General features: G+C 49.2%; 5 protein-coding genes and 1 long non-coding RNA gene across 13 annotated transcripts; 2 read left to right on the forward strand and 4 right to left on the reverse strand.

The window, feature by feature from the left end:
• Positions 1–15728: 15728 nt before the first annotated feature.
• On the reverse strand, positions 15729–20306 carry LOC309816295. 2 transcript variants are annotated; one of them, XR_014296000.1, is made up of 4 exons: positions 19750–20306; positions 18296–18373; positions 17048–17203; positions 15729–15943 (listed from the first exon to the last, which is right to left on the reverse strand). It is a non-coding gene; the product is annotated as an uncharacterized lncRNA (long non-coding RNA). The 2 variants fall into 2 exon arrangements; XR_014296001.1 differs by lacking the exon at positions 15729–15943 and adding an exon at positions 15960–16823.
• A 10464-nt stretch (positions 20307–30770) lies between these two features.
• ZNF629 (zinc finger protein 629) lies at positions 30771–39579 on the forward strand. 2 transcript variants are annotated; one of them, XM_082644393.1, is made up of 3 exons: positions 30771–30957; positions 33434–33541; positions 33695–39579. In XM_082644393.1, the coding sequence occupies exons 2-3, from the start codon at positions 33469–33471 to the stop codon at positions 36226–36228; spliced, it is 2607 nt and encodes an 868-aa protein (XP_082500519.1). In that variant the 5' UTR covers positions 30771–30957; positions 33434–33468; the 3' UTR covers positions 36229–39579. The 2 variants fall into 2 exon arrangements, with proteins under 2 accessions (XP_082500519.1, XP_082500520.1); XM_082644394.1 differs by lacking the exon at positions 33434–33541.
• Positions 39580–42973: 3394 nt separating this feature from the next.
• RNF40 (ring finger protein 40) lies at positions 42974–56164 on the reverse strand. Its single transcript, XM_082643583.1, has 20 exons — positions 56096–56164; positions 55784–55987; positions 55187–55354; positions 54911–55052; positions 54036–54242; positions 53350–53471; positions 53082–53228; positions 52908–52982; positions 51798–51917; positions 51521–51700; positions 51179–51314; positions 50222–50343; positions 49708–50135; positions 49504–49621; positions 49232–49381; positions 48841–49053; positions 48635–48760; positions 46601–46741; positions 46408–46509; positions 42974–44467 (listed from the first exon to the last, which is right to left on the reverse strand). Exons 2-20 carry the CDS (start codon positions 55913–55915, stop codon positions 44291–44293), a joined length of 3006 nt encoding a protein of 1001 aa, XP_082499709.1. The 5' UTR covers positions 55916–55987; positions 56096–56164; the 3' UTR covers positions 42974–44290.
• Positions 56165–56477: 313 nt separating this feature from the next.
• Positions 56478–60803, forward strand: CFAP119 (cilia and flagella associated protein 119). The gene is given in 13 exon segments (XM_082643588.1): positions 56478–56879; positions 57043–57070; positions 57073–57082; positions 57116–57155; positions 57161–57166; positions 57170–57243; positions 57824–57889; positions 58063–58232; positions 58772–58842; positions 59027–59143; positions 59225–59294; positions 59373–59462; positions 60595–60803. Coding segments are annotated over 13 exon segments (1125 nt in total). The 5' UTR covers positions 56478–56675; the 3' UTR covers positions 60774–60803.
• An 83-nt stretch (positions 60804–60886) lies between these two features.
• Positions 60887–80766, reverse strand: LOC309816299 (phosphorylase b kinase gamma catalytic chain, liver/testis isoform). Of its 4 annotated transcripts, XM_082643587.1 has the most exons (11): positions 80284–80766; positions 79059–79229; positions 72062–72174; positions 65551–65726; positions 65240–65294; positions 64148–64213; positions 63901–64064; positions 62002–62092; positions 61753–61906; positions 61555–61680; positions 60887–61456 (listed from the first exon to the last, which is right to left on the reverse strand). In XM_082643587.1, exons 2-11 carry the CDS (start codon positions 79224–79226, stop codon positions 61163–61165), a joined length of 1407 nt encoding a protein of 468 aa, XP_082499713.1. In that variant the 5' UTR covers positions 79227–79229; positions 80284–80766; the 3' UTR covers positions 60887–61162. The 4 variants fall into 4 exon arrangements, with proteins under 4 accessions (XP_082499713.1, XP_082499711.1, XP_082499710.1 ...); XM_082643585.1 differs by lacking the exons at positions 79059–79229; positions 80284–80766 and adding an exon at positions 72578–72659; XM_082643584.1 differs by lacking the exons at positions 79059–79229; positions 80284–80766 and adding an exon at positions 72506–72572.
• Positions 80767–80825: 59 nt separating this feature from the next.
• Positions 80826–113032, reverse strand: SRCAP (Snf2 related CREBBP activator protein). 3 transcript variants are annotated; one of them, XM_082643580.1, is made up of 33 exons: positions 112959–113032; positions 111215–111288; positions 110388–110650; positions 108731–108982; positions 107238–107423; positions 106861–107001; positions 105299–105521; positions 104906–105183; positions 104169–104262; positions 103941–104030; positions 103301–103489; positions 102883–103211; positions 102298–102475; positions 101264–101400; positions 100882–101051; positions 100574–100766; positions 98786–98922; positions 98511–98697; positions 96830–96999; positions 96131–96396; positions 95632–95919; positions 94945–95109; positions 94001–94267; positions 92149–93656; positions 88746–89011; positions 88407–88609; positions 86478–86647; positions 86132–86328; positions 85922–86036; positions 85594–85713; positions 84287–84481; positions 84047–84130; positions 80827–83950 (listed from the first exon to the last, which is right to left on the reverse strand). In XM_082643580.1, exons 3-33 carry the CDS (start codon positions 110439–110441, stop codon positions 81260–81262), a joined length of 9543 nt encoding a protein of 3180 aa, XP_082499706.1. In that variant the 5' UTR covers positions 110442–110650; positions 111215–111288; positions 112959–113032; the 3' UTR covers positions 80827–81259. The 3 variants fall into 3 exon arrangements, with proteins under 3 accessions (XP_082499707.1, XP_082499706.1, XP_082499705.1); XM_082643579.1 differs by lacking the exon at positions 112959–113032 and adding an exon at positions 112733–112833; XM_082643581.1 differs by lacking the exons at positions 111215–111288; positions 112959–113032 and adding an exon at positions 94485–94670 and having other exon boundaries at positions 80826–83950; positions 110388–110540.
• Positions 113033–127400: the final 14368 nt, after the last annotated feature.

Genomic DNA, 127400 nt, shown 5'->3' on the forward strand with positions numbered 1-127400 from the left:
TGTTTTTTGTTTTTGTTTTTTGCTGTGCGGGGCAGCTTGTAGGATCTTAATTCCCCAACCAAGGACTAACCGGGGCCTTCGGCAGTGAAAGTGTGGACTGCTAGTCACTGGACCGCCAGGGAAGTCCCCATTACAGGTTTATATTGATCTTTCCAATTTAACATATCGCTGCTGTGCCCTGCCTTCCTGACAGTCTGTAGCTACCATGATGTTGCCCTTACTATTATCCCCACCTGATAGCTGAACAAACTGAGACTTTGTAAGAGGTTATGTAACTTGCCTGAAATCACACTGCAAATAAGTGTAGAGCTGCCCAGCTCTATCAAATTTCAGAAACTGAGCTCCCACAGGGCCCAGCTTCCACCTCTGCCCACTGTCAGAAATACATCGTTTACAAAGACTTTCCACCAAGTTGCCCCATTTAGAACTCCCAAGGCAGGGTCTTCCTAGTAGTCTTGGCTGGGGTGAGGAGAAGAGAAAACACTACAGCTTCTTCTTTCTTCACTGCAGGATTCAGGAGTGAGGATGACCAGGAGAGCCCTCCATGAGAAAGGCCTGAAAACAGAGCCCCTCAGGCGGCTCCTTCCCAGGAGGGGCCTCCGGACAAACGCCCGGCCCAGTTCTGCAGTGCCTCAGGACCCCAGAGCTCCCGTGGGAGGAAGCAAGGCCCCGAGGGCACCGAGGACGACCCCCCAGGGGAAGGGGAGGTGAGCCGACTCCCCAGGCAAGGCGAGGCCCTTAGGCTTCCCTTGGCCGCCCCAAGATCCAGCCACCCACCCGTGCCCCCCAAGGGTGCAGAGAGCTTCCCAGCTCCACAGCCACCGCAGGATCATCGGGGGCGAGCGGCCCCAGCCTGACCCGAACCTAAGGCCATAGCACCCATCTGGTTCGCCCCCGACACCCGCTCAAAGCGGGCTCGATGACACCCCAAATGTGGGAAGGTCTTCGGGCACAATCGGACCACATCGAGCACCTGAGGACGCATCGCAGCCAGAGGGTCCGGAGTGCTGGGTGCGCGCCCGGCCTCCACCCGGGGAGGGGCTGCAGGGGAAGTGCCCGGGCCTCCGCCAGCCTCCGGCCGAGGCCCAGGGAAGCAGCACAAGTGCAGAGACCCTGCGTCACACGCCCATCTCCCCACCCCTCCCTACTGCCTCCCCGAAGGCCCACGGATGCCCCGCTTGCGGGTGGGTTCCGTTGATCCCTGGAGGACCTGCAGCAAGACCTCCCAGCGAGGCCAGCCTCGCCAGTTCCCCGGGAGCCCACGGGGCCAGAGGCCTTCCCTCCCAGGCGCCCGCCTCGCCCACGTGGGGATGCGGAAGGTGGCCTAGGCTGGCTGGCGGGGAGCTCACGAAGCTTCTGGCACAACCCTGAGCCGCCCCCAACAGACCCCACCTGGAGAAGGCCCGGGGCGAGTGAGCCCTTTGAGCGGTTCCAATGGCCATCACCGAGTTCTTGCTTGCCCACTCCACTGCTGGGCCCGTTGTACTACGAAATAATCATGTCTCCCATTGGTTGAGGGCTTACTCCGTGCCAGACTCTGTGATTTATGGGAATGACCTCATTCAATCCTCACCACATTCCTGTGCCATTGGGGTTCTCATTATCAGCATTTTACAGAAGGAGAAACTAAGTCTCAGAGAGGTTAACGGACCGGCCCAAAGTCACGCAGCCAGTATGTGGCAGAACCAGCATTCAGACCCAGGTCTGCCTGCCTGACTCCACAGCCTGCCGCACGGCACTGCTTCTCCTGCCGGTACACGAGTGAAGGGTGCAGGTTTGACAGGACATCTGCTTATGAAGCATTCATTTTTCTCGTGGTAATTACATAAAACACTTTTTATACTAAAGTGAGCAGATACTCCCAGGAATGAAAGTGAATATTTGTGCCAAGATTGAAATGCAACTTGAGACGTCAGAGATATTCCATGCCAAGGTCAAGGCTTCGGGCTCAGCCCCTGACTCCCTGAACTGACCTCTTCTCAGACCTCTGCCTTTGGAGGGATGTTGACCAGGGAAGCTCTGCTGCAGGGCCAGCTTCTGTGTGGAACCTTCCTGGAAGCCAAGAAAGGTGGCCTCTCCCCAGTTTGCCATCCCACTGAATTGCTTAGGAAGGTCATCGAGTTTCTCTGGGCTAAGGTTTCTAAATTCCCAACACATATCAATCTAGGATTGGGGATTGAAAAATTGGAATTCTTAGGAATTCCTGAAGTCATGTTATTCTGTATTTTTCATAACTTTCTATATTTTTTTAATAAATAAGAAATAAACGTTTAGTAGTAGTTACAAAGAACTGTAGGCTATAGCAAATATTCAAAACCAGGAAAATACCAGAGAACATTACTGGGTAGTATTTGGATAACGAAATGTTTAAACCTTCAACAAGATCAACTACACTACACAGAACCATGTGTTGAAATTGCCAATTTAAGGACTTGTTTCTAAAACTTCTTACTTCTCAGAACATCATTCATAGGATTTGTATAAGCTATACAATACATGTAAACAGGTTAATATTTTAATCTGTGAGAATGACTCACTGTTAACAACAAGTAGGGCCACGAATACCTTTTTTTATTTGTTTGTTTGTGGCGGCTTGTGGGATCCTAGTTCCCCGACCAGGGATCGAACCCAGGCCCTCAGCAGTGAAAGTGTGGGGTCCTAATCACTGGACCGCCAGGGAATTCCCACAAATACGTTTTTTACATGGCAACAGCTACAAAAAAAAAGACTGATTAGTTGTGATCACTTATCTCCTATGTACTTCGGCCCCAAGTTCCAGAAATGTCTACCTTAACCTTGGACTCCGTGTCAGCCGTGCCGTGCTTTTTACTTGACATCAGTGGATTCCTTCAAACCAGGAATTCCTCGATGTTTATTGTTAAGCATTCGTTCTCACAGGAGAATTATAATAGTTTTTCCTGTTTTCCCAATTTCTTTTTTTTTTTTTTTTTTTGCGGTACGCGGGCCTCTCACTGTTGTGGCCCCTCCCGTTGCGGAGCACAGGCTCCGGACGCGCAGGCTCAGCGGCCATGGCTCACGGGCCCAGCCGCTCCGCGGCATGTGGGATCTTCCCGGACCAGGGCACGAACCTGTGTCCCCTGCATCGGCAGGCGGACTCTCAACCACTGCGCCACCAGGGAAGCCCCCAATTTCTTGACTGATTGTTTTTGGGATTCAGAAAAACACAAATTTCAGGACTTCCCTGGTGGTCCCATGGTTGACTCCACAATTCCACTGCAAGGGATGCAGGTTTGATCCCTGGTCAGGGAAGTTTTGCATGCTGCGGGGTGTGGCCAAAAACAAAAACAAAAACACAAATTTCCTGAAAATGGTCGGGAAGGACTTCCTGCATCAAAATACTCTTCTGAGCTGAGTAGGGTTGGCAAGGCAAATATGCTGCAGAAATAATTATCCTGTATAGCATAAAGCCCAGGCACTGAAGTTTCAAGGTTTCAGGAACCTCAGAGTCAGAAGATCCAATTATGGATTCCAGCTCTGCCAGTTCCTGGTTGTGAGACCTTGGGCAAGTCACTTTACCTCTCTGAGCTTCAATCTAATGGATAGAATGATACCTGTGAAATAACATGCTTGCTTTGTGAGGCGGTACTGAAGAAGGGTTAAAAGTGTGGCTTTGGAGTCAGACAGTCGGAGGTTTGAATCCACTGCTTACTACCTCTTTGATCTGGGGCAAGGTCTAACCACTCTGAGCCCCATTTTTTCTCTTCTGTAAAACGGAAAAACTGATTGAACCCATTTCATAGGATTTTGGTGAGTTCAAATGAGATCACCTATAAAAACACTTAACACAGAGCATGGTACATTGTGAATGCTTGATGCGTGTGGACCAGTATAGTTATTACCTGCTGTATCTACTACCTCACAGGGCAGTTGTGAGGATGAAAGGGAGGTTATATTGTGGAAGTGCTTTCTAAGCTGTGAAATGGTCATCCACACACTTCCCTTTCCTTCAGAGATGAGATGGCCAGAAGCTCCTGGCAGACATCAATGGTTTCTCCCAGTAAGGAGCCCAAGAATACCTACCTGTACCCACAGAAGGTAGCTGTGTTGAGGAGGCAGTGTCACCATGGTTACCTGGAAAAGAAGGTTTAGTTGCAATCAGGTAGGCAAACTCCAGCATCATCTGACTGTGGGCACACCTGGGGGAAAGCCAGTTTTCAGAAGGAAGCTTTGGAGAAAGGACAGTATTTAACAGAGCCTTCCCACCATAGGTTTGTTTAATAGGGATCAAATCAAGAGAAGGTGGCGTGTAATAGAAGGTGGTGAGGGGCTGTTTGGCTGTTGTCTGAAGCCCTCTTATTGGCTGAACTTAGGAAACAATTCTATTAGCCGGAACCAGTGCATCCTGCTCCTGTCATGTGTGCACTTATGATGCTCATTCATTCTTAGACTGTGGACAAAACACGAATCAAAGGGCTCTCCAAAGATGATCTTGTGTAATCCTGACAGCAGCCCCATAAAGTAAATACTAGCATTACTCCCGTTCGGTAGCTGAGGGCTTGGAGTCTGGGAAAGTTAAGTCCATCGCCCAAAGTCACATAGCCTATATGTTGTGGGGTCAAGATTCAGACCAAGTCCAAACCCTTAGCCTCCGCCAGCCTTCCTCAACTCACCAGGTGCCAGATGCTGAGCTTGAACAGGGAAGAAGGAAACACAGACATATAGGATTTAGTGCCTCAAGTGGCCTCCTCTCTTGCCTTCTGTAACAACTCTCTCTCCCCATACTATGCCTACTTTTCTGGACACTGTTTCTTTGCTTCCAGGGATTTTTTCTCTGCTTAGCCCTTAAGTCCAGGTTTTCTGGGCCCCATCCTTGGAATCTTTTCTTTTGTACAGGACTGTGAGAGATCTTTATGTCCACAGCTTCAGCTGCCAGTCATCTCACCTATTTTTTATTTTCTAATTATTTTAAAAAAATTCTTTGGCTGCGTCATGCAATTTGTGGGATCTTAGTTCCCCAACCAGGGATCGAACCTGGGCCCTCGGCAGTGAAAGCGCAGAGTCCTAACCACTGGACCGCCAGGGAATTCCCTGTCTCTCCTTCTAATCCAGACTGCCCCTCTGAGCACCAGCTCAATCCAGCCAACTGCCTCCTTGACTTCCCCTCTGACGTTCCAGCCTCCCAACCGAATTCATCCTCTCCCCGTTAACATGCCTCGCCTCCTGAGTTCCCCTTCCTCCTTACCATGGCCTCCTAGTTTCAATACTGGTGTAGTGGTGAGGAACCCTAGAAGTCTTCCTAGATAAAGCCTCTTGAGTCAGTTCTTGGGGCTGGAGAGGGACTGTGGGGTGTGTGCTTTGAGAGCTGCCATGGGTTTGGCGGTGAACTTGGAGGGTAGAATGCATCGTTTAATCAACTGTCTGCTAAGTGCCCGGCAGTGGGCCTGGTCTAATAGCAGGCGTGGAGGACACAATCATGAATGAAACAGACAGGATCCCTGGCTTCAGGGAGCTTTCAGGCCACTAGAGAAGACGGACCTCAAGCAATCCTCCCCAAATGCCAACTCTTACAAACTGTGACAAGTATCATGAAGGAAACGTTCAGGGTGCTATGAAAGAATGTGGTAAATCTATCCTGGGTGGGGGGAGGGGGTCAAAGGCCATTTGGAGAAAGTGACAATTACTATATTCCTGAGAACTGAGTTGAGGGAAGAGAATTCCACATAGAAGCAACCGTAGGTACACGCACAAAGACCCAGAGGTGGACAAGAATGTGGTGTGTTGGGAAAACTGAAAGGCAACTCGTGTCTGTGGCTCTGAGTATGCTGGGGCATGCGGGCAAGACAAGACTGGCCTGGTTGGCTGGGGAAGGTGGCAGGTGCCTTGTGGGCCATGGTAAGGAGCCTGAATTTTTTGGTTTAACTTTTTATTTGGAAATAATTTTGAAGTTACAGAGAAGTACGAAGGGCATCCCTGTGTCCTCTACTCCAAACTCATCTGTTAAACATTACTTGTTCTCCCTCTATATGTCGTATATACATGTGACTTGTATTCTGAACTATTTGAGAATAAGTTGCGTACATCTTGTTCCCTTACCCTTAAATACTTAGAATTTCCTGCCCCAGTGCAGTACAGTTATCCACTTCACTAAATTTAACATTGATGCAATATGGTACCTAATTTACCATTCACTTTGTCAATTGTCTCAATAATATCCTTGATGTAGTATTTTCCCCTCTAGTCCAGAATCCAGGCTAGAAATGATGTATTGCATTAAATTGTCATTTCTCTTTAGTCTCCTTTAATCTGGAATAGTCAGCCTTTGTCTTTTTTTTTTTTTTTGCGGTACGCGGGCCTCTCACTGTTGTGGCCTCTCCCGTTGCGGAGCACAGGCTCCGGACGCGCAGGCTCAGCGGCCATGGCTCACGGGCCCAGCCGCTCCGCGGCATGTGGGATCTTCCCGGACCGGGGCACGAACCCGTGTCCCCTGCATCGGCAGGCGGACTCTCAACCACTGCGCCACCAGGGAAGCCCAGCCTTTGTCTTTTATGACATTGACATGGTAGAAAAATGCCGTCTTCCCCTTTAACAGAACGTTCCTCATTTGAGCTTTGTCTACTGTTTCTTCATCATCGTATATGGGTTAAGAATTGCCGGCCGGAAGACTGCATAAATGTTGTCGTATCCTTCTCAGTGTGACAGCAAGAGGCACACAATGTCTGTCTACTCCTCCTTAGTGATTTTGCCTGATTTCTCCAATCTCTATTTAAAACTTTTCCCTCATAACTGATAAGCCGTCAGGGAGATACATTACAACCATGCAGCTACCCTATTCCATAGATTATTAAACAGATGAGATTGACTATCTCTTCATGGTTCTTGCCTGAATCAGATCAGTCTTTATTACGATGGTTACAAAATGATGACTTCAACTCCAGGACTCCCTCCACTTGACCTTCTTCTGCCTACTTATTTAATATTTATTATTAGTAAGGACTTGGAGATTTATATTATCTTCCAATAGCTTTATAGTTATTAACCTTACTCATTTTGGTGCTCAAATTGCTCCAGATTTGGGCAGTGGGAGCCCCTTAAAACTAGAAGCCTGGTTTTTATCCCCACTTCAGTGGAGTAGCATGATTCTGTTTACACATATGACCACCTTTTATTGTGTGACAGTGTGTCGTAGGGGCACAGACATAGGGAGACCTGATGGGAAGCTCTTGTGTAGTTCAGGAGAGAAACGTGGCTTAGACTGGGGCGTTGACATATTGGATGGAGAGAATGGATGGACGTTGGAGGAACTTTGGTGGTAGAATCGGCAGGACTTAGGGGGTGCAGGTGGGAGGTGAATGTGTGAGAGGTCAGAGAGGGAGAAGTCAGGAGTGACTGAAGTGGCTGCAGGGATGGTGGAGTCGTTTACTGACGTGGGAAAGACAAGCAGAGTGAGGGGGTCGGGTGGGATGGGTATTTTAGACAGTTGAGTTTGAGATGTCTTTGACATCTGAGTGAAGGAGTCAAGGAGACAATTGGATATATTGTTCTGGAGCTGATGAGAGAAGTCCAAACCAAAAGAAAATTTAGGACTGCCACAGATAGATGGTTTCTGAATGCACGGTCCTGGATGAAATGCTGTGAGAGGGAAGTGTAGAGGAGAGAGAGGGATCAGGGAGGGGAATCCTGAGGGAGTTCACTGTTTAGGGGTCTGGAGGTGCGCGGCAGGAGATGGCAATGGATGGGTCTGTGGGGTCAGATCCCATGGAGCCTGGAATGTCAGGCCAAATCCTGAAGGCTCTGGGAAAGCATTGAAGGGTTCTGAGTAGGGAAGTGAGTGACAGGGAATGATTTGAGTTTTAGAAAGATCGTTCTGAGAGCCAAGCGGGGATGATTTGGAAGGTCATGACAGTAGCTAATGCTACGGTTCTTTCTAAAGTAAATCGGTTTCTCTTTTGCCACTGGAGCTTGCTCAGATGGCCACCTGCACCTGAATGCCCTCTCCTTGTCCATCTGGGCACAAAAAAAGATGATCCGAACATCTGCCCCAGCTGCTCTTATCAGTCCCAGGTAATGTGACAGCAAACCCCCATCTCCTTGCCTCATTTTGGCTGGAGGCTTTTTTTTGGGGGGGCGGGGGGTTTGAACCTTTTGAGCCAGGCAAAGTGTAGGTGTGCAGGGGATGGTCTCTGAGGTTTGTGAGAGTCTGTTTAGGGACCGTGATCCTCTGCCCCAGCCTGCTTTGAGTTTAGCGTGGTCTCTGTCCCCCGGGCAACTGCCCATTTAAACCTGTATGTCGTCCCCTCCCCACACCCACACGTGCAGGGGGAGGTGCGTCACGTCTGGAAGAACATCTCAGTGCATCCTCTCCTTAGCAGGGGCGGTGCTGTGCAGGGGACCTGCAGTTCTGCCCAAAGGGTGTCGGCACCTGTTTGGATGGAGACACAAACAACCAAAAGTGGACATAAGAGGCCAGAGGGAGGGGCAGATGCTCTGGAAGCTCAGGAAAGGCAAGATTGTTTCTAGTTGGAGAAATCAGGAAAGGTCCCCTGAGAAGGTGGCATTTGAATCAGGCCTTGAGGGTAGAGGATTATTCAGTGGAAAAGAGGAAATAAAAAAAAATCAAAGTCCTGCGTCCTCATATTTTATTGACATTGTCAACACAGTCGTTATTGGTTGCATAAATATCCTGTTAGGCAGATCCTCCATTGTTAGTTCTCCGACTGTTGGAATAATTCATACCAGGCCTTGTGACATTGGCTTGGGGCTTGGGGCTGGGCACTGGGGACAGAAGCAACTTGGGACCAAATGCAACTCAGGAATCAGTGCTTGAGCCCACCCGCTCATTCTTCCATTCAGCAAGACCCACCACATCCCAGGCCCTGAGGCTACGACGACGATGAGGAGGACATGGTTCCTGTTGTGAAGACCTCACGTCTGCTAGAAAGGGAGTCACAGGTGGAGAGAATTTATTGTAGGGCACGGGTACATGCTGCCGTAGAGGCACAGCGCATTCAAGAAGCGGTGCTGACACAGAGAAAGGGGCTGAAGGGAGCTGAGGCCTTGGGAGCAGATGAGTGTATCAGGCAGAGTGAGACAGCGAGAAGGAGGGGAGGTCTGAGGACACACGTCAGAGGACCAAGCTCACGTGGAACACAGCAACATACTTCTCTGTCCACAGGTTGGAAGGCACATCTCTCCTACTCTTAGGCTTCTGGGCATTCATTTTTTCTGTTTTCTATTTCAAATATTTCCTTTCCCATTTTGGGGGTGGGGGAGTGTTTTATACTCTTTTCCAAAATCTCAACTTGCATGCTTAATTCATTTCTTTTATTTTTCTCTTTTTGACACTAAAAGCATTTAATGCTATTAATTATGCCTCTGCAGATAGCTTTGACTGTATCCTTTTTTAAAAATTATTATTTTCTAAATAGGTTGCTTTTTATCCTTGATTTACTTCTTGTCCTAAGGGTAATTTGAGATGTTATGTTTTTCAATTTCTGAGTGGTGTGTTTTATGTTATTGTTAGTTCTACTGAATTTTGATCCGAGACTGACTTCTAGAATTCCCACTTTTCAAAATTTACCAAGATATTCTCTGTAGCTTAATATTTATTGAATTTTATCACTGTCCATGAAACTTGAAACAAAGGTACACTGTTTTCAGGGTCAAAAATTTATATGTTCATATCTTTTATGTGCTTATTTATTTTTTGATGTTTGGAAAACGTGTTAGAATACTTCCAATAAAACTGTTTCTCATGTTTCTTCTTGTATTATGAAATATTTGATTGCATGGATCTTTGTTGTTACTTAACACATAAGAATTAAACCCCTTCACTGTGAAGTATACCTTTTATTTTTCTTTAATTTTATTTTACTTTTTATTGAAGTATAGTTGATTTACAATGTTGTGGAAGTATACCTTTTAGAGAGTGAGGTTAAGAGCTCACATTCGGGAGTCAAGACAGCCTGGATTCACACCCCAGCTCCACCATCTCTCAGCTTAGATTCCTTATCTGCAAAATGGAGCTAATAATGGTATTTCCAAGTTTGGGTTTTTTAAGCACAAGCTGCCTCTACTCTTTGCTTGGCCCTGCAATTTTTTTTTTAATGATATTTCCCTTGTCCCTTGTATAGTTGTTGGATTAAATGAGATGATGAATAGAAAGCATTTAGAATGCTGCTTGGCACAAGGTAAGTGCTCAATAAAGCCAGAATTCACTGCTACAATCACTGTTACGTTGCCTGGCTGACCATTCCTGGCATTCGAGGCCTCTGTTGTGGAGAAAAGGTCTCTAGGAACCTCTTTCTTTTTCTCCATCCAGTAAACATTTGGTAAACAGAATGCTTCTTCATGCAGAACTTTAGAAGACACTGTGGGGAATTCCTTGGCGGTCCAGTGGTTATGACTCCGCGCTTTCACTGCCAAGGGGCAAGTATTCAATCCCTGGTGGGGGAAACTAAGATCCTGCAAAAAAAAGCTGACAACTTCCCAGCATGCAAATGCAGTGACACACTTTGGCTTTGATGGTGGGATCACTGGGTGAGTGTCAGTGGCCTGCTGCCACTAATGTGGGGGTGGGGAGGGCAGGTAGGACGGGAGAAGAGGGGGAGGACCCAGCTTTCCCTGGATATTGTATTGAACACTACTGTCCAGCCCTCAGAGCCTCACATCCTTTCCACCAGTGCTGCGAGCCGGAACGCTGTAGGATTCCTGTCAATAGCTTCCACCTGCAACCTTCAGATGCTTGCCCTCAATGCTGGAGCCACTTTCCCCATGGGAACCTGCATGTCACCATGCCCTCCCTCCCCCAAGGGGGCTTATAGCCAAAGACTGGTGTGAAGTACAAAAGCCCAGCTCCTTGGCCTGAAGTAGGACAAACTCTAAGGTGCTATTTATATCCCAGAGCTGCTAACACACTTGCTAACCTGCCTACCTCACTCCCTTACTGGTTTTTCCTGGGAACACTTCCTTAATACATCACTTGTACTTTATTTATTTATTTATGTTGGCTGCGTTGGGTCTTCATTGCTGTGCGTGGGCTTTCTCTCGTTGCAGCGAGTGGGGGCCACTCTTCATTGCAGTGCGTGGGCTTCTCACTGTCGTGGCTTCTCTTGTTGCGGAGCATGGGCTCTAGGCACGGGCTTCAGTAGTTGCGGCACGTGGGTTCAGTAGTTGCGGCACACGGGCTCTAGGTGTGCGGGCTTCAGTAGTTGTGGAGCAAGGGCTCAGTAGTTGTGGCTCGCGGGCTCTAGAGCACAGGCTCAGTAGTTGTGGCACACGGGCTTAGTTGCTCCACAGCCTGTGGGATCTTCCCGGACCAGGGCTAGAACCCATGTCCCCTGAATTGGCAGGCAGATTCTTAACCACTGCGCCACCAGGGAAGTGGTTAAGAGGTGTTTTTTTTTTTTTTTTTTTTTAGGAGTTTTAAATTTCAGTTATTGTACCTTTAATTTTTAAAAGTTCTATTTGATTCTTTTCAAGTCTGCTTGGTCATTTGGTGGCGTTATTATTTCCTGCTCCTTGGCAGGTATTTTAAGTCTATGTTTTATTTCTTTAAACATAATAATCAGAGGTATTTTATAATTTGGGTGTGATAATTCCAATATAGGAAATGTTTGCAGGTTGGTTTCTTCTTTTGGTTATTTCTCTGTATCCCTGGATATTTCTATCAGTATATTCTCCTTGAACACTGATTTGGGGGAATTTGTATTTGCTTCTGCCAGTGCCCAAACACAGGCCATCGACAGCCAATTTAAATTTATAGCTTGATGTTTTTGCTTTTGACCACACAAGTGAGGTGATTTGGAGCTACATATCCACCCTAGGGCTGGCTCGTCATCACAACTTCTCAGAAGTAAGTTTCTTCTCCCAGCTCCTGGTTTACTCCTGTTCGATCACGGCCGGGGGTGTCTCTCAGTAAGCACTGGGCAGACGCAGGGCTTGAATTTCTGTTCTGTGAAGCCTACTAAAGTTCATCTAGTTTGGCAAATGCTTTCAGGGTAAAAGCAGTTTGTGTTCAAGTTCCTCTGTGGGTTCACACTTTCAGCTAAATTTTAGTCTGATGATTCCTTCTTTGTTCTTCAGTACTTTTAAGAAAATTTATTATTATTATTATTCCACATCTTTATTGTTTTCAGTGAATAGATTGCTCTGAATAGCCGGCCACATTTACCAGAAAGCGTTCTATGCTTTCAAGCTTCAAAAAATATTATTTATCTCTTATCTTCTCTCATTTCCTCTCTAGTTCTCTTTGTCTTGTGTACTTCAAGCTGTTTAAAAGGTCTTTACTTTCATTTTAAAGGAGTTTTAAGAAAAGTCAGAGATAAAGTGCTTACAGACCACCATATTTAACCAGAAGTCTCCCATCAACGTCATTGTTATATCATTTTTACAAATAAAATAATAAAATTCTAGAGGCTGGACAGGATGCTTCTCTCTGGTCCTGTCACCTGATGGCTAAATTTCAACTTGGGGGAAGGAAATAGTTGTTCCACAAGATGAGCCCTTTACTAGAGAGTAGATACCCTTCCCTCCCTCTGTTTTATCAGCCTCAGTCTTCCTTGCTGGACTGACTGCACACACCACTGCTCGCACCACTCCTTCCCCCGCCCCTCACCATAATCAAGGTTTGGGGGAATAAAGATTGCCTCCGTGGTTTAGACTGAAAAGATTTCCCAAGTGATTCTGATATGACCTCATCATTAATTAGAGAATCACTGGGCTAGCTTACATAGGTGAGAGGAAGCTTTCTTGACTCTCAGCTAAGTTAACTGAACCCTGTTATGTGCTCTGGTCACCCCTGTGTTTCTCTGATTGAAAAACTCCACCTGTAACTATTGATTTTCCCAAGACCCCAAGTCTGGTCCACCCCCGGCCTTTTCTATGTCAATTGATGGTGATTCCTTCCATTGTTGAGGCCACAATCCTTAGAGTGATTCTTCATTCCTGTCTTTATCTCATACCACATTTCCAATTTTGGGGGAAACCTTTTGGGCTCTACCTTCAAAATATATCCAGAATCTGACCACTTTTCACCACTTACACCACCACCACCCTGGTCCAAACTACCCTCATCTCTTAAACACTAGCATGTTTTAAAAAATTTAAACCAAGCTGCTTTTATTTTAATGTCTATTTATTTATTTATTTATTTGGCTGCACAGGGTCTTAGTTGAAGCATGCAGGATCTTTAGTTGTGGCATGCAGGATCTAGTTCCCTGACCAGGGATGGAACCTAGCCCCCTGCATTGGGAGCATGGAGTCTTAACCACTGGACCACCAGGGAAGTCCCTTATTTTATTTTTGGCCATGCCGCTCAGCTCACGGGAACTTATTTCCCCGACCAGGGATGAACCTGGGCCCTTGGCAGCCCGAGGAGTGTGGAGTCCTAACCACTGGACCACCAGGGAATTCCCTAACATGCATTATTGCAATTACCTTTTAGCAGACTTCCTTGCTTCCATCCTTGCATCTTCGATTGATTACCAACACAGCAGCCAGAAGGGTTATTTTAAATATGTCACATAATGTCACTCTTCTGCCAGAACCCTGCAATGGCTCCCTATTTCAAAGCAAAAGCCAAGCATACAAGACCCTGTAAGATCTGTACTCCCTGTCCCCTCAATCGTTTCCCACCACTCTCCCTTCACTCACACGCTCCAGCCACAGTTTTCTCCTCGCCGTTTTTCAGTAATACCAGTCAGATGTTCCCTCTTGCCTTGGATACTCTCCCAGATAGCCCACTGGCAAACAGTCCTGCCTCCTTCAGTTCTTTGTTCCGATCTCACTTTTGCACTGGTGTCCAACCTGGCCACCTCGTTAATGATGCAACCTGCTCCATCTTACCTTGCTCTACTTTTTGGTTTTTTTTTTTTTGGGGGGGGGTGTTATTCATCTTTTTATTGTTAAATTGTAAGAGTTCATTATTTATTACGACTCCAAGTCCCTTCAGATATATGAGTTCCAAATATTTTCTCCCATTCTGTAAGTTGTCTTTTTTTTTTTTTTAATTTTTTTTTGGCTGTGCAGCACGTGGGATCTTAGTTCCCCGACCAGGGATCAAACCCGCACCCTCTGTGCTGGCAGCGCGGAGTCTTAACCACTAGACCGCCAGGGAAGTCCCCCCCTTGCTCTACTTTTTTTTTTTCCCCACAGCCTTGTCCCATCTTCTAACACACTACGTAAGGTATGATCTCCCCTCATTAGAATACAACCTCCAAGAAGGCAATAATCAGGTTTGCTCACTGAGCCCAAGCACCTAGACCAGTGTCTGGCACCCAGCAGGCGCTCAATAAATGTTCAATTTAAACATTAAATGCTTGTATTCCTCGCAATACTACTACCACCGAGAAGTATAACTAACAATATCGGGTGGTTTTTGATCTCCCACTACCTTCGCCCACACCTAGGAGAGCAGCTACTTCGAATTGGAAACACGGAACTTTCAGTTCACCAAAGCTCCTTCTCCGCTCAGCCTCTCGAAAGTGTATGTCTCAGGCTCACGGTTTCCAACCTGGGCGAGGTCCCACTCCCCAGCCCCAGGGTCACGCCAGTGATTGTACCCGACTCATCCAACCAACCAATCAAAAATCGCCGTCCTTTTTTTTCTCTTGCCCCAGTAAAAGACTTCACTTTCCGATTGGTTGTGCCAAGAGGGGCGGGACGAAGCAATTTTGGCTAGGGGCGGTTTTACTCTAGGTCGGTTGCCTAGGTCACCGCCCGGCTTTCCGGAAGCTGAGAAAAATGGGCGGAGCGAGGACACCCCGCCCTTATTCACGATCTGGCTTGGTATTGGTTCGCAGCTTGCGGGCCACGCCCCCAACCCGGACTCGCGCCGCGCCCCAAGCGGTCCGCTGCTCCGGGCCGGGTTACGAGGAGATCCTGAAGGCTCCTCCCAGGGAAGGGGACCTCAAAGGCCAGGACACCTGAGCCCCGCCCCGAGTAATCGCCCCGGCCCCAAGTAGAGGTGCCTCTGCAGGAACCCCTAAGATCACATTCATTCATGCTACAGTGCGAGACCGTAGGTCTGGATCCAGGTCCAGTAAATTCCGAGAAACCTGGCCGGGGCCGGCACCTCTTCTAAACCGCTGTTAAAAGAGGTTTTGGATTCTAGATCACCTCCAAGGAGCCTTCCCCGACTGACAGGCCCTATTCTTCATGGAAGTCTCTGGGCTCCGGCTTCCTCAAGTGTAAATGAATAGTGCCCCGCTATGGCACTCACTTGCTGTTTGGCCTTAGACAAGTTATATCCTATTTCTAGGCCTGTTTCCTCATCTTGGCGTGAAGGGACTGGACTAGATGTTCCCCGGGGTTCCTTCCAGTATTCCTCCCTAGCTATGAAACAGCCCAGGTAACATGTATAAAAGTTCTTCATAAATATTTGACCCGTTATATAAATTGTAAGCAATTTACATCGCTATCTTCTCATCCTCCTTACTTTCTGTACCCAGCAGTTCCAGGAACGGAGGAAGAGTCTAGGGTGGCACCTAAAAATGAAATACGGACTGTCAACAGATACGGAAAAGGCTGACTGCCTGCCGCTCAGGAGATGATGCTGGAGAGGAGGTGGGATAATCTTTAACCCCCTCATTTTACGGAAGAAAAAACTTTGAGAAGAGCTGAGTCAGGCTGCTAATGGGAAGAACCAGGTTTCCTGACTTGACTCCATGATTGGTCCCTTTATACTTTACAGTGCTGGCAAAGAGAAGGCATAACTGTGTTAAAACAGGTTAAAAAAATTGTTCACAGAAATAAAAGCAGACAATGTAATCTGGAGCACTTCCCACTTTCATTTACTTAGGATTCCTCTCCTCCTGACATTTGGGGTGACTAACAAAGAAGAAACAGAGCAATAAAAAATAAAACAGAAGCAAGTTATTTCCCTCTTCTGCTTTTCCTCTGTCCCCTTTGTCTCCTTGGAAGAGCTTCTCAACTTCTAATGTTCCAAACCCACCTTTGTAAGACTCTTCAGTGGTCACCCACCCACCTTCCAAAAAAAAAGGAAAAAAAAAAAGCCAACTAAAACCAAAACCAAAGTGGGCCATTTATACAAAATGTCCAGCCTAGGCAAATCTACAGAGACAGAAAGTACATTAGTGGTTGCCTAGAGTGGAGGGGGTGGGAGGTGGGAGGGGTGGGAGTGAAAGGGCAGGGGGGAGATTGGGAAGGGGGCGGACAAGAAGTGACTCCCGATAGATAGGATGTTTATTTGGGGAGTGATGAAAATGTTCTAAAATTATGGTGATGGTTGCACAACTCTGTGATTAGACTAAAATTCACAGAATTGTCCACTTTAAGTGAAGTATACAGTATGTGAATTCTACCTCAATTAAAGCTGTTATAACAAAAGAGGCATACCAAAATGCAAAACCAAAACCAACCAACATGTGCCTTTGCTTCTTCCCTAGGTTCTGCGTGTTTAATCCTCTCACTCTTAGGGGATCTGGGCCATCTGGCCCTGCAGATGTTTCCTGAATCTCCAAATGTGTCACCTCCAGGGTTGCCTGCCTCCTGCTCTTGCCACCCCTTCACATTCTGCAAGGCTCCATGTAATAGAAGGAAGCATGCTAGTTCCCCTGACCGCCTGCTCACCCCCTCCTCTGCCACCTCATTTCTTGGCCACTCTGGATGGCGCTGGGATAAAGAAAGGAAGGACAGACAAGGCAGAATAGAGGTGAGTCTTGCAGGAGATTGGAGAAGTAAGAAACGATCTAGGGCAAAATGAGAAGAAACGAAAGGGAATGTTGGGAAGGAAAAGAATCAACTTCACTTTTTGTGTTTTCTTTTCCCCCTCCTGGAATACTTCAAGGATAGCAGATAGCACCTGAGTCACTTTCCTTGGTCTAGGTTGTCTTCTTTCTAGAGTTCTGAAGGGAGCAGCAGACAGGCAGCTGTTACACATCTGCTTCCTGTCAGTCTTTCACATGAAAGCTCATCTTCTTAGAGAATTCCCCGCCCAGCCTCCCTCTCCAAAACTGCAACAACTTCCCTGACCCTGATACTTCCTAGCCCCCTTCCCACTTTGTTATTTTGTTTTTCTGTCTTCCTTAGAATTTAACCTCTGTGAGGGCAGGACTTTTTTTTTTTTTACCTGTTTGAGTCCCTGGGTCTGGCCCAATGTCCTCCTCAGTCTCAGATTTTTTTTTTTCTTTTAAAAAATTGAGCTAAGGGACTTCCCTGGCAGTCCAGTGGTTAAGACTCCATGCTTCCAATGCAGGGGGCACGGGTTCAATCCCTGGTTGGGGAACTAAGATCCCACATGCCGTGGTGCAGCCAAAAAAAAAGAAGAAAAAGAAGAAAGAAAAAAAATTGAGTTAAAATACACACAACATAAAATTTACCATCTTAACCATTCTGAAATGTGCAGTTCTTTGGTATTAAATAGAGCCTCAGATGTTTGGAAGGAGCACAGTGCTAAGCTCAGAAGCCCTGCAATCAACGCACGTGGACTTAGCTCCTGGCCAGCCTGTTACTATGTGGCCTTAGGTGAGTTACTCAGGCATTAGAGCCTCGGCCTTCTCTCTGTGAAGAGGAGATACTCACAGTATTGACGCCATGGCCCTGGAGAGGCCGGAAGGCCATGGGTGTGAAGCATGGGGCAGTGCTTGGCTCAGAGGGAGCCTCAGTACACGTGAACCATTGTTGTTATTCTAGAGCTTGGAATTCAGAATCAGAATCAGGTTGGGTTTCACTCACAAGGTCACATGGATACAGCTCGGTCCTAGATGTAGCTTTAGCTGAATCCTGAGCAGAGCCTCCAGGTTGAGGGGTCTGTGAAGTGCTCCTGGCTTTCAGGACTGAGTAAGCCTCTGCCCTCTCTTCTCTGGGGCTGACTCTCCCTTCCTCTGGGGCCTGGGGGAGCAGGGGTTGCTGCTTCCAGCCATGGGATTGGACTGAAACTCGGTTATTTATTGCTTGTCTGGGGCACCTCCTTACGGCACCTATTTCCTTAGCCATTACCACGTGTCTGCTATGTGCCGGGCACTGTAATGGTTGCTAGGGCAGTGCAAAGATAGATCCAATTTGGACCCCATCCTCGAAGATCTTACAGTTCAACCAGGAGGATAAGACATGTGTGACTGCGCCATTTATCAGTTGATAATTATTTACTGACTGCCTACCATGTGCAAGATGCTGTATAAGACACTGATTCAGGCACGGCCATAGAAATCCAGGGGAGGGAGAAATGATGGTGGTTTAGTCATACTCATCTAACCTAGTGCCTGGCTTCCAGAAATGCTGATGAGACGGATGGGGTTGGTTGGATGTTTGGTTGTCAGGGAAGGTTTCACAGAATAGGAGAACAGGCGGAGGACACTGCTGAATAGAATCTACTCACTGGAGAAGATACTGCAAAGATATGGTCCTCCGGTTCATCTGAGAGGTTGTGAGGCAATCTAGCTGGATGTGAGGGTTCCTGTAGAGCAAGTGGAAAATTCAAATGGAGATGGGGTCCAAGAAAGAAAAGGAAAAGCACGAAGGATGCTGGGAGCTTACTCTCTCTGTTGTCTTTACACAAAGGTCCCTCTGGGTTTACTTTCCATTTGAGTCCTTTTGACAGAAACCCAGGAGCCAAAACCTACTTCTCTATTCTAGGAAAAACATCAGTGCAAGCACAACAGCTGATCCTCAGGCTCAGAGACAGGGAGGATTCCGGAGTGGACGGGACTAGGGTGAACTGGGAAACACAGCCCTATCTAAAAGGGGGCAGCCACTGCTCGGTTCAAACTAAATGTTGGAGGCAAGAACCTGGGCCTACTGTTTCCAGCTCTTTTGATGGATCGAAAGCTGGAAACCTGTTTGGTTTTTTCTTTAATGGAATCTCCCAATGTTAAATATCAACTCAAATTTTGTTAATTTTATTTCGTTTTTGGCCGTGCCACACGGCACATGGGATCCTAGTTCCCCGGCCAGGGATGGAACCTGTGCCCCCTGCATTGGAAGCACGGAGTCTTAACTACTGGACCGCCAGGGAAGTCCCAACTTGAATTTTGAAAAGAAACTCTGCGACCATTGAAACACATTTTCCAACTGTAGCTATCAGTCCATAACCTCTATTTAGGGAACCAAGAGAGATCAGGTTAGAAAGATGGGCTGAAGTGAAGTTTCAGATGGCCTTGAATGCCATGCTTAGAGAGGTCTGACTTGAGCCTATAGACAACTTCAGTTTAATAGACTAAAAGGGTTGTTTGAACAGGGGAGTGGCTTGATGCAAGGGTTTGGGAGCAACTGGAGTAAAGTGGGGAGGTGTGGCATATGAAGTAACAGGGGAAGCAGTCAGGATTGAAGGTTACTGCAACAACGCAGGTTTGCAACAATGAAAGCTGAAAGATGGTGGCAGTGGGACTGGAAAGATAGGTTGGGGGAAAAAAAAAAGACAAAGACTAACAAGATGATCAGGAAAAGATGGGGGAAGCAGAGGGGGTGGCAGGAGAAAAGATAACTGGGAGTTCCAACTCCACTCAGAATGAACCAGCTCTCTTGCAAAGAGAAAAGGCCAACCAGCTTGGTTTCAGGCCTGCTGAGTCGAAAGAAGTTAGCCTGATGCTAACCCACCACCCGAATGCTGAGCCGGTAATGAGTCCGCGGGCCAGAGCACCGCGGCGCGGTCCTGGCTCCGCTCCTGGCCCCCTGAGGGCCTGGGACAAGCCCGTTTATAAATTGACTTTATAAATCAGTCGCCTACAAAATGGGGGTGAGGCCGCCGGCTTCTCAGGGCGGTTGTGGGCGTTAAGCAGGAGGCGGACGGGGCCGCACTTGGGAGCGGGGAGGAACGAGCGAGCGCATTCTTACCCCGGGCTCTGGAACGTTCGAGGTCTCGGGGAGGGGCCGGCGGGGGCCCCGGCGGGCGACCGGGCTGCTGGCCCTTCCAGGAGAAACGGCCGCCCGCCCCGCGCCTCCCCGGACCAGCCTGCGGCGGAGAGACCACAAGTCTCCGGGGCGGCCAAGTTCAGGGGCACCACCCCCCACTCCCCGCACCCCGGCGGGCCCCTGGTCTGCGCGGGCCGGCCCTCCGTTCCCCAGCTCAGTCCCCCCTTTCTGGAGCCCTGCCCCTCCTCCCGTCCCCATCTCATCCTCCCCGCGGGGAGGCCCAGGCCAAGGCGGGGTCCGAGCGCCGCAGCCCGCAGCCAGCCCGCCCGATTCCCGAGTCCCGACACAGCCGGAAGCGCATTTTCCTCCCGCCCCCAGCGCGGCCTCTCTAGGAACCCGGGGTGCGGGCTTCTCAGTGGGAATAACCCCTTCGGCCCCGGCAAGTGAAATCGGCTTCTGGAGGAATGGGTACACTTGCTCCCTGAGAAGGGCTGAGTTGCCTGGTGCTCACTCTGGGGGACGTTTTGATGATTCTGGTGCCTAGATCAGGAGGGCGAAGCCCAACTGCCTCGGTTTCTATCCCAGCTCGGCTAAGGTCATTTCACCTCTCTGAGCCTTGGCTTTCTTATCTGCAAACATAACCAAGCTAGCTCAAAGGCTTGCTGTAAGGATTCAATGAATTAATACATGTAAGCACTTAAAAGTGTGCTTGACACATAATAAGTGCTCGATAAATGCTAGCCAACGTCATTATTATTACTGTTATTACTGCTGTCTTTTTAAAAAGGTCTGTCGGTAGAGGGTCAGTTTTGTGACACAAGAATAAGGAACACGGTAGAGACAATAGTAAGGGCTGCTATTGATTGAGGACCTTCTTGCTAGGTTACTTACAGACCTTATCTCTATGGCCTTAGGGCAATTCTGTGAAGAGAGTATTATTCTTTGTCCCATTTTATAGGTAACTGAGTGTATGTCAGAGTCTGATTTGAACTCAGATCCCTCTGATTCCAGGGCACATGCTCTTCTCCTCCACACTGCGTCTCTGATATTGAAAACCTTTTCTGGGAATTCCAAACTAAAGCATCAAAACAAACATGGATGTCTAGTTAGTCCAGAGCTGAGGAGGCTGTGCAAAATCACCTAATTCCTCCAACGGGACAAAAGTCAATAATGAAGGGTACTTGCCCCAGGATGGACACCATCCTTGCCTAAAGAAAAGGATCTTGTGACCTTAAAAAGAAGCAAGTTGCGGGCTTCCCTGGTGGCTCAGTGGTTGAGAGTCCGCCTGCCGATGCAGGGGACGCGGGTTCATGCCCCAGTTCGGGAAGATCCCACATGCCGCGGAGAGGCTGGGCCCGTGAGCCATGGCCGCTAAGCCTGTGCGTCCGGAGCCTGTGCTCCGCAACGGAAGAGGCCACAACAGTGAGAGGCCTGCGTACCGCAAAAAAAAAAAAAAAAAAGAAGAAGAAGCAAGTTGCGCAGATTCCCCTGGAGGTCCACTGCAGGGGGTACGATTCCTGGTGCCGGAACTAAGATCCCGCAATGCCATGTGGTGCGGCCAGAAAATAGGAGGAAAAAAAAGCAAGTTGTAGACGTCCAAAGAGAGAAAGGCAATGAGCATACATTTTAAGGATAAATTAAAACCATGTTTTTATGTGCAAAAACAATTACCATCCAGCCCACCCTTTCACACACCCTGTGGAAGCCCCAGGGGCCAGTCTGACTGGCCATTTCTTCCTGCTTCAACTCCTCAGGGTCCCTCTGGGCAGTTTTCACTGGGCTCTAGCATTTAGTACTACTAAAGGTCCTTAGAGTGTGTGGAAGCCTGGAGGACGTGGGCGGCTGTTCTTTCTTCCTTTCATTCTCTAGGGATTTAGCAACTAGACAGGCAGGCAGGAGAGCAGCCCAGGAGAGGGTGGGCCTGGAAGCTGTGAGTGAAAGGGGTGAGAGGCAATGGGAGATGAGGAACTGGAGTTGGTGGGCACCAACTTTCTTCCCCTCATCCTCCTCCCCATGTCCTAAGCCACTGCCTGGTTGAAGCTTTGAGAGGGCTAGACATTGTCCATCTTGTCACTTCTGCAAGAAAGTGTGGGGCTTTCCCAGGATCACTCCACAAGTTAATGGTTTAGTCAGGACTGCTTAGGACATGAATATCTCACTTAATGTACCCAAGGCAGGAAAAGGAGCGTGAGGCCACACTGGTTCAAAGACCATACACACTTTCTCCAGTAAGGAAAACCATGTCCATACAATACAGGGGAGATGTTTTCTAATAAGATTTCTTTTACATTTTTCCTTTTCACTTCTTTTTATAGTTTGAAAACAAATTCACATGGTATAAAAAGATAAAAGTGCAAAGCCAGCCAGCCTCCTGCCTCTGGCTGCCCCATCCCCTATCAACATCTGCTGAGGTGAGCATGTTACCAATTTCTTATGTATCTTTCTAGAGATACTTTATGCATATGCAAGCATCTCCTTTTAGAAGAACATAAAAATGATAGCATACTGTAGATACTTGCTTTTCCCCTGGCTTTTTTCACATAGCAACATTTTTTTTAAATAAAATTTTAAATTTTATTTATTTATTGTTTCTGGCTTCATTGAGTCTTCGTTGCTGCGCGCGGGCTATTTTCTCTGGTTGAGGTGAGTAGGGGCTACTCTTCGTTGCGGTTCGTGGGCTTCTCATTGTGGTGACTTCTCTTGTTGCGGAGCACAGGCTCTAGGCGTGTGGGCTTCAGTAGTTATGGCACATGGGCTCAGTAGTTGTGGCGCATGGGCTTAGCTGCTCTGCAGCATACGGGATCTTCCTGGACCAGGGATCAAACTCGTCTCCCCTGCACTGGTAGGCGGATTCTCAACCACTGCACTACCAAGGAAGCCCTCACATAGCAACGTATTTTGGAGAATGTTTCGAGTGAACATAACTAGTTCATTTATTTTCACAGCTGCTGAGTATACCATTATATGGATATGCCATAATTTATTTAATCAGTTCCCCTATTGGTGGACATGTAGGTTATTCACAGTCTTTTGCTATAAAAACAACATTTCAGTGCATATGATTGTGCATACATCTTTGTGTGCACGTGTCACCAAGCCTGTAGGATCTAGAAATGGAATTGTTGGGTCAAAGGGTGTGGGCATTTTGAATTTTGATCAGTGTAGCAAATTTCTCCTTCCTCCAAAAGGCAGTGCAGATGTATCCTCCTATTAATCACGTCTGAGAGTGTCTGTTTCTCCACAAAGTATATAATCAGACTATTTATATTTGATAACTTCTTAGGTTAAAAACAGTGTTTCATGGTTGTTTTTATTTGCATTATGAGGTTTTTTTCTTTTATAAATTTATTTATTTTATTTATTTAGTTTTGGCTGTGTTGGGCCTTTGTTGCTGCGCGCGGGCTTTCTCTAGTTGCAGCGAGTGGGGTCTAGTCTTCATTGCGGTGCATGTGCTTCTCATTGCGGTGGCTTCTCTTGTTGCGGAGCATGGGCTCTAGGTGAGCAGGCTTCATTAGTTGTGGCACGCAGGCTCAGTAGTTGTGGCTCACAGGCTCAGTTGCTCCACGGCATGTAGGATCTTCCCGGACCAGGGATCAAACCTATGTCCTCTGCATTGGCAGGCAAATTCTTAACCACTGTGCCACCAGGGAAGTCCCTGAGGTTTGTTTTATAACCATCACTGGTGAGAGAAAATTGAAACCTGACATTGGAGGTGTGAGATTTTAAGAAAGCATCATGCTGCTTTGAACTAAGTCACATCTGATCTGACTTGGATGAAGAAAATGAGAAAATTTGCCAATGAGCTCTAAGCCACCTGACTCCTTGGAGAAGAGGCATAAAAGAAAGACAAATGAAACCACGATTTTCAAAAAAGGGGAAAGGTATCAGTAACACAAACCAACGGCCAGGAATCTTGATGTTTAACTCAGCTGGAATTCTAAACCAGACCGTCAAATGGATGATTTATGAGTACAATGGCATGGTGTAGGGAAGAGGAAGGACAGTGAGTCCTGTCAGCCTGCAGTAATCGCAGCTTTTACCTAACAGGGTGACCTTGGGCAAGCTACTTCATATATCTCTGAACTTCTACTTCTTCAGCATAAAATAGGGGCAGTAATAGCCATGTGCCAGAGTTATGGCAAAAACTAAAATAACTCATGGAAAATGCTTGGTACAGAAGATATCAGTGGGAGTTCCCTGGCTGTCCAGTGGTTAGGACTTGGGGCTTTCACTGCCGCGGGCCTGGGTTCAATCCCTGGTCCAGGAACTAATATCCCGCAAGCTGCACAGTGTGGCTGGGAAAAAAAAAAAAAAAGTTATTAGTTAAAGTGGAAGGAAGGAGGTCAAACCTGAGCCCTCTGAGGTTATAGGCCCTAGACATCTGAGAAAAGGGAAAGAAAGCTGGACAGATGATCTGGAGATAGAACAGCTATAAGCCAGAGCAGCTTGATTGCCCCTGTAAAAGGCAGTCTTTTTCCAAATCTAGTGATCAGATCTCAAGGGTGAAAAACCAGACAAACAAAACCTCCAAATATTATCCCCCTTAAAGCTTGAAACAAAACCATCTTCTTATCAGTTGGGTATTTCTAGGGCCACCATGTTTCATTCTTTGTGAATGGCCCCTGGAGATGACAAGGAAGAGATACTGTGTATCTAATCTACCAACCCCAAAAAGCCTAAAGATGCATGTTGTAGTTAATCCCCTTACTGGGATTATGAGTGGGATGTGTAATTTGTAATAGTGTCTTTAAAACCGGCTGAATTTATGGCAGCCATGCTGCTTACCATGCCCCGTCGGGGCTTTGTTTGCCATCTTGTCTCTGTGTTGGACTGGATCCAGAATTAGGGGATGGGTTGAAGACATGGCCCTCGGCATCTCAAAATGTCATCTTGATGAGGACTCACAGGAGAACTTTCTCCCAAACCTCACGTGAGTTTGGTAACCAATATTTGCTTCGGCCTCTAGAAAGCTCAGCAAATCTGTAACCCACTTTTAGTAGCTGTAGACAGAGCTTTATACATATGTATTGTATACCAACCCTGGATTCCTGTTATCCTTTCACCCCTTATTGTCGCTTTGCCATTTTATTGTTTATCTTGATCATGATACCCTACCAGTGCTACTGTCAGTAATTATGGCAGCGTTTTAGCGACCGTGAGGCTTACGAGATGCCAGGCACCTGTTGCAGTGCTTCAAGTCTTTGTTGAAACCAAGCAAGGTACAAATAAAGAAACAAACGCAACTGCCAGATTCCCTCATCTCCCTTATGGTACCAACTTAAAGGGGTCGTTTTAATATCTGAGGCCATAAATCGTAGAGAAAGGCTGCATATCTTTGACTTCATAGTTCCGCTTATGAACCTGTATTTGGAAATAAACAGACCTACAAAGCAAAACAAGAACCTCTCAGTAGTCAGAAGGCATCAGTCAGGGAATTCCCTGGTGGTCCAGTGGTTAGGACTCTGTGCTTCCACGGCAGGGGGCCTGACTTTGATCCCTGGTCAGGGAGCTAAGATCCCGCAAGCTGCTCACTGTGGCCAAAAAAAGAAAAAGAAAAATGAGTCAAATTGAAGGAAAAATATCAAATAAATAACAGTACAGTGGGCACCCAGATGTGGCAAAGGTGTTAAGTAGAACTTAGGAATCCCTGAGGTCAGACCCAGACAAAGGTGAGGGTAGTTATCTAGGAGACACTGTAGTCAGGGAAGGAAGAGGTAGGATTTAGCTGGATTTCAAAGGAGAGAAGCCCCAGTCTTAAAGCTGGGAAATCCAAGACTTCACAGTTGATCTGTGGCCTAGAACATGTTATCTGACTTGTTTGAAGTCCCATTCCCTCGTGAGTAAAAAGAGGATGATAATACTTGCCTCTCAAAGGTATCAGTAGAAACAAATGCCTTCATGTGAATGAAAGTATAAGTTGTAAAATGCTTACTCAATGTGAGCTACTATCAGGGCCTAGACTTAAGTTGGCTGGTATTTGATCAGGACCCTGCAGACAGACCAGACTCAGCTAGGTGGACAGGAGGAGGGGAAGCGCTCTAGAGGAGAGGGAGGGAGTCAGGGTTTGGTGAAAGGCCTAGAAGCAGGACAGCCCTTACTCTGTCAAGGGATGGGTGGGGTGGATCCCTTAGTACCTGCGAGGGTGGGGATTACCTGTGAGGGAGGCAGAAAGGCTGCATTCAGATAGGGCCAGGCCCTCCGGGGGTTTGAACCTCACTGTTCTACAGGCACAGTTCTAGGTTCCTTGGGGGATGTCAATAGTGGAATCAGGCTTCAAACTTTTGAGTGCTTCCCAATTTTTTAAAAAGAATTTTAATGTGTGTGACAATATAATACTCTCCTCCATCTGTCTTCAACCTCCTTTCCCTTGCTTAGGCCCCAGTAGAGCATTTGTTCCCAGGGCTGATGGGAACCTCTCCAGAAGGTTAGTCCATGTGTCACATATGGGTAGGAAATCAGTTGAATCGACCTAATTTGACTTGGATTAGTACAAACCTGAAAAGGAAATCAACTTTTTTTTAATCCCACAATCTCCACTCCTAACCTTCCATTTAAAAAGTGGTTGTTCTTGTTTTTTTTCTCTCTAAATTGGAAATCATCAAACGGAACAAAAGATTACAAAGCTAAGTCTTGCTCTTACTTCAGATTCTCAGTTCTCCTCCCCAGAAGTAACTATTTCCAGGTACTTATGCAAACTCCCCAGAATAGTCAAGATATACACAAAAGTTATTCACAGAGTCGGACTCTTGCGGTTGGAGAACATCTGAGCGACCATGTCATTTTGCAGAGGTGGTAACTGAGGCCCTGAAAGCTTAGCGACTAGAGTTCATTCAGATCATACCTTAATGCAAATATTTGGTTTCAAAAGAGTATACAAAGATTTCATTTCTCTTCAATTGTATTATATATATATAATATACACATATATATAATATACACATTTACTTAATATATAAGTTAATTTTATTTATACAATGATATATGTGGTCTTCAGTAGCTTAATCAAAGTTATTTTAACTTTATAAAAATAGAAAAGTTCTGTAATTTCCAAAAGTTAAAAAAACAAACAAACCATCTCTGTTGAGAATGAGGACCATGGAGTCATTCTGAGGGCAAACACTGCAGTGCCTTTGGGGAGACCCATGGGCACCAGATGGGTGGGGAGAAGTGAAGGACACTGGAAGCAGGACAGCTGGCTGGAAAGTCACTGTGGTAATTCAGGAGTGAGAACCAGGGGGCTGTAGTGGCCTGGGGCAGGGGGATGGAAGAGGTGGATGGACTCAGCAGGGGTGCCATAGGCCTGAGGACCTACTGGCTAAGGGGTACAGAAGATGGACCCCTCAGGCTTGGTATCGTGTAGGGAAAAGGAGCCGGTGAATCTGGGATGAGGGCGAAGTGGACGGGTCTGTTCGGCAAACAGAGAGAAGGAGCTAAGGCTTTGAGGATGGGGCAGAGCTGGGCAGCTAACAGCTAAGGTTTGGAACTGACCACATGCAACAGGAGATTTCTGAGGAAGAGAATGTAAAGGAAGGACTTGGTTCTGAGCCTTAGGGGACACGGTGGTCGGGAGGCACCAGGAGGGAAGGACTTGTTGTGACAAGCCTTAGGAGCCACCGTTGGCTCTTGAGCAGTTCCTGAGTCTGGAATCTCAGATTCTCAGAGGTGGTAGGGACCTCCCAGGTCCCCAGACCCAGCTCTTGTCCCGCATTTGAGGACCACATTCCTGAATAGCAGCTCCCAATATTCCCTGTGGGCATGCACATCTCCGGGGAAGATGTGCCGCATCCGTTCCTGGTGGCAGTGTCTGGCAGCCTTTCTGCCTGTGGTTAGACAGCTGTCCTGGTGACAAGGTGCCTGGGGTGGTGAGGTGAGTGGCCTCCTCCAGCTTCACCTTCCCAGTCCTTGCATCCTGCCCTGAGAGCGTCCCCATCCACACAGCAGGGGATTGGAGTGTCTAGTCGTGGCCCCAAGTCCTCCCAGATTACTCAGGACATTACCCAGTTTTCCAGACTCCTGGCTCTCCTGCCCACCAGGCTGAGGGCTGTGCCCTCTGATGAGGAAGACTGAGGCAGACGTGGCTAGAGTTGGTCAGCTCCAAATTCTTGCATCATCTCATTTAACCCTCCCGTCCCTTGGAAACCAAGGCTCATCCTCTTTCCAAAGAAGAGGAAATTAAATCTCCAAGAGGCAAAGTGAGTTGCCCAAGATCATACTGGCAGTGAGGATGGAGTAGGGTTTGGATCAGGATCTACCTCCAGGACCTCACTGTTCTCAAAGCAACCTGGGCCTCGGGGCACAAGGCCCTGTATGAAGGGACCACGTGGGAGGCTCGTGAGCTGTGACCAAGAAGAACATGGAGGTGGGTTGTCCATGAAAGGCAGGGAGTCAATCCAATCCTCATCCTTCCAGGAATTCCCCTGCCAGGAGGGTCTCCTTCATGGCCACTGTGCCAGCTGACTATAGGCAACAGGACAGCACACTATCATCTATAGTCAGAGCGCCCTTTGCCTCCCTAGAAGCAGGACAGGAAACTTTCTGGTAAATGGCTTGGCCCATCCAGAGTGCCCTGCCCTTCCCTATTCCTCTCTCCAGCTTGTGGAGCAAGATGGGGAGAGAATGGCGGGGCTGAGAGGCTTACCCTATGGTCCCAGAAACACACACACACACACACACACACACACACACACACACACACACGCAACCAACCTGAGCCCTGATGGTTCTGAAGTCAGCATGCCTGGGTCTGAATCCATCTCTGTCACTAGTAAGCTGTGTACAGTGACTTACTCTATCCTCAAATAATAATAATATTGGTTTCATGAGTTGTTTTGAAGGTTCATGGAGTTACTACATGTAAACCCTTGGAACAGTGCCCAGCACGTAGTGAATAATCAAAGGAACTACGTCAGCAGACATCATCCTCCTATTTATTACTCTGAACCTGGTAGACACAGATCAAGGGGTATAGAATCAATAGCTACAGTTAAGTGGGTGCTGGAGCATCAACAGTTTTCACTGTTGATGCTCCACCTTTCAGCCTCACGGTTGGGGAATACAAGAGGAGTGACAAGGACTGTGACAAACTGGAAAGCCAGTGCCCCTCTAAAGAAGGAAGCTACCGCCCAGCCAGTTGTTGCCATGTGAAAATTTGGGTGATGTTGCCACATCTTTGGATTTTCCAAAATTTGAATTTTTATATGAAATGTACCAATTTTTAAATGTGGCAATTAATTCAGTTTAAAAAAAAACCCAAAACCTTGTAGGCCAAATTCAACCCTTCTGTGAGCCTCCAGGGTACAGCTTTGCTGTCGACTTACTGCCCCAGGGCCAGGTCAGGCTTTTGCAGCCCTGGGAGGGCAGAAGAGAGCCTTGAGGGCCGGATCTGCCCACAAGCCTCTCTGATCCCAAGTCGGCCTCCTTCTCACCTGTCCCTCAGAGCAAAGGGGAGAGTGGGGATATCTGGGAACGAATGTGATTGTGCAGTGGAGGCTCTGCCCAACTCTGCCCCATCTGTCCAGCCTAGGGATTAATCCAGAAACAGATGGAAGAGGCAGAAGGATGACTTCATTCTACGCACTGAGCACCTACTACCAGCCAGTTACTGTTCTAGGTGCAGTGGAGACAGCAGTGATTACAAGAGGCCAGGCCCCTGCCCTGATGGAGCTGATCTTAACCCCGTGTGTGTGCGGGAGGGGAAGGCAGTGTCAGAGGTGATACGTGCTTCAGTGCTTCGTGCTTCGAGAAACAGAGCAGGGGAAGGGGGGCCAGGAGGAGCAAAGGCCCTGAGGCGAGACTGAGGTGTCAAAGGTGACAGAAGCCAAGGATAAGATGGAGATATGCCTGCTAGGGAAGGTGGAAGGAGACAGCTCTGATAAGGAGCAGAGGCAGGGCCAGCAGGGCCTCTTCTGCTGGTCACACTCTCTAAACCGCAGATGTAGGCCCAGAGGAGTTGCGTCCCCTTAGCAATTCCTGACAGTTTGTTCCTCCCCTCACTCCCTCACATCTCTGGACAGATAGCCCTTTTCACATTCTCTTTGTGAATGTGATTTGTAATTCCTTTGTGTTTATCACACACACACACACACACACGAACACAATCAAACCTCTTGAGTTCTTGAGGGTAGAGAGCCCAATTTTTGTTCAGCTCCGAGGTCTCCCTGCCGTTACGTTCCCCACAGTGCCCAGAAATGATAGGCTTCCATATACCAATGTGTTAAACTGAAATAATGGCATGGTCTTAAGCACATTCCCTCACTTCTCACACCTTAGTTTCCTCTCCTGTAAAATGGGGATAATCATAGATCGTGATGAGGAGGAAAAGAAAAAAAGGCTATAAAAATTGGGGGCCTAGATAACCTGGACTTGAGGCCACCAGGGTTTTTCTCTTGCTCTGAGTTGGGTGCCCCTGGAGCTACTGGGAAACGTTCTTGCCCTCCTCCCTCCTGCCACCACGGGGCCTCAGTTTCCTCCTCTGAGGGGAACTAACTGGGGAAGAGGGGCCAGCACACACTTCCCAGTGAGGCTGGGACTAGGGACACAGGCTGCCACAAATCTCTCCTGACGGCGCTGGTCCCCTCAGCCCAAATGCTTGTTGCTGTGACTTCTTATTTCACCTAAGCCATTTTTGGTCTGTAGGATGTTCCGTCTCCAGGTCTGTCCTGCCAGCCCTGGCTCCCACCCCACAATGCAGGCATCCAGGTCCCATGCCTGGGTCTGAGTCCCAACAAAGGCAGGCCCCGGAGACCAGCAACCAACAAATCTGAGATAGGGCTTTCTGGGAGCGGCAGGCAGAGCCCCTGTGAAATGGCGGGTGGCCAGAAATCCGGAGCCCCTCACTGGTATCTGGGTTCCCCAGAGAACTGGCTTCCACTGGAGACGGAGAGAGGGGCGTCGTCTCAGCCACCTCCCTGTTTCCCGTCCTCTTTTTCTCCCAGGCTGTGGGAGGCAAAGGGTTAAATCCCATAGAGCTGATGCTCTGACTCCAGGCTAGAGGGGCCCGGGAAGCTGGGGTCACTTCCTGCTCCGTCCCAGTCACCCTGAACTGGTCCCCGGGTCCTCAGCCTGGGATCACCCCTTGAGAAGGACCCCAGAGTCCTCGGCATCTAGCCCGCCCCCTGAGGCAGGGCATTCAAGGGGTTAAGTCCCCTGGGGCTGGATTCTGCCTTCCGGCCTTTCCCAGACCCCAGAGCCGTGAGTTGGGGGCGCCTGGGTTCCCGGGGGGTTGGCCCGGAGGGCCCGGGACGGCCGCCGGGGAACAATGGGGCGCGAGAGGCAGTGGCCGGGCGCGGGACTGAGCCCCCTCCCCCGCCCCCGGGCCGCCCGGGTTAGGGGTGGGGGCCGGGAAGGGGCCGTGAGGGCCGAGGATTCTGGGAAGAGCGCGAGGGTCTGGCTGTGGGGGAGGGGAGGGCGTGAGCATTCTGGGAAGAGGGAATTCGGCCTGGCGGGCCGGGCCGGGGGCCGGGGCGCCGCGGGAGAGCCGGGAATCCTGGGTGCCCCGGGCGGGGGAGGGGAGGATGCCAGGCTCGGGGTTGGGAGCCGGAAGGAGGGTCGTGGGGACCGGCTGGAGCAGAAGTCCAGGGTCCGGGCTGGTGTGGGCGTCGGGGGGCCGGGGCCAGGGTGGCTGTATTCCCGCGGCTGCCTCCATGTCAGGGTCACCCTGGGCCGCTCTCCACACCTCTCTGTGAGGCAGCCTCCTCCTCTCCTTCCCTCCCTCCCTCCCTCCCTCCGCAGTGGGGCTGGCCTGAGGTCGAGGCCGCTGCAGGCCCAAGCACTTCTTGCCTCCCTCGTTCTCCCCACTTTCATACTCCATGTCAGCCTTGTCATTAACCCCTTCCCTTCTACCCTGGATCGCTGAGTTTGAATTTCTCGAGAGACGATTATGGTACATAAATTCTTACCTGTCCTCAGCAAACACAGCAGGCATCTTCAACATAGTCAGGCAGCCCCCAGCTTGGCAGAAGTCCCTGCTTCCACCTTCCCAAAGACACTTACAGATGGGGGTGGGGGATTCTCATAGCCTAAGGAGCTGCGGAGATGAAGAAATTCATTTACTTCCTAACATCTCTCCTACTGCTGTTTGGCAGGCTTCAGCTAGCTCCTGCTTCACTTTGGTCACCACCCTGCTGCCTTCTCACAAGTCCTTGCACCACCGCCCCCATACACACAGTGGTCATCCCACATGGCCACTCAAAGCCCAGGCCCTCCCCAGGGTCTCTCTTACGGGTCTAAACTTTGTGGGGAGTTCTCCTCCTAGCACTTAGCTCCTGTGGCCCTGTTCCCTCATCATGGAATCATATCACTGCCTCTGGAGTGACAGCTGCCTATGTTTTACTCTGAACTCCTGCTCCTCTGCTGCCATCCCTTTTAAAGGCATTGGACCAAACAGGTTTTCTAGGAGCAAGGGGCATCTCATTCATTCAAAATTTATTGAGCACCTATTACGTGTTAGGGATGGGATACAGCAGTAACGAAAGAGAAGATGGATTAGAGGAAGGGGTACCAGGACGGGAGTGGTAGTGGAAGGCTTCAGTGGGGAGTACTCTGTTTCTAGTTCACAGCTACAGATTGTCAGGATCCAACCCCTCCTTTTACAGCCAGGGAAACCTCTTGATCCGAGGAATTTCTCCATCCCGTTCCCATGGCCAGCAGGCTCTGTCTGAGCTTCTTTCCCCAGCTGCCCACGTTCATGAGTTTCACATGACTTTCAAGGTCATTTCCCTCTCTTAGAGGCTGCGACAAGCCAGACACAGAGCCTTGCATATCTGGTCTTAGTTCTGCCACTTCCCAGCCTGCGACTTTGGAGAAATCTCCCTGGGCATTGATTTCCTAATCTGGAAAATGGACAACCTGATTCCTGGGTCTCCTCAGAGGACTGTGGGGAGGATCAGGTGCGCCAATGAGGACAGCACAGCGGGCACTGTGTCAGCTAGCTGTCAGCTGCCAGGTGGTCTCCACACACTCATCCCGCCTCTCTTTTCCTTTCCAATTCCCTCTCAAGGTAGTTCCTGCAGAAGCCCCCGATGGCTTTAAACTGCCCCCTCTCCCTACCTCTGGCCCGAGCTTCGACCTTCTTTCTGTGCTTGGATAATGGGAAAGTGCCCCAGTCTTTTGGAGGGCCCTGTCCCCTCAGGGAAATCAGGGTGGTTACTTTCTTTTTTTAACTCTTTAAGTGTTCCAGGCAGTCTTGGTTGTCTATGGGGCTCATAAGGAAAGTTTATTGGTCCCAATTAGCAACCCCCTTAAGGAGGAAAATTAGAGTCTTTAATGAACTTCCTCTGATTAGCAAAATAACAGGTTTCCCAGCCTCTGGGCATCAGAGGGGTAGGGTGAGAGCCTGCTTCCCCTGTGGGTGTCAGATAATACCTCTCCAGCCCCCAGTGTGGGTTCAAAGGGTTATGACTGATGAGCTTTTAATTACACTCTTAAATTCACCTATTTGCTTCGTTGTGATCTTAAGATCTGGAGCAGGAATCTGGCCTGCGGGGGCGGGGGGGGGGGTTGGGCGCGGTGAGAACTGATGCCCAGAAAAATGGGGAGGTAGGAGACTGCAGTTCAGATCAGGAGAAATAGGGGCTGGGGGGTGGGCAGGTGGGGGAGTGGGGCTGGGGGAGTAAAGGAAGGCGGGAGGTCAGCTCCCATGGTGTGCTCTCTCCCCTCCCCTCCCCAGGGTCCCTGGAGCACTGGGCAGTCCTGAGTTCTGGGATGGAGCCCGAGGCAGCGCTGTGGGGCCCTCATCTGCAGGGTCCTGAGCTGAGCCCCGACGATGCTCATCGAGGTGAGGGACACAAGAAGGGACTGCGGTCCTGACAAGACAGTAGCCCCAGTTCAGGGAGGGGCTCAGACTCTGGGGGAAACCCAGGGGAGGGAAGTGATGCTCGGCCGTGTTCTGAAAGGAAATGGGGGCTGGAGACTCCCTTTCTCTCTGTAGGTGCCGGCAGTGGGAACGAAGAGGAGAGCCCTCAGCAGGAAAGTTCTGGGGAGGAGGTCATCTTGGGAGATCCAACTCAGAGTCCAGAATTCAAGGACCCACCCGAGATGCCCCTGGAGACACCCTCCCAGGATCCCTCAGTCCCCCAGGACCCCCCAGCCCCGCTGGGTCACTCCAACCCCTCAGGCCACCAGACCCCTCTGGACCCCCCAACCCCCGAGGTAGTCCCGACCCCGTCTGACTGGACCAAGGCCTGTGAGGCCAGTTGGCAGTGGGGGACTCTGACCACCTGGAACAGCCCCCCGGTGGTCCCGGCCAACGAGCCCAGCCTGCGGGAGCTGGTGCAAGGCCGCCCTTCCGGGGCCGAGAAGCCCTACATCTGCAACGAGTGCGGCAAGAGCTTCAGCCAGTGGTCCAAGCTGCTGCGGCACCAGCGCATCCACACAGGCGAGCGGCCCAACACCTGCTCCGAGTGCGGCAAGAGCTTCACGCAGAGCTCACACCTGGTGCAGCACCAGCGCACGCACACGGGCGAGAAGCCCTACAAGTGCCCCGACTGCGGCAAGTGCTTCAGCTGGAGCTCGAACCTGGTGCAGCACCAGCGCACGCACACGGGCGAGAAGCCCTACAAGTGCACCGAATGCGAGAAGGCCTTCACCCAGAGCACCAACCTCATCAAGCACCAGCGCTCTCACACGGGCGAGAAGCCGTACAAGTGCGGCGAGTGCCGGCGGGCTTTCTACCGCAGCTCGGACCTCATCCAGCACCAGGCCACCCACACGGGCGAGAAGCCCTACAAGTGCCCCGAGTGCGGCAAGCGCTTTGGCCAGAACCACAACCTCCTCAAGCACCAGAAGATCCACGCCGGCGAGAAGCCATACCGCTGCACCGAGTGCGGCAAGAGCTTCATCCAGAGCTCGGAGCTGACCCAGCACCAGCGCACGCACACCGGAGAGAAGCCCTACGAGTGCCTGGAGTGCGGCAAGAGCTTCGGCCACAGCTCCACCCTCATCAAGCACCAGCGGACTCACCTGCGCGAGGACCCGTTCAAGTGCCCGGTGTGCGGCAAGACCTTCACGCTGAGCGCCACGCTGCTGCGGCACCAGCGCACGCACACGGGCGAGCGGCCCTACAAGTGCCCCGAGTGCGGCAAGAGCTTCAGCGTCAGCTCCAACCTCATCAACCACCAGCGCATCCACCGCGGCGAGCGGCCCTACATCTGTGCCGACTGCGGCAAGAGCTTCATCATGAGCTCCACCCTCATCCGCCACCAGCGCATCCACACCGGCGAGAAGCCCTACAAGTGCTCCGATTGCGGCAAGAGCTTCATCCGCAGCTCCCACCTCATCCAGCACCGGCGCACGCACACGGGCGAGAAGCCCTACAAGTGCCCCGAGTGCGGCAAGAGCTTCAGCCAGAGCTCGAACCTCATTACGCACGTGCGCACCCACATGGATGAGAACCTCTTCGTGTGCTCCGACTGCGGGAAGGCCTTCTTGGAGGCGCACGAGCTGGAGCAGCATCGAGTGATCCATGAAAGGGGCAAGACCCCCGCCCGAAGAGCTCAGGGCGACAGCCTCCTGGGGCTCGGGGACCCTGCCCTGCTGACCCCACCCCCTGGAGCCAAACCACACAAGTGTCTCGTCTGCGGAAAGGGGTTCAATGACGAGGGCATTTTCATGCAGCATCAGAGGATCCATATTGGAGAAAACCCCTACAAAAATTCAGATGGCCTCCCTGCACACCCCGCCCCCAAGCCGCCTCAGTTTCGACCCCCCAGGCTCCCTTTTGGAGGAAATTCCTATCCAGGTGCGGCGGAGGGCAGAGCTGACCCCCCAGGACAGCCCTTTAAAATGCCTGATGGGCAGGAGAGCTTCAGCCAAAGGCTGGGTCTGCTGTCCTCCAAGTCCTACATCTGTTCCCACTGTGGAGAAAGCTTTTTGGATCGCGCTGTGCTCCTCCAACATCAGCTCACCCACGGCAACGAAAAGCCCTTTCTCTTTCCTGATTACAGAATTGGCCTAGGGGAAGGGGCAGGGCCCAGTCCCTTCCTAAGTGGAAAGCCCTTTAAATGCCCCGAATGCAAAAAAAGCTTTGGCCTCAGCTCTGAGCTGCTGCTGCACCAGAAAGTCCACGCCGGCGGGAAACCCCAGAAGAGTCCGGAGCTGGGGAAGAGCTCTTCGGTCCTCCTGGAGCACCTCAGGAGCCCGCTGGGGGCCAGACCCTACAGCTGCTCAGATTGTGGGGCCTCCTTCCTCGATCGCCTAGCCCTCATCCGGCACCAGGAGACCCATACCCAAGAAAAGTCCCCCAAACCTGAGGACCCCCTCCCAGAGCCAGCCACCCTGTCCACAAGCCAGGAAAGTGAGGAGGAAGCCCCCATCCCCACAGAGAGCAGCAGCCACGGGGAAGGGGGAAGCCCCAAAACCCTTTTGGAAGAAAAGCCCTATTTGTGCCCCGAGTGTGGAGACGGCTTCACAGAAGTCGCAGCCCTCCTCCTCCATAGGAGCTGCCACCCAGGGGTCACCCTGTGAAATGGGTCTGGAGACCAGGGGCCTCTCTCTCCTGAGAGGAACACTGGATCTCCCCAAAAATTATGTGGGGAAAGGAGGAAAACTCTATCAGATTGTAGAGAGGCAGAGGATAAAGAATGGTGGGTAAAGATAGTGCTTTTACATCGGTGATGAGAAACCCTTTAAAATTGTTGGTGGGAACCACTTACAAGGCAGTAGAGAAAAACTGTTGGGTTAGAAACCCTATAAATACGTAGGAAAAAAAAGCCCTTTAAGTCTGTAGCAGAAAAACCCTATAAACCATAGTGGATAAAAGCCCTATTAATTGTAGGAAGAGGTCCCAATATGTCTCTAGACAACCCTATAAAACTGTATTGAAATCCTTGTGAAACTATAGGGTCAGGGAAGTGCAGGGAATATGACAATGGCGTTGACTTGGGAGGAGTGACCCTTAGAAGGTGTAGAAGAACCTCCCATGAACTTGCTCCACAGCATTCTCTCCCCTTGGAGTATGGGAGGGAACCTCTCTCCCAGAGCCGCGGACAATTACACTGAGGAAACTGCTCGTCTGGGAAGGAGCACGGGAATGGGGTGGAACCAGAAAAGGAAGAAAACAGGAGAAAAATAAGTGATGAGGAGCCCTCAGATCCACAGAGGAGAAATGACCCAGGAACTAGGAAAAGAAGGTGTAGCTCAGGACACTGGGGGTTCCTTGGGGTACGAGGGCAGTCTTAGATGATTGTGGTGTGTGAAAGGAAGAGGCCCGTGGAATTCCTGATCAGAAAGAACCCAAAAATGGGGAAGGAAAAAAATACCCAGCCTTTTTAAAGGCTGAAGTTTGGGGTGCATAAAAGCTTTAAGTATAAGGAGACCACAAAAATTAGGAAGAGTAGGGGGTTTGTTAAGAGTGCTTTGAGGAAAGCAGACCAAGGTGGAGAAACTGTTCCGATGGAACCCAACAAACTCCAGGCTGCCCAGTCTTCCCTGTCTCCAGGAGCTTGTTAAACTGCAAGTACAAGCAGATCCCAGCTCAGGCCATCAGGGTTCCCCCCACCCCCAAAGCAGGCAGGACTCCCCTCTCCCCAGCCCAGCTGGGGACGTCTACTCTCAGAGGCCTCCAGGGATGGAGGGTCCCTCCTGCCACGTTCTCAGGTCTCACTGTCAGGAGGCTTCTCCTGAAATCTAACTGCCACCAGTCCTGCTGCAGTGGCAGCCCATTTCCTCAAATTCTGTCCTCAGTCGGAGAGGGAGAACCGCTGCTAGTCGACCTCCAAAGAATAAAGCCCTTCAGAGACTCAAGGCCTGTGTGTGGTTAAATCCTCCCCAGACTTCTCCAAGTCAAGAGAGCTATGTGTGGGCTCTCTGTGGCAACGAGGGACAGCAAGTTGACAGAATAGAGAGCTTTGATTAGCCAGCAACCTGATTTTAAACCTCACTCTTTCATCTGAGCTGTTAGCAAGGCTGCTGGCAGGACAAGCCAGCCTGCACACTGTGATGGGTGTCCAAACACCCCACAGACTGGACCGTGGGTCCCTGAAGAGTATATGGAGACCTGACCACCTGACCACCTCACCCTGGTACCTGGAGCCCTCTGAGGTTGTTAACAACCCAGCCCGACTGGGGGTTTGCAAAGGGACAGATTCCACCCACTTGGCTCCTCTCCTCCTTAGCCAGAAACCTTCAGAGGGAGACGGAAGGATGAGAAACACACTCCCTGGCCAGGCTTGTCTCCAGTCCTCACACACCACACACAGTGACATACTTTCATTAACCCAGCCAAACCCGCTCACATGACTGGGAGTGTGTGTCCGGGGAAACAGACTGTTTTCTTCTAAAATGGTTGGAGAGAGAGAACTCTTGAAACATCCGTAACAAGAACCCCATCCCCTAACTCTAGAGACCCTTAAAGAAGGAGAGGACTCCGTCCAGTGCTGGGTTCAAAGGAAGTGCCCACTGACCCCACGCTGGCCCCAGTAACGCACTGTGGTCCTGAAGTAAGAGGACTGAGATGCCAGGTGAGGAGTCACATCCCTGGAGAGGGTGACCCAGCTTCCTACAAACCTGTGGAAGAGACCTCTGATTCCACTACCTAAAAGTTCAAAAGGTGAAAGTCCTTCACCCTTCGTCTATCCTGTTCCCAAAGGGATGACCCTCAAATTCAAAGATTGAAGTCTAGAACGCTGTAGGAGGAAGAAGCAAGGCCTGCTGGGGAGAAGGAAAAGGCAGGCCTTGGATGACTACGGGGAGACCCTTGTTAACATCTGCATAAAGCCCCGCCCCACCCAAGTGCCAGGTCAGAGAGCACCACCAAGAGGGGAGAAGGCTGCCTGCCTCTACTGACAGCATGGACCAAGGGGGTGTCCCTCTGAGACTGAGGAAGAGGAGACGATTCTCCAAGCAGGTTTTTTTCCCTGTAAGATGGCAGCAGAAAGAAACTTCAGTTGTAGAGACAAACCCCTTGTAAAGCTAGAAGCAGATCCTCTCAGAAACAGGTCTGAGGAATCTGTCTCCAGAAGGGTCCTGGAGAGCCCTTGGGGCTCCAGGGTCAGTCCAGGGGAAGATGGTCAGTGTGGTCAAAGGCTGACTGAAGGCCAATTGAGGACTAGGGTGTAGCATACGTAGTAGGATGCTCGCATGTTGTAGGGTGAGGGCCAGAGGTCTTGGCTCCGGTACTGAATGGATGATGTGGACACGATTAGTTGGGGTCTGGGGTTTCATAGCAAGAAAGGGGGCGGAGTCAGAGACCTTTGGGGCGTGACCTGGTCTCTGTTGCCCACCTCCCCAAACTCTTTTAGCTGGGTACTTTCCTCCCAGAGCAAGCTACATCTTGGGAGGAACTAAACAGGGAACAGGCTGGGGGAGGTGGCAGTGTCCAGAGTCCCTCTGACCAGCTCAGGCCAAGGCCCAGGGGTCGTGGCACTTTCCCACCCGAACTGGGTCTGGAAGGCAGAGTGTAGCCAAACCCTCTCGTTCAACTCCACGCAAGCCTGACTCTTAAGAAGTGTCCTCGTGGAGGAGTGCGGCACAGGGTCACAGCGTCATTGGTGAAAGCAGAGGGGAGAATAGAAACTGATCTGAGCTTGGGCTGAAACTTGAAACTGCTATGGATATGGAGGTCAGAAGGGAGCATGGGCATGAATCCTGAATGGTGGGGCAACTCGAAACCATCACAACCAAGAGGTGGGTTCCATGGCACCCGCCCCTCAGGTGAGCAGCCCCGACTCCTTTGCCCCCGTGAGGGAAGCCCCACTCACCTGACTTGTCCCCCTGGAGTGAAGAGAGGCCCCACTTTTGAGTGTTGTGTGTCAATAACAGTGTTGTGTCACTGGTGGTCATGTTGATTAGTTGAAGAGAATAAAGGGAGTAAGATTTCCCAGGTGTTTTCTGTCTTCTCTTTCAAGCCTAGAGCAAGCTGAGAGAGCCCGTCCTCTCCCAGGGCAGCTTCCGTGTGTAACCTCAAAAGCTCAGCCCAGCCCCAGGCCGCCCTTGCAGCCCTCTTCCCAGAGGCCTAAAATCCCCATCCAGAGCTTGCTGGTGGGAGCCTGAGGGTTTACAGAGTTTTAAAATCTGCCCCCTTGGGAGACGGGCAGAAATGTGTGGAGAAGGTGGCAGAGCCAAGCAGCACGACATGCTGACTTCTGAGTGGCAGCCTGGTGACTCTGGCACCGGCTGGCTCGGGTCCAGCCGTGCTGCCCCAGGGAGGCCTCTTGGGCCCCAACACCTGCACCCTCCCCAGATGGCCACAAGGCAAAGTGCCTAAGATTCTAGTTCCAGAAGCCGGCAGCCACCTCCCCTGGTTCGCCTGGGTCCTGGACCTGGCCCAGCCCTTCCTCTGGACCAGAGCCTCCTAGACCCCGAGGAGAGGTGGGTGGTGACCTGGCTTGTCATCTCACTCTCAGGATGTAGCCCGTGAGCCCCCAACGTGTGGAGAGGCTGAGGCTAACAGGAGGCAGCCATTTGCCTAAGATGCAAGGTGCTGAGGGAAACCAGAATGGCCAGGAGCAAGCTCTGCACCCAACCAAGCCTCTCCTCCCCCACCGCTGGGCCTGCCTGGGCCTGGCCTGGGCTCCACACTGTCTGGGCCAGGCAGGGGTTGCTCTGCTGAATCCGCCTTGCAGGCTTGCCTCAGTGCTATCTCCTGAACCTAGACCTGGCCATGGCCCCTGAGCAGCTGCTGGAGGTCAATACTTGCTCTAACCCGTTGCCTGCCTCTGCCCCAGTCTGCCGGGGGCCCCTGCCCCAGCCAGGAAGCTGTCTCCCCACCTTCCCTGTGCTTCTCTGACCCAGACTCCCAAGGCAGACTCAATTGTCTCTCCTTCCCCTTTTCCATCTGGAAAGCAGCGGTGGTGGTGGGGGAGCGGTGGAGAAGGGGGAAAGAGGAGGGAATTGTGTTTCATGTAGAAGCGAGTAATGAAGGCTATTCTATATTCCCTGGGGACACTGAGGTACCTCAGCACAGGAAGATCCTCAGCAAAGTGAGGGGACTACAGGGGAAGAACAGACACTGGAGCACATTGGTTCATACTTAGCAGAAGGGGCTGTGTATCCAGACGTGGTACCTGCCACAGCAGAGGGTCAGGAAACTGGCAGAGGAAGTGACCTGAAGGTTGAGGGCTACATGAACAGGAAATAGTAAGTGTAGGGGCCAGTGGTGTGGTGGGGGATAGAGGGTGCATAACAGGTGTGGTGGGGGATAGAGGGTGCGTAACAGTTAGGTGTAGGCTTAGAGCATAGTGGAGTGGAAATTGAGAAAAGGGAGAGAGCAGAGCCTGGAGTGTAGAGCATCCTGTTTGAGTAACTTTGGAATAAGGGCACCATTGGGGGAGAAGGGATTAAGGAGAGTGATGTGATCTTATCCCCCTCCCCCAGCCCTGGCCACAAATGATGGTGATTTACCAGGTCTGGGGCTCAGGAAAGACAACTGGGTTGGAGGAGATGGGCCTTAGCAGCCTAGCTGCTAGCTGGGTCCTGGATAAACACACCCAGGGAGAGCAATAGAGTAGAAAGGAGAGGGTCTAGCTTATAGGTAGAGGAGGAGGACCATGAGAAGATAATAAGTATGAGGAAAAGCAGGAAAGTGTAGCACCACAGGGCCCAAGGGAAGTTTTAAAGAGAGTGGGTAATGTCAAATGCTCCCCTGGACCCTGGGGCCAATCACAGACAGTAGCCTTAATTCTGGCTAAAACACGTAACTTTGCCACTGAGGCCAACATCTGCTTACCCCCCCGAGGCCAGTCAAGGTCAAGATTGGTTCAGGAGGAGCTTTGGCCTGCCCATCCCAAGGGCCCAGGGTATCACACAGCCACTGAGGTTACTGGGGGTTGTAAGGGATCAAACATCCTGAGTGGAAGGGGCTGACCAGCCCCTAAGGCAGATCCTCCCAGCGCTGGGCAGGCTCATTGCAAACCAACGTTTATGGTGAGTTTACTCTGTTCTTCCGGCAGCATCAGTGCTTGCTCCTCCCACAAATTCTGGGATTTTTATCCCACTCCCTTGGTCTGGAGCTTGAGAAAGTGGTTTGGGCATACTTTATTAAGCATGAGGACTCGGAGATTTTAGCCCTACTGGATATGGAGACTAGCCCAGGAGAGATATTTGGGGAGGTGTCGCAGTCACTTGCATTTGTTAAGGAGCCCACGTGGAGGTGACTCCTGGGAAACAGGGTAGTGCTCACAGAAGATTCGCAGACCCCGGCCCGCTCTAGGGCGCAGCGCTCCTCTCAGAGCCAGACGGCATCTCTATGATACAATATGCTGCGTTTTTTCCCACCCTGGCCACCACTGCCGGGAGCCACGGACACTTCCTCGACGGCCCGATGCCATCCCCCGCCACGGCTCGCGCCTCGGCGAGCGCGCCCACTGCCGCCAGCCCTGCGCCGGAAGTCACTGTAGCCCGCGTCTCCGTCTCTGGTGCGACCTGGTCCAACCGCTGCGGCCCCGCCGAAACCTTGGGCACCAGGTGGAGCCCTAAGGCGGACAAGGCCGCGAGCCCCAGCGAAGGTGCGACCTCTGATAAAGCCGCAGCGTCGCGCAAGGGCGTGACTGCTGACAAGTCGGGGCCACTCCCGTGGCCATGACTCCAGTTCCAGCTCCAGCTCCGGCACCACGCCCGGTCAACACCGGCCCGTGCGCGACCCCCAGTGAAGGCTCTGGCCGCGGACCCGACAGCACACTGAACCCACAGGCGCCGCTGGATATACGGTTCCCGAGAACAAGGCCAGTGGCCAGTGCAGGTCACAATGAAATAAGTCACACGCTGAGGCGTCCTGTTTGTCCTTCCGAGGGGGAAGGGCGGGTGAAGCCATTGGGGAGAAACGGCCCACAGACTGGGTCCAGGCCCGCCTCTGGCCACCACAACCGGAGACCCGGCTCTCCCCTCCGAGGATCTTGCCTACAAGTGCCAATACTGAACTACATTTCCCAGGATGTACTTCGGGGTTCCCAGCATCCCTGCCGCCGATGACTGCGCAGGCTGTGGCGAGCACGCACGGACCTGGCCAGCAGAGCTGCGGAGATCCAGGGTGTGTCAGCCCCTCCCGATGGGAACAGGACGGGCCGGCTGGTGACAAGAGTGCTGACCACGACGCTTTCTCCCTGCAGACGCGCCCCTCCCACAGGCCCAGTCTAACCAGGTGTTGGGAGTGGGGTCTCATATGTGCAGGCCCTCCAGGTTCACACGCCAGACAGCGCAGCGCTGGGAACAAGTGTAACAGCCAAAATCCGGAACCACATTTAGGGCAGGAAGCCTGGCTACCCGGATTATAGGCTGAGGGTTGGACGTTTATTCAAAACAATTAACAGCCTATACAAGACATCTCTAGAGCAGGGGCTGTGGGTCCCAGTGGAGCCTTAAACCTCTCAGCAGCTCCACCTTCCAGGCCCCTGCATACTGCCTTCACAGCCCGGTAGAGTTTGCTTGGGCAGGCAGCACAGGAAGCATTGTGGGTACAGGCTCAGTCACAGGGTGTTAGATGAAGCTCTTCTACCTGGAATGATTGGAAGTCGGCCCAGCAGGCTAGTCTGTCCCTTTCCCCCTCGAAGTTTTGCCTCTATCAAAGTTAAGGCCACCAGGATGAAAGCAGGGTCAGGGCTAGGGACCCAGCGACCCCTGGGAAGCATCAGGTGGGTTTAAGTGGGGCCTGGGAGCGAAGTAGAGATGGGGAGGGGTCTGATTAGAATAGAAACGGGGCTTCCCTGGTGGCGCAGTGGTTGAGAGTCCGCCTGCCAATGCAGGGGACACGGGTTCGTGCCCCGGTCCGGGAGGATCCCGCATGCTGCGGAGCGGCTAGGCCCGTGGGCCATGGCTGCTGAGCCTGTGCGTCCGGAGCCTGTGCTCCGCAACGGGAGAGGCCACAGCAGTGAGAGGCCCGCGTACCGCAAAAAAAAAAAAAAAAAAAAAAAGAATAGAAACGGATGAACTTAGTTCAGCACTCCCAAGATGAGTGCAAGGTGACTGCAAGGTGACTGCAGCAACCTTAGAGCTTCCCAGAAGACAGTGCCCCCACCAAGGAGGTGCTCTTAGTATAAGACCAGACCAAAGAGCCCAAGGAACTCCACACGAGGGAAGGTCTGCCCAGGTCTGGGGAGCAGAGGGTAAAGAAACTCCCTGGGCCCCAGAGCCGAGTCTCAGAGCAAGGAGCTGAGGATCTGACCCACTCCTGGTCCTTACATGTGGGTGTGTAAGCAGGTAGTGAGCTTCCACTTGTGTGGGAAGTCACAGCCTGGGGAATTTCCCCTTTAGGGCTGGGATGGGCCCGTGGAGTCAGCTGGAGAAGGTTTAGGGCCAGGTTCCAGGAAGTTCCATTGAGTGCTCTGGGCCCCTCAGGCCTCTCACAACAGACCTTTTGTGCAGGGCAAGTGCCCCCTAGGCTGTAGTTCTGACCTTGGGGAAAAGGTGAAACTGAGCTTGGTTAATCCCACTCCCACTAGCATGCACTGGGGCCCCCAAAACCAACTACATGGGGAGGGGCTGGGCCCACAGGATCTGGAATGGAGGGTGGGGGCCACTGGGTGTGGGGTGGGGAGGGACTGGAGGCACAGCCCCCAGGGTCCATGGGTGTTCCAAAGTCCCCTGAGTTATGGGTTCAGCTGATGTAGACACGGTGGAAGTCATGGGCACCAAAGGCTGCGTTGCACTTGGGGCACTTCCTCTGGCGGGCCTCATAGCGGCCCCGTACGCACTCGAAGCAGAAAACGTGGAAGCACTTGGTGAGAACTGCATCCTTCTTGCGGGTATTACAGCAGGGGCAGGTCAACCGCGCCTGGGCAGGGCAAAGGCATCAGCTCAGGAACAATCCTGACAGGGCCTGGATCCCAAGCTGATAGCAAGAGGTGGTCCAGACTAAGGCCACCACAGAGCAGACTGCACCTAACTCTCACCATAGCCCCAGGAGGTAGGGATAAGCACTCTCCAGATGAGGAAACTGAGGCTCAAAAGCCCAGGTTTCAAAACTAGAAAGTAGCAGTCTAGACTCTAACCTGGGTGGTGATGGCCAGTGGTCACATGTCCCCTCTAAAGGTCAATGACCCACAGGCTCCAACCTGAGCTCCTCTGCCCTGGGGCTTCATCTCTTGCCCCTCTGGCTTTCTCTGGCAAAACCCCAATCCTGGCTTAAGCCGACTGTCTACCTTCTCTCCACCCGCATCTGGTGAGTCACAGCTGGGCATGGCAGTGCCACTAGAAATCTGCTGTTCTCAACCCTCAACTGGGCCCATCCCTGGTGCTGCCCCGAAATCCTGCTCTGGGGCCTGGGATTCATTTATCTCTAAGGAGGTTTTACAAATCTCCTCTCCTATCTTGAAACTTCCCACCTGCCACCAGGTCTCATTTCCAACTCCAGACAAGAAATTCCCTCAACTCAGCATTCCCTACATTCATCCTTTGCCCTGCCCGCCACCTCAGCAACTCCCCACAAGCATCACCTCTTCCCTAGCTCTCAGAACCCTACCCATCAGCATTTGACAGGCTGCAAAGTCTGTTGTTTCTCCAAAAACCCTTCCCTGCTCCCTCATGGCTGCCTCGAGCTGCCTCTGCCCCTTCAAGGCTAAACTGCTTCAACAGGTTGTCTATTTACTGACTCACTCTCCACCTTTTCCTCACTCCAGTAGGTGAGAGTCCAGGTGATCTGGCCTCCACCTCCACCTCTGCCCAAGAACTCGCACCAAGACTGCCAAATCCAAGAGGCATCTCTCAACACTTGCTTCATTTGCCTTCTTGGCAGTTCTGAGCTCACCCCTGCCTCCTTGAAACTCTTCCCCAATCAATTCCCTCTAGATCGCTCTCCTTCCTCCTAAACTACAGGCTTCTCTTCCTCTGTCCATCATTTAAGTTTCGAGGCTCCTCAGGGGGAGTGACCCCTGTTCCGTGTCATGCCACAGACCCTCCCTGGGTGACGACAGTTACATGTGGCTTCTACCTTTGCCTCTGCTGACAATCCCCCCCAAACTCCTGTCCTCCAGACCAGCCCTTTCGCTTTGAGTGCCTTACCAGACAGCGTCCCAAGAAGTCCCACAGGCACCTCATCCTCAACATCCTTGAGACGTCACTTTCTGCACACTGACTCCAGGATATGCCAAGCAGCTCAACCTGGTTTACAAACCCTTCAGGATCTAACACTGCCCAACCCCCACCAGGCTTGTCACTCAGCACAAAACCCATGTTCTGTCCTCCAACTACGACTGTCCAGCTCTGTCCTCCAGCACGCCTCTCTCAACTAAGGGCCTCCACCTCTGCCTTTCCCTTTGCTGGAACCCTTTCATCCCCATTCATCACGGCCAACCCTGACTCACTCTTCAGTTTTCCTTTGGATGATATTCCTTCCAAGAAGCCTGCTGACCACCATGGCTGTTAAGGGGCTTCCCTGATTTCCCACAGCCCCTCTGGCCTCTGCCATCACGCTGCTCATCACTCAGATGGGAGAATTACTTGGCTGCCTCCACCAACAGACTGTCAGTTTCAAGAGATCTGAGACCAGGTCTAGTGCCTAGCCCCCTCACACCTAGCCAGGCACTCTGCCTGGCACATAGTATGTGTACCATACTTGATAGTTATCTGATTCTCCACAATTCTCTGCCCAGGTTTTGCCATCCTACCTTATTTCTGGGTTCCCCAAACTACCCACCAGAGCTCTCACCAACCCCCCATCTAAGATTCCTAGGTCATCTAAGATTCCTGGAGCACAACCCAGCCCCAAGGCCCCACCTTGTACTCCTTGATCTCCTCCTGGAGGATTTCATCGGCATCTGCGTAAACCTCCACCTTCCTCTGCTTCTCCAGCTTGCGCCGCAGCCGTGAGATGTCCTCCTGGGGCAGGAGAGGGGCTAGGCTGAGTGCAAGGGTCCTCAATCTGAACCTCCTGCCCCCACCCCGCCTCCACCCCCTGCCCGCCACACACCTGAGCCCTCTTGAGGTTGAAGCTCTCTTTCTCACGGGCGGCCCGGCTCTCTGCCAGGCAAGGCTGGATCTCTCGCAGCCGTGTCTGCACGTGCTCCAGCTGTACCTTCAGGTCCTCGGCCAGCTGAGCTGCTTCCACAGCCTGAGGTGGGTGGAGTGGGGAGGAGGGGCACCGTTTGCCGTTTGCCTGAGCCTGGGGAGTCAGGCATGTGGAGCCATGGCCCACAGATGCTTGTGTCAACCATCCAGTGATTCCTGCTCTCGGGATAAGTCCAGTATCTTCACTGGAACTGGTTCTGTCTCCTGACCTCTGAACCCTCACCTCCTCCTAGTCTACCTCATTCCCAACACCTTCAGTTCCTCACCTACATAACGCTCTCTCCTGTCCCTGAGGCGTCACCGGGCTCTTCTCTCTGCTCCCCTCAACTCCCTCAATACACATATTTTTTTCCTGCAACTCCCTGAGGCCTCAGCTCAAATGTCACCTCCTGAAACAGGCTGTCCTATTTTTCTTTCATCCGCCTCCATTTCCTTCATAAGACATACTGTGAGTTCCCTGGTGGCCTAGTAGTTAGGATTCCAGGCTTTCACTGCTGTGGCCCACAAGCTGTGCAGCATGCCCCCCGCCAAAAAAACATGCTATGATCTGTAATAATGTTATTTTGTCTGTGGGATTAATGGCTTGCTATCTGCCCCTCAAAACTGGAAGTTCCCACTTCCAGCAAGGCGGTCTTGTTCCCGTTATCTCCCCAGCACTTAGTGCAGGTCCTGGTATACAGCAAAGGTATGACTAATACTGCTTAAATGAATGAGCCAAATGGAGAAGAAAAAAAGTCCAGGAGCGGAAAAAAGATGAAAGTCAATGTTAATCTTAAGCCTTTACCATAAGCTAGAGGAGTGATGTCACCAAGAGGGTGCCACAGATCATTCCTAACTCTGTTACCCTCAGAAGAAGAACAACTACCACAAGCTAAACATTTCTTAGGTTTAATACAACTACATGAGAGACCACCATGCCCATTTCACAGCTAACCAATGCAGTGGTTAGGTTGTGGGCTGTGGAGCCAATGAGACCCGGGCCCAAATTCCAGTTCCACTCTTTCTTGAGCAAGTCAGCTACCTCCCTGAGCCTCAGTCTTCTCACTTATGAAAGGTAACAACAAAAACTGTTGTACAGGGACTTCCCTGGTGGCGCAGTGGTTAAGAATCTGCCTGCCAATGCAGAGGACACGGGTTTGAGCCCTGGTCCAGGAAGATCCCACATGCACAGAGCAACTAAGCCCGTGTGCCACAACTACTGAGCCTGCACTCTATAGAGCCTGCGAGCCACAATTACTGAGCCCACACGCCACAACTACTGAAGCCCGCGCGCCTAGAGCCTGTGTTCCGCAGCAAAGAGAAGCCACTGCAATGAGAAGCCTGCGCACTGCAACGAAGAGTAGCCCCAGCTCGCAGCAACTAGAGAAAGCCTGCGCGCAGCAACGAAGACCCAACGCAGCTAAAACTAACTAAATAAATAAACAAATTTATTAAAAAAAAAAAAAAACTGTTGTACAAAAAAACAAAACAAAACAAAACAAAACAAAAAAAAAAAGGGCTTCCCTGGTGGCGCAGTGGTTGAGAGTTCGCCTGCCGGTGCAGGGTACACGGGTTCGTGCCCCGGTCTGGGAAGATCCCACATGCCGCGGAGCGGCTGGGCCCGTGAGCCATGGCTGCTGAGCCTGCGCGTCTGGAGCCTGTGCTCCGCAACGGGAGAGGCCACAGCAGTGAGAGGCCCGCGTACCACAAAAAAAAACAAACAAAAAAAAAACTGTTGTAGGATTATTTTCAGACTGAAATGTGACCAAGCATGGAAAGTCCTCCAGCACACAGTCTGGAACACAGTAAGTGTCAGAGACATGAGCTGGGCTGTGAGATGAAGCAGAGCCAGACTTTGGCCCAGGTCATCTGCTTCAAGTTCTCTAGGCAGAGTCACAAAGTGAGGCTGTGAGCCAGCATCCCAGGTTGCTGTCCCCTCGCATAGGTCTGGCCTCACCTTCCTCTTGTTGAGCTCCAGGGCCTGGCTGCGCAGTGTCAGCTCCTTCTCCACACCCCCGAGGCTGCCCTGCAAGGCCCGCTCTTTTTCCTCCAGCTTCTGCACGGTCAGCAGCTGGGCATCCACCTGAGGACAGGGGTGGGGACTCAGTGCTGGGGAGCCCCTGCCTCTCCAGCTCCACCCTAACAAGCCCAGGGCAACCATACCTGGGACTTGAGGCCAAGAACCTGCTCGCCCAGCTCATCCTTCTCCTCCCGCAGTAGCTTATGAATCTGGTTGGCCTTGATCCGCTCTGACATCAGCTTAAAGTTTGCATCGTCCTTTTCCCGCAACTGCTGTAGCAGCCGCCCATTCTGCTCCTGCATGTCCTCAAAAGCCTGGCCTGTCACATCCATCTCTGAGAGCAGAGCCTCCTCCTCCTGCAGCAAGTGGGCAGGGACAAGATGGAATGTAGCAGATGGACAAGATGACAGTGGGGAAACCACAGGAAAACATGGCTGAGCAAAGAACCACAGAATGGACCCAGGCCATGTGCTACAACAGGAGGTTTAGGGAATTCCAACATTCAGAAGCAAGGGGACCAGAACAGGGTCGCACCTGCTTGGTGGCACCCAACTTGCGTTGCAGGTGTTCTATCTGCTCCTCTGCCTGACGAATGCGCCGCAGGGCATCCTCATCCGCGATCTTCTTGCTCTCCCTCCGATCCCTCTCCTCTAATTCCCGGATGCGGCTCCGTAGCTCATCGACCTATAACCACCAGAAGGAGGGAGCTCTCTTGTCACTGCTTCCTGCTGACCTAGGGCTCTGCTCTGGTTACAACCCCCGGGGGCAGCCTCTCTGCACACCCCATAGGCCCTACCTGCCCTCACCTCAGCCTTGGCCTTGCGTTCCGCTGCCATGAGCTGCACCTTATCCCGCTGCTCCTTGGGTGCAGACTTATACATGTCCAGCAGCAGTTTCATCTCCTTCTGACTTTCCTGGGCCTTCCTGGGGGAGGCACAGGAGGAAGGCTTGGTGAGTAGGCTTGGAGGCCACTTGGCAGGGGTGGGAAGGAGAAAGGAACAGGGCCTCACTTGAGCTCTGCTCGGAGACCTTTGAGGAGCTCTGACTCCTTCCTCTTGGCCTCCTCCACCTTGACCTTCTCCCGATCAGTCCTTGAGAGAGCTGAGGCTACAGATGGGGGTCCCAGCCCAGGCCCTTCCCGCTCCCGAAGCTCCCGCTTGGGTTTGGCCTCAGGTTCTCGGCCCCGGGAGGAGGGGCCCTGGGCCCCGGGGGTCAGGGCCTGGGCCTCTTCCTCAGAAGGGACCAGGTCTTCCTTCTTCACCAAGGAGGTAGTAATGGCAGCACCAGGCATTGAAGCCATCTCCTTTCTGGCGTCAGGGGCACCAACAGGGCCTGGCCCACCCTCTTCTTTCCCTGGGGCTGGGACACTCAGGCCAGAGTCCTCCGGGTGGCCCAGGGTGGGGATGGAGTGGGTAGAGCCACTGGCCTGGGCCCGGAGCTGCAAAGCAGAGAGAGAACAGGGCTGAGAGGAGACGTGCTCACTGGGGTCTAGCCGCAGCTTTCCCCAGGCAGCCTCCTCCTCACCTTGGCAATCTCAGCCTGCACTTCCCGCAGCTTCCGCTTGTATCGCTGAGCGTCCCCCTTTAGCTGGTGGTTGTGGTTTTGGAGGCTGCTGATCAGGTGGCGCATCTCCCGGTTGATGGGCCCTGGAAGAGTACAGGAAACCAAGGCTGGGTTGGTCCCTGGATTAGGGGCCCAACCCCTCAGTGGGGGAAGAGGCAGGGCCAGAGCCATCACTCTCATTACAAAGGAGATAACAACTGAAGCCTTATGTAGAGTGTGATCTCATCAAATAAATGAAGAGAATTCACCTAAACATAACTTGACACTGCCTATGTGTGTTATTTCTGCTAATGCAGATTTTAAAAATATTTCCAAATTTCCTTTCGAAGGAACACACAACTAACTGTAAATTCACAAAAGTAAGTTAGTCCACTTCTTCTGGCTTTTTAAACAAATATCATCTTCTTAGTTACATTTGCCTGGCATTTCTCATAATACTTCCTATCTTCCCTCCCTGCTTTATTTTTCTTGATATATTTGTCACAACCTAATATACACGTTCAATTTTTTCCTCCTTTGTTGTCTATCTTCCTTCACTATAACACTGCTCCACAACAGGGATCCGTCGTGTTTTGTTCACTGGTATCATCCCCAAGCCTAGAACTGAGCCTGGATCATACAGTGTTCAATAAATCTGTGAAAAATGAATTAGTATCTCAGAGAGGCACCATAAGGCCAGAGAAGCATGGATGAGGGTGACAGCTCCCGTTCTGGCTGATCTGCTCCATAAGCCACCTCATCTGGCTGTAAGCCTCACTGTGCCTTTGAGCCAGGTGGTGTGGTCCCCGTTTTCCACAGAGAGATGAGGCTCTGGGAGAACAAAGGACTTAACCTCTTACATCTGGATAAGCATCTGGCCACACCAGGGCCCAGCAATCCCAGATAAGGCCCCACCTCAACCTTGTCCTCACCACATACCCGCCTGCTCGTTGGCCGCCAGGTTCTGTTCAAACTCGATGCGCAGCATCTCGTACTCCTTGCGTACCTGGGCCAGCGTATCCTCCAGCTGGATAACCTCTGTGCGCAGCTTCTTCTGCAGCCCCAGCTCATCACTCTGTGGGTTGAGGCATTAAGGACCCACACAACCCCTTGGCTCCCGGCAAGCCCCCCCTACCTCAGGCCTCAGCAGCTCAGGAAGAATTTACTCCCAAGGGACCTCTGGCAGGCACACAGGGCCTCTGACACCCTTGACCCAGGAACAACCTTACCCTAAGGGTCTGGCCTTTACCCCTGTCCCCGGCCCCTGTTCCAAGGGCATACCTCCATGTGCTCAATGTGCCTCAGGTGGGAATTCTTGGTGGCCAGCAGCAGCCCACGGGCCTCGTCCAGCTGGGTCTTCACTTGCAGAGACTCATTGTAGAGCAGCGAGAACTGAGCCTGCAGCATTCGGTACTCCCCGGTCTCCCGTACCACCTCCTCAGGAAGGCTCCGCAGGGCTACCTAGGGGCAGGGATGTCCAAAGGCAATCAGCAAGAGGTTTCAGAGCTCAGCTCCTACCGTGCAGGCTCAGGCCCTCCCAGCCCCAAACACAGCTCACCTTGAGGCGCTCATTGGTCCGCACAGCCCCCTGAAGTTCGGCCTGCAGCTTCTCCAGCTCTGCCATGCGGCTATTGGCCAATTCCTGGTTTTCCTCCAACTCTGCATTCAGCATCTCAAACTGAGGAGTGGGAAGGGCAGTAGGAGGCAGGGCCAGGCCAGGACGCATGCTTCCCTCATAGCCCCACCATATGCCCTACCCAAGCTCCCCTCTGCAGAGCAGTGATGTACTCTGAAGGCCCAGGGACAAGCCGGACCCAGGCACTTTCCTAAGGGCTCCCAGGCAAGTAGGAGAAAACTCAGTACTGCCTGGTCAGTGCTGGGAAGCAAGGCTTGTAACTCACAGGGGGTCAGGGAAGCCTTCCTGGAAGACCTGAAGAGCAAGCTGAGCAAGGGGAGACAGGGCCCAGTGACCCTGTAGCACCAAAAAAGTGTGCAACGACCAAGAATTGAGAGAGCAGAAGCAGGACAAGGAATGAGACAGCAACAGCAAGGCCCTTTCTCAGCTACACAACTGAGAATGCCAGTTGACTCCAACATACCCCAACATCTTTTTTCTAAGTAGTACTTTTTTTTTTTTTTTTTTTTTTTTGTGGTACGCGGGCCTCTCACTGATGTGGTCTCTCCCGTTGTGGAGCACAGGCTCTGGACGCGCAGGCTCAGCGGCCATGGCTCACGGGCCCAGCTGCTCCGCGGCACGTGGGATCTTCCTGGACCGGGGCACGAACCCGTGTCCCCTGCATCGGCAGGCGGACTCTCAACCACTGCGCCACCAGGGAAGCCCCTAAGTGGTACTTTTAACCAGCTGATGTACGTACGACCTTACCTAATTCTTGTCAGTCACCCAAACTAGAACTTAAGCTCCATGAAAGGTTTAATTCCTGTCTGTTTCGTTCTCCAAAATGCCTGCTTCCTACACACTAAGTGCTAGCACTTAGTGTTCAGCATTTACTGAATACACATATGAAAGAATGAAATAAAGAGCACTGTGAGTAACGGGGAAAGACCTCCGAGACCATAGTTCGACGTCTGTCCTTAATTCTGAGGGGACGTTCAAGGGTAGGGTAGAGAAAAGGTTGTGGGAGGGACGAGGAAGAATGCTGCTGCTCACCTTCTGCATGCTGAGTGTGATCTGGCCCCCGTGAAAGCCTGAGGAGCTCCCAGATACATAGTAGCCAGAGTTGAGCTGTGGAGAGAAGACAGAGGAACAGATGGGTGTGGAGGAGAGAAGCGAGGGCCTCAAGTACCCTGCTCCGGCTCCAAGTGACCCAGTGTCTGACCCTACCTGCTCCAAGGCCTCCGCTAGGTGCTTATTGAGCTTTTGCTCACGCTTCCGCAACTTCTCAATGTCCCACTGCAGGTCTTCTACTGTGGTCTCCATCTCCAGCACTTTGGTCTCTGAAGATGTCACTTTATCCTGGAGCTCAGAGTACTGGGGACAAGGAAGGGGACAGGTGCTTAGATAAGAGACCCGGCTCCCTGAGATCCTTGGGTGCCCATCTAATCCAAACCCTGCCCTGGTTCTAATCCCACCCTAAAAGCCCAACTCCCACCTCCAACGAGATGCGGTGGTGCTTCTCCTGTAGCTGGGTGGCCAAGTCCTGCAGTCGCCGGTTCTCACGGCCCAGCTCCCGGGTGCGTGCCCGAGCCGCCTCACTGGGGGGCTCACTGTCCCCTGGGAAGGGAGGGCTCAGGTTAAGAGCCAAGTCCAGGGCAATGGGTCAAAGTACTAACTCATCCTGGAGTCTGCTATGTGCCCAGTGTGATCCACCAGCTGTCTTGCCATTTTCTCATGACAAAGCCAGAAGTCTTTGTCCCCACTGCACAAAGGAGGAAACCAGCTCAGAGAGGAGAGCCATTTGCTCAGAACGCCCAGGCTGGACTGACAGAACTAAGGCTGGGAGAAGTCAGTCTGCCTGCAAAGCCTGGGCACTTGCTGCTATGCCTTGGGGATCAGCAACTGCCACCAAGATTTGTGCACAATGCTCCCAAGAGGTCTCCAGCCACAAGGGGGAGGCTCCCCCAGCATCAACAACTCCTCCCACCCATCTCTCTAGAGCTCAACTCCAGGAATCAAAACGAGAGCCACCATCAACAGCCTAACCCTTCCCCTGAAAACATGGCTGATTTATTCCTTGGGGAACTGTGGCTGCCTCTGGGCCAGGAGCACTGAGGAGGGGATACCATAAAGATGCAAATGGAGTCGGACACCTCTGGGGTGGGGGCACAAAGAACCAACCTCGGCTGTATACTCGCTGACAGAGCTCCTCCACCTGGCGCTGTAGGCGGTCAGAGGCCTCCACGACACGGGACACAGCTGCCTTGGAGAATTCCATGCGGCCCTGCAGCTGCAGCTCCACCTCCTCACTACTGCTCGCACCCAGGGCCACCACAAAAGCCAAGGCTGGCTCACTGAGAGGTGGCCGCAGCTGCATTGGCAGGGGCTCTGGGAGGGATGGACAGACTCTCATGAGGATAATGGTAACAGTTATCACCACTCCGTACCAAGGTCCAGATCGCCTCCTTCAACTCTCTATGGCTCACTGAGTCAACATAACCAACACCTGTAGTACTGTGTTACCCCCATCTTAAAAGTGAAATAACTGCAGTTCAGTGAGGTAATTTCCTCAAAGCCAGAGAGCTACCAAATCACTTCCTCAGGGAAGGCCTTCTCTGCCTTCCCAAGCTAAACTAGTGTGCACACACACTAATTCCCATTCAGGAACCCCTATACTTTTTTCTTATGGTTTATAATCACTTTCTCCCTAATGGTTGGGGCAGTAAGTATTTCTTTTTTATTTTCTTTGTCTCCTCCAAAGCTACAACAATGTCAACTACACAGTCAACATTTAATACTTTCTTGAACTAAGAGTGTCAAAACATGAATTGCACTCTTAACCATGTCACTCAGATTCCAAAACCTGTGTTCTTACCCACTGCCCTTTGCTGCCCAGATATGAAATCAATTTGTGTGTGTGTGTGTGTGTGTGTGTGTGTGCGCGCGCGCGCGCGCGCAGGCAGGGAATTCAGCAGCCTAATGTCAAAGTTCCCTCCTCTCCAGGACCTTCCCCAGAACTTAATTAAGCTTCCCAGATCCCAGGGCTCTGGCCCTACCCCTCAGCTCCGATGTCCCTGGCTCTGTGAGAGGGGTCTCATCACGTGTTGGCCCCTCCTGGGTCCCAGGCGCCTCTGTCCCTGAAGACAGCTCCCCCTGTCTCTCATGGTGTCGGAGAAGGGCTTCCACAGTTTCATCCAGCTGAAGGAAGAAAGCACCAAAAATGTTATGAATCCCTCAGGTGCTTCCCAGCAAGATACTCCTTTCCTAGCAGAGGAGTCTGAGGATTGGCAGCTGGATCAAGGCCAGGTCTTGGAAAGTAGAAAGGCATCCACCTGGGCCCAGTAGCGATTGACAATGAGGAGTGTGGCGTCATCTGTGGCCTGCCGCTTCTCCAACTTCTCAATTCGTTCTCGGAGTTCATCTTCACAAGCCTGTCTCTGTTCCAACCGCTCTGCCAGTTTCTTATTCTTGAACTGCAAAACCTTCAAGTCCATCTCCTCCTACCAAGGAAACAAAGGGGCCGAGAAGATGGTCAAGCAGGGACCAAGAACCCAATCACAGGAAGAGACAAAGAAAAGCAAAATGGAATGGATGGGAGAAGGGAGTATCCCCAGACTAACTGCTAACAGGATTTAAAGAGGCTCAGACACCCACAGAGAAAGCGTCTCGGTTTTGAGGAGGGTCACGTTCTGCTTCTGCCTCTTCCTAACTCTGAAGTCTTTGACAAGTCACACGCCCTCTGGGAACCTGTTTTCCTATCTGTAAAGGGAAGGCAGACATCGTGTCCTCGGTTTCTTTCAACAGAGTGTTCTGAAAAGTGGATCTTGCTAAACCTGGGCAACTGGGAGTAAGGTTCTGGACGACGTGGACGGAGAACAGAGATGGGAGTTCTGGTTAAGTTGTGAGGCCTGAAACAGGAGCCCACGAACCGTGGAAGAGATGCCCCCAAGACGAATGGGCTCTATAAGCGTGGTTGTGGTCTTCTCCTCGCGACTCAGCTTCTTCTCTGGGGGCCCCGAGCCCCCATCGCCGGCGGCGCGTTTGTTGCCGGGCCCAGACATGGCCGCGGCGGCGAGGAGCGGCGCTGGCTCTCCTGAGGCACGTCAGGCAGGCGGAGGCGACGCTTCCGTCACCTGCAGAAGACAGAGAGCAGAGATGTGGAAGCGGCCGGAGCTCCGCAGCCCCGAGCCTCCCCCGCATCCACCTGCTGGACCCCGCCCCGCCGGCCCCGGGCCCCTCACCGGCAGCAGAATCACCCCATCGCCGCCATCTTGGACTCCCCTGGACGTCACTGGCCTCCCCAGCACAGAGCGCAGGCGCCACAGGCAGTACCGGATGTGGCGAAATCTTCTCCACTTCCTGTTTCTATTGGTCGCGCTTTGTCCCGCCTTTCGGGTCCCATTTGGTTTCTTTCTGAACACCGCCTCTTTCTCTCAGTGATTGGCCACTAGACAGTTCCTATGGTAACCGACAGCACACTTCCACTCTCCAGTCCTAACGACATCGCCTGCCTCAGAATAGCAACTTTGAAGCGAGGGCATGGGGGCGGGCCTTGCAGCTTATTACGCACGTGCATTCAATTCTCACTGGCGAGCGCCATACACGTTCTCTCTTGCTCCAAGAACCCCCTTAGCAACGGTCACCGTTGAGACGGAGGAAGACGCCCCCAACGGATTGGCTGCACCGGGCCTCTCTGCAGCGTAGATTGGCTGAAGCGTCGATAGAGGGCCAGGCCTTGGCGGCCGCTGCCGGAGAACCGGCTGTCCTAGAACCGAGGCAGGACAGAACCTGTGGTGCCCCGCGGCACAGAGGAGCGACAGGATGATCCGCCGGAAGTCCAGCCAATTCCAGGGACTGAAAATGCAATCGGAGCTTGAACCGCACTACGAACTGCGGAGAGAACCCAAGAAAGACCTCAGGTCATTGGATGAATCGGCCACGCGGATGGGAACAGGTGTGCATACCGAGTCGGGGACCGTGGCTTCGGTGAATGCGGATGAAGATCCTGCAGCCAACTTGTTCCCGGTGAGGACTGGACAGAGTCGTCCGCTCATAAATGTTTATAAAAGGGCTCCCCAGCAGGGCGCCACCCGTCGTTATGCTTTCTAACGTTCAAGACGTTTCCCGGGCTGCCTTGGTGAAAAGACAGGGGTGTGTGACACCCCCTTGTTAATATGCTCATGAATAGTACTTAGGGGTCGCTGAAGCCCAGCCCGCCCGCATTGCTCGTAGCTAGTCTTTAAGATGAGAAGGCAAGTTAGCGCGTTCTTAGGCCCGCTAGAGATTCGCAACGGCTCAAGAACTAGGGGCCATGAACAACACAGCTCTGCCTTTCCCAATCCGCTTTCTCTCTGCAGCCGCCACTGCCCCAGCCCCGGATCTGCATATGGTGAGTGTGAAGAGCTTTGGGGGAAAGTTACCCTTCACACTTATATTATTCCTTTAGGACTTCCCCACAATCCTGTCAAACAGCGACGGTATCCTCATTTTACAGATGAGACTGAGGCCCAGAGATGCAATTACCCGAGATGACTAAGTCAGGTCTCCTGCTGCCCCAGTCCAAAGAGAGTGTGAGAAGAGGGGAGCCAAAGACTGAGAATGTAACTGTAGTATCAATGCCTCTATGGAGCATTGTACAAATGGGGACACTGGGGCTCACGGAGGGAGACTTGCCCAGTTATACGGTAAGGGAGTGGCAGAGACCAGAACTCAAGTTTCCTAACCCTACGCTTTAGAAATGAAGAGGATCATAAGAGTTCATTTTGGCTATACCCTCTATTTATAGATGGAGAAAGTGAGGCCCAGAGAGGGAAGTGACCTGCCTAAGGTTACACAGCAATTTAGTGGAAGGGCCAAACCTCTAACTCAGGTCTCTTGGTTCCCAGTCCAATGCTCTAGCCATCATAGCCCTGTCATGAGACTAATAAAAAATGGCCACCAACACCTTTTCCCCTCTTTTCCTATGACAGGAAGTACCTGGACATCCATTCCATGCACAGGCTGGAGAAGACAGCCAACGTTGAGGAGATGAGGGAGTATGCGGGGGGAGCAGGGAGGGGAATAAGAGCTAGCTCTTGGGGAAGGCTGGGGGGTGGGTGGGCTGGGAAGGCATGAGGAATGCCTGGCTCCAAAGCCTGTTGTACACTAGTGTGGGGCGGTGAAGAGAGGCTCCGGTTGTCACTCATTTCCTTCCTCTCTCCCTCCCAAGGGTGCTGGCCGAGCTGTTGGGACTAGGCTCTCCTGCGCAGAGCCCGCGGGACGCCATCACCCTGGACCTCTTCTCCCATGCACTCATCTTCTGCCGCCAACAAGGCTTCTCCCTGGAGCAGACATCAACGGCTTGTGCCCTGCTCCAAGATCTTCACAAGGCCTGTATTGGTAAGAGGAGGCCCCCGAAGGCTTTGAGTCCAGGGGAGAGGAGAAGGCTGGCACAAGTGACCAGGGGAAGTAAAAGCAGGATTAGCACCTGGAATCTTTGTTCCGTCATCACTAGCAGCAGTATCACACCCAAGTTATTTCACCTTTGAAATCCTCTATTTCCTTATCTATAATAAGGCTACAGCACTAATGTTATGAAACTGTGCTGAGAAATATTATATATAATATATGTAGATATATGCACAGTGCTCAATAAAACAGCTCTTGCTTTACTCCTGGAACTAATTTTCTACAGAATATTTAACGAGAGCTAAACTATGTACTTCTTGGTTTATTGTCCGTCACTTCCACTAGAATATACGCTTAAGGGCAGGAACTTGTCTGGTTCAGTGCCCAGAACAGTGCATAGTGGGTACTCAATATTTGTTGCCTATATCTTTCTACTTCTAAAGCTCATGCTCAATAAGTAGCTGTTAAGTGACTAAAATGAATGATTATCAGGGAGGGTACTCACCGTCACATCTTGGCTTCCCTCCCAGCAACCCCCTTGGGCAACGTGGAGGAATGTTACCGCTACTTCACCAGTGTTCTTTTTTGCCACGGAATCAGGGTCAGTTTCACTCTCCCCCCAGATAAGGTCTAGCCCAGCCTCCCACCCTCTCTTACACCCATGACCCTCATCTTCCTCTGAAGGCCACAGTGGGCTCTTCCTGCTCCTGGATTGCCGGGCACTTGGAGAAAAGGTGAGGGCTTCAGGAGGTGGTCAGTCCTCTAACTCCCAATCATCCCCACAGCGGCCCCCCTTCAGTATCAACCTCTTTAAGGAGGAACAGCTGCTGGCCCTGGCAGATTATGTGGTCAACACCTACTTCCGCCACTTCAAGCTCTACAAATATGTCTTCACACCCCAGGTACTGGGCCATGGGCTACAAGAGGTCACTCCTCATCTCCCCCCTTTCCCTCAGTGCAGACGTCTTCCTCCCTCTTCCCAGGTGCGGCTGGATCTATCTTTGACTTACATGGGGCTACAGGCACCCGAGCTCTGGCCAAAGGATGAGACGGGTAAGGGAGAATGCTGGGGCGAGGGCTGGACTGCGCTGGGGCTGGGGCTGAAGCCTCCTCCTGCCTTCTGGCTTGCAGAGAAAGAAGAGGGCGAAGAGGTGGAGGAGCAGGCAGTCACCCCAGATGAGGAGGAACCAGAAACAGTGGTCCAGCCAGAGCCAGAGCCAAGTGAGGACCTGGAGGGGTTAGGGTTCCCTGTGACTTTGGGCAGGTGTGAAATGAAGGGTTTAGACCATATCAGCACTTGACTTTTTGTTTTAGTCATGGTGTCCTTTCTCCAAATGATTCCTTATGCAGAAGTCCAAGATGGCAAACAGATAAAAGCACAGCTGCTGGGGGTGAGGCAGGAGTCCCAGAAAAGGATTATAAAACCAATGACAATAGGGCTTCCCTGGTGGCGCAGTAGTTAAGAATCCACCTGCCAATGCAAGGGACATGGGTTCAAGCCCTGGTCCGGGAAGATCCCACATGCCGTGGAGCAACTAAGCCTGTGTGCCACAACTACCGAGCCTGCGCTCTAGAGCCCGCGAGCCACAACTACTAAAGCCCGCAGGCCTAGAGCCTGTGCTCCACAAGAGAAGCCACCACAATAAGAAACCCGTGCACCACAAGGAAGAGTAGCCCACGCTCGCCACAACTAGAGAAAGCCCACGCACGGCAACGGAGACCCAACACAGCCAAAAATGAATGAATGAATGAATGAATGAATGAATAAATAAATAATAATAAAAAAAAATTAGGGGGAAAAAAACCCAACAACCCAATGACAATAATAGCCAGCACACATTTGACAACACTATGTGCCAGGCAGGCCCCACTTAAGCATATATACTTTTTTTTTTTTTTTTGCCTGTGCCGTGTGGCTTGCAGGATCTTAGCTCCCCGACCAGGAATCGAACCCGTGCCCCCTGCAGTGGAATTGTGGAGTTGTAACCACTGGACCACCAGGGAATTCCCACATTTTACATATATTAACCCATTTAATCCTCTCTCAATCCTAGTTGCTAGGTGCTATCACTATGTGCATTTTACACAGAGGAAACTGAGGCATAGAAAGGTTAAGTCACCTGCCTAAGGTCACAAGGCTACTAAGTAGCAATCCAGAAAATGCAGCAGCATAGCCACTCTGCCCCTCTTTCTCTCACAGACGGGCTGGCTGACATTTCCTGAATTGAAGCAACACTGCCACTAGTGTAGCTCCCAGGGGCACCCTGGAAAGTTGCGTTTGCCTGGCTAGGGGCAATCCCTCAGCCCCAGAAGGCATGTCTTCTGACCCATCCCTTCTTCCCTGCCCCTGCAGGCCAGGTCTCTGTCCTCCGGGCCTACATCAAGACCCAGATGAACAAGGAACTGGAGCAGCTCCAAAAACTGGTGGAGGAACGGCTCAAGGCCAGCGAGGAAAGGCTCGGCAGCAAGCTGACCGCACTTGAGCGGCCCCTCCGGCTACCTCCAGGCAAAGGCAAGAACAAGACCAAGTGACCCCCAGCGTCTTCCCCAATAAAGGTCTGGACTAAAGTGGCCCTACCCCGCCCCCCTCCTGAGCACCTTCTGGGCTTCCCTGCTGAAGCCAGGCACCAGACACAGGACGCTAGTTCTCCCTGACTTGTAGCAGATTTTATTGCATACGTGGCACAGGCAGCATGGATAAGGCCAGGCATGGCACTCTGGGTGGCTCTCTTCCACCTCAGCTCTGATCTCAAAGCCTTGGCCAGTGTGGGTAGGTGTACAGGGCTGGTCTCTATGATACTTTGATCAGTGGCAGGCCTGGCCAGGCATGGGGGCCTGAGGCCAGAGCCCAGAGGGGCTGGAATGATAAAAATCCTCCTCCTGGAGAGTTCTGCTTCCTGGGATTCCTCAGGGCTGAAGTACTAGCCCAGCACCAGCATGGCCTCGTCTTCAGTGATAGTAGCTGAGTCCCCCTCCTCTTCAGGGCCCATCATGGGAAAAGGCCCTGGGGGCCGGTGCTGGAAGAGGGCTGCCCGGTTCTGCTGCTCACCCTTCTTCACCCAGTGTCCATAGAGCCGGAAGGCACAGCTGTCAATGAGGCGCCGCACTGGCCGCAGCGCATAAGGGTCCCTCAACAGTGCACTCTTGGTCAGCGGCCGTACACGGTGGATGCTTAAGGCCACCCGTCCAGCAGCCAGCACTGTCCACACTGCCACCTGGGAAAGGGGGCAGTGTGAGCTCCACTGGCACATCCACCACAAGAAAAATCATGGGACAGAGGAGCAGGCCCAGACCCTGACACTCTCAGGCTTACCCGGAACCGCTGGCGGGGGGTGAGGTTCCAGGGTTGGCTGCCTTCACAGCGCTCAAAGAATGGGTGCTGTAGGGCTTGCTCAGCTGTCAGGCGTTCCTCAGGATCCACCTGCAGCAGCCTCGAGATCTACGGGAAATGCCAGAGCATGAAGGACAGCTCTTGGGCCTCCCTCCTTGCCCTCTCACGGCCCCAGCTCACCAGGTCTTTCACAGTGTCAGAACAGTCATCCCACTCAGGTGAACTAAACTGGTACTGGCCCTCCATAATCATGCGTAACATCAGGATCTGGCGTCGGTGCCAGAATGGTGGCGAGCCAGCCAGGAGTGTGAACAAGATCACCCCACAGGCCCAGCTGAGAAAGAGACCACAGTCAGGGAGGACTAGGTGAGCGAATGTGTTGAAGGACACTACACAAAGGAGGAGGGAAGGGGGAGACCAGAAACTCACAGATCGACCTCCTTGCCGTAGCCTGGGTGGGTTTCATCCATGGAGCACTTAAGGATCTCTGGTGCTAGATACCCTGGAGTCCCACACAACTCTGGGGAGAGAGGCCTGAGATTGATGGGATGTCACAGCCCCCTCAAGGACCCTTAACACCAGACCTCTGCTGGAGCCTCAACACCACCAGAGCCCCAAGTGTTCCCATTCTGCTCCTGCCTGCCTTCTGCCAAGTCTCAGTATTAGACCCTAGCCCTGCTGAACAATTCAAGGACCCACCAAGGCTCCTGGTGGCCTTCCTGGGAAAACCTGATTTTTAGATTGACTTAAAGGTGCTATCCAACTGTTATCACTTGCCTTCCCCAAACCTCCAGCCAACCCACTCCTCACACAACTTTTTACGTTTTTACATATATACACACACAGAAAACAAAACTTAAATCTTTTCTGCATTCCTTTCTGCCCAAATCTATTCCTCCTCCTATAACCTCTACTGCAGTTAGTGGAACCACCACTCAACCAAGGGGAATGAGTAGGAATATGGGATTTCTTAAGGCACATTCTGGGTAAATCGTTTGTTTAAAACCCTTCCCTGGCTTCCCATCATGGCCTCAGGATCAAGTCTAGATTCCTACAGTACAGAGCCCTCCATGACTTGATCTAAGCCTACATTTTTAGTTTCTTCTGGCACCAATTCTTCCATCCCAGCAATTTTCAAACTGTGATCCATGGCACACTTCCAAGAGATCTTAATAGGCCTGAAATGAGAAATTGAATTTCTCTTGGGAAATTCATTCTAACTCAAACTATTTACTGAACGCCTACCATGTGCCAAGCACCACACTAGACACAGTGGCAAATTTGATGTGCCCTTACCAAGCTCACCACCTACCAGAAAGCAAATAAATAACAGAGTAAGACATGTATCATGAAGTGGGGGAGATATAAGAGCAAAAAGCAAGGGCTCTAACCTGACATAGAACTTTAAAGTAAAAGTTGAATTATCCAAGCCAAGGGAGAGGCTGGAGTGGGCAGGGGCAAAAATGATTCAGAATAGGGAAGTGTATGTGGCAGCCCAAAGGGACACAAAGCACAGCATCTGGAAGATGTGTAAGTCCACAGTTTAAGACCATGAACTCTGGAGTCATACTGCCCAAGTTCCAATCACACCTACGTGACCTTGGGCAAGTCACCTCACCTCATTAAGCCCACTTATAAAATAGAGACACAAATACTATTTCAGAGCGGTTGAGAGGATCTAGAGAAATAAGCCATGTAGACTCAGCGTGGTGCCTTACTCACAATAAGTGCCCAGTGAATGTTAGCTATTAGTAAGTCCAATGCAGAGCCACTGAAGGAGAGGAAGTAGTATATTAAAGGCTCTGAGGAGTCTCACATTTGAACTTTGTTTAGTTTTCCACTTTCACTAGAAATGGTTGTCACAACAAATGTGTGGGCACCAGGTGAGAAGGGCTGTTACGCCACACCAGGCTCCTCATAGCACCTAAGCAGCACACTGTGGACCTGCCTCCGCCAGACCCCAAAGGCACAGCTGAGCCCTGCTATCCCTCGCTCCCTCTTTTTCCTCCTGTGACAAGCCCAGCCTCCCCAGGCCGAGGTCCAAGCCCCTTCCTCTGTGGGTTCCTACAGCTGAATCAGGTACTCCTTCCTGGCTTCCTGGCATGGCCTCTTGCCTGCTGTGTGCCATGATCTGCTCACTTGTCTGCCTCCAGGTCAGGAAGCCCACACTGATTTGCACACAAGGCTCTGCACCCAGTGGGGACCTGGCAAGCGCTCACTGACCTTCCTTTCCTTGGTACTTGGGACCCAGTTCTCAGACCCAGCCAACCAGCCCCAGGCCTGAGCCTCTTTCCCTCCCAAGCCTCTCAGGGTACCAGGTCCCCTCACCTCGAAGCTTCTCGTGAGGTTCCAAGTGGCAGGAGAACCCAAAATCTGAAAGTCGGATCTGCATATTGTCATCTAGGAGAATATTCTCAGGCTTCAGGTCTCGGTGTACAATGTTGCTGGCGTGGAGAAAGCTCACTGCTTCCAGCAGAGACCTCATGATGGACCTGAGGGAGGCACAGTCTCCTTTGCTTCTCCCTGCCCCGCCCCACCCCCTGCTCATCCCAGGAGTTGCAGGCTCAGCCATTACCTGGTTTCCTTTTCTGAGAGGGCCACCTTCTCTGTGAGATAGTCAAACAGCTCTCCCTTCCGCATCCTAAGGGATAGGAGGGGTTGGGAGATAGGTGCACCTCACAGTGGCGGCTGAGAAAAGAAGCCAGTGCTCACAGAAAATACCATGGAAGAGGCCAGTACAGAGATCCCTCTGTAGACAAATGAAAGGGTCTCGAGACAGAGCACTCCAAGAGTGAACCGGATGTCGGGGGGCACTTTGGCCCAATGGGGTGGCCGCCTAAATATCTGCACTGTGCCACAAGGGGGCTATTTTAGCAAGAATAAGTGCCTTGTGATAAGAATCATTTACAGGAAGTCTGTGTTATCTGAGAATACACCCACAAAACGCCTTCTGAAGTGAATCTATTTAGACCACGGACCAAAATTTTACAGTTAATAGTAGCAAGAAAGTTGAATGGGACTTTATTTTGAATTGTGCTTATTTTATCTTGTCTTTAAAAACAGGTTATAATTGCAACTCTGCGCCAATCCTTGAAATAAAGAACACATCAGGTTCTGCAAAGTTGCATGGTGGTGTAACAGACACTTCCCACTTCCCCTCGACTTTTGCAGAGGGTCATTTCTGTCTGAAGACTTTGTAAATTTCTTCCAAGGGCTTCTCTTAAACATCTGGTATCCAAACCATTCTCTTTTGAAGTACCTTTGCAACTGGTTTGCATTATAGCACGGTATAATATCTGACATTCAGCTTTAGACCGACCAGAAAAAGAACTGATGGGCAGAGAGAGACTCCAGTGGAGGGTGTTAAACACCGGGAGACTGGTGAGGGAGAGTCTATTTATACATGGTCAGCTCATGGATAAACACTCTCCTCCTAAAACGGTCTCATGAAGACCCTTTGTACTTAGATGGTCACTATGACTCTTGAAGAACTTGCCTCAATCTGGGCACCTAGGGAGAAGGGCCAGGGCCCTAAGCTGGCAGGCAGGCCTGAGCGGGAGCAGAGGAAGGTGTGAGCAGGGTGGTCTTCAGCCCACTGTGCTGTAAGGCTGGGGCCATACATGGAGGTGAGGAGGAGGCTTCTCGATTGGGGCTGGGAGATACTCACAGGTCAAACACCAGGAACATGAAGCTAGAAGACTCGTAGGAATCGATGAGAGTGACTGGGGAAAGAGGCAGAAAGGCAGAGAGACAGAGATGGAAAGGAGCAGATGCACATTAAAGGGCCTTTTCCACCCTGAGGCAGCAGTGGGCTGTTACTGGGTAGGAAGGAGAACCAAAGGATGCAGTAGGGACCCAAAGGCTGGCCACACTTTTGAGGTGCAGCGGAGCCAGGACTAAGGGAGCAGAGGCGTGGAGGCAGTGCTGGGGGAAGTGGGCTGTGGGCAGGGCTAACAGGAGCAGGGAATGCAGCCTCACTGATGTGGGGGTGGCCGGCGACCTGGCGAAGGATGTGTGTCTCTCGCCGCGTGGCTTCTCGCACCTCCTCCAGCTGCTCAGGACTCAGCCGCTCAGCTGTCACCTCCATGATCTTCACCGCAAACTCACGGCCAGTAACTCGATGAACGCAACGGCGGACTACAGAGCTCACTCCTCTGCCAGAGTCAGACAACGCACAAGTCAGGGCCTCCTGCTCTCTCATTTCCACGCAGAGTAGAGCCTCGGCAGCCTCACACCCACTACGCCAGACTCTGGAAACCCATCTAGACAACAGGGCGAACTCCCAAGGAGCTCACCCTGGCCTGCAGGAGCTTCACAGCAGCATCAGCAAGCAACCTGGGCACCCAGCAATGTGCAACAGAAAGCTCACAGGGCAGGCAGGAAGGGGTCCTGGGTTCCAGTCTCTGCCACTCCCTCCATGGGCGAGCCTAGGCACAGGGCCCCAGAACCTGCCCCTTGCCCTAGAACCCCACAAGGAGAAAGTGGGAAGGCTCCCTCCAGATTTTACCCACTTCCACGGTTACCCCATCTAAATCCCAAAATTCCCCTACAATACCTCAAGTGAAGAAGGCTCCAAATAAATACTGGGCCACTGACCAGAAGACCAAAGTTGAGAAGTAGGAGATCTCGGTTTAGGCCCCAAATATGTCACTAATTAACCTCCAAGTGACCCACTGACATAAGGTCGCTGGGCTTCCACTTCACCTGCTCTGAAACGTAGCCAACAATATCTTGAAGGGATGCTGAAAGGCGTTACTGAGGTAGAGACAGGAAAGCCCATTTGGCTTTGTAAAGACAAAGTCCTAGGGAATTCCATGTGGTCCAGTGGTTAGGACTCCACTCTTCTACTGCAGAGGGCTTGGGTTCGATCCCTGGTCGGGGAACTAAGATCACACAAGCCGCATGGCACAGCCAAAAAAAAGAAAAAAAGACGCAGTCCTAGAGAGGGATTTCCTTACTTGGGCTCTGTCACCAACTCCGTGTGACCCTACAAGTATTTAAGGCTAAGGTGCAAATCTCTCCAGGATCTGACCTCATACTACATTTCGCATGCTGGTTCCCTGGCTGCCATTCACATAACCTCACTGCTGTGCTCCCAGGGCCTCCTTGCCTTTATGTAACTCCTTTTGCTTGAAATGCCTGTCACCCACATCTCTGGTTCAATCAGTGGATGCAAACTATTGACCCTCCAGGCAAACACAGCCCACAGATATATTACACTGTGGTCAGTGCACTGTTATTTACAAATCTGAATTCACATATCTTAGTTGGAACAAGAACGCTCCAGCTGCCACAATGCTCACCACTTCCTACTTTTACTCTTGGCCACTTCACAGTTTTCATTTTCTGCCCAACTACTAAGGGCACCTGAGTTTGAGGTCCCTGGTCTAATTATTACTCATCTTTTAATGAACTTCTGAGAATTTGTGGAAAACTGGAGACCTGTGCCACATATATCCAACATTTTTATTATTTTGGGGCGGGGCGGGGGTGGTCAAAGATCCTTTGGAGCCATAGAGCAAAGAATCCCTGCTTTAAGGCCCAAAATGAATGCTGCGTCTACCAATTCTTTGTTTGTTCTCCAGGAGGGAGGGACCACTCCCTTCGCTGGTATCCTATGGCATTTTACCTGTAGGAGCATTCCCCCTTTGTTTTTCTTAATTTATTTATTTTATTTATTCTTTTTTTTTGGCTGCATTGGGTCATCGTTGCTACGCACGGGCTTTCTCTAGTTGAGGTGAGCAGGGGCTACTCTTCATTGCGGTGCGTGGGCTTCTCACTGCAGTGGCTTCTCTTGTTGTGGAGCATGGGCTCTAGGCAGGCGGGCTTCAGTAGTTGTGGCTCGCGGGCTCTAGAGAACAGGCTCAGTAGTTGTGGCACATGGGCTTAATTGCTCCTTGGCACATGGGATCTTCCCGGACCAGGGCTCAAACCCATGTCCCCTGCATTGGCAGGCAGATTCTCAACCACTGTGCCACCAGGGAAGCTCCTACCTGTAGGAGCATTCCCTTTTAATTAAGCCTTCCTACTATGTGTCATGACTATCTACATGGGAAACCTGGGTCTTCAGACTCAAAGTCCAAACTCTTCCTACTGATGCACCCCAGTACCTTGTTCTCTGCCCACGCCTTAAATGTTAAGACTTCCCCAGGATCCCATCCTTGGCCCTGTTCTCAGGCTATATACACTCTCAGTAATCTTATCCACCTCTATGACTTCAACATTCATGCCAAGATGTCTACCCCACCCCCCCGCCAATTTTTTTTTTTTTTTTGGCCGCACCACACAGCTTGCGGGATCTCAGTTCCTCGACCAGGGATTGAAATCGGGCCATGGCAGTGAAAGCCCGTAAACCTAACCACTAGGCCACCAGGGAACTCCCCCAGATGTCAGGCCAACACATCTTACTGAATGAATTGCTTCCCAAGGGTCCTAGAGACCTCTCACTGTCATCATGACCACTGAACACTTCATCTTCCCGACACTAGCTCCTCAATTCCTGATCTCAATTAATAGCAATGCCATTCAATCCGACTCCCAAACTAGAAACCCTGGTGCCATTCTTGGCTTCGCCCTCTCCTTCACAATCTACAACATCCAACCAGTCCAGCCCATCCTGTATTCTCTCTCAAATCTGTTTCCTAGTACTCCATCCCCACCACCACAATGGCCTCCTAACTGATCTCCCTGCTGCTAATCTCAACCACTGCCACCCATCTGCCACACTGCTTTGAGAACTAGCTTCTTGAAACAGCCCCAATCGTGTCATTCGCTGCTTAAAAACTTCCCTGTTTAAATTCTTTACTAAGTTCTGTGTCCCCTCATTCCTCAGCAGTACCCCTAAAGCAACTGTCCTCTTTTTAAATGATACCTAATACTTTCAACCTTACAGTTACCTGTGGAATGCATTCAAAATTCTTGTTTTCTTTCCATACTGCCTCCCTATTACTTACAAGATAAAGATCAAATCTGAATTCCTTCATCTGTCACTCAAGACCTTCACCAACTTCTTAGTCTCTTTTCAGCCTCATCCCTGGCTATAACCCTGCTCTTCAACCTTTGTTTCAGTGACTTATAACTTATCACCAATTTCCAGAATGCGTCAAGCTCTTTTAAAGCTTCAAGTCTGAAATTGGTACTCTGGGAAAAGCAATTTAATTAGAGTGTGCAGGAAAAACAAGAGGGAAAAGGTAGAAGAGAGACGAGGGATGATGCTACCACAGCAATCTTGGAATGAAATGATAAGGACCCTACTCTCTGATCTGCCTTCTTCAAAACTGGTCCTGCTGTGCCCTTGGCAGTGGAACCACTGTTTTTACCTAAGGGCTCTTCCTAGCCTCAGTGCATCTTCCCTCACCTGGTCCTGAAACCTTGCAGCATCTCAGGACTTGGATCTCAGCTCTCTTCTTTTCCCTATATTCTCTCTTCCCTGTGACCTCCACCCAGCCCCAGGAGCTTTTTTTTTTATTTTAATTTTGGTCATGCCACGTGCGGCATGTGGGATCTTAGTTCCCTGACCAGGGATCAAACCCATGCCCCCTTCAGTGGAAACACAGAGTCCTAACCACTAGACCACAGGGAACTCCCCCCAGGGGCTTTAAATACCAACTATGTGCAAATGCTTCCTGCTACGCTGTCTCAAGCCTTGATTTCTCTCCAGAATTCCTGATTCCAACAACCTTTTTGACATCTCCATGTGCTATCTAAAAGGAGTCTGAACAAATCTAACGGTCACACCACCATTGGATTTCCTGGCCTCAGCAGCATGTGTCACAGCAGACCACACCAACCTTCCAGAAACATACTCTTCCTTCTTTTTTTAAAGTTGGTGGGTTTTTTAAAAAAAATATTTATTTATTTATTTATTTATTTTTGGCTGCATTGGGTCTTCGTTGCTGTGCACAGGCTTTCTCTAGTTGCAGCAAGTGGGGGTGCTACTCTTCGCTGCGGTGCGCGGGCTTTTCACTGCCGTGGCTTCTCTTGTTGTAGAGCATGGGCTCTAGGCGCGCGGGCTTCAGTAGTTGTGGCATGTGGGCTCAGCAGTTGTGGCTCACGGGCTCTAGAATGCAGGCTCAGTAGTTGTGGCACATGGGTTTCGTTGCTCTGCGGCATATGGGATCTTCCTGGACCAGGGACCAAACCCATGTCCCCTGCATTGGCAGGTAGATTCTTAACCACTGCGCCACCAGGGAAGTCCCAAACACACTCTTATGTTTTTCTTTCTAACTCACAGATGGCATCTCTATAGTTTCCCTTTTTGGCTCCTCCTTCTCTAACTCCTTAATGGTGACATGCCCCAAGGTCTGAGCCTAGGCTTCTTTCACTACTTTACATTCCTCTTGCCAACTACTATCTATATGCTGATGCCTCCCAAGTTAACAGCTCTAGCCCAGCACTCTTGCTTGAGTTCCAGACTCACATGCCCATTGGACAGCTCCAGTTGGTGGAACTCTTGACTTGCTCACACCTCCCTCCAGACTGATCTTCCCCAGTCTTCTTCATTTCAGTAAATGGTACTCAAGCACTCAAATCCAAACCTTAGAATTTATTCTTGTTTTCTTCCCTTTCCCTTGTGGTCCATATCCATCCAATCCTTCAGGAAATTGTATCAAGTCTTCCTTCAAGCCATCACCTAAATTATCCACTTCTCTCCATCTCTACCACTACCACTCTAGTCTAAACCATCACCATCTCTAGCCTGAATGAATCAATAGCTTCCTAGCTGGTCTCTATGCTTCCATTCTTGCCCCTCTCCTATCCACTCTCCACATAAGAGCCAGAATGATCTTTTTAAAATGTAATAACACACCTGTATTGAGCACTCACCATGTGCCAGGATGTGTCCTAAGAGTATCATATTAACTCTTTCCGTCCTCACAGCAACCTACAAGGTAGGCTCTTTTTTTAATTCTCCCATTTACAATGGAGAAACTTTGAGGCATAGAAAGGTTAAGTTCCTAGGCCCCAAATCACAGAAATGTAAATCAGATGATATTACTACCCTACTGGAAACCACCAGTATCATCAGAATAAACTTTACATTCCTTATCCTAGGGAATTCCCTGGCAGTCCAGTGGTTAAGACTTTGCCTTCCAGTGCAGGGGGTGTGGGTTCGATCCCTGGGGAGCTAGGATCCCACGTGCCTTGCGGCCAAAAAACCAAAACATAAAACAGAAGTAATATTGTAACAATCAGTAAAGACTTTAAAGATGGTCCGCATCAAAAAAAATCTTAAAAAAAAATTCCTGGAACTTCCCTGGTGACGCAGTGGTTAAGAATCCGCCTGCCAATGCAAGGGACACGGGTTCGAGCCCTGGTCAGGGAAGACCCCACATGCCGTGGAGCAACTGAGCCCGTGCACCACAACTACTGAGCCTGCACTCTACAGCCCACGAGCCACAACTACTGAAGCCCACGCGCCTACGGCCCATACTCCGCAACAAGGGAAGCCACCGCGATGAGAAGCCCGTGCACCGCAACGAAGAGTACCCCACTCGCCACAACTAGAGAAAAGCCCGAGGCAGCAACGAAGACCCAACACAGCCAAAAATAAATAATAAATAAATTCATTTAAAAAAAATTCCTTATCCTGGCCCAAGGCTCTACATAATCCAACCTCTATTTACCTCTCCAACTTAATTTCCTCCACCTTTTCCCACTCTTACAACATTCTAGTCACTACGATCTTCTATCTGTTGCTTGAATAGGCCCTTTCCTATGTTGAGCCTTCGAACACAGCAGTTCCCTCTGCCCGGAATATATCCTGCCTCAGCTCATGACCTGTTCATTCTCATTGTCCAAGTCTCAGCTCCATTAACTACTCTTGTTCCATAAGCCTATTTATTTTCTCCCTAGCACTTACAATGAACTTTAACTTGTTTTCGTGTTTATTGTCTCTCTCTACCACTAGAACATAAACTCCAGGAGAACAGAAATATTGTAAGATGTTAAGGTGTGGGTCTTACATCTCCAGCGCCTAGCACAGTTGCACCCAGCACACTGTACATGCTTAGGAAACCTTAATGAATAAATGTATCGGCCACTGCCTCTACAGGTGACGGCTTCCTTCTGTTTGGTGTGTGCTGAACTCCTACTCATCCTTCAAGACCCAAATATCACTTCTGGGAAGCTGTGGTTTTCTGAGGCCCAGCAGCACTTTTTACACAGCCTGATACTTTTTATATGTTCATGTGTCTCCTTCAGTCACATCACTTGGAGTACCTCCAAGGCATAAACATCTCTTCTACACTCCCCATGTTTATCTTTGTGTCTGGCACCCAGTAGGTGCTTGAATTATGTTTGTTGAACACATAAATGAATGAATTCGTGAAAAAATGGGGGTTGACCCAGAAAAAGAGTCTAGTCACCAAATGATCCTCCATTCACCACTGACCCTTCCCATTTAGAACTCTTCAGCTCTCAGAGGGAACTGTGTACCCTGTCTAGGATCTGACCTCTCTGGACCTCTGTTTCCCTGCCGTGGGCTCACCTGCCAATGACGTCCTTAGGGTCGTACTTCTGGTAAAACTCCTTGGCCGCAGCCCAGTCGGGCAGCTCGTCCTCCGGCCCCACGTCCAGCGTCATTTTGTAGTAGGTGGGGGCCTGTGTGGAGGAAACGGAGGGAAGTGAACGCAGGGAGGCCCACAGGCTCTGAGAGGATGAACATCGCGGCTCGCGGAGGCGCAGCCCTTGCGGCTGGGGAGCCAGGATCCTGTGGGATGCGGACGGGGTGGGGGAAGGACAGGGACTAGGGAGACCCCACGAAAGGGCCTTAGGGGTCGGGACGGGATGGCAAGGTAGGGAGGGGGGCGGGGGAAAGGAAGGGAAAAGGTGTGGAGCAAGAGGGGAAGGGGCAGTCGGGATGGTGGCTGTTGCTGCGCAGGCGCACTTGGGCGGGCGCTGGGAGGGGGCGCGGGGTCTCGCGCGGGCTCACCCGCGGGGGCGGGGAGAGAAGTCGGAGTCGACGCGAAGCCGCTCTGCGCCGGGTTCGCCTCTAGTCCCTTACCTTATCCACAGGCAGTGCCGGCGAAGACCTCAGGCCCCGCCCCCATTCTGTCCGCCAATGGCCAGCGCCACCCGAAGACTGAGGTTCAAAAGCCCTTCCGATTGGAAACTGGTAGTCCAATAAGAAGCCGAGAGTCCCGAGGCTGGCGCGGGAGTTGGAGCTCGGAGTTACCTGAGGTTGAGACGCTAGGGCGGGGCTTCAGAAACGGCCAATCAGGCCACGGCATCTGCTGGGGCCAGCAGGGGGCGGAGCTTATTGACCAGTGGGGCTGGAGGCCTGGAACGGGACCCGGAAGTTAGATTTACCGGTAAGTGTGACCGCAGGGAAGCGGGGACGCCTGACTCGCTGCGCCTCCAACTCCCGGACTTGGGCATGGTCCCCTCAGTCTCTCAGAATCCCTATCTGAATTCGGCTTTTAAAAATATTAGCAGCCTAGTCCAAAGCGCCTGCTTTGAGGGGCAGAGCATGCAGCTTGGACCTCAACTTGGCTACTTGATACGAACTTGTACGAGCTACGGGCCCGTCAGCCAGAAGAGGCTTTCTCGTCCTGTGGCTGCTCCTGTGGCTGCTCCAACTCTTTTTTTTTTTAGATGTTGGGGGTAGGAGTTTTATTAATTAATTAATTAATTTTTGCTGTGTTGGGTCTTCGTTTCTGTGCGAGGGCTTTCTCTAGTTATGGCAAGTGGGGGCCACTCTTCATCGCGGTGCGCGGGCCTCTCTTGTTGCAGAGCACAGGCTCCAGACGCGCAGGCTCAGTAGTTGTGGCTCACGGGCCTAGTTGCTCCGTGGCATGTGGGATCCTCCCAGACCAGGGCTCGAACCCGTGTCCCCTGCATTAGCAGGCAGATTCTCAACCACTGTGCCACCAGGGAAGCCCCTGCTGTGACTTTTTAATACCTCCAAAGCCCTAGTGCTCACCATCTGGGGTTATGCATTTTCCCAGTCTTTCACCACCACCTCCCGAAAGCCTTGGGGAATATCACACTTTGTTCGAAGCCTACCAGGTTATGAGATTCTGCCAGAAGCGACTCACTTCATGAATCTTCTCTGCACAGCTCAACCCTGGCATTCACTTACTCATTCAACAAATATTTGTTGAGCGTCTAAGAGTTAGACTAATAGCAATGAAAAAGAATAAGCTCCCTACCCTTGTGGAGGTTGTGTTCCAGGAGGCAGAGAATGAATTCATTTAATCTTCTATCTTAGAAATGTCACTTTGGGATTGCAAGCATGTAAGAGGAGAAAAACAAGTCCAAGTAACTTTTTAACAGAGTACTTTGACCTTATACCACTAATCTAAAGACAAAATAGTTGCAAAGAAATCTTGTACTTTACTTAGTAGACTTGTTGTTTGGTAGCATAATGGGATAATTATTTTGAAATTGAGCAAGTGAATAAACATTGATGTAGTTGGCAGCCTAGATTCTTACTGTGGGAATATGGAATTTGGGATTGGGAAAGGAGAGCACCTTATGATTGATTGAAATTGGAGGTATGATTTTAAGAAATGACTTAAGATAGATAAAATTATTTTCTAGCTCTAACCTCTGAAAGAGCCTAGAAGCAATAACGTCCCAGTAGAGTGAGCATAGCTAGTATCTAGATACTGACTTCAAAGTAACAGTCCTCAATAAAAGAAACCAGGGCTCCTTGGGAGAAATGGCCAATTCCCAGGCTGGAGCAGAGAAAGTAGAAGATGAGCCTGGAATAATTTGTGCCAGAAAGCAAGTGAAGAAAGATGGGGACTTAGACACAAGAACCAGGTTGAAATCAGGGACAAAAAGGATAATGAGACTGAGAGGGCTATGAGGGAGCCTTCTGATGTACTAGAAATGTTCTGTTCACCTAGGTGGTGATTACACAGGTGTGTTCGTGTAAAAACATTCACCATTTGGCACACATAAGATCTGTGTACTTTACTGTAGGTAAATTATACCTCAACAAAACAATTTAAGAAGGCTAATAACAGTAATGGGTATAACAAATTGAATTTAAAAACAATCTGAGACCATACTGACACTAAAAATTGTAAATAAATAAATGAAATAGAAAAAGACCTTCTTTATAGTAGAATGCCAACTAATAAGTATAGAAAGAATGATAAAGTTAAAACATCAACATTTTGTAAGCCTCAGAATAACTGACTTGGGCAAAATGGGCATTAAAGTTACTGGTAAAAATTTGCTGAGGTATTTATACAGGTAACTTTTTTTTTTTTGGTAAATTTATTTATTTATTTATGTCTGTGTTGGGTCTTCGTTGCTGCGCGTGGGCTTTCTCTGGTTGCGGTGAGCGGGGGCTACTCTTCGTTGCGGTGCGTGGGCTTCACACTGTGGTGGCTTCTCTTGTTGCAGAGCATGGACTGTAGGCTCACGGGCTTCAGTAGTTGCAGCACGCAGGCTCAGTAGTTGTGGCGCACAGGCTTAGTTGCTCCGCGGCATGTGGGATCTTCCCGGACCATGGCTTGAACCCATGTCCCCTGCATTGGCAGGCGGATTCTTAACCACTGCGCCACCAGGGAAGTCCCTATACAGATAACTTTTTAATTACAAAGGAAAAAAAGTATCTTTACCTCTGCAGAAATCTGACAGACACTACCTTAAAATCAAGTAGTCGATGTTACCTCCACCAATAAAAGGGTAAATTGACATATGCCTCTCGATGTGATGTATTGAGGACATACAGCTTATGTAATATTTCAGCCAAAAATGCATAACCTGAATTCAGTCATAAGAACCCAAATTGAGAGACATTCTACAAACGGCCTCACCTCAAAAATGTCATGAAAGACAAAAAAAGAAAGGGTGAGGACCTGCTAAAAATTGAAGAATGCTAAAGAGGTATGACAAACTAAATGCAGTAAGTGTTCCCACACTGGACCCTAAAGCAGAAATTGCTATACAGGACATTATTGGGACAACTGGCAAGTTTGAATATGGACTATATATTAGAAGATAATATTGTACTGATGTTAACTTCTCTGAATTATGTAATTGTACTGTAGTTATGTGAGAGAATATCCTTGTTCTTAGGAGATATAGATCATGAGGTATTTAGAGATGAAGGGCCTTCAACTTACCCTCAAATGATTCAGCAGTAACAATTATGTTTATTTAGAAAGATATAAAGCAAATGTGGTGAAGTGTTAAACATTATAAATCTAGGTAAGAGTACACATGAGTTCATTGTAATGTTATTGTTCTATAGATTTGAAATTTTTTCAAAATAAAGAGTTAAAAAATAGCAAGACCTCATGTAATCAGTTTGGGGAAATGGGATATTCTAGTAAACTGAAGCTGCTAATTAATCAAATACTAGCTTTAAAAATTTTTTGTAAAAAATCTCTCTAACATGATTTATCCTGATGCCCAGGCAGCACCTCACACAAATTAAATCAGAATCTCTGGTGGGGTAAAGCTCAGGCATAAGTTACTTTTTAAGGCTCCCCAGGAGGTTCCATTGTGAAGTCAAGGTTCAGAACCACTGCTGTTTATATGGCTTCTACCCATTGTTGTAGTTCTAACCTCTGGACCAACAATGGATTCCCTTCACTTTTCCTTCCTGAAACACTTCGGAACACTGAAAACAACCATCATGTGCCCCTCCTTCCCCTTTAATTTTCAGTGTGCAACATCTCTAATTCCTTTAGGTGCTCTGTTGGTCTCTCTGCTGGTGAAATAACCCCAAAATTTCATTCCCAGGGTACATGTACTTCAAAAAACATATACAAGAATGTCCAAAGCAGCATGATTCATAATATCCTAATGGGAAACATTCCAAAAATCCACTAACAGAAAATCGGTAAATTGTAATATAGTCATATAATGGAATACTATACAGTAATGAAAACTACAGCTACACCAAATATTGATCAATCTCACAAGCAATGTTAAGAAGCAAGACATAAAAAGAATACATATGATTCCATTTATATAGTGTTCAAATGCAGGCAAAACTAAACTACATTGTTAGAAGTCAGAATACTTGTGGGTAACAAACAGAAAGTTACCTGTGGGAAGAAACGAAGGTGTAGTGTTGGGAGGGGTATAAAGGAGGCTTTGGAGTGCTGGCAATGTTAAATTGACTAAATGGTGGTTTTTCAGATGTTTTCTTTGTGTTAACTTATTGAGCTGTATATTCTGTTTTGGATATTTTGCTTTATGTACCTCACAATTCTAAAAATGTTTAAAATATTATCACAAGGCCCAAGATAAAGGATATGAAAATTCATTATAATCATACAAGTTTCTACATACAGGGTGGTGGTTGCTATTATCCAATCCTTTCACTCCTCTCTCAGCTCTGGAACTAACTGTCTAGGTTGAATTCCAGCTCTGCCACTTACTAGCTGTGTGACCTTGGATAATCTGTGCCTGTTTCCTCAACTATAAAATAAAAACAGTAGTACCTACTACTGAGTGATTTTGAGGACTGAAGAAGTTAAGAAATATAAAATGCTTAGCACACAGCCTGGAATATAGTAAGCACTCAATAACTAGTAGCTGCTACGACTTTTCCTCTGTGGCCTAAGGATCTCGGTTGATAGGTAAGGGAGAAGCTTGGGTCTTTCCAAGGAGGGAAACTTCCAGAAGAAGAAGGAAAAGGGGGAAAAAAATCCTTTCCTCCTCTTGAAGCTCCTAGGTAAGGGGAGATGCAGGCTTCTGCCATCAGTCAGATGTCCAGTCTGGCTCTCACTAAGGGCCCAGGGAAAAGCAGGGGAAGAACAATTAGACAGGAGCATTGCGCCACTAAAAAAGATTTTTATTACAAAACAAATACTAATAAAATCAGGCCTGGGCTTCAACCCCACCTCCTAGAGGCCCCTAGGATGAAGGAGATTGGGGGGAATAGGGGATGGTGGGCACTGAAAGAACAGAGCAGGCTGACCTCCCCTCATCAGTCTCAGCTGCTGCCTCTCTCTTCCAAAGCCCTTTGAGAGAGGCACCATCCTTCCAGCCAGGAAGTACCATTGTTGGCACCAGACCCTAGCAATGCCGCATTGCAGGATTCAGGATGTCTCGGCTGACTCTCAGCAAAGGCCAGCTAGGGTCACTCAGCCTGGGCGATGGCGTAGGAGAGCAGCCATAGAAGCAGCGGGCCCAGAACAAGGACAGCAAGCCAGACGGCAAAGCTGGCCAGGATGCACCTCCGGGCCCGGGCCCCCCAGTGCACTGCCTCCTCCAACCGGCCTGCCTTATGCCGCTCTTCCGCCTGTGGGGGCAGGTTTTTGGTTAGGTTCTCCCCCTGCTTCTGCCCCAAAATGCCCTCTGCCCCACTCCAATCCTACATCCTCGTCTTGGCTCAAAATCTCACACCCAACCCCTCCACCTCCCTTTCCAGTTTCTAACTCTCATGTCTCAACTGCAAAGTAAGGTGCCCACTCTGCTCTGCCTCCTTTTCAGGACGGCTGTTGTTTGCTCAGATCACATATGGGAAAATACTTTTCATTTTATTCCCCATCCTTTTCTACTCATTTCATATTCATTCAGAATTTGGAATTCTTGGCAAGAAACGGTGAGCAATCTTGGAGTATTTCACTCATGTCCAACCAAACAACACTCCATTCTCATTAGCCCAATGGGCCTCATCTTTTTCACTAAGGATTCTTTTTATGATTTTGCCCTAATGAAATCCAGAAATTATGATGATCAGAAAACAGTTTCTGATAAAAATACAGCTAGGGTCGAGGAAATTCCAAAAGGTACACGTGCGGTTTCTGTTAGATGTTTTGAAACGGTGAAGCCCTCTCAAAAACTTCAGAGTTTCTTCCGAACTCCTATAGATTGTTCTAGTTACTGCTCGGCTGCCCTGAGTCTTGCCCCTTCCCATTCATCCTCTTTATAGGCCTTGAGAGTGGACCTTGCTGCAACACAAATCTGACCATGTCATTCTCCTTTGCAAAAATCCTTGAAAGGCTCCCCAGTACTTCCCAGATAAAGCTGAAACTCCTCAGCACAGCACTGGAGGCTCTTGGGAATCTGGATCCTCTGGCTTCATCTCTCACTATTCCTTACTGGTTCATTTACGCTGAACTAATAGTCCAGGTTACCTTTGTATAGGCTGCCTGTGCTCCCTTCTCCTGGAATGCGTTTTTACCCTTATTCACTCATCCTTTAAGATTACCTTCTTTTTACTCCCTTAGGATGCCTTTCCTGTCACCTACTCTATTATACACATACATGTACTTACATACATATATATACACATCCATAGCTCCTGGAATACCCTGTGCTTCCTCTATCATAGTACTGATGAGCTGTATTCCATTAATAATTACCTATTTTCACAGCCATCTCTTTTGCTAGACTGTGGGCCCTTTGACGGCAGGAACCATGTCTTATTCCTATTTCTGGCACCAGGCCCACAGCCAGGCTCTGGCAGGTACTTCTTAACTGTTTGATCAATGTAGATAGATCAGGTATACAGAACCACTGCCTTACTACACCCACACCCCTGCTCCCATAGGAATTGCTTTCCTCACCTTGATGGCAAACACAAGGGCCACGACTCCCAGGCAAGAGCAGCCACATATAATGCTAGTAGCTGCCAAGTAGCGGAGGCGGAGCGAGCAGCAGCGAATGGGGGATGGAGAACGAGCAGCTTCTGTGTTGCTCACCAAGCTCTCCACTGCCTTCTCCTCGTCCTCCATCACCTGTGGGCGATACAGTCAAGATACTTGTAAGCCCAACAACTGAACCCCTGGTAGAGTCTTGCTCAGACTCTACCCGTCTCTCTGATCATGTTATGGCCTAGTCGAACTCTCAGGAATGCTGCCTTACCTGGGGAATTCCCCTAGTGGCTCATAGACTGAGAGGAAATGTGTGTCTGGAATCCTTTTTCCTCAGCCTAAGGTTCCCAGTCTTTGAAGGCAAGCTGGTGTGAATGGAGCATTATCTGTATTACTTACTGTTTTGGCAAGTGGGGAAAAGCAAAATGACAGGCGCATGCTAAGAGGCAGCAGAAAAACACAGAATCTCAAAACCTGCTAGGAGTCTGAGACTACCCAATGCAGTGATGTTAAACTGCATTTCAAAGGGCCCTCAAGTTCCTTAGAGGCTGCCCTCAAATATTAAGGAGGAATCAGAGAATGGCACCCTAGGTCCTGTACTCCACTTTAAGGAAATCAGCCATTTCATGTGAAAACACAGTCCTGGGGATGGGGGAAAGGAGGGGAAAAGTACCCATCTAAGCTCTCTTTGTAGCTGAGGAAACTCAACTTCAGAAACACCTCACCCTCCCCAAATCAGAGCCTCCCTTGCTATGCTGACTCCCTTCCACCTCCTCTCTCCATTTAACCCAGGTCATACAACACCAGATTAACACTGAGTCCAAATGATCTCATAAGCCACACAGAAACCTGCATAATGATGCCCTACTTAATCATTTCTCATCTCCCTGTTTCCCAAGCCCTCAGAGCCCTGGCATCAAACTGCCTTTCTACCTTCATCCCCAACCATTCCCCTTCACCCTAGACAAAATGAAAACATTTGCAGTTCTCCGAACACAGGTAACAAAGGATAGGAAAGGTTAAAGAGAAGAGGCAAGACAAGAGCCAAGAATGATATGTGCCACAAAGCTGCAGGAGAATGGATGTGAGGAAAGAACTGAGATGAGGTAAACACAGTACAGTCATCAGGGGAGAACACAAGGAGAGGGTCCAGGGAATTGAGATCAGAGAAAATGTAAAAACAAATGGGGATTCTTACCTGGCTATAGGCCTTGAGGAACTGTGAGTTTCGGCTCCTGCCTCAGGTTTGATTTGGCTTGGGTGGAGATGGAGCTGACTCAGGGCTCCAAGGCAAGCCCAGGGGTGGGGTTGGGTGGCCAGCCACCATCCGAAGAACCCCAGAAGCTCGGAAGGGGGTGTGGCTGATTCAAACCAGTCTGGCTAGATGGAGTAACTGGAGGTAGAATGCCTGCCTTCTGGAAAGGGAGTGAAAGCACCTGAGCAAGAGGGATTAAAGCAGGGAAAAGTCTGAGGCATCAGATAGCTCCCAAGGAAAGTCCAGCAACCAAGGAGGAGAGGAAAAGTATGAGTCTGAATGACTTAAAATTGAAACTTTAGGGAAAGGTACCCTACCAGATAAGATTTGCCATTCTTCCCTCTTCTTGCATGGAGATTTCTGCCTCAAAGGTACATAATTCTGAGTTAGAGATCAGGTACTAGGGTCTTAGCAAGAGCAAGAGAGAAGAGAAAAATGATACCCAAGTTCCCACCCAACCCTCCACCAGACCAGAAAATCAGAAGCCTCCTTACGCGGATGCTCATACAGAAACTAAGTTTATTATTTTTTTTCTTCTTAAAAAAAAAAAAAAAAAAAAAAAAGAAAAAAAAGAAAAAAACTCATTGTAGAGAAGCCCCTCCCCCTTCCCCTAAGGGTGGGGGGCTGAGAAAGATAGCTGGGGAAATCAAGTACAAGGGGGTGGGGACAAAGACTATCTTGCCACCCTTAACACTGCCCAGCCATGTGGGGTGGAAGGGAAGGGGATATGTGAAGAGCCCCGTTTCCATGACAACCAGTTGCCTACCCCCTACTTTGGTGGAAAGAAGGGAGAAGGCCCCTATGTCTCCCTGGAGGATTCCCCCCTCAAAAGACTTCAAGTAGTGGTTAACAGAGTCAGGCCTGGTCATGGAGAGAGAGGGGCCATGGCAGAAAGCCTAGGTGAAGGGGGGCAGCCCACTCACGTCTTGGCTTTACGGCCTCTGTGACTAATGGTAGGGCCAGCCAAGTGGGAAGGGGCGCTGCTGCGCAAGATACGCTGGTCCCCTTGGTTGGTGGTCCCACCAAGCCGGCGGGGGCCAGGCCGGCGCCGTGGGGTCCCATCCCCTTCCTCCTCCTCACCTGAGGCTTCAGCCTCAGACTCCTCTACTGAACCCTCAGGCCCCAGGGGACTTGGGGGCTGAAGGCGGCTCCGCTTTGCCAGCCCAGGACCACAGCCAACTGGGGCCCCTGCCCGTTTGCGAGGCACCTTCTCAGTCTCTAGTGGGGGAACTAGAGACCCTGGACGCAGCCGGGTCGAGCGCAGTTTTGGAGCCAATGAGACCACGGGAGGTGTCAATTCTAACCCGCCTGGCCCACTATCCGCTAAATCCAGATCATCCTGAATTACAGCCACAACCATGGACCCTTCACTCTTTCGTCCCCTCATTCCTTCTGCTTCAAGACGTAATCGGGCCAGGCGGGTGAGGGGGCGGCTTCCATCCTCATCAGATGAACTACCCTCACTCTCCCCCTGGCCCTGGGGTTGCCGCTGCTTCCCCAATCCACAGCTCTCAAGGACAGGAGAGCTGTCGCGGTCCAAGACAGGGAGCTGGCTGGGCCGAGGTGATGGTGGATTCTTGGGAGGTCGGCCCCGCTTCCGCTTGGGTGGGGATGTTGAAATGGTGAGAGTGGTGACAGTGTTGGCGACAGTAGCAGTGGGACAGGCTAGGAGTGGTGGGAGTGGTGGCAGGGGTGGCGGTATCGGGAGTGGCTGTGTCCGGCTCTCTAAGCTGCCATCCCCTGGAGAGGAAATGGTCCCAGGAATGGGCAAATCTCGGGCCTTAGGGGGCCGCCCACGCCTTCTTTTCTCCACAGGTGATAGGATGACAGGCTCGGGTCTATGAACTGGCTGGGGTCCAAGAGGCTGGGGCCCAGGAATAAGCTGGGGTGCCAGGACAGGCTCCGCAACAACAAGGGTCTCAGCCCCAGGGACTGAGTCAGCCCCACTGGTTTTTCCCTTAGAGGTGGACGAAGGTGCCTCATCCACCCCTCGCCCAGCATCTGCTGGAGACCTGTTCTTCTTGGGGGGCCTCCCCCTGCGACGTTTCACAGCAGGAGGGGTGATGGCAAGTAGTGCCCCTTCTCCATTTTCTGGGCTGCCCCCCCCAGTTAGCCCCAGCTCAATGCGACGGCGAGCTATGAAGGGCTGCTGGGTTGGGGTGGGCAGTGTGGATGGGGGAGCAGCTTCACAGGGACCACTGGTGGGAGGTGAGGATTCTGGCCCCAACATGCTGCGGGTAGATGGGCTTCCCGGGCTGGCACCAGTCTCAGAGACCCCAGGCACTAGGGTGCTGGCAGTTCCCCGCTGCTGTCGCCGTCGCCTCACCAGTTCCTTTTCCTCTACCACAGTCACTAGCCGTCCTGGCAGCTTGCGAAGCACTTTGGGACCTGGAGGCTGCCCTGGCCGACCAGCCCCCTGACCCCTAATTTCTACATCGGCACTGGTGCGACGCCGAGGGGGCCGGGCAGGCGAAGGACCCTCAGGTGTGGAGGTGGCCGAGGATGAGGTTGATGGGGCTGCGACCTCAGCTGAAACAAGTTCCTGGGGTTTCTCTGGGGTAGACGTTGGGGTCTGGGCCTCCACCAGCTCTTCTGAGTTCTTGTCAGCCTCCAGTGGCTCCTGAAGTAGCTCTTCAGATGCTGCTGAGGGTGGGAGCTCCAGCCTATTGCTCTCACTCAGACACGTGGCCACTTCCTCACCATCAGGCAGCACTGAGAGGATGGTCGCCTCGGCAGGCTCGGGCACCTCCTGCTCTTGACCGTTGGGGACGCTGCCAGCTGCCAGGTTTGGGCTAGGTGCAGAAGAGGTGAGAGAAAGGTTCTTCTCTGACATAGGCAGGATCTCAACAGCAACTGGCAACAGATCCTTAGGGGGCACAAGAGTAATTGGGGAAGTCTCGGAACTGGCCATATCAGCCAGCTCCAGGGACTCAGTAGATGCCATTGCTTGTGCACACAGCTCTGCCTCAGGCCCCATGCCCAAGGGGAGGTTGGTGACTGGTGGGGAAATGGGCACAGAAGGTAGACCAAGCAAGAGAGGGGAGGAAGGAGTTAAGAGAGAAGTTTGGGCCGGAGGTGGGGTATGAGCTGGTGGAGGGGTACAGGCAGGAGGAGGGGTACAGGCAGAAGAACAAGAGGGAGGAATCTGTGCAGAAGGAAGAGGAGGAGAAGGCAAGATATGGACAGGAAGCATGGTTATTGGATTTGGGGCTGAAATGGGGATTGGGGCAGAGATTGGGGCAGGGACTGGGGTAGGAATTGCAGCAGGAGCTGAAGCTGGAGTGGGTCGAGGCCTAGGCGCTGGCCGGGGAACTCGGTCCCTGGCGGGGCTGCAGCGGGGGGGTGTGGAGGTGCTGCGGGGATGATGCGTGGATGTGACAGGAGTGTGGTTTGCCCCTTGAGTTTCAGCCCGGGCTCCACGAAGACGCTCACTGACGCGAGTCCCTGGCCTTTCGGGGGCCTTGGCCTTCTTACTGCGCCGGTGGCTGCCTCCACCAGTCCCACAGGAAACCTCATCCCCAGCCCCTGGCCCCTCCTCCTCCTCCTGGGGTAGGCGGAACACCTCCTCCTTCGCTTGGTCCAGGTCCTTGCGGGCAGCTTCCACTTGCTCCTACCAAAAACAGAGCCCAAGGAGTGGTCAGAGGGAGGCATGGGGAGTGGGTGGAAAGCAGCCACTTTCCACTTCTGTCCCCACCCCCATACTCACTTCTGCCTGCTTGAGCTCCTCTCGGCTCACCTCCTCCAGTGAGGCTTCCAGGAATTTCATGGCATAGCGCTCAATGGGAGTCAGCTGTGGGGAAGAGCAGCAATGATGAACATAGGGACCTGGTGCCCAGGGCCCATCACCCTTGATTATTTTCACCAGAGAAGACGGAAAGAAGGCTGCAGAGTCCAGAGGAAGGAGTTGTGGAGGGTGAGGCTGGGAACTAGTGGATCCAACACTGACCTGTTCTACAAGGGCAGCAATTTCCTGCTCAGCCCGGGACATCTCCTCATCTTCAGCCCCAGGCCGACCAGCCTCCTCTCCATCAGCAGCAGGAAACCCATCATTCTCATTGAATTCTGCAAGCTCAGCCACCTGTTCAGCCTTGGCTTGGGTGGCCGCACGGATATCCTCTTCATCCTCTGCCCGACACAATGCCTATGAGGGTGTGGGGAAGAATAACCATGAGAATTAAAGAACTTTACATCCTGTGATTTGATTCTGGCAGATGTTTGAGGCCACGTTTACACCAAACCAGATTTACATCAGAACTCAACTCTCTTCTGGGCCCCCAAAATTACCAAAGCAACACAGTGGTCCACACAGAATGGAACAGATTCAACCAGGAGTGCCACCAGGGACAAAATAACTGTTTTAGAGACCTCTAGTTCCACTTACTTTCCATTCAAGTAAGCCTCAAATCTCTTTAAAAAAGCAATCCCAGAAGTTTTGCATACAAAATAATCCACAATTCTTTTTTGCACTGAGATGCCTCATGACAACAGATTAATATATGATCATTCCCCTGAGATGAATATCCAGGGAGATCACACCAAAGTCACTGAGGGAAGTAGCCTAGAGCATGAGAGGAAGGCACTTGGTAGAGGAAAATTTCTCCATGATAATCCACACCTTCAGTTCCTAAACATCTGTCTACGTCTGAAAAAATACAAATGCCCAGACCTCACCACTCAAAATCATGATTTAAGAAGACTGTGAGATGGGACCCAGGAATCAATCTTTTTCAAAGCCTTCCAAGTGATTCTAGTATGCATTAATGTTTGGGAAATGAGAGTTTTACACCATATACAAAGCACTTCTTACATCCACTATGCTATTTAACCTTCAGTTACTTCCTTCTAATTTAGCATTTCAGAAAAGTGGGAAGTGAAGCTCAGAAGATTAAATGGATGTGGCTTAACGAACACTATTAAGAAGCACTGTTGGAGTTCAAACCTAGAACCGTGGACTCCATATCCTGTGTTCTATCTATGAAATCATGTGAACCAATAAGCAACCTACTCACAACTATCAAAGGCCAACTGTAATCTGGGAAGCAGCAGAAATAGTTCTTTCCCCTTGGACAAACTCAAAAGACTGAGAGACAACACACACTGCAACCATTAGCTCTACTCTAGGGACTGCCCACTCTTTTTCTGCAGCGGAATCTTTGTTCCCCGACCAGGGATCGAACCCGTGCCCCCTGCAGTGGAAGCACAGAGTCTTAACCACTGGACAGCCGGTGAAGTCCCTGCCCACTCTTTTTTCACCTGCTCCAGGATATGGGTCTGCTTGCTGGCCACAGTCTCTTCCTCATCTTCAGGGGCAGAGGGTATAGATGAGCCAGATGGTTCCTCCAGAGGCATATCAAACAGCTCTCGGATGGTCTGCTTTGGAAAGAACATATGAAAAGTGTCAGAACCAACGGAATGTTGGTCCCAGGTCTATAGCTATGAAGCTGATGGCTCTTAGTAGTATCAGAAGCACCACTAGTTGAAGAGGCAGATCTGTGGAGGCCAAAGCATCCTTTTTAATAAGCAGTAGTAACTCCTACAGGCATAGCAGTTCTCTCTTGCACAAACTGGAAGATCTTAGTACCTGTTTAAAATAGGCTGTGGTGAAGTTGCCTCCCTCAATTGCCATGTCTCCCAACATTCTCTTCTGGTTTGCCTTTTTTAGGATGTTCTCTTCCACTGTCCGTTCACTGATAAGCCTAGGGGGTGATAAAGGACATGTATAAACAGCCAAATACATCAATAAAACCCTATTAGCAAAGGGGAAGTAAGGTAAGGGGAGACTAGGCAGTACCTATATATGTGGACATCTCGGGTCTGGCCAATTCGGTGACAGCGATCCTGGGCCTGAGCATCCATGGTAGGATTCCAGTCGCTGTCATAAAAAACAACAGTGTCTGCCCCCGTCAGGTTCACGCCCACACCCCCACTCCGAGTTGAAAGGATGAAGCAGAATATGCGTTTGTCTGCATTGAATCGTTCCATCAAGGCCTAGAGGAAAAGGAAAAAAAGATAGTATTGGGAGACATATCCCCAAAAACAGACCAAGGCTTAGTGGGGGCCCCTCCTGGGACTCTGAGCCCTGGAAAAAGGAGACAGAGCTGAGGCGAGCCTCTAAGGGTCGGAGATGCCTGGGTTACCTGTCTCTGTTCAACTCTAGTAGACCCATCCAGACGCAAGTAGAGGTGGCCATGGTAGGTGAGAAACTGCTCCAACACATCCAGCATTCGGGTCATCTGGGTGAATATGAGCACCCGGTGGCCCTCCGCCTTGAGCTGTCGCAACAGCACCGCCAACGTTTGCAGCTTTCCTAAAGAGATATGAAGGGGTACAGGGAGCTAGCTATAAACTGGACTGGGAAAAACACAGCACTGGAAGCCTGTGTAGTTGAAAGATCAAGTTTTACGCCAGGGTTTCGATCAACCCAGGGGAATCAAAAATATTTAACTTTATATATTTTCTTCCCTTAAGGGTTCTTCCTCTTCAGTCTACTCCTGTCTTGGATCTGACTTCTTTCAGTCTAACTAGGGGTAGGGTAATACAGACCCTCAGGGGGAAAAAAGAAATCCTCAATGGTGTATGAGCAAGAAAAGACCTTCAAGTACTACACTGAGTTATACCAGCTGCAGCACAAGCCATTCACAAGATAAACATCAACAAATCCATTGATGTCATAGCTCACTTGGATGGAAGGTCACTGAGATAAGAACCAGAAAGGCAGGATCCTATGAGGTTATCTAGTTTAACCCCCATCAAACACGAAAATAGTGATTCAATCAGTTTGAACACTTTTAACAAAGACTTTCAATTCACCTATTCTGAATGGTTTCAAATGTTATAAAATTATTTCTTTACCAAAATATTTATTGAACACATATTAATAAAAATTCTGCTGACTTTATGTTCTAAGACATTTAAGAAATCTGCAAACATATTACTATGGAAATACCTGTGCACAGTTGTGGCAGAAACTATTCACTACTGTCCAACAGCCATTCTCGGTTAACAGAACCCGATTAATCCTATGGACACCTGGCAGAGATCCCTTGATTCCCACGGAAGGTGCACCCCAAACCAACCCCAGAAGATGAATCTTTAATTGTTCTAAATAAGCCACAGTTCCTTTTTCCCTCTGTCAGTGATTACTCTAAGGATGGGCATATGGCCCAATCTGAGCCAATGAATTTTGAATCAAAGTCAACTGGGAGGGCTTTCTTTCCCAGAAAAAAATGAAAGACTTGCGAGAAGTGTTTTGTTTCAACCCCTTGCTTCCTGCTTGGAGCACTGGTGTGCTCCCTGGAGTTATAGCAGCCATCTTAAGACCATGACCATGAGAATAAAAAGATAAAAGCTAAGGATAGTAGGTAAAGTCCTGGGTCCATGAAGACACCACTAAGCTGCTGCTGAACCAGCCATATACCACCATTCTCGGCATTTCTCATTTAGTAAACAATAAATGATCTTGTGGTTTAAGCCACCGTTGGTTGGTTTTCTGTTACCTGCAGCCAAATTTCTTCTAACCAATAAGATTCTATTCAAAAGACAAGCATCCTTGTTCAAATCTTTCCCCAAAACAAAATCTACTATTAACTTTTTTTTTTTGGCCACGTGGCTTACGAGATCTTAATTCCCCAACCAGGGATGGAACCTGTGCCCTCAGCAGTGAAAGCGTGGAGTCCTACCACTGGACCACCAGGGAATTCCCCAATATCTACTATTTATTGTGCAGTCTTATACCACCACAAACCTTTCCCCATAAATCTGAAAACTCCACGCTGTGCTATGTCATTTGCCATTGTATCCCAAATGATGTAACATGTTCACAAAATAATCACTGAATAAATGAGTTAGCAAACATTTTCAACTTTCATCAAAGTCAAATTCATGAATGCCAAGAATCTGTCATGAGGCCTACATTTCTTCATCTCACCCAGAAGCATAACCTAAAAGACTATCTAATGTTTAATGAAATCCACAGAGACCTTATGTACAGCATCCCTTTGATGTAACAGTCCTCAGGCTAAGACAAGAAAAGAGGTCAAGAGACCCCCACTGGCCAATGAACTCACCGCAATCATACTGGATAAGCCTCAGGTCAGGAAACTGGGTACGCATGTTACACACAATACGGTGCAAAGGACGAGCCCGGGGCCAGAGCTCACGAGCCAATTGCTCCTGGAAGGCTGCCTGACGTGGGGCCAGCCAAGGAGGTGGGTGGCAGGCGTGCAAGGAAGGGGGAGGTGCCTCCACAGGAGGCATGACAAAGATGAACCTGTAAAAAGAAGGCAAGCAGTATAAAATATGGAACTCTGAATGGCCCCAGAAGTTAGCACCTTTACCAGCCCTAACCACTATATCCACTCAGAGGCCCCAAGACCCACTTCCCATTAGCACTTAGCCCTGCCAACCTCTCAATGATTTCTGACAGCTGGTCTAGTCGTTGCTGGGGAAACAGTACAGCCTGGCGGGCAGCCTCGGTATAAGTCCAAAAGGTGGGGTGGCTGGGGCCAGGAGAACGAGGGCCGATGGGGCTGGCAACAGGTTGGGGCAGGGTACAGAAATCCAAGACTTCAGTCCCATACACGGGTGCCAGGGCCCCATGAGCCTCACTAAGTTGGAAAATCCGTTCCAGGCGTTCAGACCGCTGCTGCTTCCGCTTTTCCTCCAGAGAGTCCTGAGGATAAGAGGAGAAAAACACAGAAAATGTGATCAGCGTCCTTATAGAAAACCTGGCAGCTCCTCCCAGAATTAAACATAATCTGTGGAAACCATAAGATTCAACAATACACTATTTTAGTTCTTCCAAATTGTCAATAATGGGAGTTATTCTTTTCCCAATGTTAAATGAAATAACTTCTCCGCAAAAAAAAACTGATCTTCCCTGTATGGTACCAAAGCAGATGCCTGAATATTCAAAATTAAGATCCATGTCTGACAAACTTACAGAATGGATGATTTGTGTCAGTTTTCCCATGTAACACTTAAATCCGGAATATCCAAGTTAATTCATCTTCTTGCAGTAGATCCAAAACAATTATTAAAATCCCTCCTCAAATCACTGACCAGGATACAGAGAGGCTAATCAAATCCATGGCAGGTTTTTGTCAAAGGTCAGACTGGAATGGGGTGGGATGGGAACAGCTAACCAGACATCTAGGTAACCCCAAGAGAGAAAAGGGGAGTGCCCTGGCTGACAGGATACCTGTATGACTTTGACCCAATCCTTTCCCATCTTTGTGCTTCCAGTTCCACAGGCTATAAAATCACCTAACTCTTTTGTAGCACTTATCACACTTGTAGTTTTACATGTATAGGATTCTTTGATTGACATCTTCTACCCACTAAACTGTAAGCCCCTCACTGTAATCATCCAGTATCCAACTCAGTATCTGGCACAAAGTGGGCTCTCAATAAATATGTTATTAGAAGGAACAAATAAGGAAGGAGACTGGACCCTACAAGATAGTCCTGAAAAAGAGCAGTGTCCCAAATCTCCCTTCCTGACTGCTACCTTAAGCTTGACCTCTTGGCTCCTGGTGGTCTAAGTGAGGAAGGAAAGCATCCTAGCAGAGGGAAAAATCATTAAGTAGCAGCAAAGGAGACAATATTTGCAAATCATCTACCTGAAAAAGAACTTGTATCTAGAATATATAAAGAACTCTTACAACTCAATAACAAAAAGAAAAAGAATAAAATAACCCAATTAAAAAAGGGAAAGGATTTGAATAGACATTTCTTCAAAGAAGATATACAAATGGCTAACAACCACTGAAAAGATGCTCAACATCATTAGCCGCCAGGAAAATACAAATCAAAACCACAAAAGGGACTTCCCTGGTGGTGCAGTGGATAAGACTACTCTGCGCTCCCAATACAGGGGGCCCAGGTTCAATCCCTGGTCAGGGAACTAGATCCCACATGCATACCTCAACTAAAGGTTTGCATGCCACAATTAAGGAGCCGGCAAGCTGCAACTGCAGTGCCCTGGAGCCGCAACTAAGGAGCCCCCCTGCTGCAACTAAGGCCCGGCGCAACCAAATAAATAAATATTTAAAAACCACAAGATACCACTTCAAACCCACTAGGATGGCTATAATCAAAAAAGACAAATAATAACAAGTTTTTGGCAAAGAGGTAGAGAACCTGGAACCCTCACAAGCGCTGGTGGGAATGTAGAATGGTACAGCCACTTTGGAAAACAGTTTGTCAGTTCCTCAAACAGTCAAACATAGTTACCGTAACCCAGTTAATTCCACTCCTAAATTTACATCCAATATAACCGAAAACATATGAAAAGATACAAAATCTTATACATGAATGTTCACAGCAGCATTATTCGTAACAGCCAAAAAGAAGAAACAAACCAAATGTCCCCCAATCAACTGATGAATAGATATATAAAATGTGGTATATTCATACAATGGCATATTATTCAACAATTTTTAAAAAATGAAGTACTGATATATATACATATATATATATGTCAATTATAGCATAACATGGATGAACCTCAAAAATATTAAGTAAAAGAAGCCAGTCACAAAAAACCGTATATTATATGACTCCATAAGTAAATCTACAGATACAAGTTACTTAGAGCTAGGAGGGATGGAAAGGTCAGGGATGATGGTTAAGGGTGTGTGGTTTCTTTTTTTTTAGGGCAATGAAAATGTTCTAAAGTTGACTGTTGTCATGGTTGCATAACTCTGTGAATATACTAAAAGCCAATGAATTGTATGGTTTAAATAGGTGAACTGTATGGTATGTGATTTATATCTCAAACTGTTTAAAGAAAAAGTATCAAGAAGCTGCTTCCTACTTGCAGAGCAATGAAAATTTAACACAGACCATGGGGTTGCACCCTTGGGCTAGGATCTAGGCTCTCCTCTCTCTACTTCCAAAAAGCCAGACCAACCTGGCAGCATTAGAGAAAGACCAAAGGTGGAGGCAAGTGGCAAAGATGGAGGGTGGGGGACTGGGGCCGAGAATAAGAAGCAGCTCTATTATCAGAGTGAGAAAAAGACAAGAGGGCCTGGAAGGACTCACTACATCTTTCTCATTATTAGGTCCTGGGTTACTTACTCTGAGTTGCAATTTTTATTTAACCAAATATATATACAACTATATATATGATAGAAATAAATGGCTACCAGAAAGTTCATGAAGGGACAGAGTTCTTTTTATTTCCCACTTAATCACCATGGAGGTAAAAAACTACAGCAAATGACCGTCAAAGTCAAACGCTCATGATCTTTAGGGAACTGTATTCCGTGGTGTCCTTTCTCCCCTAGAAGTTCAAATACTTAACGGTGACAGTTTTAGCAACTGAGAAAAATCCTCCTGTCTCTGAGGACTGCCTCTTGTGGGGAAGAAGAGAAAGCAATGGAGTCAGCACATCTGTGTTCTCACAAGTTTGTATAAATTTTAAAACATCATTTGGTAGGCTAGTTTCATCTCTAAAATGGGGCAATTAGATGCCAACACTAACTCAAGAGTAAGCAAGAACCAAAGAGACCAAATGTAACAAGAAAGCCTTGAACACATCAGTGACTAATAGTTTTAAAAGCACATTATGTCCTCAATTACTTCCTCTGTGAAAAGTAGGACATGGATTATTCTTCCCATTTTACAGATAAGAGTAAAGGCCCAGGGAAAGGCTTTGTCCAGTGACATTCAAGTATTAGGTCCACAAAACTAGGCTTTGTAATTTACCAAGATAAAGGTGACATTATTTTGTTCCATCCACTCTGTAGCAACACTCCAAAGAAATTCAATTTCCTGTTCCCTCTCCTTTGAGGCAGTAAAACTTACCAGATAGAAAGGGGAACGAGGTGGTGGTGGGGGCTGGCGTCGAGGTCGGGGACCACTGAACGAGGTAGCAGTGGAGGGAGGGCTGGGGGGACCAGAGCGTAATGTCAGTGTCTCAGACTCATCCTTGGAAACAGGCAGCCGGGACACCATGGTGACAGGCAAGGGAGCGGCACCGGTTGCCGAAACCAGGAGGGAAGATGCCTGGGAAGCTGGGGCCTGTGTTGAGGCTGGGGCCAGTGCCAGAGTCTGAGCTGCCGCTGGGCCCAAGGTGGGCACCGGCACTGGGGCAGGGCTCAAGGTCAGTGTTTGCACTGAAGCTGGGGCCAGGAGTGAAGCAGATGATGACACCGTAGCCAAAGTCAGTGTGTGAGCTGGGGCTGGGCCCATCGGAGAAACTGGAGCCAGAGGGGGTGCTGGAGCCAAAGACAGCGTCTGAGATGGACACAGTGGTGGTCCCGGTGCCAAAGACAGTGTCTGGGCTGGAGCTGGTACTAGGGATGCTGCTGGAGTCAATGACAATGTCTGAGCTGGAAAAGAACCTTGGGGGTTGCCAGTTCCCAAAGAGAGTGTCTGAGATGGAGACGATCCGCCAAGAGTGGATGCTAAAGCTGGGGGTAAAGCCAGTGTCTGCGTAGAAGCTGGACTCGGGAGAGGTGACGGAACCGGGGCTGGTACCAGAGTTTGAGCTGACGATGGAGCCAACACAGGAGCTGAGGCTGGCACGAGTGAGGAAGCTGAGGCTAAAGGAGTTCCTGGAGTAGATGATGAAGCCAGAAGTGGAACCGAAGTCTGCGATGGAGCCAGGACAGGAGTAGGACCTAGTGATGGAGCCAGGACTGGAAGAGGAGCCAGAGGAGGAGCTGGAGAAGGAGCCAGGATTGCTGTCTGTGGAGCCACCATGGGAGAAAGAGAGGTGGCTAGAGCCTGAGATGCAGTAGGTGCTGGAGCCAAAAGGGAAGCCTGAGCTGGAGCTGGATTTGATGCTGCTGGAAAAGGACTGGCCAGAGCGGAAGCTGGCACCAGGACAGGTGAACATGCTGGGGCCACGGCTGAGTTCAACCCTGGAACATGTGAAGAGGCTGGAGCCAACAACAGAGGGTGACCAGGTGCCTGAGATGGGGACAGGGATGGAGTTGTGGCCAAACCTAGAGTCAAGGCTGACGCTGATGGAGAAGCCCCAACTGGTGCCAAAGAGGGAGGTCCAGGAGCCGCTGAGACAACAGGTGCCAGTGTTGGAGTCACATTAGTCAACAGAGCTGGGCCCGAAGCCGAAACAGGCAAGGGGGCTGAGATGGGGATGGTGAGTGGAGCTGAGGCTGGGGACGGAAGCGTTGTGCAGACAGAGATGGGGAGTGAAGATGATACTGGAACTGGGACTGTAGAAGACACAGGACTAGCAAGGGGAGAGGAGTTGGGAACTGGCATTGGAGAAGAGGCTGGCCCAGGGAGTGAGGATGGCACGGGGAGAGGAGAAGAGATGGTCAAGGGAGCAGCTCCGGGTGCTGAAGCTGTGGAGACAGAGGATAAGTTAGCCCCCAAGTTCTTCTTGCTCCTTCTATTACCCTGTCCCACCTCTTCCCTTACCCCCAAGCTTCACCTGTTTCCCAGAAGACCTTCACTCCCACACCATGAGATCAAAGATTCAAGGAATCTAACAATTTAACAGTTCCTTTCCCTCCAAAGTTCCAACTTATGTATCTTGGAATTAGGCAAGGGCTCAGCAGACCATTTTGGGGGCTAATGCAAATCAGTATACTGATAACAAAAGGATCTACTGTGACTTAGAAACCCTCTGGGCCACCCTATCTCCATTCGTGACAAAAAATTTTTGGCCTCAGCCACCTGAACTCACCACTGACTTCAGGCGTAGGACTGTGGACCAGCTTGAGAAGTGGCCTCACCAGAGTGGACGTGGGTATGGGGGCCCGGGCAGTACCCAGAGCAGGTGTGGGTAGCCGGCCAGGGGTTAATGTGGGGCGTGGAGTCAACACAGCTGGAAGCCCAGAGCTCGGAGGCCGGGGTGCTGGGGCCAACGGAGGAACAGGAGTCAGTCCATCCCGAGGGGCCTGTCTCACTACAATCTTCACCACGCCTGTATTATTCACCATGGTTGGTGGCACTGCAAGAGGAAGCTAGATTGAGGGGAAGGTAGAAAAGAAACAAGAGACCCAAAGGATGGAAGAAGTCCAAGGGCAGGAGAGGGTAGCAGACAGATATCAGAGATACTGGCAAAAGAAAACAACACTGAGGGAAGGCTAGACAGACAGTAGCCCAGGGCGTGCCTGGAAGGACCAAGGCCAGCAGGGCTAAGTAAGTAGGAAGGCCAGAAGCCTCACCCTGGTTAGCAGCAAGCGGAAGGCTGAGGCCAGTGGGGGCAGGGGTGGTGCTGGGGGTCGAAGAAGGCAGCACAGAGACAGGGGTAGGGCCAGGGGTCGGGGCCACGGCCTGGATGAGGGCCACATGGGCAGGCTGGCTGATGAGGTGGTGCTGCCCCCCTGCTGACACCAGGTGCACCACATTCCCTGGGTTAAGGGAAGAGAGAAAGAAAGAAAGAAGCAGCTATCAGCCGGAGGAGGGCAGAGGCAAGAGAAGAGAGAAAGAACGAAGAGGGAATAACTTCTCCAGAATAAACTCATACCTATCTTGATCAAAAGACCCCCTCCAACCATTCCCCTTGGCCCCACCCACCAAAAGGCAGGGAAAGAAACATAAAGGCTGACATCTGAAAAGAGCCACAAAAACAAAGGGACAAAGAAGAGGAGGAAAAAGGCAGGACAGGGGGTGGGTTTTACCTACTTTGCAGCGGGCGGGGCTGCCCCACAGCAAGCTGGCGCACCTGCGCACCAGTCAAAGTCAGCTTGTTGCCCTGGATTTGGAAGGTGAGAGGTTTGCTTCCCCCTGTACTAGCCACTGGCCGTTGTGCCAGTGAGGCTAACTGCCCGATGCTGACCACTTCACCTGCTATGAATAAAGAAGAGACTTAATGCACATGGGGCTCGCTCTGTTCAAACTCACTTCACAGACCTTCATGAGGCACAAGTCTCCAGTTTCTCCAACCCTCCCCCTCAACTTACCATGTTCCAATAACCTTAGCCTCCACCTACAGCCTTTGAGCTTTTGACATGCTACTCCTTCCAATCCCACCTGTTTGCTTTGCAATCTCCTTTACATCCTCTAACAGCTTTCCACCATACTGAGCTAATCACCACCTGCCTCCTCTACGCTGCCCTTTTACCCCAAATAATTTTCTACTGCTAGGCTTACCACTATTTATTCATCTATGGGTCATCTCCCCCACTAGAGACTGTGAACTACTTGAGGGCTCTTACTTGATTATGAATTACCAATGCCTGGCAAAATACCTAACATATGTTAGCTACCATGACACACTCATGGTCCTGAGCTTTTCTTCTCCAGCTCCATGGCATATAGGCTTTCCTCCCACCTCAAGTCCTTCACCCTCACAGAGCCCTGGGAACTTACAGGGCAGGCGAGCTTGCATATCGGGAGACAGGATGAGGCGCTGTGGAGCAGCAGTAGGAGCTGGCACTGCCGTAGTGGGAGCCGTGGCTGTGGTGGTAGAGGTGGTGGTGACAGCAGCAGAAGGGAAGGTATAGCCTGGTGGCACTGTAAGGGGCTTCAACAGGCTGGAGGAGCCTGGGGGCGGGGCAGGGCTCAGGCGAACAGGAGCAGGTGGGGCCGGCTTCAAGGATAGGGTTGGCGTGGGAGGTCGTGAGGTCCCACTCAAGACCCCCAGAGGGGATGGCATCACTGTAAACACAAAGCAAACACCTGTCAGATATACCTTGACTAAAGCCTCAGCCTGGTCCTAGAAACCTCCATACATAATCCCTTGTAGCCCATCAAACACCACACCCCTGTCTCCAATCCAGCTCCTCAAACACTAATTTCATTACTTCTCCCCAAATCCGAACAATCTGCCTGAAGTACCCCCCAGCATCCTGGCTCCCTTGGAACTCACCCTGGGGGAGAGGCCCACCGTTTGGCTGCAGTGGGGGCAAAAGAACAGGGCCAGGAGGCCGGGATGCTGGAATGAGTGGGGGCCCAGAAGGCGAGGCCGACACCATCAGTGGTGCTGGCAGCACTGGGGGGGTTGGGCCAGGGGTGGGCTGGGCTGAGAGCTCAGGGCCTGGAGGGGGTCGGACTGGGACAGGGCCCAGGGGAGTCCGTGGACTGTTCACCACCACCACTGTCCGGCCTTCTTGCTTGGGCACTGGCTGCAGCATCCTACGAGGAAAAAACAAGGGGACGGGTAGGGAAGGAGAGAGAGTGAAGAGTAGGAAAAGAAATTAATAAGGAAGATGAGGCAGAAAAACAGAAAGATTATAAAAGCAAAGGAGGGAAAGGTAAGACCCAATGGAGAAAGAGGGAAAGAAATCCGATAATCAAAAAGCACAAAGAAAAAAAAAAAAGAAAGAAAGAAAAAGCACAAAGCAGAGAGAGGAGGGAAAAAAAAAAAATCAGTGACAAACACAAGGGCCTCTCCACAAACCATCTTCTGGTTATTCTATCCCCCTATCCCTCCAAGTATTTTTCATCCATCCATATGAACATTCCAGCCTAGCCTCCAACTCTTTCCTTTCCACCCCAAATCCCCCCAGGAATTGGCTGCAGCCACTTTTTTCTAGGAACCCACTTCCTTATTCCTCGGCCCTGGTACCTGTTGACCTTCATCTTGACTGGCTTGGGCCGGGGTGGGGGGTCAGGAGCAGTAGCCACCTCTAGCAGAACCCGGCGGGAAAGGCGGTGCTGGGGTAGAAATGTGTCAGCCTCATATCTAGAGACACGACCCTCCAGGCCAATGAGATCAAATCGACCCATGTCTATCCGCTGACATAAGAAGGAACACAAGAGCATAGTGTCAAAGGAGCCAATTTGGCAATGATTTCTTGGATATCACACCAAAAGCACAGACAATAAAAGAAAAAAACTGATAAATCAGACTGCATCAAAAGACACTATTAATAAACTGAAAAGGCAACCCATAGACTAGGACCAAAATTATTTGCAAATCATGTATCTGGTAAGAGGCTAAGATTCAGAACACACAAAGTCCTACAACTCAACAAAAAAAACAAAAAATCCAATTTAAAAACTGGCAGGAATTTCCTGGCAGTCCAGTGGTTAGGACTCTGCACTTTCACTGCTGAGGGACCAGGTTCGAGCCCTGCTCGGGGAACTAAGATCCCACAGGCCCCAAGGCGTGGCCAAAAAAATTAAAAATTGGCAAAGGTCTTGAACAGACATTTCTCCAGAGAAAATATACAATAAGCACGTGAAAAGATGTTCAACATCACTAATCATTAGGGAAATCAGAATCACAATGAGATACCACCTCACTTACTGAGACAGCCGTTATCAAAAAAAAACAGAGAACAGGTGTTGGCAATGATGTAGAGAACTCAGAACCTTTGCAAAATGCTAGTAGGAATGTAAAATAGTGCAGCTGCCATGGAAAACAGTATAGCGGTTCCTCAAAAAATTAAAAATAGAATAATCATATGATGCAGCAATTCCATTTCTGGGTATATATACCCAGAAGAATTGAAAGCAGGGACTTAAACACATATTTGTACACCTATACTCACAGCAGCATTATTCACAGTAGCCAAAAGGTGGAAACAACTGCAGTGTCCATTGATGAACAGATAAACAAAACGTGGTATTTGTCTCTATGTATGTAAATGTATACATGTGCATACTCACATACATGTATACATACACAAAAACATGTACAATAGAATATTACCCAACCCAAGGAAATCCTTACACATGCTTGAAGACATTCTACTAAGTAAATATGCCAGTCACAAAAGGACAAATACTGTATGATCACACATACACGAAGTACCTAGAAGAGTAAGTTTACAGAGACAGAAAGTAGAATGGTTGCTGCCAGGTGCTGGGAATAGAGGGAGAATGGGGAGTTATTATCTAATGGGTATGGAGTTTCAGTTTAGAAAGATGAAAAAATTTCTGAAGATGGATGATAGTGATGGCTGTACAACTATGTGAATGTACTTAGTGCCACTGTACCATATGCTTAGAAATGGTTAAAATATTTAAGCATTATTAATATGCCAGGCAATCCTAAAAATATTAACACAATTCTCACAAACATACTGCAAAATAGGCCTTATAGCCCCAGTTTTGAAGGGCAAGCAAATTTAGGGTTAAAGGTTAATAATCAGCTTGCCCAAAGTGACACAGTTAGAAAACGATGAAACTGCCCATAGTGCTGAGGTGACAGGGCAAGTAAGGATGCAAAAGGTCAGACTCCAGCATAAAGAAAAGAGGTGCAGGGTTGAGTAGGGCCAATAACCTTGGAGGCAACTGCTTACCTGGAGAGGGTGGACATCAGTGGCCCTTAGCACCAGAGAGGCGGTGCTGAAACAGATGCCTGGAGTGATGAAGGGGGAGGTAACGGGTCGAGGGTCAAACAGGTTTGGATGATTGCAGACTTTTCGCAGCTGCATCAAAATGTTGATGACGCTCATGAAATGGCCCGTGGCTAGTGTCTCCTTAGTTCTGGGGAAAAGGAGAAATAAATGGGACATCTTGATAGTCACCTCCGCTCCACTGTAGGGTCCCAGGCCCACCCTCAGTCCTCCCTTACGTGGTCTGTGCCATGAAGTCATCATAGAGACAGCGCTGGCGCTTGGAGAGCCGGCAGCGGATAACATGCTCATATTTTTTGGGCATCTGCTTCTCAACATCCACCTTAACTCTGCGCAGCAAAAAAGGCCGCAAAACCTAAAAGCAAATAAGCAGGAGGCTGACAGGAGAACAGCGGGCACTATGCCCCGGCCTAGACCCTCTACCTGGGTCTTGGCCTGATGACCAGCAGAGCGCTGGCTTAGCCCATCAGTAATCACTCATGGAGCCATGCAGCATGCCGGGAACCAATCACACAAAGGTGAATCAGATGCAAGCCCTCCTCTCAAGTCATTTACTATAATGGAAAGAGAGGAACAAAAAGATATTACCACAACACAAGAAGTGATAAAGAAAGCACTGAGGACAGAGCAACTAACTAAGCAGAAGGGATGAATCAAACTACAGTTCCAAGGAGTAACTGTAAATTTACAACATTGTGAAAGTAAATCCAGCCAAGAAGCTGAGAACAAATCTGTGGCACTGACAGCAGCATAGAAAACCAAAGGCAAATCTGAGATCTCAGGAGATAAAATCTGATATGACACAGTCACCAAGTTGACATGGAAGAAGTGAAAAAAGAGAAAATAAAGGTACAGTTTCACTAAATCTAGTGTGGTAATCATTTCATGATGTATATAAGTCAAATCATTATGTTGTACACCTTAAACTTATACAGTGCTATATGTCAATTATATCTCAATAAAATGGGAACAAATAATATTAAAAATACTTTAAAATTTTAAAAAGGAGGAAGTAGAGTTAAGGAAGACTTCTTGGTTTCTACTGATAGTTTGATTTACCAAAATGATGGTGTGATTGACCAAAATGGAGTAGAAATAATAAGCTGTAAGGCTTGAGATGTTTGGCTTATAACAGAGTGAGTTCAAGGGAATTTTTTTTTTTTTTTTTGCGGTACGCGGGCCTCTCACTGTTGTGGCCTCTCCCGTTGCGGAGCACAGGCTCCGGACACACAGGCCCAGCGGCCATGGCTCACGGGCCCAGCCGCTCCGCAGCATATGGGATCTTCCCGGACCGGGGCACGAACCCGTGTCCCCTGCATCGGCAGGTGGACTCTCAACCACTGCGCCACCAGGGAAGCCCTGAGAGGGAAATTTTTATTGTTTTCTGTATAAAAATGTCCATCAGATGGGGGTCAAAGGGGTTGGGGGCAGATAACAAAAATAAATAAATAAATAAAATTTTTTAAAAAGAGGAACTTTCAATTAAAGACATTACCAGAAATTTAAATACAGGTTGAGTGGTCTACAGAGTCAAGGAATTATATAAATCAGTATGCCAATGAGATAAGTAAACTGGGTGACAAAAAAAAAGTAAAGATCAGAATGCTGAGAGATGTTATTTAAAAGCTGGACACTGGACAAAGGAAGAGGAGCCAGAGAAGACCAAAAATAAAAGAATAAATAAAAGAAGAAAAGAAAAAGAGAACACAACAAAAATATGTAGTTGTGGAAAGTCAGGTAAAGAGAAACCCAAGCCAGAAACTGATCAGCATTATCATTCTACTCAAAGAATAAAAACAGAAATGCTACCATTAAAGAAAACAAGCAGAATGATGACTAAGATGAGGTCACTCAATCTGGCAATGAGTTAGCTACTGGAACACTGCAGCTTGACAACTGGGTAAATTCAGCCTAGCACTGACTTCCCTCTTCCTAAGGGTTTTCTGGGTATTGCCCTTAGTTCCTTGCCATTCCCAATGCCCTTGACAAACTGGTACAGGCCCTACCTTGTGAAGGCGTTTGACTAGACCTTCATTGTACTCTTGGCTGCCCTCAATCATGCCAGTTAGGGGATTAGAGAACCATTCTTTGAACTCGCGATGAGACTGGAAGACATGGGGCATCAAAAAGTGCATCAAGGACCACAGTTCCATGAGGCTGTTCTGCAAGGGTGTTCCTGTCAGGAGCAGGCGTCTCTGGCTGCAAAGAGACGGGGAATTACAGGGAGGATGGTCAGCAGAGTCCCAACTGTCCAAGCATCCCACCCGCAGGCCAATTCAACCCTCCCATGAATCTCAGACATCTCCATCTCCACCTGTTGAAGTTGAGCAATGACTGCCAGCGCTGAGACTTGAAGTTCTTGATGTTCTGAGCCTCATCCAGAATGAGATAGCGCCAGTTCTTGCGGCGGAAGGCCTGGTGGTCCTGCAGCACCAGCTTGTAAGATGTGATACACACATGGAAGGCATTGGGCTTGGTCCAGCCCTGCAGTATGAGGAGAAAGTAACAGAAAGTGGGGTGAAAAGAAAGAGCAAAAAGAAGACATCCTAAGATCTTCAAGGGACAGAAATCATGTTGGGAGAAAGGAGAAAAGTCCCAGGAGCAGAATGGGGTAACAGAAAGGAACTCATTTGAGGAAAGGGCCTAAAAGTATAGGAAACAATAGGGGAAGGGAGCAATCACATGGGGAAGCAAACCTGCCGCTTGAGCTTCCTCTCTTTCTGGGCTCCATAGTAAGTAAGGATTTTAAAGCTGGGGCACCAACGTTTCAGCTCCATCTCCCAGTTCAACATCACGCTGGTGGGGACAATGATCAAATGGGGACCCCAGTTACCTGTTTAGCAAAAGAATGAGAGATGTACAACACGGTGACTGCAGTTAATAATACTGTATTGCACATGTGAAATTGCTAAGAGTAAATCTTAAAAGTTCTCACCACAGGAAAAAACAAAATGTTTTGTAACTATGTATGATGATGGACCTTAACTAGTCTTACTATGATGATCATTCTGCAGTGTATACACATACCAAATCATTATATTGTACATCTGAAATATAGTGTTAAATGTTAATTATACCTCAGTTTTAAAAAATAAAGTAAGATTCGTAGAGATCTGGGGCAGAGGAATTTTAAAAAAGATGAGAGATGGCAAGGAAATACAAACTTTGGGGTTCTGGAACTCAGGTATAAAACCCTGACGATTCTGTCCTAATGGCCCTTCCTAAGAATCCTAGCACCATAATACAAATGAACTTATTTACAAAACAGAAACAGACCTACAGACACAGAAAACAAAATTATGGTTACCCAAAGGGAAACGGGAGAAGGGATAAATTAGGAGTATGGGATTGACAGATACACACTACTACATGTAAAATAGATTAAAAAAATTTACTACATAGCACAGGGAATTACATTCAATATCTTACAATAACCTAAAAGGAAAAGAATCTGAAAAAGAACATATACATACATACGTATAACCAAATCACTTTGCTGTACCCCCTGAAACTAACCAAAAATTGTAAATCAACTAAGTCAAAATTTGGGGGTGTGGGGGTTGGGGAATCCTAGTGCCTACAATGACCTCTCTATACAGTTATTGACCAGAGTCAATGAAGCTACTTAGCAGCAAGAGACTGTTTCACCGTGCTACAGCTGAAGTCATTAAATAAGCTTCCCAGGATATTGGCCAAAGGAGACCCAAGAAGAAGGGCCCGGCCTAGTTACCTTTCTCACAGGCCAAGTGCGCAAGCAGGGAAATGGTCTGGATCGTCTTGCCTAGCCCCATCTCATCAGCAAGAATGCCATTAAGCTTCTTCTCATACATAGTAACCAGCCAGTCCAGCCCAATGTGTTGGTACTCCCGGAGCTGGCCCCGTAGGAGCAGGGGGATGGGTGTCTTCACCTAGTAGGTAGGAGGAGAGGTAACACAATGGAATTGAGGAACCTGTCACTGAGAAACAGGAGAGTCAAGATATGAGAAAGCAGGGGCTTCCCTGGTGGCGCAGTGGTTAAGAATCCACCTGCCAATGCAGGGGACATGGGTTCGAGCCCTGGTCCGGGAAGATCCCACATGCCATGGAGCAACAAAGCCCGTGTGCCACAACTACTGAGCCTGCACTCTAGAGCCCGCCAGCCACAACCACTGAAGCCCGCATGCCTAGAGCCCATGCTCCACAACGAGAGAAGCCACCGCAATGAGAAGCCCGCACGCAGCAACGAAGACCCTAGGCAGCCAAAAATAAATAAATAAGTTTATTTTTAAAAAAAGAAAAAAGATATGAAAAAGCAGAAGCTTGGGCCTGGAAATACCTGGGTAGTGGCCAAGGTGTAACCCTTGGGCTGGAGACTTTCAGCTGCTGCAGCGATGTCAGTAATTTCTTTCTTAGGGCCTAGAGTGGTGGTGGGCCCTGGGGTGGGAGGTCCACTGCCCCCATCTGCCTCACTCTGCTCTTCGTCCCTGGCAAGCAAGTACTCCACCCCAAAGTCATCATCTTCCTCCTCTTCCTCATCTGCTTGGCTCTGTGACTGGGACTCCTCAGATTCCTCAGACTCAGATTCCTCTGATTCCGAACTCCCGCTTGTTTCTTCCTCTTCTGAATGCTCATCTTCCTCATCCTCACTCTGTTCCTCAGCAGAGTCTAAAGCACAAGATCGAGGCTTAGTGTTCACCATACCTACTCCTCCAGTCTTGCCCTCCCCAGCTCTTGCCTCATGACCACACATTCACCTGACTGACTGCTACTATCCTCTTGAGTAGCCTCTTCAGCTTCTGTGGCCCCCTCTGGTTCACAGTCAGAGCTGTTAGCCTCAACTTCATCTTCATCTTCCTCTTCACTACTCCCAGAGCCTGGGGCAGAGGCATCAGAGGCATAGGCTCCTGCATACTGCTGCAGTAGCTCCTCCACAGACAGCTCACCTGGAAGAGAAGTGAAGGATAAGCCTTTACATGCTTCATGGGGAAGAAGGGGAGGTCTGAGTGGTGCCAGTTCATTTTACCTCAGCTTCTACAGACACTGCTAGGCCCAGGTCTGAGGGGAGGCAAAAGAGTTTACTTTCAGCAGCAGCTATTTTCAGCCAAGCCCTATAACATGGGCCAGAACTGTGGATGGCCCTGCCTTCCACTGGGAAGGACGGTTATCAATATGAGGAACCTCCCCTTTAAGGTTCAGATCAAACATGGCCACTATCCTCTTCCAATAGTTCTTCCCTCTACTCAGCTCTCACATCACTTTGTTCAAACTTCCATCATAACCAATCACAATTTTCTACTTATAACCATCTATAAATCCGTGTCTTATTCATTTTTTTATCTCTGGCATTCTGCACAGAGACACCAAGTGGGTACTCAGTAAAATGTCTGGTGTCACCTTCTCGAGCCAACTCGCTCAGCTCCATGGCATGATCCACCTCCCCTTCCAACTGCTCCTCAGCTGCTATGGTATCCTCTTCATCCTCCGCTAGGAAAGAGAATGAACCAAGATCAACGGGGACAGAGGCTCAGAACACAGTCCAAGTGGAAGAGGTGAGAAAGTCTGAAATATTAGGTCCAGACAATTCAAGGGGTAAGAGGCAACAGGACTGAGAACAGGCCTGACCTTCATCTTCATTGGCAGCAAACTCTTCATCATCCTCATCTGGATGCCAAGGCTGTTTGTTGCGCTGTGTGACAGAGGAGGCTGGGGGCTTTACCTGTTTGGCAGAGGATGAAAAAGGAGAAGGCCTATGGTTAGAGCAGCAAGAGAAAGACACAACGTTGAATAAGATGTCACAGAATAGTCTCTCTGTCCCACTGAGTGACAGTTGCCACTGACACAGTCCCAGGGCAAGGATACAATCAAGGGTTTTCGATTTCAGTACCAGCTACCAAATCCTGGCCCCACTGCCCGGGGGAGGACCTATGAAAGTGCTAGAAGAGAAACACAGGCCCCCAACACCAACCCCATGCACTCGGACACATGGGAAAACAGAAAGCTTAGGTCCAGAAGAGACTTCAAGGTTACCATCTCAGCTCCGAACCTACAAACCAGCAAGTGAGTATTAGGGCCATTTCACAGAAGCGAAAAGGACCAAAGTAACTTTTTCTTCCAAGCTCACACAGCACTTCTAAGAGTATAGTACACTCTTCCACGCATCAGAAATCTGCCCATCTCAGACTGTAACTTGCCCCAAACCCAGGTTCTTTCCTATCCATTCTCAAATGAGAGCCCAACTGCTCAGACCAGGGAGGACTCCTAAAAACCACAACCAACCTTACAGACTGGAAGAACTCAGTCCTTAAGGCTCTCCCTCTGCTCCCACTCTGAACCCACCTTCTATCCCCTTCTGCCCATACCTTCAACACCTGAGAGGACTCTTCTCCACCACCTTCTTCAGGCCCATCTCGGGTGTCACTATCATGAGATGAGGGGGTTCTTGAGGGGCTGGAAGGCCCTCCTAGCAGCTGAGGGGGGAGGGAACGGAGCAGCTCTTCCAGTGGCAGTTCTCCCTCACGTCGCAGTAGCTCAATCTCACGCCTCTGGGTCTCTGCATCATTGCCTTCCTGTTGTTCTTCAACCTCAATCGTCTCCTCATCATCCTCTTCCTCCTCCTCTTGGGGTTGGAAGTCCCCATCTATAGCAGGAGAACAAGGTCACAAAGTCCACGGGGCCCTGCAAGCCACAGGGTGGGTTTTCAGCTCTGGAAAGGGTACATGAGGAAGAGTAACAGAGCTAAAGAGGACACACACCTTCATCATCCATCCGGGAAACTGGGGGTGGAGGACTAGAGGCAGCTGAGGAAGAGCCAAGGCAAGGGGAAGAACCAGCTTTGCTGGAGGTTAGTGGCTGGTTGAGGCTCTGAGACAGAAGGTCTGAGTACTTTTCAGTTTGCCCCACGATGAAATCCAGGTGCAGGTCCAGGGCTTTTTTCCGCTTTTCCTCAAGCCGGGACTGTTGTTTGAATTGCACCACCTGACACAAGCATGAAATGGAGGGATCACCAAGATAATCTTTTACTCATGTATTCTTACTCAACATTTAGGGAAGCCTCCTCTATGCTAGGCCCTGGGCTGGCTTTTCACGAGGGAAGAGCTATGACCTTAAGGGTGCTTCTGAGGAAAGCAGAAAGGAAGTACAGGATAGAGCAGAGCCAGCTTAGTCTCAGGCAGTGGGGAAAGACTTACAAATTTATCTGGAGCTGAATCTTAAAGATTAAATAGGTATTCCCTAAGTGAAGACGAGGAAAAAGGCATCCCCTGCAGCAGAAAAAGCATGTGTAAATGGCCACGGACATACAAAAGAATGTTTGAAGTGGAAAGAAGAAAAGGAACTGGCAGAATACAAGAATGAAAATATAGGGCTTCCCTGGTGGCGCAGTGGTTGAGAGTCCGCCTGCCGATGCAGGGGACACGGGTTCGTGCCCCGGTCTGGGAAGATCCCACATGCCACGGAGCGGCTGGGCCCGTGAGCCATGGCCACTGAGCCTGCGCGTCCGGAGCCTGTGCTCCGCAACGGGAGAGGCCACAACAGTGAGAGGCCCGCGTACCGCCAAAAAAAAAAAGAATGAAAATATAGACAGAAACCAGGTAATACTTAAGAAACAATTACAGGGACTTCCCTGGTGGTTCAGTGGTAAAGAATCCCCCTCACAATGCAGGGGACATGGGTTTGATCCCTGGTCGGGGAACTAAGATCCCACATGCCGTGGTTCAACTAAGTCCGCGCACCAGGACTACTGAGCTCGCATGCCTCAATGAGAGAGCCTACGTGCTGCAAACTACAGAGCCCATGTGCCCTGAAGCCCAGGCGCCACAACTAGAGAGAGAAAACCCACACGTCACAACTAGAGAGAAGTCCACACGCCGCAACTAGAGAGAAGCCTGTGCACCACAAAGAAGACCCTAACACAGCCCAAAAAGATAAAAGAAAATAAACTAATATTTTAAAAAAAGAAACAATTACAACTTAATATATGAGAACAATTCAGTTAATGAGAACTTTGATGGTATTTAAGCAGGTAAATGGCACACACATGAAAAAGTATGCTGAATGGGCTGCAAAGGACAAATGGCCAAGGGGAGTCAAGAAGTCCTATTAGCAATCCCCAAATGCAGGGCCCATATTTTTCCACTGTACTTCTCTCTTCCTCGTAGAACTCAATGCTTGAAAGATCCAGCACACAAAAGAAATGTCATCAGAGTTGCATGAAATAATTATCCACTCTCTCTCGAGAACTTTTGATCATTCCTGCTACCATGCTACCCACCAGTCAACCCCAAGGCATTTCCCTTTCCCAACCTCTGCTGCCTACCTTCTCCACATTGCTCCAAAACTGCCTAACATCCTTGGCCATGGTGGAGGCGATTCGGCGCAGCTTGGCCTGCTCCTCCCTCCGGGCCCGTTCCTCTTTCTGCCGCTGCTCCTCGTGGTGCCGGATTACCATTCGCACCACCTGTGGGAATGAGGTGAAAACACTCCAAGGCCGACCCTTGGCCCGTCCCCAAGTCAAGGGTAAAGAGAAAAGTCAAAGCCAAGAAACCTGGGAAGTCAGAGCTTGCCTCTCGAAACTAGAAGCATTTACAAGCACTGTATACCATTATGTTTGGTTCCCTTCCAACCAACCCACCCATCACGAAAAAGCAAACCTGAAAACAAAATGGAAGGTGGTAGGTCCAGTTGAGGACATACCTTACGGGCCACACCCCGTTTCCAACGGCGCTCCTGAGCAAAGTCGGCAGAGAGCCACTGCATCTCCTCACACAGATAGTCCCAGTGGCCCTTGGGGCGGGGAGGCTCGGGCACTTTAGCCAGTCTCTTCAGTGACCAGAAACCCTCCTTCCGCAGCTCAGCAATCCGAGTCTCAATCTCAGCCTCCTAATGAGGAAGAGCTAGGTCAATCAAGTTACTTAACATATACTTCACCTCATGACCACGGCTGAATCCCTGAGCTCTGACTACGTACAGGCACTGACTGGACTGAGTGTTATATGCTTGTCTTGAGTCCACATACCAATCCTACGAGTTGATATTATACGCTCTTCAGATGAGCAAAAAAAAGATCAGGGAGATTGAGTGATTTACTTGAGATTACACAGATAGGAGGTGATAAGTACTGGGAATTAAAAATAGGTCTGACTCCACACACCAGATTTCATGCTTTTTCCACTTTTTCACACTCCATACCTTATGAATATAGGCAAAACTTAGGACAAGGGAAGCTTCCCAGAGAACAAGGAAAGCATGCTTCCTTACTGACTCTAGATACATTGAAGGGACCTTCACTGCCGCAGAATTCTACTTACACAAGAGTATATGTTCGTACTTAGAAATATGCTATAAAATCCAATTTACATAATCCTGTTTCTGTTTTTTAAAAATATTATTTTTATAAAAATGTACTTTTTTGTGGAAAATACTGAACAGTTATACACAAAAAGATTAACAGTGATTAGTATTACAAAAAGGTAACACTGTTTCTACATTGATTATATCTCATAAAAAGAAAAATGAAAGCACTTGAAATTTTTATTTAACAGAGGTGACTTATAAACTCAGGACAACTGCCCTCATTATTTTTGTCCTCTCCTGACAAAAACTAAATCAAAGGAACTAACAGCCACAGATGAGACAAGGAACTAAATGGCCTGATGGTCACCAAGGAAACACCAAGAAAGACATGGATATTAAACCAATGGCTCTCAAGTTCGAGCATGCATCAGAGTCATCTGTAGTGCTTTTTAAGACAGTGCTGGACCCCATGACTAGAGTTTTAAATGGGTAGGTAGAAGAAGGGTATGAAAAATTTGCATTTCTAATAAGTTCCCAGGTAATGCTGATGTTGCTGGCCCAGAGACGACGTTTATCTCTGGTAAGTTTAACAGAGACTACAGGAGAAAAATGTGAAGTAGAAACCAGTAAATCTTAGGAGGCTCAGAGCTTACAAAGCACTTTTGTGTCTATTTTCTCCTTTAACTTAAACCTTTTAATAGCCTATTCACTACTACACCATCCTTATTTTAAAAAAAGAAAATGAGGCTCAGAGTTCAAGCAACTTGCTCAAGATCAAAGCAGAGCCTGTATTGTAAATCAAAGATAAGGAAAGAAATGTAAAATACCCACGGGACATAGGAGTTCAGGGAGGAAGACTCCCAAGAAGCCTCATGGGCCTTCCCAATACATACATGCTTGGCCTGCTCTGCAATCTCAGCATGGCTCTTCTCCCACTTTGGGCCCTTGTTAGCCAGGTCAGCAGCCTGGGGTAAGCTGAGCCCCTCCAGGGGCACTGTGGCACCATCTGGAGGCCCTGGAGGTCCATCCAAAGAGGAATCTTGAGCTATATGCTGGGGGGAGATGCCACCTGCCCCACTAGAGGCTGGGGAACTGGATGAGGCAGGGGACACAGGATTGCTGCCTGTCATGCCGTCCGACACCATCTAGAAAAGGGAGAAATGATAGATAAGATGAATGCTTAGTGGCACTCTACCATGGCTTTTAAGTACATTACTTCATTCTATCTCCACAAGAAAAAGCTCTGGAGTAAGGTATCAACCTCATTTTTATAAACACAACATTTGGGATAAAGTTTTAATAAGGTACTCAAGACGGCAAAGCCAAGTTTCCAGTCAACACTTGGCATGCAAGAGGAATTAGAGCCTGACATTTACACAATTCCCGAATTCAAGACTACTACTATAGCACATGACCTCAAATTTTAATGATCTTTTCAGAACCTCAATGATTTCACTCACATCAACAACTCCCTATTTTCCCCTCCTTTTCACAGCAAGTATGGCAGATTCACCCATGCGAATAAATCTGAGCTACCACCAAATTCAAAAAGCATCAGAAGGGCTTCCCTGGTAGCGCAGTGGTTGAGAGTCCGCCTGCCGATGCAGGGGACACAGGTTCGTGCCCCGGTCCGGGAAGATCCCACATGCCACGGAGGGGCTGGGCCCGTGAGCTATGCACTGAGCCTGCGCGTCCGGAGCCTGTGCTCCACAATGGGAGAGGCCACAACAGTGAGAGGCCCGCGTACCGCAAAAAAAAAAAAAAAGCATCAAAAAGTCCCAGATTACCTAAACCTCTTTATGTTCATCACCAGTCTTGGTAGTTTCCTTTACTGGAGAGGCAGGAGGGGAAAGGGAGGATTAGTCACTGTTCTCAAATACCACCTATTACAAGGTACCGCATAAGCAATAATAAGTAGAGAACAAAGCCCTACTTAAATGTGGATAGTGAGGGAACTCATGAAATTCACTCTGGCACACAAGCCTCACAATGTGCCACTCAAATTCCTACCTCAACTAAAGGAAGAAAGACATTATGTCGCATAATTTCCCAGCTGCTCAGGAAAATAATATCAAACCCATAACCATCAAAAGCCTACTGTACGGGAAACCTAGGTCTGTCCAGTTTTTTAAAAGTCATGATTTTCTTCTCCTACCTCCAGCACTCCCTCAGTATGAGAAAAGAATGAATACTACACACCATCCATAAGGCTTACCTCATTCCAGTTCCAAAAGAAACCAAGCTATTCTCAAAGTACACAGTCTTAAAAGCATTTTGTCACAAACCCCATTTCCAACCTGACTTAATTCAATTTTTTTCAGGTAACGAGGAATTTCCATGCTCTTAGAGATCAACATTACACTAATGTCAAGTAGAATATGAGTATCCAACAGGCTTGACAGCCCACCTGAGCATCAAAGATTCTCCAAACTCAGCTACCCAGGTAGCTAGGATCATGCAAACACGGCTAAGACCTGCCACATTTCTTCTGCCTCAAAGCCAGCAGCCCACAAAGCAGAAGCAGAGAAGGAACCCTCCCCACTTTCAAACCTGTGTTTGCAAGATTGGGAGCTGAGGGTGAGCAGGGGAGGGGCTGCTCTGCATGGTCCCACTCCCAGGCTCCTCTTTGGATGCCTGAAGAACGACTGGGTCGTTGTCACCACTGCTGCTGGCCGAGGGGCTGGCGTCCGGCTGCAGGGCATGCTGGGAGCTGGCCTCATTCTGGGCCACCGGCCACCGGGACCCGCCTTCCAGGGCCCGGGGCCCACTAGGGCGTCCCAGCCTCCACTCAGGTTCACCGGCCTCTGGAGCACCTAAAATAGGTAGAAAAGAGTGGAAATAGGATTTAGAAAGATTAAAGAATCTTCTTAAAAAACAGGGATAACACTAACAAAGATAACTGAACACAGTGATTATAGCTTACATTTCTTGAGCATCTACTATGTGTCAAATACTTTACTGAGTACTTACTTGATGTGTTCTATAATCCCCACATCTACCTTATAAACCAGATACTTTTCACACTATGATAAATGCTTATTTAGTTCCTTCTACATACCAAAAACACAGCTATGCAGAAAAGACCGCTGACATAAATGTAGTTTACATTCTAATATTTCCTCTGTTTTATAAGTTAGGAAGTCAGAATACAAAGAGACCAAAAGAGTTACATAAGGTCACAGTAAGGAAGTAGGAGGAGGAGGACAAACCTAGACAGTCTGATGCCAAACCAAGAGAACGTGCTACTCTCCTTGGTAGAGTCAGGGTGATCAGATCTTTCTCTCTCCATAGTCCCAGATCTGTTATCGCACCACAATCATTATCTCAAACATCTTTCCCATTAGCATCAGCACATGAAATGGTATTTGAGCCCTCACCTGTGTGAGCTGAGACCACACCCCCTGTGAAAGTCTGTACTTCCACGGTGCCGCCGTACTGAGGGGAATCACGCCTGAAACAAACAGGGAGGAAAACAGCAGTGAGGAACTAATCCACATTTACCAACACCCATCAAAGCCTTCTTTACACCAACTTTTGAGGCTTTTAAATACACCCAAATCAGTTCAAAGGCGGCAGAGAATAACGGTAGTAAAAAAAAAAAAATCACATTTCAGAAAAATAAAAACAAACCATGTTTTGTGAAAACAGAATTCCCTAGTAACATGAGATTCTGGCTGCGGAGGAGAAGCAGGGAAGTGAAGCCCCGCAAACAAGTTTAAAAAGCTTAAGGGTAAAAGGCTCCAACTTCTGAATGGAGGACAAATTAACAAAGCCAAAAAAGCTGTCACGTCCAGAAGCTCAAAAGGTGCTGGCTGCCTGGCAGCCGGCTCTCCTTTCCAGTGAGCGCTAAACATAGGAGGATCCACCCTTCCTCAGGGCAGGCCCTGCGACTCCTATACCTGCGCCATATGACACTTCCCCAAACACCAGAACTAGAGCAGGAGACCTTAGAGGAGCAGAGGTAAGGAAGCCCGAACAGCAAAGAACCATTCCCCGGAAATAGGCAGGGTAAACCCACACAAGGCCCGGAAGTGTTTCCCCAGTGTTTAAGGAAATTCTTTAACCACGGTGCAGCCTTCGATTCACTCCACCTTCCACAACAGAGTCACTGGAATCGAGCTAACCAGAATCCAAGAAGCTTGAACTCTCGACCCCCGGCTTCATTACCGTCTCCCAACCGGCCCCACAGTCTGACCCACCGTGACCCCTGACCTCTGCCCCAACTTGCCACTAGCCCTAAGATAGCCCCGCCCCCTCCTAGACTCCCACCCCACCCAACGTGCGCGACTGGGGGAGGGGCCCGCGCGTGCGCGCCTGGAGGCGGAGAGAGCCGGCTGCGCGCACCGCCCGGGGGCTCCCGCCAGAACCCAAACCCACGCACCCAAGGGTCGCAGGACTAGGAAGCCTCTCATCCCTGCCCATCAGGGAGCCCCCACCACCAGACCGCGAAAGGCTGAGATAAGGGAGGGCTTGTGCCGCCAGGTCCTGGCTCCTGACTGGATATGGTGGGCGCGGGCCCCGACTACTCGTCCCACGCCCCCCTTCCTCTTCCCGCGCGCCCCTTAGGGGGGACTGGGGTTGGTGGGCGGGCAGGAGCGCACCTGGGTCCGTCCTCTCAGGGCTCGCTCGCTCGTTCAGGCACGCGTGCGCAGACGGGCGGGAGGAGAGAGAAGACGCGCCCGGGCCCAGAGCCGGCCGGCCTGGCCCCCCTCAGCCTGTCGCTATGGGCGCGCGCCGACAGCCTCGCGCACCGGCCCCGGGGCCCCGGCCGAAGGTGCGCGCGCAGCACCCCGGGAAGGTGGGAGGGGAGGCGGTGGCGGAAAGATGCGCGCGCAGCCACCCGTAAGGGGAGGGGGAGCTTTGGGGCGTCCGCCATCTTGTCTCCCTCTCCTTACCTGCGTCCTCGGGGGCGTGCGCACCACCCCCCCTCCCGCCGAGGAGGGGGGAGGGCCCCCTCTTGGCCGCCGCCTTCGCGGCCTTTAAATTCCCCTGGGGCCCGCGGTTACTGCCACCGCCTTGCTTCCACTGCTTCCTCTCGCGGCACAGAGATGCGGGCGGTGGGTGGGAAAAATGGGAGACGCTACTCGCAGCGAACCGCCACCGCCGCTTCCGAGGCCTCACCAAAATGGCCGCCGCCGTCTCGGCCGCCACCACCAACACCACCGCCACCACCACAGCTCACTATCGCTACCGCCGGCGCGGCCCGTCCTCTCGCGAGAGACAGTAACTGGAGGTTCGGGGAGCGGAGAGGTTCGCGTGCTAGCGTAGGGCGCTGTCCGAAGCGCAAGGCAGCCTGGGAGATGTAGTCCGCCCGTAGGCTCGCCGCTTGCTCCGCGGCGGAAAGCTTTTACCCTCCACCACGGAACCTGCCGCTGGGGCTGCTTTGCGGCTGCCAACTCGGATCGATCCACCCCACTTTTTTTTTTTAATAGATCACCCAGAAAGCTGAAGCGATTTCTCAGGTACTTTCAGCAAATTAGTAGTGGAACCTGGGCCTCTGGATTCCCACGACAGTCCACTTATGTAGAGCTGCTTCGTTTTACGCAAGGGTGGTATTCCCAGTAACTCCTAAGCACTTATGCCATCTGTTAGCCAACTTTTTAGGTTAAGAACCCCTTTGAGAATATGATACCCTCACCCCGGAATCGAATAATAATAATAACAGATACCTTCTACTGAGGCCACTTTGTGCACTGATTATCTCTTTTAATCCCAGCAGTGCTCCATTTTACAAATGATTTGAGGCTCATAGATTAACTAGTGACAGAGTCCAGAACGAAGATTCATAACCAAGCAGTCTAAGTCACAAGGATACAAACACTTACAAAATTTACCACCTAAAGCCCACCCTAGGAGCCAGGTACAGAATCCCAGATAAAGCTCTCATTCAGCTCCTCTTCATCCACTCGGTTGAGCTCCTCCCCATTCTACTGAAAGAGTTGATTCTCTCTCTGTGTCGTTGATTTGAAGTACTGTTTTTGTTACAGCAAAGACCAGGAGTTGAAAACTCAAAAACCTAGGAGGACCAGGAAGGTAGTGTAAATAAAGCAAAGAGGGGCAAAATACATCAGATTCAGCCACAGGCTGTCAGTTTGCTACCTCTGTCCTATGCTGGAGCCGCAGGGCACACAGAAGCATCCAGGATGGATTGTTTGATTGAAAAAGTGAGTAAGTGCCCATCCATTTAGGCCCAGTTCAAAATCTTTCTTTCCAGGCCAAGCTTACATATTTCTGAGACTCCATAGAACCACACTGAACTCCCAAGAGATCTCACATTTCTTGGCCTTCCCGTATACTTTTTTATCCTTTTTCAATATTTTTCCTTCAGAATTTAGCTCAAGGGCCACAACCCCCAGATGATCTCTCTTGACTACCCTTAGGCTGGTTTAATACCCCTTCTGGCTCCCATAGCCTCCTGGGCTTCATAAAGAACTGATTGCATTGTATCTGGATTCATGGTCTGTCCACCCCACGCCCAAAACTGTTGTTAACCCCTTGAGGGTAAAGACATGGTTTATACCTGACAATTCACTATGCCAGTCTCAGAAAGATTATTCAGGAAATTTACTAGTATTATCACACCTTATGAAACACAGAAATAACTGGTATTGGATATGTGAGCTCAAACTCAAGTCTAAAGTCTGTCTTCCATTTTCGTTGACTATAATCCAGCCACCATCATCTTTTGGCTTGGATTACTCCTGACTGGGCTTCCCACTTCCACTTCTGTTTCCCTTTACTCCGTTCTCCACACGGCAACCAGAGTGACGTTTTCATATAAATCAGATCATGATGCTCTCACACTTAAGATCATCTTAGTTCTCTTAAATGAAAATTATGTATCATGGTTTAAAATTCCCATAGGACAGACCTTATGTTGAGCTGAAGAAGCCAGACACGAGAGTAAAAGCATATGATTCCAATTATATAAAGTTCAAGAGCAGACAAAGCTAATTGATGGTGATAAAAATCAGAACAATAACCATTGGGAGAGAAAGGTTTTAACTGGAAAGATGCACAAGAGGGATACTAGAAATGTATCAGAGGTTGGTAAACTATGGCCCAAAGGGCAAGTCCTGCCCACCACCTGTTTTTGTACAGCTGGCAAGCTAAGAATGGTTTTTACATTTTCAAATGGTTGAGGAAAAAATCAAAAGAAGAAAAAATATTTTGTGATATGTTAAAATTACAAGTAATTCAAATTTCAGTGTCTGCAACTAAAGGTTTATGGGAATCTGACCATGCCTCTTCATTACATAGCAACTATGGCTGCTTTCCTGCTATAGTAGCAGAGCTGAGTAGTTGCAGCAGAGACCATAGCCCACAAAGCCTAAACTATTTTCTATCTGGCATCTTACAAAAAAAAGTTTGCTGACTCCTGTTCTATATCTTGATCTGGATGAGGTCACATCCATGGGTGTATACAGATATAAACATTCACTGAAATGTGCACGTAAAATTTGTACACTTTATCTCACAACGTGTATTTTATACTTAATTTTTTTCAATAAAATAACCCTACAGGATATGATCCCTATTTTTTTTAACCTCATTTACCTCTTGTTCACTATACTACAGCCACCATGCCCTTCTCCAAACCATCCATCCAATTCACTTCTGCTTCCAGAGTCTTCATCTCCATTGTTCCCTCCGTCTAAAAATTTTTCTTGGAATTCCCTGGCGGTCCAGTGGTTAAAACTCAACGCTTTCGCTGTGTGGTCCTGGGTTCAGTCCCTGGTCGGGGAACTCAGATCCCCAAAAATAATAATAATAAAAATAAAAATTTTTCTCATGGCCAACTCTCCCTTTTCATGAAGGTCTTAGTTCAAATGTTGCCTCCTCAGAGAAGTTCCCTGACATTAAATAACCCTTTCACTGCCTGTCACTCTTTATCACATGCCTTTTTCACAACCCTTACTTGAAGTTATTAATTTATTTGTATGTTTGTTTATTGTCTGCCCCCTTCCCACTAAAAGATAAACTCCTTGAGAGCAGGTACATTGTCACAGCGTTCACAGTATCTCTAGATAATTAATATATGAAAAACATTTCAAACAACCCTGTGAAGAAGAGATTGTTCATTAGACAAATGAAATTTTGGTTGAATGAAAAGTGACTAATGAAGACTCAATATTGTCAAGATGTCAGTTCTTCCCAACTTGATCTATAGATTCAATGCAATCCAATCAAAATCCCAGCAAGCTACTTTGTGGATATCAACAAGCTGATTCTAAAGTTTGTATGGAGAGGCAAAAGATCAGAATAGCCAAAACAGTATTGAAGGAGAACCAAGTTGCAAGACTGACACTACCAGACTTCAAGCCTTACTATAAAGCTGCAGTAATCAAGACAGTGTGATATTGGCAAAAGAATAGACAGATCAATGGAACAGAATAGAGAGCCCAGAAATAGACCCACATAAATATAGTCTGATCTTTGACAAAGGAACAAAGGCAATACAATAGAACAAAGGTAGTCTTTTCAACAAATGGCGCTGGAACGACTGGACATCCACATGCAAAAATTTAATCTAGACACAGATCTTATACCCTTCACAAAAATTAACTCAATGGATCACACACTTAAATGTAAAGCATAAAACTATAAAATTCCTACAAGATAACACAGGAGAAAATCTAGATGACCTTGCCTGTGGCAATGATGATTTTTTTTTTTTTTTTTTTTGCTGCGTTGGGTCTTCGTTTCTGTACACACGCTTTCTCTAATTGTGGTGAGTGGGGGCTACTCTTCGTTGCGGTGCTCGGGCTTTTTTAAATTTTTTTATTTATTTATTTTTGACTGTGTTGGGTCTTCGTTGCTGTGTGCAGGCTTTCTCTAGTTGCAGTGAACAGGGGCTCCTCTTCGTTGTGGTTCGCGGGCTTCTTGCGGTGGCTTCTCTTGTTGCAGCGCACTGGCTCCAGGTGCGTGGGCTTCAGTAGTTGTGGCACGTGGTCTCAGTAGGTGTGGTTTGCAGGCTTCTAGAGCGCAGGCTCAGTAGTTGTGGCGCACGGGCTTAGTTGCTCTACGGCATGTGGGATCTTCCCGGACCAGGGCTTGAACTGTGTGTCCCCTGCTTTGGCAGGCGGGTTCTTAACCACTGTGCCACCAGGGAAGTCCAATGATGACTTTTTAGATGCAACAACAAAGGTAAGATTCATGAAAGAAATAATTGATAAACCGGATTTCACTGAAATGAAAAACTGCTCTGTGAAAGACAATGTCAAGGGAATGAGAAGATAAGCCACAGACAGAGGGAAAATATTTGCAAAAGACCCATCTGATAGAGGACAGTTATCCAAAATATACAAAGAACTCTTAAAACTGAAAAATAAGAAAACAACCCGATTAAAACAAAAATGGGTCAAAGACCTTAACAGACACCTCACCAAAAAAGATACACAGACAGCAAATAAGCATATGAAAAGATGCTCCACATCATATGTCATCAGGGAAATGCAAATTGAAACAAAAATGACATACCACTACACATCTATTAGAATGCTCCAAATCCAGAACACTGACAACATCAAATGCTGATGAGAATGTGGAGCAGTGGGAACTCTCATGCATTGCTGGTGGGAATGCAAAATGGTACAGCCACTGTGGAAGACAATTTGGTGGTTTTTTACAAAAGTAAATGTACTCTTACCATACAAACCGGTAATCACTCCTTTTAATCACCCAAAGGAGTTGAAAATTTATGTCCACACAAAACCTGCACCTGGATGTCTACAGCAGTTTTATGTAGAACTGCCAGAACTTAGAAGCAACCAAAATGTCCTTCAATGGGTGAATGGTTAAATAAGCTGTGGTACATTCAGACAATGGGCTATTATTCAACGCTAAAAAGAAGTGAGCTATCAAGCTATGAAAAGACATGGTGGAATCTTAAACACATTACTAACTGAAAAAAATAAATCTGAAAAGACTGCATACTGGGACATCCCTGGTGGTGCAGTGGTTAAGAATCTGCCTGCCAGTTCAGGGGACATGAGTTCGAGCCCTGGTCGGGGAAGATCCCACATGCCCGCGCGCCACAGCTACTGAGCCTGCGCAACACAACTACTGGAGTGCATGCACCTAGAGCCCGTGCTCCGCAACAAGAAAAGCCACCGCAATGAGAAGCCCGCGCACCACGATGAAGAGCAGCCCCCGCTCGCCGCAACTAGAGAAAACCCACTCAGCAACGAAGACCCAATGCAGCCAATAAATAAATGAATTTTAAAAATTAAAAAAAAGACTGCATACTGTATGATTCCAACTATATGACATTCTGGAAAAGGCAACACTATGGAGATAGTAAAAAGATCAGTGGTTGTCAGGGATTGGGGGCGGGGAGATGGGACGAATAGGAGCACAGAGGATTTTTAGGGCAAAGAATACTCTGTATGATACTTACTGGTGGGTACATGTCATTATACATTTGTCCAAACCCATAAAATGCACACCAGGAGTGAACCATAATGTAAACTATGGACTTCGGGTGATAGCATGTCAGTGTAGTTTCGTCAGTTATAACAAATATACCACTCTCATGGGAGATGTTGAAAATGGGGCTATACTATGCATGTGTGGGGGCAGGGGCTATATAGGAAATCTCTGTACCTTCCCCTCAATGCTGTGAACCTAAAACTGTTCTAAAAAATAAAGTCGTGGGGAATTCCCTGGCGGTCCAGTGGTTAGGACTTGGTGCTTCCACTGCAGGGGCCTGGGTTCTGTCCCTGGTTGGGGAACTAAGATCCCACAAGCGCGATAAATAAATAAAGTCTTAATTTAAAAAAATGTGAATGATGCCCATCTTTTTAGACCCTCCTCCCATCATCCTTAGAAGTCGAGGCCAAGCCAGAGTCTGAATGGATTGAACATAGCCTTGTACTAATTCCTTACTATGTGACCTTGAGCAATTCACCTCACCTCTCTGAGCCTCTCTCTCCTCATCTGTAAAGTGGGGATAGAGTTGCTGATGTAAAATTGCTTGAAAGCTCTAAAGAACCAGCTAAATGCAGGGGTGTATTTTGAACCTCTATTTCAGAGTCTTAAACTCAATGATCTTCAGGTCAAGTTTAGCCTTCAGATGTGCTTTACATAATGTTTTGATATTCTGAGTATTATTAATACTTTAGGCAGGAGAATGAAGGTTCTTACTTGCCATAAGCCCCACCATTTCTAATTGTCTTTTACTGGGCGACCTCACACATTCGTCATATCTGCCTGGCTCCTGAAGGCAGTTGAATCTGCAACTTCTTGTTCCTACACATGAGTGGGAGAGACGGGAGCAAAGATGACACAGTCCTTGCTCTCAAGAATTTAGTCTCATTGCGGAATGAGCTGTGAACTTGGTAAAAAGTCAGGGCAGGGTGTTTTGATGCCACGGTGGTCAAGGGTCGTGTCAGATCCAGTGGGGAGGACTTCCAAGGGAAGTTGTCGTTTGAGTCTGACCTTGAAAAATTTAGGCATGAAGGGTAGGCACTTCAAGAAGATGACATGGCCTCAGTGAAGCTGAGGGTTGTGGGGGACAGTGAGTAGATCAGCTTATTTTCTTTATAAGGGAACAGATTGAGACAGATAGGTCACCTGGAGCCAGGCTCCCAAAGGCCCAGCATGCCACGCTAGGTAGTAAGGGATTCGTTCAGAGGTTACAGGGAGCTATTGAAAGTTGTTGAGCAGGAATTGGAATGGTCCAGACTCCACTTTCCAAAGGAGAATCTAACAGAATGAATGGGGTGGCTGTAGAGATAGCTGTAAGGCTGGAGATAAGAGAAGCCAGAGCTGTTACCCAGTTGTAATGGGGGCTACTGGCCAGCAGGTGGCAGTGGAGATGGAGGGAGAGACACTGCAGAGGAAGAATTAGCAGGATTTGGCAGACAGTTGATTGCTAGTGATAACGATCCTCTAAACAGCAGTTCCTCTTGCCTTCTGTGAAGCTAGCCTTTCCCAGTCTCCTCCTACCTCCTACCTCCCTGGACGCTCCTTCTCAGTCTTGCTTACAGGCCACTTCTCCTGGACACCTCCATCAATTGTAGGGGGTCCTCAGCATACTTCCCTCAATTGCCTTCTCTCATCCAGCACGTTCTCAAGGGCAGAGGCAGGTACCCCAAAGCTTCAGGACCCCTCCCTTACAGGGACCCTTCATTACTCGAAGTATCTGGGGGTTATAGAACAGTCTAGGTGAGGTGGGAAAGCCAGGTTGCAACCCGAAAGCATTTGCACGTAAGCATTTCTGATAATTTGCCTAAAGAGAAGAAAAAGACACTAATCCCTAAGGCTCCAGTAATTTGTCATGATTTCATCATGCAGTCCAATGACCACCTCTTAAGCCAAGGACTCGCAAGGACTATTCCCAGCTTGGAACTTGGTTTCCCATCTAACTTGTGGATTCCTCCTGCAGGCATCCCAGGCACTTTGGACACATACATTTAAAGCTAACTCTGGTGGTCCAGTGGTTAAGACTCCAGGCTTCCACTGCAGGCGGTGCGGGTTCGAACCCTGGTTGGGGAACTAAGCTCCTGCATGCCTCATGGCGCGGCCAAAAATTAATTAATTAATTAATTAATTAAACTGAACTCATGATCTGAACCACAAATCCGCTCTGCAGTCCACCACTATCCACCCAGTTCAAACCAGAATGGAAGGCAACACCTTCCCTTTCCCTCACACCTCACATCAAGCCACCGAGTCTTTTCCATTACATCTGAAATATTTCTCTCCAATGGATATTTCTATCCATTTCCCTCCAGTCCCACACCCAATTCTTAGCCCTTGATGACTTATAACCAGTGACAGTACCAAGAACTGGCTTGTTGGGAACTGCAGGGACTTTAGTCCTCCCCTGCCCCACTACCAGTATCTCTAACTGCCTCCCCACCCCATTCTTTGATATGGACAATGACTGTTTTCTCAGTCTTATGTAAAGTGATGTGCAAATGAAGCTTCTAGGGGAGTCTAGTCCTCTAGCCTTCTGCTCTCTACGAGCCAGACAGCTGTTCCTAACCCTCCTAGGGCTTGGGCTGTCTGCACCAGCCTCCTGAGTGGTCTCCCTGTGGCCAGTCTCTCCTCCCGCTAAAGTCCCAGCTCTGGCAGGGTTTCCATTCCAATGGGGGTAAACAGAGAACAGGCATGAGAGAGTGTAGTACAATGTCAGGGCCTCATAATGTGGTAAAGCAGGTGGAGAGGGGCAGAGATGGGGTGTCTGGGAGATGCCATTTTAGACGAGGTAGTCTCTGGTGAGGTGGCAGTTGAACAGAGACTTGAAGGTTTCTCCTCCACACAGCAGCCAGGGAAAACCTCTCTAACTTCAAAGCTGATAAAGTCACTCGACTTCAAGTCCTTTCATGGTTCCCATGAAACTCCTGTCTGAGACCCACAAAGCCCTGCTTGGTGGCCTTTGCCAAATCCTCCAGCCTCATCTCTCCCAGCCCTCCACACTCCAGCCACGCTGGTCTTCCCACTCGTGTCCCTTTATAGGCTCTTTCTCTACAGTGGGCTTTCTCACACATGGTTCTCTTTCTTCCCACCCAGTCAAAGCTTACAGAGTAACATCACTGCCTCCAGAATCCTTCCCTGGTTCTCAGACTACATTATATCTCCTATAACATTCTGTGCTTTTTTTTTTTTTTTTTTTTTTTTTGCCTCTCAGCACTTTAACACTGGAAATAATTACTCGACTTCCTGAAAGCTCATGGCGAGAGAGGGGTCACATCTGTCTTGTTCACTTATGTGCACATGTCTATACCCATTGTCTGGAAGAGTGACAGGCACATGCTAAATATCAATGGATAGGGGTTGGTTGTTGACTCTACGTGTTTTTTTTTTTGTTTGTTTGTTTTTTTGCGGTACGCGGGTCTCTCACTGCTGTGGCCTCTCCCATTGCGGAGCACAGGCTCCGGATGCGCAGGCTCAGCGGCCATGGCTCACGGGCCCAGCCGCTCTGCGGCATGTGGGATCTTCCCGGACCGGGACACGAACCCGCGTCCCCTGCATCGGCAGGCGGACTCTCAACCACTGCGCCACAAGGGAAGCCCTCTATGTTTTTTATTTACTCTTTTATTTTTTTTGGCCGGGTTGGGTCTTCGTTGCTGCGCGCGGGCTTTCTCTAGTTGTGGCGAGTGGGGGCTACTTTTCGTTGCGGTGCGTGGGCTTCTCATTGCGGTAGCTTCTCTTGTTGCGGAGCATGGGCTCTTGGCGCGTGGGCTTCAGTAGTTGTGGCACGTGGGCTCAGTAGTTGTGGCTCATGGGTTCTAGAGCGCAGGCTCAGTAGTTGTGGCGCACAAGCTTAGTTGCTCCACGGCATGTGGGATCTTCCGGGACCAGGGCTCGAACCGCCGTCCCCTGCATTGGCAGGCGGATTCTCAGCCGCTGCACCACCAGGGAAGCCCGGTTGTTGTCTCTATGACCCACATATGTGAGATTCACTCAAAAATTATAACAGTGACAAACACTGTAAGCACCAACTGTGTATTTACACAAATTAATTCACTTAATTCTCACAAAACCTTATTGAGTAGATTGTCATCCTCGTTTTTACAGATGGTAAAAAAAGATGGTTAACTAACTTGCCCCAAGTGACAGAGCTGGGAAGCAGCAGAGCAGGGACTCGAACCCAGAGAGACTAGCTCACGTGTGTGCCCTTAACTGCTGTGCAACACAGCCTGACAAATCCAGGTCTATGAAGCTCCAAGTATTATTCTAGGCACCAGGAAGATAGTACTGGAAAAACAAACCAGTAAAAACTCAACATTCAGGTTTTTATTGAGCTGATATTCCTGATGGAGAAAAACAAAAAACAAATTTATAAGCAAGTAAAAGTATAAAATAACGGTAGGTAATATGTGTTATGAAAAAATAAAGCGGGGCTGGGGAGAGGGAGTGAGGGGCACGGGTGGTGCTTTTTTGGACAAGGCGGTCTGGTAAGGCATCTCTGGTGTGCTGACATTTGAACAGAGAATGCTTTGGGGGAAGAACATTCTAAGTGAAGGTAAGTTAGTACAAAGAGGCTGCCCAGCTTATCCTGACAGGAAACAACCAGAAGGCTCAGGAGCCTGCAGGGGACAGGAGAACAGTAGGAGATGAGGCCGGAGAGGGGGGTCAGGCTTGGATCTAGTAGTGTTTTGAAGGAGTTTAGATGGAATTATAAGTGTAGCAGGGGGGGCTCTGAGCAGAAGCCAGTGTTGAGAATGGATTATAGAGGTGAGATTAGAAGGCAACTGCTGTAGCCTAGGTGAGAGGTGATGGACACCAAAATGTTTAAGTAGAATGGGAACCCAGGGATAGGGTTGCCAGATTTAATAAATAATTCCTCCAGGGGACCTCCCAGAGGGGCGTCCAGAAGTCAGCTCTGCAGTGGGTGAGGTCCCAGGAGCCTAGGAGAGGGTGGCAAGCTGCTAGAATACCTCTCTCATCTCTGGGAGGACTGGGAACTTGTGAGAACACAGCCAAGCACAGAGACTTTATGGGTTGATTCCAGCACATCTTAAGTTAGCACAACAATCAAAAGCATCCCCAGCACTAAAAGAGGGAAACTAAAATCATGATGCCCAGTTCTAGGAAGGGTGTGAAGACAGGCACTCACATGCTGCAGGGGGAGTGTACATGGGCACAATCATTTTGATTTGGCTTTTTTTGGGGGGGGGGGATGTACCAGGTCTTAGCTGCGGCTCACTGGCTCCTTAGTTGTGGCTCGTGGGCTCTTTAGTTGTAGCATGTGGGCTCCTTAGTTGTGGCATGCAAACTCTTAGTTGCAGCATGCATGTGAAATCTAGTTCCCTGACCAGGGGTGGAACCCGGGACCCCTGCATTGGGAGCACTTAGTCTTATCCACTGTGCCACCAGGGAAGTCCCGATTTGGATTTTTTTAAAAGACTGTTTTTTAAAAAAGAAAATAAAAGTATTAAGTTTAAAAACTATTCTTTGGGAATTCCCTGGTGGTGCAGTGGTTAAGAATCCGCCTGCCAATGCAGGGGACACGGGTTCGAGCCCTGGCCCGGGAAGATCCCACATGATGAGGAGCAACTAAGCCCCTGCACCACAATTATTGAAACCTGTGTGCCTAGAGCCTGTGCTCTGCAACAAGAGAAGCCACCGCTCGCTGCAACTAGAGAAAGCCTGCGCGCAGCAACGAAGACCCAACGCAGCCAAAAATAAATAGATAAATAAGTTTATTTTAAAACTTAAAAAAACACTATTCTTTCCCCAGAAATTACACTTTTAGAAATTTATTTAAGGAATCAATCTGAAAAATGAGCAAATATCCATGGACAAAGAAGTCCATCACAGCATTGTTTATAAAGGCAACAAAATTTAGATATGACATAAAGGTTCAACAAAAGAAAAACAGGGAATTCCCTGGAGGTCTGGTGATTAGGACTTGGAGCTTTCACTGCTGGGGCCTGGGTTCAATACCTGGTCGGGGAACTAAGATCCCACAAACCACAAGGCGAGAAAAAAAAAAAAAAAAGACAAGTATGTGAAGAAGTAGTTGGGAGACAAGGAAAGTCAAATCACCAATAAATATATTGAAAAGATGGTCACCCTCATGAATAATCAGGGAAATGTAAAAGTGATAACATTACCATTTCACAGAACTAAGAGGACTTCGCCTTTACCTGTAAAGTTGCATTTTATTTAACAATTCTGCACCCCAACAATGCACCTTAGCACCCAGATTATGGTCTCTAACTAGGGCTGGTTGCAGAAAAGGCCAAGTCTGTGTCTAGGGCTGAAAGGTACAACATGAGCCTGGAACATCTTGTAGAGCCAGGAAGCAAAGAAATTTTCAAAGATTAACATAGTCTTGTTGGAAAGACAAGAATCTTGACAAAGGGGCTCCCACTGGCCAACGCTAAGACCATTAAAACCCTAAAAAAAACCTGTTGGGCTGAGGTCAGTATTGGGCTTGGTCCACTGAAGTATTCACAGAAGAGTGAACATAAAGTTCTGAACTCTTTAAAAAGGGTGAATAGAATAAAATAATCCTATTTTGTCGTCTTGTTAGTGAAAAAAAATTTTTTTAATGGAAGCAAAAAAATAACAAAATGTGTGTTTGTTAATTCTAGGAGATGGTACACAGGTGTTTGTTTTAGTTTTCTTTTTTTAACTTAAAAACAATTTTTAAGTGTGTCTAGGATAGAGGTAACACAAATGTTTGCTTATAATTACTTCATAAGAAGTACATACGCTTTATACATTCTTCTGATGTATGTTGTATTTTACAATTTAAAAGTTTTTGCTAAAAAATTCAACAGCGAGGGATTGCTTGATTAAATTTCAGTGTAGCTGTTCCATGGCATAATGTGCAATCATTAGAATGATGTACTGACATGGAACATATTGAAAACAGCAGGGTACAGAGTAGTGCATTTTGTATAATTGCAACTTATAAATTGAGAGGATGAATATATTTGTATAGGCAGACAAGCAAATGTGAGCGTGCTAACCAATGTGTCGACTGGGGTTATCTCTGCGTGGTAAGATTTGGGATAATTTCAATTTTTTGTGAGCTTGTCTGAATTTTAAAAAATTTTGATAACAGGCATGTATCATCATTATAAAAGCAACATGCTATAAAAATCCAAACAACCTCAATCCAATCTCCCATACATAACTACTCTAAGCCGAGTTTAATGACTATTCTCCTCGACTGTTCTTTCAGACCTCACACACACGTTTTCTTTTTGCTTTTTTTAACAAAAATGAGAGGACACTGTACCTATTGTTCTACAACCTGCATTTCTTATTTAGCAACACAGTTATAGAGATATTTTGTTTGTGAATCACACTTGTACAGTCAGAAAAAAGTACAATTATTTATGGTTTGGGAAACAAATAATGCTGTAGGTATATATTATTAACATGATAAAATGTGAAAAAAGGACTAACAACATATGTAATATGATTCCATTTCATAAAAATAACTAAATCTAAATAGGAAAACAAAAACGCAGACAAAAATTTTTAGAAGAATATACCAAACTGTTACATGTGACCATCTTGTTGAGGATGAGAAGGCAAAAGCTGTTAATCTTTTCTTCTTTATATTCTTCTTTATTTTCTTTAAAAACTTTTTTGCAATGAGCATACATTGCTTCTTTTTAATTTATGAACTTTACCCCTCCCCAGGTTTATTGAAATATAACTGACATTGTGTTTTGAACTCTTAAAATCGTTTTTTTTTTGTAATCGCGGTAATAAATGTTTACTCTTCATCAAACATAAAATCCAGTACTTTGAAGTATAAACCAAAAGGTATGTCTTTCCTTCACCTTCTTTTTTTTTTTCTTCACCTTCTTAATTCCACTCCCCAGAGGTAATCAGTGTTGTTACTTGTATTTCCTCAGAAATTTTCCATGAGTATGTCTCTTATACCTAGAAATGATATCATACTGTATATATTGTTCTACATCGTGCCTTTTTACACTTAATATATGTGTAACATCTTTCCACATCAATACATACAGACTTATCTCTTACTTTTTCAAAAATAAATTTATTTTATTTTATATTTGGCTGTGTTGGGTGTTCATTGCTGCACACGGGCTTTCGCGAGTTGCAGCGAGCTGGAACTACTCTTCTTTATGGTGCACAGGCTTCTCATTGTGGTGGCTTCTCTTGTTGCGGAGCACGGGCTCTAGGCGCGTGGGCTTCAGTGGTTGTGGTGTGCGAGCTCAGTAGTCGTGGTGCACAGGCCTAGTTGTTCCTCAGCATGTGTGGTCTTCGCAGACCAGGGCTCGAATCCATGTCCCCTGCATTGGCAGGTGGGTTCTTACCCACTGCGCCACCAGGGCAGTCCATATCTCTTACTTTTAAATAGCTACCCGTCAATTGTGTGCATATAACATGATGTCTAGCTAACTTTGTACCATGCTGTGATGGACAACATTGTACGTTTACATCTTGAGTTGTACAAGTAAATCTATAAGGTAAATTCTTAAAGTGGAAGAGAATTGCTGGGTCAAAGAATATGTGCATTTAAGATTTCCATAGACACTACTAAATATTGCCCTCCTAAGGTGCTACCCTAATTGCTAGTGCCACCAACAGGGTACGAACGGTGCCCCTTTGCCCCTCCCTCATTAATATCACTAATTAGCAGGCTTTTATTTTTAAAATAAATTTATTTATTTATTTTTGTCTGTGTTGGGTCTTCGTTGCTGCACGTGGGCTTTCTCTAGTTGCAGTGGACAGGGGCTACTCTTCGTTGCGGTTCGCGGGCTTCTCACTGCGGTGGCGTCTCTTGTTGTGGAGCATGGGCTCTTGGCGCTCGGGCTTCAGCAGTTGTGGCACGTGGGCTCAGTAGTTGTGGCTCATGGGCTCTAGAGCACAGGCTCAGTAGTCGTGGTGCACGGGCTTAGATGCTCCACGGCACGTGGGATCTTCCCCGACCAGGGCTCGAACCCGTGCCCCCAGCATTGGCAGGCGGATTCCCAACCACTGCACCACCAGGAAAGTCCCTAGCAGGCTTTTAAAACATCTCCTGTGAAACATCAACTCTACCGAATAAAAAGCTTGGTTTTTATTTTACTTTTTTCATCTTGACACAAAGCCTTGTTGAAAAGACATTCTATGCAC

This window comes from Mesoplodon mirus (assembly GCF_964341445.2).
Source record: "Mesoplodon mirus genome assembly, chromosome: 15".
In the NCBI taxonomy this organism is placed as follows: Eukaryota; Metazoa; Chordata; class Mammalia; order Artiodactyla; family Ziphiidae; genus Mesoplodon; species Mesoplodon mirus.

Coding starts and splice junctions, on each gene's coding strand:
- RNF40 (XM_082643583.1), bottom strand. CDS start 55,915: ATGTCTGGGCCCGGCAACAAACGCGCCGCCGGCGATGGGGGCTCGGGG. Junction 50,136..50,221: donor TGCAGGCTGAGATTGCCAAG/GTGAGGAGGAGG, acceptor TCTGCTTTGCAG/CTCCGGGCCCAGGCCAGTGG. Junction 46,742..48,634: donor TGGAGCTCAACAAGAGGAAG/GTGAGGCCAGAC, acceptor CACCCACCTCAG/GCTGTGGAAGCAGCTCAGCT.
- ZNF629 (XM_082644393.1), top strand. CDS start 33,469: ATGGAGCCCGAGGCAGCGCTGTGGGGCCCTCATCTGCAGGGTCCTGAG. Junction 33,542..33,694: donor CCCCGACGATGCTCATCGAG/GTGAGGGACACA, acceptor TTCTCTCTGTAG/GTGCCGGCAGTGGGAACGAA.
- LOC309816299 (XM_082643587.1), bottom strand. CDS start 79,226: ATGGAGGACGAGGAGAAGGCAGTGGAGAGCTTGGTGAGCAACACAGAA. Junction 72,175..79,058: donor CCCTTGTGTTTGCCATCAAG/GTGAGGAAAGCA, acceptor TCCTCCACACAG/GCCCCCACCTACTACAAAAT. Junction 61,907..62,001: donor TACGGCAAGGAGGTCGATCT/GTGAGTTTCTGG, acceptor TCTCTTTCTCAG/CTGGGCCTGTGGGGTGATCT.
- SRCAP (XM_082643581.1), bottom strand. CDS start 110,441: ATGCAGAGCAGCCCCTCCCCTGCTCACCCTCAGCTCCCAATCTTGCAA. Junction 105,522..106,860: donor TTTGGAGCAATGTGGAGAAG/GTAGGCAGCAGA, acceptor TGCTTGTGTCAG/GTGGTGCAATTCAAACAACA. Junction 94,671..94,944: donor GCAGCCCCGCCCGCTGCAAA/GTAGGTAAAACC, acceptor CCCTTAACCCAG/GGAATGTGGTGCACCTGGTG.